At 47.6% G+C, this 121,152-nt stretch overlaps 2 protein-coding genes across 11 annotated transcripts; both read left to right on the top strand.

The window, feature by feature from the left end:
- The first annotated feature begins 15,073 nt into the window (after nucleotides 1-15,073).
- On the top strand, nucleotides 15,074-26,654 carry LOC144104073 (uncharacterized). The gene is made up of 4 exons (XM_077636865.1): nucleotides 15,074-15,200; nucleotides 20,619-20,725; nucleotides 22,913-23,101; nucleotides 25,117-26,654. The coding sequence occupies exons 2-4, from the start codon at nucleotides 20,644-20,646 to the stop codon at nucleotides 25,431-25,433; spliced, it is 588 nt and encodes a 195-aa protein (XP_077492991.1). The 5' UTR covers nucleotides 15,074-15,200; nucleotides 20,619-20,643; the 3' UTR covers nucleotides 25,434-26,654.
- A 3,408-nt stretch (nucleotides 26,655-30,062) lies between these two features.
- On the top strand, nucleotides 30,063-115,333 carry LOC144104072 (uncharacterized). 10 transcript variants are annotated; one of them, XR_013308428.1, is made up of 35 exons: nucleotides 30,063-30,827; nucleotides 39,027-39,136; nucleotides 40,377-40,484; nucleotides 42,045-42,230; nucleotides 43,894-43,981; nucleotides 47,717-47,814; nucleotides 49,579-49,884; nucleotides 51,009-51,123; nucleotides 58,078-58,319; nucleotides 59,242-59,388; nucleotides 62,755-62,913; nucleotides 68,928-69,193; nucleotides 70,834-71,008; nucleotides 73,665-73,847; nucleotides 77,135-77,578; nucleotides 78,330-78,485; nucleotides 85,242-85,504; nucleotides 86,175-86,296; nucleotides 89,527-89,625; nucleotides 89,995-90,120; nucleotides 93,793-93,985; nucleotides 94,578-94,773; nucleotides 96,069-96,254; nucleotides 96,408-96,638; nucleotides 97,546-97,703; nucleotides 100,041-100,161; nucleotides 100,842-101,017; nucleotides 104,710-104,781; nucleotides 105,555-105,662; nucleotides 105,916-106,182; nucleotides 106,660-107,587; nucleotides 107,645-110,362; nucleotides 110,467-110,529; nucleotides 112,250-112,367; nucleotides 113,625-115,333. XR_013308428.1 is itself a non-coding variant. In XM_077636863.1 (35 exons), exons 1-35 carry the CDS (start codon nucleotides 30,200-30,202, stop codon nucleotides 113,678-113,680), a joined length of 6,108 nt encoding a protein of 2,035 aa, XP_077492989.1. In that variant the 5' UTR covers nucleotides 30,063-30,199; the 3' UTR covers nucleotides 113,681-115,333. The 10 variants fall into 10 exon arrangements, 5 of the variants coding, with proteins under 5 accessions (XP_077492989.1, XP_077492988.1, XP_077492990.1 ...); XM_077636863.1 differs by having other exon boundaries at nucleotides 106,660-106,761; nucleotides 110,323-110,362; XM_077636862.1 differs by having other exon boundaries at nucleotides 59,239-59,388; nucleotides 106,660-106,761; nucleotides 110,323-110,362.
- The last annotated feature ends 5,819 nt before the right edge of the window (nucleotides 115,334-121,152 follow it).

Here is a 121,152-nt window from a genome sequence, read left to right as displayed (position 1 = left end):
AAGTGGAGGACTCCGGAATAATTTCGACCACCTGGGGATCTTTAACGTGAACAGACATCGCACATCACACGGGAGCATTAGCGTTTCGCCCCCATCGAAACGCGGCCCTACTGGCACATATGTAATGAATCAGAAGTATGCGTATCATTTGAGGCGCTACGCGCGCCCACCGTTTCTTGTGATATAGTTAGGTGATGTGCTAACTATTTTGGTCAATTTGATCTCTGAAGACAGACGCGTCCTTGCCAAACGTAAGTAGTAAGAGTTGGCGCTCATAAAAGAAAAACACTTAAAAGACAGTTTAAATTTCTGGCAAGCGTTAACTGCGTTGGCAACGCATTCAAATTTTAGTTCCGTATAGTTAGGGCCGGTTCCCGGGTTCGAACCCGACCACGGCGGCTGTTGCCCCGCCGCGGTGGCTCAGTGGTTAGGGCGCTCGACTACTGATCCGGAGTTCCTGGGTTCGAACCCGACCGCGGCGGCTGCGTTTTTATGGAGGAAAAACGCTAAGGCGCCCGTGTGCTGTGCGATGTCAGTGCACGTTAAAGATCCCCAGGTGGTCGAAATTATTCCGGAGCTCTCCACTACGGCACATCTTCCTTTCTTTCACTCCCTCATTTATTCCTTCCCTTACGGCGCGGTTCAGGTGTCCAACGATATATGAGACAGATACTGCGCCATTTCCTTTCCACCAAAAACCAATTATTATTATTATTATCTACGGCGGCTGCGTTTTGATGGAGGCGAAACGCTAAGGCACCGGTGTGCTGTGCGATGTCAGCGCACGTTAAAGATCCCCAGGTGGTCGAAATTATTCCGAAGCCCTCCACTACGGCGCCTCTTTCTTCCTTTCTTCACTGCTTCCTTTATCCCTTCCCTTAAGGCGCGGTTCAGGTGTCCGCCGATACGTGAAACAGGCACTGCGCCATTTCCTTTCCCCGAAAACAAATTTTCATTTTCATATACCGACAGCGGTGGCTCAGTGGTTAGGGCGCTCGGAGTTCCCGGGTTCGATCCCGACCGTGGCGGCTGCGTTTTTATGGAGGCAAAACGCTTAAGGCGCCCGCGGGCTGTGCGATATCAGGGCATGTTAATAATAATAATTGGTTTTTGGGAAAAGGAAATGACGCAGTGTCTGTCTCATATCTTTGGACACCCGAACCGTGAGGGAAGGGATAAAGGAGGGAGTGAAAGAAGAAAGGAAGAAGAGGTGCCGTAGTGGAGGGCTCCGGAATAATTTCGTCCACCTGGGGATCTTTAACGTGCACTGACATCGCACAGCACACAGGCGCCTTAGCGTTTTCCCTCCATAAAAACGCAGCCGCCGCGGTCGGGTTCGAAACCGGGAACTCCGGATCAGTAGTCGAGCGCCCTAACCACTGAGCCACCGCGGCGGGTCGTTAAAGATCCCCACGTTGTCGAAATTTTTCCGGAGCCCTCCACTATGGCACCTCTTTCTTCTTTCACTCCCTACTTTATCCCTTCCCTTACGGCACGGTTCAGGTGTCCGCCGATATATGAGACAGATACTGCGCCATTTCCCCAAAAATCAATTATTTTCATAGTTATGGCCGTCGGTTGTAGGGTTTTATTTTCAACCGGAATTGTGGGAGTAGAAATTAAGCGAGCCCCGCCGCGGTGGCTCAGTGGTTAGGGCGCTCGACTACTGATCCGGAGTTCCCGGGTTCGAACCTGACCGCGGCGGCTGCGTTTTTATGGAGGAAAAACGCTAAGGCGCCCGTGTGCTGTGCGATGTCAGTGCATGTTAAAGATCCCCAGGTGGTCGAAATTATTCCGGAGCCCTCCACTACGGATCTATTTGTTCCTCTCTTCTTTCGCTCCCTCCTTTATCCCTTCCCTTACGGCGCGGTTCAGGTGTCCAACGATATATGAGACAGATACTGCGCCATTTCCTTTCCACCAAAAACCAATTATTATTTATTAAGCGACATTTTATGAGCTCAAATTCGTGTACAAAATGTGTTACTCACCAAAAGACTCCAGAACTTCGGCTTTATTGAGCCACATTTTCTCGCAGAAAGAAATAATAATAATAATAATAATAATAATAATTGTTTTTGGGCAAAGGAAATGGCTCACTATCTGTCTCATATATCGTTGGACACCTGAACCGCGCTTTAAGAAAAGGGATAAAGCAGGGAGTGAAAGAAGAAAGGAAGAAAGAGCTGCCGTGGTGGAGGGCTCCGGAATAATTTCGACCATTTGGGGATCTTTAACGTGCACTGACATCGTACAGCACACGGGCGCCTTAGCGTTTTGCCTCCATACAAAAGCAGCCGCCGCGGTCGGGTTCGAACCCGGAAACTAAAAGATATTACATTTCTTTTCCAGAAAAAAAACCCACCACCACCACCACTGGGCACATCATCAATGTTGCCGCTAACAAAGACAGAGAACTGTTGGACGGACGCAGTAGTGCTGGGCAGCAGATGGTGATGTAGGCAGCGAAATAATTAACGTAAATTAGAAAAAAAAGAAGTGATTTTAGAGAGTGTTTGGAGTGAGAAACTTCACATTTCAATTATATTGTTTGCAAAGTAATGTGCAAAAAAAATAAAGCATTTTATGACCCGCACAAAATGAGCTGTTGCAACCGTTCGTTTTTGTGCGGGACATAAAATGCTTTATTTTTATAAAGCATTTTTATTTTTATTTCATCATTTATAAAATGCTGAGCCCAGGGGCCCTGGGCTCAGGACTCTTCCCTATTCGCAAGACAATTCCCCAAGCAGCATCCAAGGTCTAAGTCTACCTGGAAACAATCAAGGTTATTTCCTGCTTCTCCTTAGGCATCCCTGACGTCACGCTGATTTTGCCACCATCACCACAGTCGACATGCAAGAGGCGATGATGCCTTTTCCACGGGGATAGTGCTCTCCGGATCTATCTTTTGCCAGATGAATGCACACTACTGTGCCATCCTAACACGACATTGCAGGTATGGCTTCAGCATGCCCTTAATTAGGGCGCCCACTAACCCCAGCTGCCGAGGGCAAGGGTAAGGGAGTGAACAGTAGCCTTTTTTATTTATTTTCTTTTTTTACGACCCAGGTGATCGAAATTATTCCGGAGCCCTCCACTACGGCACCCCTTTCTTCCTGTCTTCTTTCACTCCCGTCTTTATCCCTTCATTGCGGCGTGGTTCGGGTGTCCGCCGCGATGTGTCAGATACTGCGCCATTTCCTTAAAAAAACAAATTTAAAATTTGAAGGTCTGTCTGTATGTTACTGCCAGGAAGAAAGAAAAGGAAAATGCACAGGCCTGCCCACTGGCTCAAGCCGAGCCACAATCGCTACCACGTGAAGATAGTAGGAGAGTTGAAAGATGGGATAGAAAGACATGATAGTAAAGACGCGCTAAAAACAAGGCCGACCCCGGAGATAGTGCCGGTGGTGGGAGTGAAGCATCCTTCAAACTCTCCGCCACATTTCCAAAAATAAGTACAACTTGGACCCGTAACAGATACTCCACGGGTTCGGACAAGTGCTGCATTATTTTGAAGGTGCACCTGCAGGTTTTTAAATATTGAATGACAAAGAAAAGTGTCCGCGTGGGGGGAGGGATTAGGGGAAGGAGGGCGACCCCCCCCCCGGCTCTCCCCTCCCCTTTCCTCCCTCATAAATCAGCACGTTGAACCAATGATCGAGAAGTGAACATACGCAGTGTCTAGCTTGGGCCTGCTCTATATAGACCATGTCTGCTTGACGGACACCCTTTCTGGGTCGCACTTTTTCCCTCCTCCTATGGACGACTATGACACTTCTGCCGTCGATGATTTTAGCTTATCTACGTGTGCTTCCTTCAAGCCCTGGTGATAATAATAATAATAATAATAATTCGTTTTTTGGGGGAAAGGAAATGGCGCAGTATCTGTCTCATATATCGTTGGACACGTGAACCGTGCCGTAAGGGAAGGGATAAAGGAGGGAGTGAAAGAAGAAAGAAAGAAAGAGGTGCCGTAGTGGAGTGCTCCGGAATAATTTCGACCACCTGGGGATCTTTAACGCGCACTGACATTGCACAGCACACGGGCGCCTTAGCGTTTTTCCTCCATAAAAACGCAGCCGCCGCGGTCGGGTTCGAACCCGGGAACTCCGGATCAGTAGTCGAGCGCCCTAGCACTGGTGACGCAAAGCCTGCATGACGGATGACGGCGTCGTTGAGATTTGTTGTTCGGAACCCATTCGGGAAACCGGACTGTTTCATCGAATATTTGGATTATACCGCCACTCTGATTATAAAAACAATAGTCGGGTTCCAGTAACTAAAGTAAGCTAGTCGGTGTGTGATGTTTCAAGTTTCCGAGCCCCTTTTTATTTGAAGTTTCAAATTTCCGCCCGTGGTACTGCTTCGATCATGAGACATTATGTACACAATGCGGAGGTATTCACGTCAAGTCAAGGAGTCCATTTTGTTACACAGCTTCAGGGGTGCGGGCCGGAGCCTGTGGTGAAAAGCCTATTAAACATATGCGGCGACCTTTCGCTGCGCTACGTGTACAACAAAATGGTGGACGCGGCGACACCGTTTGCAAGCTTCCGAGCCCATGCTATCCTGAGTCTTTAAATATCGGCACTCACTGAATCTCTCCTGTAGGTTTTCCCGTCTCAATCACTTGCATAGATATTCTTATTTGCTCTAATACTGTTGCAACCACTGGAATTTATATTTCTTGGAGCAAGTCACTATTCACAGGGTAGCCGCTCTGATTGACCGAAATATTGTGCAAAACGGTATCTAATTCCTCTGCTGCCCTGTCGAATCCAAATAGTTCACAGTATCGTAGCGTTTGTTTCTATATAACCATTACTAGTTATTTTCTAAGATTTTCTAAGATTCCCTGGCCTCCCGATTATGCTGCTAGGCCGCGCACTGCAGCCGTGAAGCACTCCTGGCACTTAAAAGCTCTGAATGAGAAAGGAGGACCGTTCTCCTTACCCGCCACATATTCGGAGTGCTGGGGGATGCCATAGAGAGCCGCCCTGCACGCATGAAGTGAACAAGATATGAACAAACTTGTGCCAAGCTGTGACGTCACCACGAGAGCGCCGCAATCCGGGAATGCCGAGCACATTAACCTGCTTCTGGCGCAAGCTGGCATAGCCGCTCGGTGTACGTGTTCCACGTGCCCGCCAGCGCGCCAAAACTGGTTTGCGTCGGATTCGCAAGCAATCGCCACGGGTTTCTTTTCTTTTTTACTCTTTATTCGGAGTCATTTCCCCCTAGTCCCGTTCTCGCGTTGCTTAGTGCATCATGCGTGCCGTATGGCTCGCCTTTGAAGTGCAATACGGCTCTGCGCAACGGTTTTCGCAGTGCATAAAGTCGTCTGCAACCGCGTCGCCGCGCCGTAATGTCGTCTGCCACAACGTCTACGCAACCGACGCCTCCGTGCCGGAGTCTTCCCGCCGTCTGCAACACTTGCCGGAGCTTTCTTAGTTACGGCTCGCTTAGGCGGAACGCTTAGAAATAACGGCCTTGACTCTTGCGGTGCTCCTGCGCTGACGTAACGGCTCGCGCCGCACTGTTCGCAAGTCGGTTCGTAAACTTCGTATACGCGCGCTAAACGCGAATGAGGGGGGTTAATGAGCCGCATAACCGATATATTCGAACGCCTCTTATGCGGCGTGTGCCCACGCGTGTCTCTTTCCAAACAATAGAATATTTGCTGAGAAACAGGGGTGTTTATTGAGACAAAGGAATAGCCGTTATGTATACGTTTCCCAATTATTGCGCTGCCTAGTATTTCTCTCCTGTTTGCCGGAAGCGGAAGCCGCTGAATAGCGGACGAAGGCATTTGGCGAGACCGATTATGTATATTACGCGGTCGTGCATACACGCCGAAGATTTCGTGTTGCGATGATGCTGTTGTAACTGTCCGTGACGTCACATGAGGCGTGACGATGTTCACAGCGTCGAGGGGCCGCAGACAATGGTTAGACTCTCGTTGTGAGGTTCTGAGCGACGAAGAATGCGATGGCAAAGCACGGTGGTACATTTGAATAGCACCAGGCTTATCAGTGATTTTTTTTTTAAAGCATGACGCAAAAAGTTTCAGGGGCTGCGCTATGGAAAGATGTGCAAGGTTTCAACAACCGTCGGTAGGAACTTGATGGCTCCGTCCCTGCGATGGCTACTAGAGAATCTCGAATGAAGCGAATTCGAACAAATGTCAGATGTCAAGATTAAGTCAGCCTCACGCAGTGTATGACGTCATCGTCTGAGCGTGTTTGCGTATAAATGAGTTAGTGTACAGCAAAATGAAACGAGGAGCCCTTGTCAATAAAAGCTTTTGTCATGCCGGAGACGTATTAGTGATTCCCAGCAATTTTGTAAAAGCGCATTTTTGAACGGGAAATGGTTTTATGATCGGTATTTTTTTTCATAAATCGTAAGATTCCGCTATAAAAATCTGTGTATCCGCAGATCTCTTCTCGGATGGGTAACATTTTTTTTGCTATTAACGTTTTTGCTTTCTTCAAAAGCGCTCCCGATTGGTTTTTTGATGTTGTGCTAACTACCCGATGCGAGCGATGAACAAACTTTGAAAGAAAGATTTTGCTACGCCTCTGAAGAATGGACCGTTAACTTCGATATTTCCATAACAGTACCTCACGATATTCTACAGTTTCCTCACAATTAAAATTGATGTCCAAGAATCATGGACTCGCGGACGCTTTCTCTGCACAGTATCATGAATGATAATAATAATAATAATAATTGGTTTTTTGGGGAAAGGAAATGGCGCAGTATCTGTCTCATATATCGTTGGACACCTGAACCGCGCCGTAAGGGAAGGGATAAAGGAGGGAATGAAAGAAGAAAGAAAGAAGGAGGTGCCGTAGTGGAGGGCTCCGGAATAATTTCGACCACCTGGGGATCTTTAACGTGCACTGACATCGCACAGCACACGGGCGCCTTAGCGTTTTTCCTCCATAAAAACGCAGCCGCCGCGGTCGGGCTCGAACCCGGGAACTCCGGAGCAGTAGTCGAGCGCCCTAACCACTGACATGAATGAGGCCAGTGGCGAAATTACGGAATGATCACAATCTCAAAACTGTCACAGAACGGTCAAAAAGCCGAGCTCTTATTGGTTATTGGCATGGTCTGGCAGACATATCGACCAATAGGAGCGAGGCTAATAGGTCCGTGCGTGGCAAATTTGTCGTTTGATAGTTCCGTAACACGACTCCAGGTGGGGTCAGTGCGCGTGCTCAGTCAACGTTATGTAAACCGTTATCCGTCTTCGATAAAAGCCAGTAATAGAGACCTTGTTATTCTACGGAAGGCTGTCTATCGTTGAAAGGCAGTGTACGCACCCCTACACCGCTGTGTCACCACAGCACAGGGCAGCCTCCTCTTGAGGTCCTCTTCGTGTCCCAACTAGGCTTTGCCCAACGTGACTGACGCACGAAATGTAGCCCCTCAAAAGCACTTAGCCTCTCGTAGACCGTGCGCACTTGCTGCTGTCATTCGAGACCGATTGCATTATTGTAGGGTCGTCAAGTGCGCACGGCGTTTTTGTTTTTTGTTCTTGCTCTTTTTCGTTGTCCTAAGAGCCGCGTTGCCATGGCGCCATGCGTCCCCGTCGGGAGCTCTTGTTGATCGTTTCGGCGGGGCGCCCGGGAACCTTGGGCAAGACGGCCCGCGCATTCGTCGTATAGTTTGCTTGGATGAACTCCGACTTCGCCTAAAGTGTGCATGCAAGTACTGACTGCTTTTGGTTTCAGCTGCACTTTAGTTTGAGCCGTTTGGCTGAATCTACCTTATCAACCCCCTTTTTATATTGCTTTTGTGTATTCCTCTGTGATTCATAAGTGGGTTTTTTTTTCGGAAAAAAAAAACTGAGTTGGTTGTTGATACGCCAGCCCTGTCTCTGTGTTTTCTTTCTCGTTCGCGGTTGTTTATTATTAATTTATTAATTGGTTTTTGGGGAAAGGAAATGACGCAGTATCTGTCTCATATATCTTTGGACACCTGAACCGCGCCGTAAGGGAAGGGATAAAGGAGGGAGTGAAAGAAGAAAGGAAGAATAGGTGCCGTAGTGGAGGGCTCCGGAATAATTTAGACCACCTGGGGATCTTTAACGTGCACTGACATCGCACAGCACACGGGCGCCTTAGCGTTTTTCCTCCATAAAAACGCAGCCGCCGCGGTCGGGTTCGAGCCCGGGAACTCCGGATCAGTAGTCGAGCGCCCTAACCACTGAGCCACCGCGGCTGGGCTCGCGGTTGTTCGCATTTGTGCAATTATACTTCTTTTGGTTTGCTCTTGCGATACTGGAGGGCACCATGCGTCTCCGTAGACAGTGTTTCGTTGATCATTTAGTGCACGGGGCTTCAGGCGCCTTCGACGAACCAGCCTGCGCGTCCATTAGATACCTGAGTTTGGTTCTCTTTTCTTCTCAGATATACCTCTGAGCCACTTTTCGTAAATTCTGCGCGCCTCCACCGGAATGGTTTGTTAACACTGCGGACCGTGACCATGCAGATGCTTCGGCATCCCAGCTCCGTCCTCAGTACGTATTCCTTCGAACCGTAGGAACGTGGTCTTTGGAAATGCGAGAGCGTTAGTTGCCCTAATAATTAGAGAGCTTTAGAATAGGGCCGAGGACACTATCCTCCTAACCGATACACTCTAAACACTAATGCACCTATGTGGGAGTAAAAAAGGGAGTAAGCTGTCCTGTAGCGCCCTCTCTTTTATAAAAAAAGAATGCGCTATAGAGAGCAGGCTACTGTCGGTCTTTTTGCTCATTTCTGTTTAGATTGTGTGGGGTCCCCCTGTTGCAAACCTCCCTGTTGTCTCTTGGAGAGAAACTGCGCGAGCTCTGGTTGGGCTGGCAGTTGTGGACCGGATTGTGACCAAACTGAACATCGTGGCAGGTGACAGTTAAATTAATGATTGATCACGGGAGGTTGCTCGGGAAGAACAACTTTGGTAGCGTCTGTTTTGAGGTCTATGGATGCAAGGCCCCTCTCGGAGGATTTGATCCTCGGAGCTTGGCCAGATAATTTGAAAACTGTACAGGCAACGCGAGCGCTCTCACGCTTTTTAAGCGATCCGGACCTTGCCTCGCGTTTGTGATGTTAGAAAGTGTGCATTTTTTAATGGATTTTTTTAATCTGCCTCCTCTCATCATCACCTTTATCCCACATCAGGACCCTCTTTTTTCTCCTCTTTGCGTTCCCCAGTGCAGAGTAGCAGGCCAGATATCTTTCAGGTCAACCTCTCTGCCTTCCAAGTCAATAAACCCTCTCTCCTGGGTAGTGCAAGCCGCTCCGGTGGCAACACCTGCAATCGCAGGGCAGTAACATTTCGCCTAACCATTGCACCACTGCATCAGGACTACCAGGGATCTATACATGTAAAGTAGGTGATTGCCGATTCCGCATATGTGACCATTAACCCACTAACGCTATCTCATCATACCCTTACGGCGGTGCTTAAGTGTCCGCTCCAGTTTTTTGTTGTTATGGTGCAATCTTAGTATATTAAAAAAAAATGCCTTCATAGACAACTTCCGGCTGAAAAAAAAAATGCGCAATTGTCCAGAATTTCTGGGTATGAATCTGCGACTGGATGTTACACTCCTAGAACGCGAACTTACTACCTTTCCTTACTGGCGGCAGCCTTGGCAGAACCCCCAAAGACAACGGCCTATGGTATATGTGCATCACAACACCCAGCCTTGTTTGTTATTATTTTCTTTCCCAGCTGGCCGGGCGAGCTCACACGTTTCCTGCCCGGTTCCGACCTTACCTGTCTGCCTCAACCCCATACTTGCGAACCTCTTGAAGCGACCCCAACCGCACTCGAGCCCAGGTCAAGTACAACTAGGCAATACACTGACGAGGGCGGCGCCAAATGAGCATCACCTTCGTTCAGAGGCCAGTCGGCCGGCTTAATTGTCATTCCCCTGCACGGCGAGTCTTCTTGGGAGCTCGCGGGCCAAGAAGTTTCCTCTCGGAAGCGTGACTGACAAACTGGTTAATCTAGCTAACGACTAGAATACCGAAGCGTGTTTCCAGAACTCATTAACAGGTTACAAGCTAATGTTTCCGGTCACTCTGTCTTCACGGTGCCTTCCCGGGTTAGGTGATTAAACAGCTTTGGCGGTATGCTTCCTGGTGGGTTTAGTTTTGCCCTACGGCCTATAGAGTCGATCGTACAGTCTTTGTCAAAAATATACAGCCCAAGGGGTTTGCATCCAAGCAGTGTAGCGGGGCTCATAAGCACATTAGATAGTCCTAAGCCTGGGAGGGTTGCGGAGTTAAGTTCCTCCCGTCTTTGTGAGACTGGGGTCCCTGAGTACGCAAGAGGAGCGGCGCAGCATGCAGGGCTCAGAAGCACACCCCTTGGAGTGTGTGCTTTTGGCAAAGACTTGTACACTGCAGGTTTTTAGGAAGGAATGGCATCATCTCAAATGTAGCACAGCAGTGACCTACCATGCATACAAGCTCCTCAGTATATATGGGGACGTCCCTATAAAGTCTGGTTTACTTATTCTAACGCGCTACAAGATGCCAACGACACTTTTTATTATTTCATTTCAAGAGAGAATATGTGTAGCAGATTGCGTGGTGACTAAACTATGCAACTTGATGTTACATACATAATATATAAGGCAATGCTATTACCTTATGTACAGCTCGTTGTGGCATGCTTGTCTTTTTGTCCGCCTCGTGTCTCCTCACGACAGGCTTCCGCCGTAAGCACTGACTACACGGATTTTATTTACCCTGTGCATGGTTCGACGATGCTGACAGTGTGCCCTGCAATTCAGGTTAGTTTAATTATTCGTCGCTAACTAACACTGCGAGAGGAGGTTTTTCAATGCTTTCAAGAAGTATAACCTGCTTGCATTTCGGATTTGTCACTTGGATGCGCTACAGTAAGACCCTTGACTCAGTCGGCGCGTTCTAGCAATTTGCTTTCTTCGCTTCCTGAAATTTTCCTCTACGCATCGTGAGTAACACTTGAAGCTCGAGAAAATTTTCGGCTCTATCTGTTCTAAACTGCGCTTGGTGAACAAAAAAAATAATTGTCTGTTGGAATAGAGGAAGGAAGCCTCAGGAAAGGCCCTAGCTATCCGAGCTGCACGCCAGAAAGTGTGCCGGAAGTCAGGCGCTTTCGCAAAGACTGCTGGGAGTCTTTGGACACCGGCGCAGCCAATAGTAACGCTGGAGGCAAAGGCGTCGTCTGCTGCATTTTCTGCTGCGCATGCGCCAGCGCGCTCAGACGGCGGCCAAGTAAAAGGGGGGGGGTGGGTGGAGCAGGGGGGGGGGGGAGCCGTCTTCAGAGAATGTGACGTAACCGCATCTCCTGAGTTGTTTCCTTCCTCTATGTCTGTTGGCAATGCGATGGCATTACCACCTGTTGATGCCTTTACCGGAAGTGACTTCATTTCCGGTCTGGTGTCATCCAGCCAATGAGCGAATTTAGTTTCCAAAGACACTTTTCTTCCCTCCACTTCAGTTTAATACCTTAAACACCCACTTCCGAGTGTATCATACTTAAGAGGTGGGGCACATGGAAATTAAAAACAGGTCAAGCACAAAATAATTTTTGACTAAAGTTATACAAAAAAAATATTTTCATTTTTCAAGCACACAATGCTATGCGATCAAGAAACACAGGTGGGCAGGCGATGGCGGCAAGTTCTCGGGGAAGGCCATTCCAGTTGCTCGCTGTTCAAGGAAGGATGAGGAAGGGACTGTAGTCGTTCAGGCGAGATGTCCTGGTGCTTATTGTTGATGCTTTTTAAACTAAATTGTTACTTTACGTTTGATACCTTTCTGTTTCGTGTTTATAGTATAGTTAAATATTAAGTATACCTATTTCTCCGGAAGTTGTTGTGTGTGCAGAAGACACCAACGTGTTGTTGTTGTTTTTTGTTTACACGCAACAAGGTGCATCCCAGGGTTGGCTGGAACGGTTGTCTCTTAATGAGTGCAAAAGAGAGGTATTTTCAGAGCCGTTGATCTTTAGGAACTAGAAACAAAAGTAAACAGTTTTCTTGCGTGTGCATTAGCGTAACTTTGATGAAATAAGCCGCAACTTAACCATTACCGAGCGTGAAATGTTCCACGATAAATAAAGTTAAGGATAAACAAAACAGAAAGGCTAACTTCTGTGTGAACTCTCAGCTGGCCGTGAGAGTTACAAGTATGCAACCTTTCCACGTAATCGATCGCTTGCGCAGCTTTTGAGAGAAGCGTAGGCGCCATCGAATTTTATTCTGGTTTCCGTACCACAACCTGAGCTGTGTAGACGTGAGGATGAGATTTCCCCTAAACATAGCCAGCAACTCTGGACAAAAGCACAACGGGAAAGAGTTTATAAACGCAGTTCGTTCATGTATTGTAAGATTTCACTACATCAATCAATATATCCACACATCTCCCCTAGGCAGGCTCGCATTTTTTGTCATTAACGCTTTTACTATCGTAAAAAAACCTTCCTCAGTGGATTTCTATACTCGATGCGAACGATGGGAAAAAGTTTTAAAAGGTTTTGCTACGCATCAGAAGAATGAACTACCACTTTCAATATTTCCATAACAGTACCTTCCAATATCCCAATAATTAAAATTCTTGCCCAAGAATGTTGGACATGCGTCGAAATTTGGAGCCCTATAGCTATTAAAAAGCAGCCATAATGCACAGCCCCGAAATGAACCCGATAGTGTGCACATTTTTGACTAAGTCTGTACGTATTGCGTGCTGTCGCCTATACCCATACAAACACGTGGTGGAAGTTTAGGTGCTGCTAAAAATAAATGAATGTAACCTTGACTAGCAGTCGACTAGACAAAAAGAGTCCCCCCCCCCCCCCCCCCCTCGCCTGTATAACCGCCAGTGGGCAGACCCGGTTGCGACACGCGAAGAAACCTCGGCTTGTCCTTTTTACGCCACGAGCTCGCGACAAGTTTAGCAGCTCCGTCTGCAGCGCGCATCCGGGATCCGTCTCAGAAACTTTGCAGCCGAGTCTTGCAACGCGTAGGCCGCAGTATTTCAGTGGCCGCCATTAGGAGCTGTGTTGTTGCCTACTTCCACCTCTGCCGTTTGTTTTCTAAGTTGAAAATCGAGGGATGGCGCAGTAAAGAGCTGCCGATCAATTTAGATTGCCTGGGGTTCTTTAACGCGCGATGACATCGCACTGAACAGGGGAGCCTTTTGCGTTTCGTCTCCATCGAAATGCGGCCGCCGTAACCGAAATTCGATCCAACGATCTTACTTGTGGTCAACAGCCGAACGCCAAAGCCGCTGAGCCAGAGCGGCAAGTCTCTATTATAAACTTCCGTTGTCATGGGAGACAGCCATAGGTTTTATGGAGTATGACAGCGAAGTTCCCCTACTCTCATTTCTTCACCTGATGGGCACCATAACGAAATCTAATGCTTTCCCGTCGAAGAGGACATTCCAAAGTCATATTTTAATGCCAGCTTAACTTTGCATAGCATATATTTCATCAATGGCAGCATAACTCAGCATAGCATATATTTCAATGTCAGCATAATATTTCAATGCCAGCATAACTGTAACCCCCCCCCCCCCACCACCACCACCATCATCATCATAATCATCACCATAATCATAATCGTCATCATCATCATCAGCTGCAGCAAGCCATGCCCACTGCCAGACAATTTCTACCCTCAAAGCTCCCAATGGACATTAAAGCTCACTTGGACGTCCTGCGCATGTTAACGACGTCCGAATGACGCCCAAGGGAGTTCCAACGCCTATCTGGACTGGTAGGGCCTCCTGTGAGGTTATAGGTGGTTCCCATCGCAAGCTACATGGAGAACCCGAAAAGACTAGCCCTCCGCGTCTAGTGCAAACTTCATCTGGAGCAAAATTAACTCCGAAAAAAGTGGAATAAAATGAAATGTACCATAGCTTAAGCCACATTTTCTTTCTTAACTTTTTTCATGGCCAACAGGCCGCATACGAAAGTACACAACTGCAGTCACACTAGCCATAGCGGTACTAACAACGGCGAAAACAACAACCACAACGGGGAAGAAAAGATGAAGGACCAGCAGGTGATGCCCGCCACAACAGCTGGGGTCGTGATTGAACTTCCTTGTAACACAGCCCGCCAAGATCTCCCCGTACGCACACGCGCGGTTGTACGTGCCCAGGAAACCGGAGAAGAATGCTTGGTGCCAATTAAGTATCGCGCAATTTTCCGAGGCGCCTCGGAGCGCTTATAACCTCTTCCCCTGCACCACGGTCGTCGACGACTATAGCGAACAGAGCTGCCATCCATAACGTTGGAAAGCGTACTTGCTCCTTGACAGGTATGCCGGAAGAACGCGCATTTACATCCTCGTTGATTATGCAGGGAGACTGCTTTGCCGAGTCCAGCGCGGCCGTTTAAAGGCCGCCGCATCTCCTTTTATTTTTGCACCGGGCATCCTCGCTCGCCCGGCATCCGATTGTGTATCGGGCCAGCGAGCTAGCTTGTGAGAGAGCTCGCAAGTCGCGACCCCAATTGACTTTCCGGTCACGCCGAAGCTCGCTCGACCACAGAGATGCTTCGTACATGCTTTCGAACTTCATGGAATGAAGAAGAGGCAGAGGATAACATTTTGAGCGGGCGCCAAAGCCGTGCACCCTTTAGTATCGTCTGCATGCCGTCCAGAAGCGCGTCGTCTGCTCCCTCGTCTGTTCCTCGGATGGCATCGTCTGCTAGCGCGCAGAGCTAATACACGAGCACACAAGTCTTGCTCGTGGGGCGTACATGTTTTTGAGAGGCTGCAGAATGAAAAGAACAAAGAGATATGCACGGAGAGATAAGAAGGAAGGAAAAGAGAAGGGATGGAAGGATGCGAAGAAGGCGATAGAAGAAGAAGAAAAAAGGAAGGCGTCTTGCAACGTCCGTTCCAAGCGACGGGGCTTGTCTGTGCGTGTGTGTGCGGTATTCGACACGCGCTGTATCACTCGGCCGGGAATTGCCCCATAGAGGGCGAGGGAGGACAGACTCACGTGTGACGCGGAGGCGTCGGTTGGCAGAAAGAAAACTTAAACAGGAGTGAGAGAAAGAAGGGGGAGAGGGAAGAGGAAACCGGGCGGCGGTGTTTTCCGCCGCGGGATAACCTTGGATCCTGGCATACGGCCGGTCGACGTTGCCACCGCACGCCACCGGCACAGAAGCGTCTTCTTCTCCACCAGGTAAGACACGTCGGGGTTATCTTAGCGTCCGACCTTTTCGCATTCTCGGAGTTTGTGCGACGGTTCCTCGAAATGCGACAATGTACGGGTGACAAGGGTGCTCCGAGACCGTTGTTCACGTCGGCGGCAGTTGTCTGAGACCATCTTTGGGAGCGCATCTTGTAGAGGATGTATACAGACTGGACCAGTCTGAAAGGGAACGCGTCGCCTCGGTTAAGGAGCCAATACTCCCTCTGGATTCATATCTAGATTTTAAGGGACGCTGAGGATATATTTAAGTCGGCCTATATCGGTTAACTGCCGCATTGCAATGAAAAAGAAAAATAACTTCTCCGAAGACGGAGCTTTTATAAACTACACAAAGCCAAAAAAAAAACTAACTACAACTATAGAAAACTTCATTGACGCAGTTAGTTTTTTTTTTTTTTGCATGCGATACCCATTTTTAACAACATGATCACGGAGTCCATAATTCTCTCGACGTAGTCTTCGGCGTCACGAGTGTGAATCGAGCGACGGGAAAGAATGTTTTGTTTTCAACGCTAATTTTCTCAGCTACGATTGTATTTTTTTTTTTTTGCTGCTGAACGTTTAGTCAACAGGCCAAACTACTAAAAACTTGCTTTTACTAAGAACACAAACTGTAGCTGCCGTCAGCGTCCATTTGAGTGAGTAATGAGGGTAGGTATTAACAAGCAAAAAAACCGTTTAACTCTAGCGGAAAATCGAGGCTCGTTCCATATTAGGTGTAAATACTAACATCTAATTTGTACATTTATTTTTTGCTCCGTTTCATATCGGGCCATCCTGTGCGTCCGAAGCCAAGTGACAATATGACTCTTTAGGGTCATGCAGACGAAGCAGACTGGAATCTGTTCGCATTTCGAGTCCAGCTCACGCGTGAGGAATCCACAGAGAGAGAAAAAAAAGATGTACAACAGGCGTTCTCATATACATCAATTTTGTTTCGAAAAGTCCTCCAAGAAGTTTACAAAATATGCTAGACGCACAATTGCGAGAGATGGTAAATTGTCAGATTTGAGTTACATTTTCTGAAGCTGCATGGGTGGTTGATGGCAGCGCAATACCCTGAAAGCTTTAACTCCAACCAAGTTTCACAAGCAGGCTTTTGTTTCTTAGAGGGGGGGGGGGGGGGAGCTGTCTCCAACTTTCTCTGTTGAGAAGTGTTATACGTATTCTGGTTTCGAAGCAGGGCTTTAAGAAGAGATTAAGAAGATTAAGAACTTTGTGCCCCCCCGCGGTGGCTCAGTGGTTAGGGCGCTCGACTACTGATCCGGAGTTCCCGGGTTCGAACCCGACCGCGGCGGCTGCGTTTTTATGGAGGAAAAACGCTAAGGCGCCCGTGTGCTGTGCGATGTCAGTGCACGTTAAAGATCCCCAGGTGGTCGAAATTATTCCGGAGCCCTCCACTACGGCACCTATTCTTCCTTTCTTCTTTCACCCCTTCTATATCCCTTCCCTTACGGCGCGGTTCAGGTGTCCAAAGATATATGAGACAGATACTGCGCCATTTCCTTTCCCCAAAAACCAATTATTATTATTATTATTATTATTATTATTATTATTATTATTATTATTATTATTATTATTATTATTATTATTATTATTATTATTATTATTATTATTATTATTATTATACGGAGGCCGCAGCTGGCAAAGGACAGGATTAATTGGAGAGATATAGGAGAGGCCCTTGCCCTGCACTTGGTCTAGCCAAGCAGCTGCTGCTGATGATGATATGTATAAAAGGTTACTGCATGCAGTACGATCATGTTTGGCGAGAGGAGCGAGCTAAACACTCTGCTACTTTACTGAAGCATCGACATAAACTTGTATCAAAGCCAGAAAAAGACGCAGAATACCCTGCGGTTTTTCCTTGTGAGCCTCATACGATCATAGGTCGATAACCCTGCATGACTACATCTCCAGCGTATAGCCTCTCCTGGAAGACCTTCACGCGTGCCGCGCGCAATGACATCAGCGCTGCCCGAAAACATTTCCTGCGTGGTGATGCACGCCCAATGCCAGTTACACTGGGCGTGACTGTTTGTAAGGCGTATATAGTCAGTCGATACGACGTGTATGGTGCCGGTGTCTCTAATGGTGCGGCGCCACTGCCTCTTTCTGGTGGATCAATGAGGTGGGCGTGACCGCTTACCCGGTAATCGTAATGCGCGCGGGCCCTTGCACCACTCATCGTATGCAGTAACGGGGTATTGCGGAGGAGCTGCTCTACGGGGTGACACAGTAGACTGAGATGCTGCTGACGCACGGTTCGACACGCTTAATTCGCAATGTTTGGCGGTGTCCTTCGGGACTTTACGGCTGTGCAGTCATATACCATTCGTGGAACTGCTCACAGAGACACTTATTTCGGAAGCTGTCTCGACAATGGATGCCTAATTTACTTCGCATACTAAATGTTGGACGAGTGAGTTTATCGGTTGGGACGCCGGCGAATGCTCACTTAAACAGTCATTGTTTCCTCTTTCTGACTCATAGATAGTGGAAAAGTGCATATGCGTTAATAACAAGTCGAGGCGCTTTATTTAAAATTAGTAATGAATTCGTGCACAGAATCTCTTGCGTATAGGGCACCGGAGTGGAATCAGCTAACTGCGTATACCACTGCTCTGTGGGGTCTATAACCAACAGCTTTTGTTAGTGATGGTTTTGCAGCTGTTGTTTCTTTCTGCCTCATTACAAGCTTGCACTGTCCGCTCTGCGCTTATCAAAGCTTGTTCCCTCCCCATACTATAAGATAAAATGAAATAAACGCGTTGACAGAGATCCCCCCGGCGGATCCAGTGCAAGCTAGTAAATTATGACAAGTGAGCGTTTAGCGCTTAGCGTCAGGTTTGCGACGAAACCTTGAACACTAATCTGAAGCTGCAGTAGTTTTACGCCACCTTGCAGAGCACTGAAAAGTGAATTAGGTTTACATCAGGATCTACACTCACCCTGCTGAATGTAGTACTTGGACACTCGTGTGACGCTGCTTTGTGTGCATGTACTCAGCTTCACCTTTTTCACTCTCATCAGGAGTAGCCTGTCAGGTAGCCTAACGCATAGAGTAAGCACTGAAGTGTGCTCGTCCCTCCGTTAAGTTCTTCACAGTTGTTAAATGTGAACTTTGAACGACGTCAATACAAATAGCGTTGTGCATCAATCAGGGTTCCGTAATCGCAAGCGTTGCCAGACTCCCCCTACAAGCCCGATGTTTTAGAAGTGGGCACCCGAACCTAAATTCATACGAACCTAGAAATAAAAGCGAACTGGTGCACTGCAGTCGCAGCCGCTTTCGGGCTCTTTTCATATAATCTTTTGTTTTAAATTTTTATTTTCTTTAGTCAACACATGGGCTTTCTTTTCCACGCATTGTTATAATAAATTACGTGTTTATGGATATTTACAAAAAAGGGGGCGTGTTTTATATTTCAGCTCAGTTGTTCTGTCGGATCAGAAATTATGCGAAAGTTGCGAATTTCGAAAGCAGTGGCTATACTTGATATTCTTGATAAATACCTGTCGGAGTTGTGCTATCTTGTTAAGTGACAAAAACCACGCTTTTTGGCTTGTTCTTTTCGCGCTTAGCCGCAGTAAGACACCACCGCTGCACTGGCGGAGTTTGAAGTTGGCGAAATTAAGTGAAAACAGCACCCCCCCCCCCCCCCCCCCCTGTATCTTGAGGCATGTTTTTTTTTTTTTTAGAACAGATTCTCATACTTTCCTTGCCAACAAAGAATAGCGAATAATATTCAGTGGGCACCGTTAGCTGACACTAGAAAACCAAGAGTCTGGTGTATACCCGTGTTGATGAGAAACTTATCCCGAGAGAAAAAAAAATTGTTGACATAAGAAACAAAACAAAACGGAAACTTAACTGTACATGTACAATCGGACGTGAATGTACAGAAAAAAAAATATTTCTGTACAGTTATGTAATCCAGTCGCCTGAAATGCGTTAGGGTATGACTGGGCGTGCATGCACTATCCCCTTGTAACAGGCGAACAGAACACGTGTCCCGTAAACTTTTGTGGCTGACGGTACAATAAGTCAACGTTTTCATTTCTTCTCCTTACCTTAAACGATAAATCAGTGGCGACAGAGACCCAGCAATTCTGGACAAAATCATTCTTGAGCGGGAAACCGTTTATGAACGCAATTTTTTCATATAATGTAAGATTTCACTGTAACAATCAATATATCCGCACATCTTCCGACGGCAGTCTTGAATTTGTTTTTTCTATTAACGTTTTTGCTGTCGTCAAAAGAGTTACTCATTGATTTTCTATGCGAGTTAAGACTCTTAAATGTTCTATGCGATCGATGGAAACACTCTAAAAGAAATATTTTGCTACATGTCAGAATAATGGACCATTAGCTTCAGTATTTACGTGTCTTACAATTTTTCAGTTTTCAAAATTTTTGCCTGAGAAAGCTAGACTTGTACTTTTTCGTGCGTTTGTGGCATGGCTGCAAGTCGGTTGGTATAACAAACTCGCACTATATTTCAGGGAATCCCGCGCGCACTGTAATATTTTCATACACCTTTGGTCTTTGAAAACGCCCTCGCAAAGATTTCTAGCTTACAGTCTCGAAACGCTAAGTGCATAGCTATTCTATGTGCAACTGTTGTGGAGTCAAAACATATTGTCTATATTATTGCACTGCTTGTGTTGTAATCACCTCCCCACCCATAATTCGTAACAAAAATTACGCTGTGCATAAAGTACGTGATAAAAAAAACCCCTGCATTCCATTGAAGCTATCTTCTTCGTCTGCAACTTCTTTCTTCACCTTCCTACCCTTTCGAGGTCACCTGGATAACAAGTAAAACATATCTTCTTACCCAAGCTGCTATGTATGCAATATACGCATTTATATACAAGGGTGGTCTTTATTGCCACCTCGGTGAGCTTGCTGCTGGATTGATTATCCAGCTAAGCTGAATAGTGTCGTTGCAAAAGTGGGTGAAAATTCTGGCGTGCAAACCATTGAAAGCACCTCTGGATAAAAAAAGACAGTATTATGAGTCAGAGCTCGAAAAATAGCGTTAAGAAACGGTCAGCATGAAATCATTAACTTAGCTGGTACTATAGAGGACAGACTAACGCGCCTTCAGGTGTACGCCTGAAAAGAATTGGCATGCACCGTCTGCCTCCACTTAACGCTTCGCAATGCACCGCTGTCGTCTGCCACCGCACGTCAGGCGCCGTCTGCTTCGAAACTGGGTGGGCGTCGTCTGCTTCACGAAACGTCTTCTGCTCTGTTCGTGCGTCACGCCATGGCCGTTCGTGTTGTTTTTCTTCCTCCTCAGAGCGCGTGTACGCGGACAGGGAGAGAGGAAAGCACTTATCGCCTAACCTCCGAGCATTCTTCTGCCTCCTTTCCAGCCCGTCTATTCCTAGGAGTGGCGCCATGGCGGCATCGCTGACCCAGCTCGTGACCCTTGCCCTGGTGGCCTTCGTCTGCAACTTGGCCACCGGACAGCAGCTCGAAGGTGAACGCGTCTCGCATCCCAGATGCGTCGTTCAATCCCCACTCTTCTATAGCGCAGACAGCTGACCCTCTGGCAGCCAGACGAACATGCATTGTCCTTGTTGTTGACTTGCTGCGCAGTCCTTAGACCCTATCCGTGACCCCGCGAGGGTTCTGTATACAGGAGCATTTTTTTTTTGTCCTCGCTCGCTGAAGAGTGTGAGGCAGAACTGGATCGACGACTAACAATGCCCTCGGTTGCCAGAACGGCTGACATGGAGAAAAACAAAGCGGGAATTACTAGTGGTGCGGTGTTTCCAGATCCTCACGCTCCATGAGTTTTTCAGGAGTTCAACAGCATTACCATGATCGATGCGCCGTTCCTCTAGCGATTGTATTAAAGGGCTATGCAATGAATAAAAAGTCGTATGTAAATGTTTTCAATGCTTAGAAATGATGCTAAGAAGCATTCACACCAACTACGAGTCTTTGGAACTGAGCCGGCAATTCATTATGAATGTTTAAAAACCGTATTTTTTAAAAAATTCGCTGGCCGATTGGTGTGCTCGTAGTGACCGATTTTGAAACTAAAATCGTGAAAAAAGACGTCACTATACCCATGACGTCACCAGGCAACCACACGCTGTCATTCGCTGGAGCCACGGCAGCCACGACGTCACGGGCACACTTCCGGTAGCCGTGAAAATCGTCTGCTCGTGCCGCCGCGCGACCCTCTCGGGCAAGCGCGGGCCAGGGCATTGCCTTCGCGCATATGGTTTCAGTTTTCCTCTGCCGCCTACTTCTGTCGGGAGTTCCGGAGCCACTCGCAGTGGCTCGCCAAGTCGCTACTGTCGTCGCTGGCGGTACGGCGTGAACGCATAGGGTTCGGTGCCCATCGCGGCCGTAAGGGCGAGCAGTCGCGCCTCGAGGTCCGGTTCCACCCGACGACAAGCAAAGAAACCCGACGCGCGCCGCGATCACGCCGCCGACGTTGCTGCTGGGGTGCTAGGAACGACAACCGGAAGTTGCAAAAGGAACGTCAGCGAATGACGTATTCATGGGCGGGGCCCGGTCCCAGAGCTGTTTTCTTTATTTTTTTCTGGTGCCCAGCGTGTACGGGTTGAGAGGGGAGAGGAGGATTGTAATTTTTAATCGTCAATATCTTCGTTGTTATTGATGCTAGCTCAAAACATCTTGCGTTGGGGTGACGAGTGATGAAATGCCTATCTCTCGTCTGCTTTATGCAACCTCAGTTAATTTATTGCATAGTCCATTTAACGTTGGCCGTTTGCCATGTTGCATCGTAACCCCCGCAGCCGCACGTGTTTTTTAACAGTACCAGTCGCAACAAGTCCTATCGGGGCCCGAATAACCTTAGTTCTGTGCAAAGCACCGCTACAGGCGACATAAACGAAGATGATGTACAGTTCTTCCAGGCTGCTTCGCAGAAGTCTTAAGAGAAACGCAACTCTGATTAAATGGCAAGCAGAAAAAAAGGGAACCAGCAAAGCACAGGAAAGAAAATCAGTAATATGTCCAATTTCCAAGCTTAACGTGTGGGGAAAACGCATGGTATGCATGGAAGAGCATTCCAAGAGGAGCACACGGCAGCATTCACAAACAAAGCTTCACAGAAGACGTGCGGGCCTTAGCAGATGCTGCTGCTGTGAAAGAGATGCAATCAATCAATCAATCAATGGTGATGATGACCAACGCGTTTTTTAAAAATAAAAGTGTCCTCTAGTAGCCCGGACGCATTTTTTGCTCACTCCACTCCAGTTTTAAAATAACGGCAAGAAAACTTTACATGCATGATGCCCTCACTCTACGGAGACGATGTCGGTGAAGAGAAGAAAGGGAATTTTAATGAAAGAAAGGCGGAGAGGTCGGCCGGTGGTAACAGGGCCCTGGCCTGCTACTCCACACAGGGGAAAGGGAAGAGGAGGAAAAGGAAAGTGTGAATGAAGGCTGATGATGGCATAATACAATGAGTTTCACGGGTGATGTCTATGCACACGCACACACACACATACACAACACTGGCTGGCGCTCGCATCGCGGTTACTGGACACACATAAAACTCAAAACTGATGTCGGTGAATTTTCTGTTCTCCTTTGCTTATTTTTATTGTTGCGTGGTTCCCGAGTACGTAAAGTTCTGTGCCTGACGTTGCAAGTAAAACCTGGCTCTGCCCCTCCTGTCGTGCAGGCCCGCAGTCGTGCAATCCCAGCACCGAGGTGTGGAACCCCAAGTGCAACGCCCACTGCGAGCCGACCTGCACCGAGGGCGACCTGGTGCCGTGCAGCCGCTCGGGAGGAGCCGGACACACCCTCTCGGCCGGGACGCAGAGCCGATTCAGTGAACGCATCTGCCGACCCAAGTGCAACTGCAAGCCAGGTATGGATACATGACGGAGAAAACTGTTCGATGTCCGCCGTCCACCTGCACCCCGTGGCAGGTGGCAGTTAGGGGAAGTTCCCGGTCCCCACCCGTCACCTCTCCACCTGTCACGTGCTGTAACACCACTTATACGAAACAACGGCTGTAACGACACAACGCCAATAATGAGACACCGGCTATAAAGAAACACTGGCGCTCGCAACATAGTGAGGGCACTTCAGCGACAAGGGATAGTGACTGGGTTCTAGTGATGATAGTGGCCTAGTGAAGTTACAAGCAGCGGTAGCGACCATAGGGGTACAGTTTGTGCTCCAGGCTGCAGAACGATAGCACAAAGGAAGCGAAGGTAGGGAAATACTGTCGCATTTCCTCCACAACAGTCCAGTTGATCGCGCCAGAATGATTTTTGCAGGAATAACTGCTTGGCTTTTTGTTCTGTACCCATACCAGCCTGTGCCCTGAACTGTTCGTAAAGGCTTAACTATAGCTGAACTTTAACTGATTCGGTTTCTGAAATTCAGTTTCCCAGAGGAATCGCTTTACAGTTCATGGCTGAGGAAAGGCCGGCAACGTTACTTCTCCACACATTCATTCATTCATTCATTCATTCATTCATTCATTCATTCATTCATTCATTCATTCATTCATTCAATTTCCGCCCTCTTCCGGGGCGGGGAAGTGACAGCGGTAGTTATGCTGCATCCCGCCCTCCTCCCCTGTGGGCTTTACTGCTTCCGAGCCCTCCTGGACCACAGGACCGTACATGCTAAACACGAATGAGCCTATACGGGTGTAAAAAGAAAGTAAGCTGTCTTCTATCGCACACCCTTTTATAAAAGGGTGCGCGCTAGAAGACGCTTTACTCCCTTCTTACTCCTTTCCGTTTAGAGTGCAGATTGTACCTTTCGGTTAAGACGTCTGCGAAGGATCTCGCCCACCGGCATAACATATGTAGGAAGTCAGTTTCCGGTTGCGACGTCGACTTCTCGTTTACAGGAGAAAGTTCTCTATGCAGGTAGCGTGTGCAAGTATGAGCCCACGCCAACGATAATATTGAAATGTGAAATTATCGAGGGTGGGACGAGCGATGCGGGCCACCGAACAAGCCGCGGGGCACGGCTGGATGCTGTAATATATGTAGTGTTTTGTCGAGGTTATCTTCAGGCCTTGCCTCGCACTCTATCGCATCACACGCTCACCCCACAATTAACAGGCAAGGATATCCTCAATGGAGGATCGGTGCACAACCCGATGCTCGAACTCCCCCGATGGCACTTCATGAAACGGTAAAAGCAAACAAAAAATTAAAAATATTGCCGTATTATGTGAGATCTCCAGAGGCGATCGTCAGCGCATAAAACACGCTTGCACACCGCCTGTCCGGGGCGGATCTATAAAAAAAGGGGGGGGGGGCAATGCAAGAAGACATTTTTACATGGGAAAACATGCTTATCCGCATTTTTTGACAAAAAGTCTAAGAAATACGAGGTTCAAATGAGGCGACCCCTATAGAGGACTCTAATAGAGTGATCTAGAAATGAGCTCCGATGCCCGTCTCATTTCTTAACCACTTATTCTCACCCCAGCGTTGTATCCCTTGCTGATAGGACTTGTTCACTATAGTCGGATACAACTCAAGAACGAAGCGGCAGATACACCTCAAGGCCTCCAGCCAATGGCGTCGACCGATTTTCATGACGGCGCGGTTTATCTGATTAAGCCGTGGTTGTCCCCATTCATCCGCTACCTCCTTCGACCTCACATTAGCAGGTCCAAGAGGATCGGGCAAGGCGGAGGGGGCGAATCGTTCCAAGGGGAGAATAGGCCGACGCTATTGGCTGGAGACGCTCCTTTGAGGGTCATTTGCCTCTTCTTTCTCAAGCTGTATCCGACTAAAGCCTCAGTCTGAACCTCCAGACCCTCCTGGTGCACCATGCCATTCACTCTCAAGGCGACCATTACAGCATACCTGGTAGAGGTGTAACTAAAGTTGTGCCTCTCTCTACTCGCAGGCCTGATCCGTGCCACCCGGGACGGTCCCTGCGTGCCCCGCGACCAGTGCGCCGGCGGCGGACCCAACGGCGGCGGCTGCAAACGGAACGAGGAGTTCCGCAGCTGCGGCACCGCCTGTCCCGCCGTGTGCGGCCAGAAGGCGCCCGACGCCTGCACGGCGCAGTGCGTGCCCGGCTGCTTTTGCGCGCGCGGCTACATCCGGGACAAGAACGGCCTCTGCATCCCCACGGCCGCCTGCCGCGGTGGGCGAGGAGGAAGGCCCGGAAGGCAGCGGAACATCATCAGCAACCAGCACCCGCCCGCACACTTCTTCTGAAGGGCCCCGGACTGACACGTCCTCTGTATGGTCCCTGCATATGTGGGGGCCCTACAGTTCCCCATTGTGGGTGACCACAGCCTTCTCCGTGTACAGTTAAATGTGTTCCGATCCCAACGACAACGAAAGCTGGGGTGATGCAGACCACAGCCATCCTGAGTCGCCTTTCATTTCACTCGCCGACGGCAAAAGAGGCAGCTCGAGCTAAGCCACTGCCTTCGGAGCCTCCCCCTGCCGCAAAGCTGTCATCCGTACATCTAAAAGCTGATTCTTAACCGCTGGTGCGGCGCACCACTTTGCCAAAGCCTGCACAGCTTAAACCCGGCCCATAAAGACCGGAGACACATGCGACTTCCATTGTCGTCACTGCTTAGCGCGTCCCCTGCATGCGCTATACGCCTCCTTACGGGGCTTCGCTGTGCTGGCAACGTATATATTATTGAAACACGAACTTGGTTAGCGCATGGCATCCCGAACGCCATTGCTGCATGCACCTCCTGTGCATTCTACAGCAATGACATAGACAGATAGCTACGCAGCTTGCCGCCAGTTTCACTGCTCCCCAAGGTGGCGGATCGACTACGTCAGCACGAGTCACACGTCATACGTAGCCAAATGTACCGATAGCTCGCAGCCTGACACGTGACGTCGTCGGCGCCATTGCAGGACACACTCGCAGGTTTTCGCACAGTAGTGTTTCAGATCATGCTTTCAGATAGAGAGAGAGAGCTCTTTAATGAAAAACAGAGGTTTTAGCCGCCGTAAATATTCGCTGACATGCTATTCTGCGTAGGGGAGTGAATTGGAGAGAAAAGATGGAAGAAGGGCGTAAGATAAGAGTGCGGTCATTGAAAAGGGTCGTAACGCAATAGTTAAGTGGTTTCAGATAAGCGCAAAAAGCATGTCGTTTGCAGCCATGCTATTGCCCGGTATCTGGATGTGCCGACCGCAGTGGCATCGACGAGAACCGCTGTGTTCAAGACTGCCTGCTAAAGTAACTGGTATGCCGATGAAATTTGTTTTTGTCCGGAGTTTTTGTCCGCATTCACGAAAATAAAGAACATTTTAAGCCAATGCAGCGACAAAAGTGACATTGGCGATGAGCAGCTGATTTGCTGGACAATTTTCACGAACCGTATTCTTCCTTTTAATCTGCCTCCACTGGGAACACTTTTTTTTTTCAAGTCGCTCCATTATTAAAAATGAAGGCCTCACGTACAATTGTTCCGCGAGTTCACTGACTTCTCGTAAACAGCTACGAGTAGTACACAAGCACCCTGGTTTAAGCTCACTCAAAAGTGCACGCGTTTACTTTAAAGGTACAAGTGAGGTGCAGATTTCTGCAATGCGTTGTTTACATGGTTACATCTCCATCTTGCCCCGTCCGGTCTCCGACAGTCTAGCATCCTGTGCCTGCTCATTTTTGTCCGTCTTTCCACTCGGGTACAGTACACTAGAAGAGCAGTGCATCGCGCGGCCGAAATTACGCATCGGCAGTGCCTCCTATATTGTTTCAGTAAAGTTGCTCGCTTGGTCCTTTCCCTTGCACCAGGGGTGCCCCGTCCGAGACGGTTTCGTGAAGGGAGGGCTAGTCGCACCTGAGGTGCTTCGTCGGTGACGGGGAAATGACTTGCGACGAGAAAATGAACTTAAGTTTAATACATGATATTTACAAAAAACAGCATATTTACACAGAGTGGCAATTAAGGTGGAACTGGCTAACAAGGAAGTCTTCCCTCCTCGGCATAGCCGAAGATGCAGAGCATCTAAACCTAGCCCAGAACGACGGATTGGGCTGTCCGGCTCGGTTTTAAGCTCTCGGGAGTCTCTCTCGCACTTGGGACGCATCCAATAGCAGCAAGCCTCAACACTATTGGTGGCTTGCGGCGTGCTGCCGCCTCCAACTGTGACCATGTTAACAACTCTTCCCCAAAACACGAAATCCAAAAAAAAAAGGTAATCAAAATATTTACAATATGCGATGCAAAGAGCGATCTCCACAAAAACGATTGGCTCTCCGAATCGCGCGCCCCGCCCTACAACCCTGATAGCGCACGCCAAACTCTCTTTCAAGGTAAAAACAAGCACAAACAAACAAGCAAACTAGACGGACCGCGGAGTCCCTTTCCGCAGGTGTAAATCCGGCGCCTTCCTGGAAACAACCTCAGTTATGACCCCTAGTGCGGTTGACAATCGGCCACAGGTGATGCCTGTCACCGGCCACCCTTCCTGCATAGGCGAATGTGTCCAAGGAATGCTGTGCTTCTTCCCACCGTCTCACGCACGGGATGCTGACTCATCGACCCCTACAGTTTCAGTGCCCGGCATGGATGGATGGATGGAATAACTTTAATGCCGAACAAATGCAGGAAGGACTCTAGCCACCCGCCTACACGACGGCTAGGAGTCCGTGGATCCCGGCGTCGTCTTCGGCCAGTCGGACGAGTCTGCCATTGTTCTAGCATCTTAATATTTCGACCCTCAGGTGGCACCTGTGGGCACCCCCATATCATATAGTTGAGATCAGCCCTGTGATTGCATGGCTATACACCTATCAGTGTAGAGAAGGAAGGAAGGAAGGAAGGAAGGAAGGAAGGAAGGAAGGAAGGAAGGAAGGAAGGAAGGAAGGAAGGAAGGAAGGAAGGAAGGAAGGAAGGAAGGAAGGAAGGAAGGATGGATGGATGGTTGACTTAACCCTTCAAATAGGGCGGGGACATCCGCAATCTAGCCGTGACCTTAGCGCGAACGAACCATTACACGACCTTCTTGAGAGTGCGGATGAAATTTCGCTCTTGGCTTGATTCCAGCCATCAGTAAGGGGACTTACGCTTAGTCTTTAATGTGTTAGCATTAGAGTGGTGAGTGCAAGCGGAAATGGCGATGGCTGTCTGTCAGTAGCCAGTGACAACTAGTGGCGCCTGCACCAGCTTACGAACGTAGTATACTAGCTATACGAACTTAGTATATTAGCTCGGATATAATGAACCTTGTTATGCCACCTCGGATATAATGACCTTTCGTGTGTTAACATCGGATATAACATACTTTCTAGTGCTAACTTCGGACATAAGGAACTTTCGATGGACATAAGGAACCTCGGATGTAACGAACCTAAGGGCACCACCTCGGGTATAACAAACTTTAATGTGTCAACCACGGATAAAAAGAACGTTTGGCTGCTAACGTATTTAAACGATCTACAGAGGATCGCCAAACAGTTTTTACACCCTTTCAAAGGATATATCAATCAATGAGTCGTCGTCGCATGCTTTGCTCTCAATGCGTGCAGATAGTACGGGTAAGCTAGAGAGAGATAACGTGCTCTTAATCGTGTTTTAAACCTCCTTGCTTACAGACGACTGTTCGGCTGGAATGGCGCCAGGAAATTTATACATCCGTGCCTGTGAGGGGGGGTGGGGGTGTAACATGGCGATTTCAGTATGGCCAGGAAATTTTCGAGGTGGCTCCTGCCACCCCTCGCCTCCCCTTTGCCCCGTCACTGCTTCTCGGTCGGTCGTCTGCTCTCGCTGAATTTAAACCAAGCTAAGCCATAAGATTAGTTCTGCCAGAATTTTTTGTTCCTGCTCAGGCTTGGGAGAAAAATTGAGTTTCTGAAGCAGGGACTCCAAAACTTTTTTTTTGAGTGGGGGGGTGGGGGTGGGCAAGACTTCGGGCTTATTTTGTTATTTATTTTTTAATGCTCATTTACCTAATAAATCGTATATTTTTATTATTTTTTATTTTGCAATGTTCAAACGTTGATGCAAACTGTCAAGTTGTGGTGGCGACACTCCAGCGGTCAGAAGGACAACGAAAAGGGTTGCAAAAGAAACTGCTTTAAGGGGCTGCCTCGCGCCCATTAAGCACTGAATGACTCGGTGGCGGCGATAGCCACAAGCGTGCTCGGCGGTCGTCGAACTGAATGCCTGCAGTTCTTGGCCGCGCTCAATTTAAATATAGCAAGGAATCTTCGATAAAGAACCAATAGCAACTGCAACAATCTAGAAAAATGTGGAAGCATTTGCACGGGGCCGCGATCAATGGAGATAAGTCTGGTCGCATCTCGCATTACAAAATAAAATGATAAAGCCGCATGCCGGCGGTTTAGAGTCCAAACCAACAAACGGTGCAAATATTCACGGCAATATAAAACGAAGTGAAGTGGGAAGCTATATGCACGAGCAGTGATCAATTGCATTTAGAAATTTCGTGCATGGTTTGTTTAAATTCTGATATTCATGATCCCGTACACAGGTCAGACAGTCGACCTCTGTTGAGACATGACTAGTTTAGGTTACTCATATACGAAATGCTTTACAACTGGCTACGAAGCGAAGTAGCTCAGCCCCACTGTGATTCGCATTAAAACAGTCCTAGAACTGAAGTGTTTCAATTGTCAGAAATCTGACCCAAGTGCAAGCAATCGGGGACTTGGGGGGCGCTGCCCCCTCTGGACCCTTGTTCAAGGGTCCCTGTTCTGAAGATAAATGGCAAGAGACACTTGAAAACAGTTATTTTAATGAAACAGTTTTTCTCTGTTATTGCTCGTTCAAATACCCCGCCAGTCGCAGAGGACGATGACTTCGCAGATGACGCGCGCGCTTCGGCGGTGGCGGCGCCTAGCAGCAGTCACGTGAAACCGATCCCCAACGGCCACTGCAAAAATGGCTGCGCCTATGCGAGTGTGCAGGCGTTTCAGGTGCTTCCACACGTTATAACGCTCCCACTGCAAAGGGCACTCTTGCTCCTGGGCGCACAGTACCGTCATGGCTTCCTGTTCTCCCACATGCGAGCTTGAAGAAGGCGAAATAAGCGAGGATGCCGAGGAGATGGGCGACTACGACGCCCGTATTGCCCTGGTGCCTAGGCCTCCGGCCAAACCCTTCGGCATCGCCGAGTCGTCATCGCGTTCCTCGTCGTCGCAACACCAGCAGCAAAAGTCACGGCCCAGGGTCAGGAGTTCGGCCTCTGCGCCGTCTTCCCGCTACTACAAGAAGCCCCTCTGCGCCTCCAATCCGCCCAACGGAAGTCACTACGACCGAAACGCTCCTAGCCACTCTTCCAGGGCCCCGGGACTCGAGCGCAGTGTAGTTCGCTCGACCGTTCAGTGTCGCATCCGTGGTTGCGTCTCGAGACCTCTGCCGCCGCTCACATCCCGCGATGCTTGTAGGACTAGCAGTGTCGACGGCCGAGGAGGCGTGCGCAGGTCCCACCTCGATCACTACTCGTGGTTCCGGAGGTCTTCATCGTCGGCGGCTTCTTCAAGCAGGGGGGACACCGAGAATACGTCTTCCTCTAAAGGACGCTTCCCGCCGGCCCCGTCTTCTCAGCGGTCGCGCTCCGACCGCAGTCCCTCTCCGCCCTCGTCGCATTCACAGGGCGCGAGAAAAAACCGTATCCTTTTCCGATTTTTCCACCCGCGCCGCTCTTTCGTAAGTGACGTCGTTAGCAATTCTGGGAGTGTGATCAGGCCCGTGCAGCGTTTGGGCTTTGACGTATGCAGCGTACGTTGGCACGTGTAGTACTGCCTTAAGCTCGACTACAATGTGGCCCGGGGGTGGCTTTTCAACGGCCTGGCACGCTTAGCGAATGTGGCAAAAACCCTTGCAAGTGTCGTACTACGTTCCCTTCACTATATTATTTGTGATTGCTAATCTCGCCCCGCGGTCAGGGGCGTGCGCCGGGGTGTGACCTTGGCCTGTTTATGTCTTCGTCGCCGTTGATTGCAGCGCGTTTGACTCCAGCACAGTGCCACGTAGTGCTGCCTGCGAAGCATGAGCAGCGCGCCTGTCAGTTACGAGTGATACGGGTCGAGGTTGTTTCTAGGAAATCTACTGTCATCCCTTGTTCTTTTGTTTATCATTCCTGTGGAGGTGATGGGCTCGCCCTTTAGTTCTTATCCACCGTACACGATAAACAATTTCTTTTTCCCTTTGCTAATGTCATTACAACGATATGGCTTTTCCTTTGTTTTATGGTTGCTCTTTCTAGAATTTTCTGTAAGGACTTGCTGGTGCAGCTTATTTTTGAGCTGACCAGTGCAAGGTCCCTGGTATATTACTGGTCGGCTGCTAACAGCTCAAGCTTGTAGTTTGCGTTTCTGCTGGAGTTTTTTCTGGGTGTTAATCTAGCCTGCAGCTAAACTTAGTTTGTTTGGGATGACAGCTAAGCATATTTGCTTTCTCGTGCTGAGTAGATGATCGCTTAGCAGCGACCACTGGAAAATGCTTTGTACCAAGTTGTCAGGTTTTCTTCCACTTTGTGATTTTAGTGCGCTAGGACTTGGGCTTCCACCTGCCATTGTGGGCAGGTGCCAACCTTCCCGTCGTTGTCTGTCTGGTCTCCATGACCTCGAAGAGCTGGGTGCCAAACACCTGGGTGGGCCACCTAGGTCATGTGACCTTGTGATGCCATCACAACCTGCCTACTGGATCACAAGTAAACTGCCTACAGTGGCAAGTGACAGTTCAAATAATGATTAGTCATGAGGGGCTCCTTGGGAAGAGTAACCATGGTCTCATAAGCCCTACCGATGGCAGCACCTGCCATCACAGGGCAGTGGTGCATTGCTTAACTGCTTCACCACTGCGCCAGTAGTAAGAGGAGAGGACTGCCCGTGACCTATAAATATAGAAAATGGCCAGTTGTACTGCAGTACGAGTCTAGTATGATGCAGTATCTCACTGACTTACGTCATATGATATGCCAACAAAGGTGAGCCAGTTCAAATCAAGCAAAACCATGGAAACTTAAGGCGAACTGTGCAAAACTAGGGATAACCATGTCAGCGCATAATTTCTGATTAGCCACAAGCTAACCTGCCCGTGATTTTCTTAGTTTCATGCAATTGGAGGAGAATAGAGGAGTTGTAATGACGAATTGCTGAGCACTGAGAAGTTGTGGAGAATTTGTGTGCAACACCATAAGTTACAGCAGTAGACACCTATCCATAAGTTTATTTGTGCCCTTGTAGTAAGTTCCCTGCAGGGGCAGTTTCATGCAGATGTTGGTGAGTTGAGACACCACGGGTTCCCGAGCATCCGCAGGGACATCCCCGCAGGGGGGGCGATGGTGAGCAGTGCGTCACCATGGACCCGAACAACCGCGCTTAGCTGTGCGTGGCATCGCCCTGCTCGGCGAAAAGGGGATCCTGGTGGTTGAGCCGATGCCGAGACCTTTAAGGCCCCTCGGCGGAGGGAACACACCATTTTGGCCCAGGGGAAATCTGCAGTCTCCTTTTCCTGACCTCCCCTCCATCTTTCACTTTTTTATCTTCTTTCTCACTACTGTCCTGTCTTCTCCTCTCTTCTTTGTATTTTCCTTCTTAACCTTGTGTTGTGTAACTACCCCGAGTTGCCCCATATTTGGTTATAGCAGTGGTGTACAGCTGGCATGGGCAAGACTTTTTCCTGTCCCGTCCCGTAGTTGGGCTCCAGGATGGGTGGCTGGCACCTTGGCCGCAGAACATTATTCTTATGGCTACCTCCTTTCTTTCAAACGATCGTCCTCTGAAAAGAGGGTGGGCCGACGTGACCTCAAAATTTTTCAACAAAAAGAAACCAACTTTCCCAAAGCACCATATCGTGCTTAGTGAACAAAAAGACAAGCCAGCTAGACTAATATCCCCATTCATAGTTTCAAAAGTTCTCACAGACTCCTTGGGTCTAAAATACGATGCGACAAAATTGGCTAGTGGAGACCTCTTGCTAGAACTCCTCTACATCCCTGTTTCTGTAACACTGCACAGATAGTTAAATACAGTACATGGTGTCATATCGGACAACTTTCTGCACTTGACAGAAGAAGAAATGATGGAAAGACTATCAGATCAGAATGTAATGTACCTAGAATCAAAATACGCAGAGAAATTCCCACGAAACTCTTGGTTCTTCCTGACCTTTGCTTCCTGCACCCTGCCGAAGACAATCGAGGTGGGGTACTCAAAATTCTCTGTCCGACCATATATCCCTAACCCTAGACGCTTCTTCAAATGTCAAAGGTTTGGCCGCAGCCAGAACACCTGTGCTAAATGTGTCTCAGATGACCACCAATCTGACGACTGCGATGCCGCGCCACGCTGTGCAAACTACGAAGGTAACCGTGCTGCTTATTCAAGGTCTTGTCCTGCCTGGAAGAAATAAAAAATAATTACACTAACGACATAAGAGGATATAACATTTAAAGAGACAAGAAGGCATTATGCAGTGTCACAGCGCACTTTCTCTTCCACCCCCCGCACAAACTTCGCGGATGTGGTGCGTGGGCGCGGCACACCACACTGGTCTACGGCACCTGTCCAGCTCACACACAGTGAGGCTGAGGCAGGGCCATCCGTGCCCCTGGCAGATGCAGTGAGCTGTCATGCCACCCCCCAAAAAAAGGGCCCGCAAGGCTTCCCCCATTCAGGAGAAGCTTACAACCCCCCTGCCCGCAGGTTCCCCGCTCAACTGCAACGCCTCCAGTGAGGCGATGGACACAAGTCAGAGCTTGCCTCCACCGCTGTGGCAACAGAGCTCTCTTGATCGCAAAAAAGGAAAAAACCCTAATAACAGGCCCTTAACAAGGAGAAACCTATGGTTCTCAATACATCCCTCCCAAAAATTATCATGGCGTTCCTTACCCACTGGAACTGCCGTGGAATTCAGAATAACTATAGCAATGCAACAGATAGCTTAAATTCTCTGTATCCTGTAGCACTGTGTCTGCAGGGAGCTTTGAATAAAAATATTTTTAAAAGTATGAAGTCTTTCGCCGTGACCGTGAGCAGGCGAGTAGGCTCTCTGGTGGAGTTGCTGTAGTAGTTCAGAACGATGCTGCAACGCACAGAGTTAAGCTCCAAGCAAAATACAAAACAGTCTCAGTCACCGTGCTTGCTTGGTTTTAAAACAGTCGCCATCAGACAGAATAAAGCCTGGGGAGTTTTTCGCAAGTATCCAATGGCTGTGACCCTTATAGTTTTAAAAAGGCTTGCTCAAAAGCACAACATATCCATCGCAATGCTGAAAAACTTCCTGGAAAAACTACGTGTCGTCCATAAATAGTTCAGTTACATCAAAACAAATGTGGGAACAAGTCGGCAAGCTTATTGGCAGGTTTTCTCCTTTCACAATTCCTTTCTTAACAGCTCCGGATTCATAAACAAGTATTAGCAAACAGGCTGACAAACTAGGGGAACACTTCTCCACGTTTTCTAGTTCCTCATGCTACACACAATCATTTTTAAAGTACAAGAACACAACTGATAAACGACTGCAACAACTAGCAATACTAGATGCTCTACCTGAAATTGCCCCGAGACTCGATCCATTGTCGCCATGGTACCGCCTTCCTGCTGCATGTGACTTCACGCTAACACAGTTTTATAAAAACAAACACCGCAGGAACACTTACAAGAATAAATGTCTTTGAAAGAGAGATATGCAAGCTACGTGGAATATTACACTGATGGCTCGGAAACAACAACATACATAGAAAGTGCAGTAGTACAGGGGAAATGGGAAAAAATAGTAAGATTGCCAAGTTATGTATCAATCTTTACCGCCGAATGTTGTGCAGTGTGTATGGCTCTGGGAACATTGGAAACAGTTTTATCTACACAGATTCCCTGAGCCTACTCGGAGGGAACTGTCAAGAAATGCATTTGAACCCTTAGTAGGCAGCGCCATACACAAAATAGAAAAGTCACAACACAAGGACATATGATAAGGTTCTGCTGGGTCCCGAGCCACATTGGCACGGAGGGTAACAAGAGAGCAGACTCAGCAACTGTACGAGCTCGGAGTGGTGAAATCAAAAATGTGAACATACCTTATACAGACTGCATGAAGTTGATACATAACAAATTGAAGAACAAATAGCAGAAGGGGTGGGATAATGAACCCAACAAACTACACTTCATAAAGCCCACCTTGTGGGAGTGGAAGTCATGTTGCTGCCGCGGTGGCTCAGTGGTTATGGTGTTTGGCTGCTGACCCGAAAGACGTGGGTTCAATCCCAGCCGCGGTGGTCGAATTTTGATGAAGGCAAAATTCTAGAGGCCCATGTACTGTGCAATGCCAGTGCACATTAAAGAGCCCCAGGTGGTCGAAATTTCCGGAGCCCTTCACTACGGCGTCCCTCATAGCCCGAATCGGTTTTTGACATTAAACCCCTATAAACCATAAACCAAGCCGAAGTCATGCAGACACCAGGAACGTTTCATTGAAGTAATCTTGTGTTGCGTTCTCATAGGACAGGCACACCTAAAACATAACTACTTGCTGACGAAACAAGACAAACCTGTTTGTGAAAGACGTGGAGATAAGCTCACACGAAACCATATTTTACTGTCGTGCTCCAAACTCAAAAAACTGAAAAAAAAAGTGCTTTGGTCAGTTTTTATGACCACATCCCTTTTCATCCATTGCTGCTCTTAGGTGATAATGCAATTGTTGACGTGCCGTATGTTTTTAGATTTTTAAAAGACGCGGGTTTTCTTGATAGACTTTAAGTTGTATCCCAGTGCCTCACTTATGTTTGGTACACCTCAGCCACTTTCTCATTCCTGAGGTGAATGCTGAGGTGTCTATTTCATTGGTTGGGAGCCTCGACATCCTTGCCCTGCCAAGGATTGTCACTGAGGTTACCTGACCCCCTTCAAAGCTGTTACTAGTGGTCACTTTTAAAGTGTCTTTCCTTCATCATCATTATGTAGTAAAAGTAACTTTTTAGGCCCTTTGCACCACCGATCACTTTTCACGTCTTTATAAAATTCTGCAAGTTGTGTTTGGCACATGATGGCCTTAGCTGCCTATGTGCCATTAAACTGAACACTAACACTTTGTAGTAAGTGGTGACTTTTACGACTTAGAGGAGGCTTCTCAAGTAATCCCGTATGGTGACATTACGGAGGACTCCTCCTGTAGGCAGCCTTGGTATACTTCGTTTCATACATAGCAGGCAATGCTGCAAAGCTAGCACGGCGGTTCGCACATGCTGAGTCCGCGCCCAGAAAGTAGTTTGCCGTGCAACCAAAGGGAACACAAGCATATTTCGTTCCGACAGGTCTTGAGTGCTGAGAATGGCAATCTCCTGGATTTCGTTTTATGTCTTAGCAGATTTTTGTCCTCCAACTCATCGAGACTTCGGGAAGTAAGAATGACTTGGGCGGTCTGATATGTGACTGGTAGGACGAGTCGCCCTAAAAAATCCGCGCCTAAAAAATAGTTCACACGGTGAAAATTATAACGGGTCCAAGTACTGAGCGCCTCATATCTTCGACCATAATTTTCAGGGCTACCACTTCGTTTTATACTGCTCTTTATTTTCGTCCAAATATTCACCGAGGCTTTGAGAAGGACTAATGATATGTGGCGGAGTAATATGGTTTGGCAGACGCACCACTTCCATAGCATCCGCTGCTTTGCCTGCTATGTATGAAACTGAGTATAGAATTGCGATAGTTGTAAAATTTTAAGATAAGGTTGCGCTTGCTTGGTTGATGGTGGCAACCTCATGTGAACCAGGCTTTCATTTCTCTATGGTGTAAGGGAATGGACAAGAAACAAATCGCTATCTGGCATTTGAAAATGGTTGGCATGAAAGCAGAGTGACAGGTGGTCGACCCGTACTTAAGCAGAATTCAAAATTCGTGACATCGACGATGTGGATCCTTGTACAGTAAGCAAGACCCAGTGACTGACACTTTATATCTATCATGTTGCTTCACAAAAGAAGAGCTAGATTAGCTTACCGGTTATTGTTGCTTGAGGTTTAACTGCTAAAGCTGCGCCCTTTTTCGTTTCTTCTTGCTCATGAATTTCGTTAGCCATGGGCTACTTTAAATATGAGTATAAATTTCTAATGGCCACCACCCGCCAGAATTGGCAGGTGACATAATGGAGACGGGGATGTCCATCTCCATTTTAGGGGAGAGGGTGGGAGGTGACAGTGGCCAGATCAGATTTTGCTGATTCGCATCAACATGGCTAGGCTTTCTCTTACGGCTGACGATGTAGATTCCGCGACCAAATCCAGGGCTAAGTGGCTGCTAAACCAAAGTCATAAGTCTTTGCTGGTTAATACCAAAGTCATAAGTCTTCGCTGGTTAATGCACTAAGCCGGTAGACTTGGCTCTACAAATTTCATGCTCATCCGACAGCAGAACACACATTTTTTGCTGAGAAAAATGAGTTTAGAACTTTTTCCGCCACTCCGTTCAAACTTGTCATGTCTGGACAAAAATAACTCTATTGTTGCCATTTTGAAGTGAATGGCAGTGGATAGCGTTACCTCTGGGAACCATGCGTAAAAAAGTAAAAAACTCTGTCGACGCACCACAGTTTGCTTGCTAAATTGGCTGGTGGTACCCACACCTATATTTCATTTAGTATTTTGGCCTTTTCTAGCTTATAAAATCTTCGTTTTAAATGAAAGTAGCATCTTGATCGTTAAAATAAGGCAATTTATCGGTACAAGTCAAGTTTAATTTGTCCTCGGTGTTCCTTTAATTAAATGGGAAGCAGCGAAGAGCGTGGGGTGCACTCGGCAGTGGCAAGACCGTGAGTGGAGGAAAATGACGGGATACCAGGGCCACGCATGCACGACAAAACTCTTCGTCATGAGAGGCACGGCCATGTTGGACTGACTGCAAGGTTTTATCTGTACTGTACATGGCTCTGTGCTGCGAAACAGTGGTGGCGTGGTTAGTATGGCTTTGTTGACTACCCTAACGAGGTTGCGCTTCTACTGCAGCATCATACTTCTGACAAAGAAAAATACCCGCACTTGTCTCGCAAGCATCGCTGTGGTCGGTGGCCTGTTTATTCATTGCGGCTTTCCGTAACAGACCGCCTTCAATCAGAGCACGTTTGAAGGTGCCATTTAACATCGCAATGCTGCAGTGCTCTGTCACCTGACAGTTTTTATATCTCATGGGCTTAATTTTAAGCTTAAAAAAACGGAATGGTGCTTAAGTTAAATCAAAGAAAACAATTGAAGTGGGCATTTCTCAACATTTTCTAAGGCTTTCATAAATAAAATTTAGTGCCAAATTTAGACGCAAAAATTAGTTCGCAGCTTCAATTTTGTTAAACAGTTGGCAAAATAGGTGCATTAAAATGGTCTAGATAACTGCCTTCAACCCTGCGCTAATCAGAGCTGCATACAGTGCGGTGTTGTGTTTTCAAGCCTTGTCACGAGTTGGTTGAAATGCCGTGTATATTCGCATTTTTACCTTATTTCTCAGTGTTGAGCTCCTGCTACAAAACATGAGGAAGGTGCTCCAAATTGTATTTTCGTCCGTTGTCTCCTTGTCTTTCCTTTGTGTGTGTGGTTTTACTTGTGCCAAGGCGGATTCTTTCCAAGTTTCAAAGGTGCTTAACCAACTTGCCCAGCAACATGCCTTACTGAGCGCTGAAAGAAATTTAAAAATAGAGAAATGGTACTGGCATTTGCTGTGCATCTTCTGTTGCACACTCTGATGTTCCTTGACACTTGCCCAGCAACATGCCTTACTGAGCGCTGAAAGAAATTTAAAAATAGAGAAATGGTACTGGCATTTGCTGTGCATCTTCTGTTGCACACTCTGATGTTCCTTGACACTTGGGCGTTCAGAGTCGCAGCCCAAGTTCCTGCAGAATTCAGTCAAGGACGAACCATCGTACGAAGAGCTCCTTGCTCAGTACAGGAGCATTCAGCACCAACTTGAAGATCTCAACAAGCATGTGAGCCCGATTTTTGAGCCCCATATCCTGCTTAGACCCAGAATGTAAATTGTGTTGCCAATTTCTTCCAAATGTTCGGGATGTGATAATTTTGATTTCGGAGCACGCTTTTAAATATGTTCTGCCACATTTGGAATGTTGGCTTTGTGCTGGGAAATGTCCAGTATGGGCAGAGTTATGAAATTTCCAAAGCGTGGAGGAAAATCTGCCATAATGTATGCTAATGTCTGTTCATTGCAGCGCTGTGTATGCTAATGATTGCTTAAAAGTGCTATCACCTGTCGAAGTCCACGTGAATCTGTTTTTTTTTTTGTGCCGCCTCTTTTATTGTGCTAGCTCTTAATTTCTTTTTTCTTAGAACATGTTCGCACTTACTGCTCCCTTTTCAGGAGCTCCGGAAGAGGAGGGGAAAATATAATTTTGACCTTACTCTCTAGGTAGCAGCACCGGTTCTAAAAAGTAACCGAGGAAGATTTTTTTATGGCTCCGTACCTCCTTCCATGGCTGTTATGCCTTAAGTTTCTATTGTCCAGCATATTGGCGAAGTTTTTCTGTTGCTGAGTCTTGGGATGGTAGTGAATGCAGGTTGTCATTTTGGCCTGTTATTGCAATAAATATTTGTGTCATGGCAGTGTGAAGTGATTGGAAGCTACTGTACTGGGAGGAGGGGTTGGTGGTAACAGTGATGTCTAGTTTGTATGCAGTTAATGCTTAGCTGCCTCCTGGTGGTTTGCTCGCTTAGTCATCGATTGATGCAAAAATTAGTGTGGCTCAGCTCTTCATACATCTGAAACTCTGTCAGTCTGAGTATCATGTGATGCTAGCAGGCATTCAAGCCTATGGGAGATGGTGCAACTGAGATTGCTGTAACAGCTGCTTCAGATCATGAGCCTCGTCTGCCAGCATTTATTTGAAAATGCTGCAGTCGTCATTTTTCTCCAGCAGGATTGGATACAAAAGTGAAAACGACTAGCAAGATGAATAAAACAAAATAAATGTAGCTCGGCATATGCTTCTGCGGCAGTAAAAGTTAGGCCTGATCCCACGCATCTGGTTTAACAACAGGTGTCGTTTATCTTAGCATCGCATCGCAGATTTCTCAGTGGCCAGAGTCTGGTGTGATTATATTTGTCTTTTTATTGCATGAAGTCTGTGTGTAAGAATACTCAGGCGGGCACATTTCAAGCCGGTAATTTTTTTTCTGCCATGTTTTTTTCTCTCTGTCTCTGCTCGCTTTCAGAGCATCGAAGAGCAACAGCCGTCCAGTACGGGGAGCCGCGAGAAGTCTTCCAAGCCAACTGAACGGAGAAAGAAGACTCACAAACCTAGGTGCAGAAAAGCACGGAAGGTAATACTACCACTTCTTGAACTAGCAGAGCATTGTCACCTATGCAGGTGGGAGCACTGTGACAATTTTGGCAGGATTTGGGATTTCAGCATGCTTTTTTTTTTTTCTTACCAAGCAGCTGATGAGGGGGTATTACAGCAGCGGAGCTACACTCCAAGCAAAGAATTAAAAAGGGAGCAGTCGTGCAGTCTGATGTGAACTGCAGTGCTGGCCTAGTGGTTTGAGCACCGTCCTTGTATGCGTGTTGTGTGAGGTTCCTTCCTTACTGCCTCCGGACACCCACGTGTTTTCAAACGAGTGCAAGCTTTCCTCCAGCCTTATGCTTGGTTTTGCTAGGGTGTAGTGCTTAGAAAAGTTGGGTGCGTGGCCTTGGTTCAAGGAAGTGCTACACTCTTATGAATGACTCTTCCCATTGTAAGCTTGCAAGGCAAGGGATAGCAGCTACATGTTTTAGGTCAGCACTACTCAAGTCATGGGGTTTATGCAGCTGTGGCTATCGTGTGCCAAATGGAGTGTAAAATAGGTTTATTTGCAGTAAAGGAACTACATGTTTTAGTGCTTTGCAGTTTGGCGAAAGTATGTTTCAGTCACTCATCTATGGGGCTGAAACTTGGAGGCTAAGAAAAAGCCGTGAAGCTGAGTGTGAGATAGTGCAGCAAACTATGGAAAGGAAACTGGTAGGGTTAAGAAGAGGTGTGGGGTTTTTGGGACAAGCGAGAGTTAATGACATCTTAGGAAATAGAGGCAATAATGGAGAGGGCATGCAATGTGGAGAGCAGATAACCCTTGGTCCCTTTTAGGTTACGGAGTGGATTCAAGGGCAAGGCAAATGTAGTAACGGCGGCAGAAAACGAAATGACTAGGTCAGGTTGGGAAATTAGTGGGCATAGAGTGGTCACAGCTGGTGCAGGGCGGTTGATTGCAGGTGACCCTGCAGCGGACATATTTTGGCTGGTGATGGCGATGATAACTTTAAGAAACATTTCCATCTCTAAAAATAGAACATAGTGGGATTTATCCTACCGTACTATATTTCCGGACTGGCACTGTTGCCAAAGCAGTTGGCAGCAATCGACAACAGCCCATAGGGTGTTGTCAGCTTTTTAATGTTTGACCATATAAAACAAGCCGACGCTATCAATGTTCTTGCCCTTATAATTTTGTCTCGTGGTAATTTTCTTATTCAGGCAACAAGACAAGCTTTAACGTGAGATAATTTTCGTGTTGTGGAATAATTCTGTGCGTGGCAGTTGGTAATATGGGTGGAGCTTAACTGTACACTTAAGTTACAACTGGCCATAGTTCATTTTTTGCAAGGTTTAGTCAATATGAAATATTTGGGTATCTAAGGAGTGCTCATCATCTGTGGGTAATTAGATGAAGTGCTCAATAGATGCCAGGTGCCTCTAATAATTTTCTTCAATGTTTGTGCTTGTTGCTGTTCATCATAAGGCAGAAGGGGAGCTAAATATAGTTGACGCACACTTTTGTGCGTATACCGCTGGTGGCTGGAACTTGCCTGCTGTTCTGAAGGTTGGTTTTTGACTGTCTTGCCTCCAGAGCTTATCGGAAGTCAAGCCAAAAGAAGTCCTCAGTGAAGAGATTAAGGAGCAGGTCCCACCATCTGCGATTCCAGTTATCTGTGATGGAAACATTGAAACACGTTCCATGCCATCGGCTGTGGTTCAAGTCCAACGCCCTCCTTCCCCACCCCCTCGAACCAGTCCCAGAAGTGATAATGATGAGGTAAGTGGTTGTTGCAGAAGTGTCTCGCAGCATTCCTTTGCCAAGTAGCATTTGTTGTCCCCATACACCGTAGTTGTTTTCCTACACCCTTGCTATAAACCCACACCCATGCTGTTTCCCTACTCCCTTGTGGTTCCCCATACTCCCTTGCTGTCCCCTATACCATTGTTGCTCCCTATACCATTGCTGCTTCCCTGCACCCTTGCTGTTTCCTTACACTGTTTCTATTTCTTACATCCTTGCCATTTCCTACACCTTTGTTCCTGCTCCTCATGCTGCCTTGGACGTGTTCGAGTGATTAAACAGATGCCAGCACCCCTTTCTGTTTAATACTGTGCCACATCATTTTTATTGAAGCCCAGATAGGTACCGCCATCAGCTCTCAGTGCAGTGTGGTAACGGTCATAACGCCTGGCCCAGAGCTGGTCGCCACGATGTGTTAACTTCGGCGACACGCCTCCTGGCAACGTTACAGGCGAACCGGTCTGCCACCCAGGCAACCTTGGCACGCCGGTACATCGTCGAAACATTGCACCGTGCCCGGCAGGACACGGTCCATGAACGCAACCAACCTGTGGGCCGGGTTGACGACGACACGGTACCTCTGGCAAAAGTGACGAGTGGCCGCGATGATGTGTTCTAATTACATTTCATTGCTAGGGGATTGTACTCCTTAACAGAAATGCATTTCTCTGCAGAGTGCGAGTGCATACTTATTGACAAGCTCCCATGTATGGGCATGATCTCAACATCGAGAAGATTGAGCAGTTGAGCTGGGTTCCGCGGAAAGGGCTGTGATAAATGGCACAATTCCGTTTTCACAAAAGCACAGATAATTCTATTTTCTCAAAAGCACAGAATCTCAGATTTTAGTTAAGATTCCCCAACTCTGCTCACACCTTCCTAATGTCGATCCTGGCTCGTGAGCATCTTGGTATTTACTAGAGTTGTGCAGATAGCAAAATTTTGGGTACAGAGCAAATTTAAACAAAAATTAAGCGCAAAGAGAATATTTTCACCTTTTTTTTTTTTCAGCTATTGCCAAGTTAAATTACAGATGAAATTATTCGAAGTTTCGAATGTTTGAATATGTGCACACCCTTAATGCTTACCCTAAAAGGCACACTGCCTTGAGAGATTTTAAATAAATTGTGAGGTATTAATTCTGGGCGTAAAAAAAAAAAAAAGACAAGTTATTTTTAGCAAGGGGTTCGAACTTTTACGAACGCAGCTCTAATCCCCATCGCAGGGGTATTAGACCGCTGGACCATGTGCAGCTTTGAAGGCTGCAATAATCAGCAGTGATGCTGGGGTCAGTATGGCCAAGCCTGTTTTGCAGTTCCAGATGATGCCAAATGGCCTATTGCAAAGCAAAGAATTGTATGCTTCTTCAGCAACAGGGTACGCTATTGATGTGGACTCTTGCAATAATGTGTAGTATTTTTTTTTTACTCTACTGACACCATGCCATCACATTTGCCTTGTTATCCTTGGCTTCATTCTACAATAAGCAGTTGTTAGCTGGAATTTCGGTGCGTTTTTTAATCTTTTATTTCAAGCCACAGCAGCATTTCTCTATCCATGTCTGAACAACAAGGATGTCCCGCCACTACTGCTCTGGCTTCTGCCATGCGTAGAAAATGCCTGTTGCTGTGTATCGCAGGAGGACGCTGATCTCATTGAGCTGCGGCGGAAGGCTCTGGAGTCGATCAAAAGTGCAAAGTCACCCCAACTGGAAGAGAAGCCTCCAGGTAAATACCATGAAAATGAAACAAACAACAACATGTATTTTCCTGTACACAGGCTGAAAATAATTTGGGGAAAACATCATATATTTCCGTAGTAAGTCGAGGCTTTTTTTAGGTGTGTGCGAATATTGAAATTTTTGAATATCGATTCGAATATCGATTATCTGTTCAGTACAAAAAAAAATTTCAGAAAATGATAAACAAGCAAATGTTGTTGCGCTTATTTTTTCAAAATAGTGTATGGTTTTGCAACTAAAATAAACAAAACTAGACTTCCTCAGTACCGTATAAAAAAACATGATGTGCGCAGAAATATATACTACTTAATTAGACAGCATAACAGTATCCAAACTGTAATGAGGTCATGCAAAACAAAATCCATAAAATGACGACTGGCAACAAGAAGATAACATGATGACTATTAAATGTCATTCGTTCGGAGTTCAAGGGACCGGAAGAAATGCCCGGTTCATCCGAAGGCCTCGGTTTATAAAATTACCCGCGCCACCCTAAGAAAAAAAAGACTGCCAAAAATGCAAAGATGCAGTAAGGCCTTATGACGCGGCTCCATCGCGCTAACACCTGTAAGCCCGTAACAAGCCTCCCGTTTTGGAATGCTGGAAGAAAAACACAAATGCAAGCAAGGGGAACACACACTGGCGTTGGAACAGCGAGACAGTTTCTAAAAAGGAAAAAGAAATAACCTACGACGTGCCAGTCGGCGTTCAAAAGCCATGCGGAGCTGGGATTGGAGTACCAGCGAATGCACGGGCCGGCAGTTGCAGTTGCCACGGGGCAGCGGCGAAGCTCAGAAACTGAAACTACGCGGCCAGGCTATTTCTTTTACTTTACTTATGGATAGCAGCTTTCCATTCATCGTCACGCCTGCCGTTATGCCCACTAAAGAGGTGCACGGGTTACAATGCACCATGCAATAGGTGAGATTTTTACAGGATCGCTTGCCGTATTGTGACAACTCGGCGCATCTGTTCAGGAGGCTCCCGCGACAGTCCGCAAGTAGGCTTTCCCGCATAGCGTAGTTTACAAAACGGGATGGCGGAGGTCACGCTCGGAGAGTTATGAAGGAGACAGGCCGCATTGTTCGGATGTGGGCATTAAATATGTAAGGTATTATGGAAGGATTAAAAAAAAGGCGCGATTTCGCGTTGCGATTGTTCGAAGCGGGTCGTTGGCTATCTTGTTTGCAGCATGTGTGATATGTAGGAAAGCCCAGTTGCGGAGTTTCTCACGAAGTGAAGCCTAGCGGCGTTGGAATGCGATCGATAAACAACAGAAAAGGAAGGGAATAGGACCTTATTGTTTTCCTGAAATTTTTAACTCGATCAACTAATTTGCCCAGATATTGTGGTTTTTCCACGGTCGAATTTATGAAAGCCTGCGTAGTATACAATCGCTGGTGAGTATTCGGGAATTTTCGTATATGTGAAAATTCTCGAATAACAATTTCTTGAATATGAATATGAATCGAATATCAAACATATTCAATTTGTATTCGAAATTTCAAATATTCGCACACCCCTACTTTTTTTTTCTAAAAACAGCCGTCTGAAATAGTGTGCGGAGGGTCGATCTGTACATTGAGCCGACCTATTTGCAGAATCTAGGGTAGTTTGGTCGATCCACAGGTAGTACGTGCCTTGTGGTGGTGCTCATATTTAGCATAATGCATGCATGCAGCTTCATGTAAAAAAAAAAATAAATATTAATTTTTGTGCTTATCGAATCCACTGCGAGAATCTAGTTTGCGTGCAGTTTACCCAGCTCGCTCATTCTGGCAGTCGCTTTCCCCGACTAGTGGTAGACAGCGTGAAAGCTAACTTTCAGTAACCTCCAGAGTGCATGTTGCGCTGGAATTGAAGTCTCGTGGACCATTGGCAGTTCAGTTTGCTGCTTGTCAGCTAGCTGCATGCAAGTATGGAAGGCAGGATTGGGTGCCGTTTCATCACCTTTGATTCTCGTTTGCCTCCAATTGATGGAGTTGCAATGGCGTCGTTATGGGCTGTTTTGCTTCGCGTTGCATGCTCTGCGATGCTGTCCCGTAAAAGTGGGAGGCGTACGGTTATGTGTAGGCTTATATTTTGAGTCAACTTTCTTGAGTGCTAGCTGCTAGGGTGATGGTTTCAGGAGAAGACAGAGTAGTTTTGTAGTTGGGAAGCGTCCACAGGTAACACAGAAAACTGTGGCTCCCACACTTTCTCCACCACTGCATCTGTATTGTAAAGAAACATAGACTTCAAAGGGAAAGGAAAAACGAATGAAATGGCGAAGAAGTAGGAATGGAAGCCATAAAACAGTCCTGGCACTTTTGACAAAGTAACGCCTACAAAAGCGATGGCCCTCTTTATTCTTTTGCTACCGAGAAGAAGTGACGGATTTTGAGTGCTTTACAATAAAAATTGTTCAAGTGGGGCGAAATGCTTTGCGCATTACAATGTATCAAACTGCAGCTTATCTGTTATACTTCCCAATGCAAGAAATGCCCGAGTTTTGTGTGCAAAACTTTTCGGAAATGTGTTGGTTTAATGTGCTGGTAACACAAAAGAAAGAATACGAGCAAAATAAAAATAAGCTGCTGCACTAAAAATCAGAACATTATTACAAAAAAAAAATCGAAATATACAAAATGTTGCATATGTTCTTAGCTACCATTCTTGGGATTTTCAGCTGCGTACATAATGCACTGCACTTACCGTGACCTTTCAGTTCAGGCGGTATGACAGCTGTGCCACTAGAGAAAGTAGTTTTGCAACAACACGAAGTAAATTTAAATTATGTAAATGTAGTAGCTGTAAATAGTGGCAGTCGGTAAAAAAGGAGGAATTACAACGAGCAAAAAGGTTCACATTTCGAGTGTACCACTCCTGCTGCTGACTCTTGATAATTTTAACTCAAAAGTGATGGAAAAAATTATGTGGAGTCAGTCAGCCTCAGTTTGAATAAACCAGATTTTTTAATTAAGCAAGTTTGAATGAATGAGAGTTCATTTTACTGTTATCATCTTAATTGCACGTCTACATCTGAAGCATAAGTCATGATGCTCTTCGGCTTAGTTGCATTTTCTACATGAAGTTTCAGTGATTGTCATCATCAGTGACTGAAAAGGTTGAGGTCGAAACCATGACAGTAGCATCAAAGTTGTTCCTCACAGATCTGCTGTGGAGGTCTGCAGTTTTACTCGATAGCGTCCTAAGGAGCTCGTTCTGCTGAAAGTGTGGCGTCGTCGTCAGTTGTCTTGCGTTAATCGGAAGAAATTTCAGAAGCTTCAAATGAAGCTAACGAATTGGGGCAGGGTCTGAATTAAGAGGTTGCTCTATTGGGGGTACTTCAGATTGTAGAAGTATTGAAAGAAATTAGTCGTTGCTGAGGTTCGAACCGAGGCTTTGTGTGTGTCAGGCGGGCACGAAACGCATAGGCCACGAAGGGTAGTTGGATCAAGCGTGTTAAAGAGGCAGCTAGTGAACGTGTTCTGGTGTGTATGACTTAGTAACGTGTGTTTGGGGTGTGTACTGATATTATAGTAATTAAAAAAATAAAACCAACTATATATGTGCTACTTAAGAATCAGAAATTGTGCAGAATGAAAAGGCGGTGTTATGGTGCTTTATTGTACTGAAACAAACGGTGTGTATGTGTTGGGTAAAAATGGGAAGGAAAAGAAAAAACGCGGAGAAGGTGTCCAACTTTTTTTTTGTTCATTCTATTCTGGTCTTTGCGCAGATGACATTGAAAATGCTTCAGTGCTTCCACTCGAAGTCTTGCCATCCGATTTGCTGGAGGCAGATCGGCCCATACAAGAAGTTCAGGAAAAGCAACAGGTAAATTTCGTTGGGGTGCCCTTGTGCTGGGTGTTTTGGAATCTTCTGTGGGTAAGCTTCAGATTACTTTTATCCTAGGAAGCAGTTTGAACGAGTCAACTGCAGCACACTGTTGTACAACTCGTAGGTGGTGTGTATTCCTCTTGACAGCCTTTGTGTGAGGCTGAAATAGTCTTCTAAAAATTTCTCGCCTCTTGCACTCATTGTGGGGCAGTGTTTTCAGTGGTTTTGGGTTTTATTGCCGTGACAGGACATGCAGTGGTCAGGCTGCTTCATTCAGCAACTTTGAAAAGCTCCTCTGCATGCAGTTCTAGCTTACCTTTGTTTGCATCTTGCATAGAGCTTGCATTTTGCAGTGCGTTCTGTTTTAAAAAGGAGGCAGAAAATGGCTGCAGTCAGTAACTGACCTGGTTGATGTCCACTCAGCTGAACAGTGCAGCAGGGTTCACTCACAAGAGCCGTTTTTGCTCCTGCAAGATAAAAGGAGTAAAACGGCAGTGTGAAATGCCATTTTAAAAGGGGCATTGGGAGATGCCACATCTTCGTGGCATTATAGCACCAGTGTCAAATGCCATTTTAAACTGGGTTAACCACCAGTGTGGAATGGCACTTGAAATTGAGTACTGCGACTTGCACATGAGGTTTTGGTGGAGGGGGTATGGAGAAAAAGTAACAACTGCAGAGGCTGTTGAAAATGGGTTGGACAGGTGGTGGGTGCCAATGCTTGTTTTCACAGCGCCAGTTTTAATTTGTGCAGCAAATCTTAATCTTCAGTGCAGCGCACTGTGTCCTCACACAGATGGCTTCACACCGTTATAGTTCACACAGAGAAGTGGTTGTAGTTCTGGTTCTTTTCCTTGCCCTGTGTGTCACGAATGGTACAGGCAGTAAAAATGTTAAAGTTGCGTATGCTTGCAGAACTATATCAGTTCTTTCTTCACATTGCTGCGAAAATGGTCATTTCCATTATATTTACCAAACCATGATCTAGTGCCAGCCACGAGAGTTGTGGGATGCCTTGTGGAAGATGTCCACAAAATGTAGCCTTAATGCTGATGTGGTCCAAAATTTTCGCAATGGTGTTGCTTTATCACCAGGTAAAGGAACAATTCTCCATTCTGCTAGTGATTTATTGTATGTGCCAATGCTTTTTTGTGCAGTTTGGTTGTTCTTAGACTCTGAAAATTACTACTGGGTAGTTTTAGTTTCACAGAAAATTGTACTTTATTAACAATCTACCAGTTTTTGGCAGTTTTGCATTGTAGGGACTGCGATAGTGACAAAAAACTTGAAGTTTGTACTTTTTTCCTGGCATTTGTCTTGCCTTGGCGTTGCAAGGTTAATATGCTTACCCGTTGTCCATGCCCATGCCTTGTGACTTTAAACTAGAACTATTAGCAAAGCATTCTCCGAGCTGTACATTTTTTTACAGCGATAGCTCTTAGGCACCCGTCCCTGGCATTATCGTCGCTGTTGGCGTAACTGGTGGGTGCTAGCGGTCGCGCCGGTCAACCTAGGTCACATAAGCCTATGGCTGTGTCCCGTTTTTTGACTGGTTTTACTCCTGAGCATGTACCAACTGACCCAGATTTCAACACTACTGTTTTAACAGCTGCCTGCCAGTGCAGGGGTGCATCACGTGACCGCTACACCAGTGGCTACACCAATAGTCACGTGACTAAACCCCTCGAGAGCTATTGCTGAATCTCGCGTTACATAGTCGTAACCGTCCTGTGAGCTTTTTTTCTCTTCCTGCTGGTGCAGCTGAAGAGGGGCCAGCGGCACCCGTGGCACGACCGGGAGCTGACACAGCAGATGCGCCGCAAGGACCGTGCCTACCACAAGTGGAAGCGCCACCCGTGCTATGACAACTGGGAGGCCTTCAAGGCACTCAAACGAGAGTACATGCGCATGCTCAAGCGCAAGCGGGCGGCCTATGCGCAGGCCAATGCCAGCCAAGATCTGGCCAACGGTGCCGCCACTGGAACCACGGCCACTGAAGCCCCTCCTGGCAATGTTGCGGCAGTGGCTGTCGGTGATGGTGTCGCATCTACCATGCTGCCTCTTGATGTGAGTGCTTTTGGGGGCTGCGCTGCTGGTTGGGTCTTGTTGGGGGATGAAAAAGTTGGAGGCTAGCTAAAAAGCATGAAATTAGCTTGAGGACAGCATAGAGAGAACGCAAGTTAATGATCTCCTAGCTGAAATCAAGAAGACAAAATGGGCGTGGGCAAGCCATGTAATGAGGACAGCAGATAACCGATGGTGCCATAGACAAGCAGAGGGGATTCCAAGAGAAGGCAAGTGCAGCAAGGGGCGGAGAGTATTGTGTTGACAGATGACGTTAGGAAGTTTGCAGGCATAGGGTGGCCGCAGCTGTCACAGGACAGGGTTAATCGGAGAGATATGGGAGAGGCCTTTGCCCTGCAGTGGGTATAGTTGACCTGGCAACGATGGTCTGTTCTTAATGGTATGCTGAGGATATATGTAAGAATGGTAAAATGTTGTTGGGCGTTCTGGTTCCCAGCCCTCCGAAAGCTGGGACTTTTATCTGATGTTACGAGAGCCCCGGTATTATGGTGCACAAAGGAAAAATTGCAGATTTTTTTTTTTTTTCAAGCAATAAAATTCTCTGTGGATCCCTAAGAAGCTACCTTGGTCACACTTCATGGAGTCATGGTCTGCGTCATGATGCACTGGTTTTATAGTTTTGCTAGTTTGTCTTAGTGTTAAGTAAACAATTGCAGGCAAGGGAGCCATATCACAACTGAAACCTGGTTTCTTGTTTGTCGTTCTTTTGTCAATGAGCTGTGCTTTATGTCGTGCGAGGATATACACTCATGGTTGAAAGTTTATGGAAAGCGGTGTTACTGCTTCAAAATGCGGTTCACGCTAACGTAAAGGAAAAAAGTAAAACTTTGTTTTAACTGCTCCCATCATGCTCCAAAACTTCCATCTTACCTGCTCCATACCTACTCTAAAATGCAATTCTTCCCGTTTCCTGCGTTGCTGTTAGAGTAAGTTTATGCAGCGTAATTCTGAGTGTGCACAATATGCTATTCTCGATTAAATCTCAAGTAACACGGCATAGATGCAAACTATCAATAAATATTTTTGCCGCGGTCACGTTTCGTAAACTTTTGGTGCAGCTGCAGCACTGCTTGCACCTTGAGTGATTCTCCTCTTCGTGTTTGCAGAGCATTCCGCTGCCAAATGGCCATCAGCAGCTGCTGCCACAGCTGAGCGGGGACAACTACGAACCCGTCGAGATGGAGGTGGACAGCGACGATGGAGCACAGACACCTGCCCTAGGTACTGCAGCCATGCCACTTTTTGCTTGTGCTCTTGGGAGTGTCCCGTCCACTCAAGAAAGAAAACATGCCCTACAAAGATTGCGTGTTGTTGGAACACATAAACTGTTTGGTGAATGGCAGACTAAATGTAATAATGAATTAACTGTAATAATGAATTAACTGTAATAATCTACACCTGGTAAAGCCCACCACAGGAGAATGGAAGTCGTGCACACTAGTTTTTGCCTCGTAAAGATTGCACGAAGTTGCACACCTTCACAGCCAGAAGTACCGTATATTGCCGATTATAAGTAGACCTTTTTTTTTTCAAAAAATTACCTACCGTTTTGTGGGGGTTGACTTATATTCAGAGTCTACCTATACACGCACTCATAAATTCGACCTATATGCGGAGTCAAAAGTAGAGTTTTGGGTGCTCTGCTAGTGAGCCGGAGTGGCAGGGTTTGAACCCGCCCGCAGCGGCGTTGTTTTGATGGAGGCGAAACAAGGTGTTGTGCGATGTCAGTGCACATTAAAGATCCCCAGGTGGTGGAAATTATTCCGGAGCCCTCCACTATGGCACCTCTCTTCCTTCCTTCCTTCTCTCACTCCCTCCTTCTCGCTCCTGCGGTATCTGGTGTCCACAGAGATACGTATGACTGTGTCACTTCCTTTCCTCAAAAACCACTTTTCAATTTTCCAATTTTTTTCAAGTGGCGCACATGCATGCAGGTGATATCATGTCCGTTCAAGCATAATTCCATAATAGCTGTCGGACAGGATGTGAAAGCGGGCTTCTTAAAAAACAGCAATTTATCTAAAGATATGCCCCAAATTTTTGTTTTCATGAGACAGAAACGCTTTGTAGGGGAACCGCGGGCATTCCACGTAAAAACTGGCAAGGCTGTGCCTCAGATCCAATGCAGTCCCAAACCACATGACCGGTCACATGCTCTCAGAAGCATCTTTGCGCGTTTTTTCCGTCCCTTGTCGCCATATCTGCGTTTCGCTTCGTTGGCACCAGGCACCTTACACCGCATCGACTGTCAGTGGTGAGCATGATTTGTGTGCCCGACAGACACCAACATGCTGCTGCAAGCTCAGCAACGATACAGCATGGCTTTCAAGCAGCAAGTTATCCTCTGCGCAGAATTGGATAACAACGTTGCAGCAGGGCGGAAGTATGATGTGTGTGAAAAGTGCGTGAGGGATTGGAAGAAGCAAAGAAATAAGGTATTTGCATGTGTTGCTACACGCCGTTCCTTTCGTGGACCGAAGTCTGGATGATATTCTGCTGCTGAAGGTGCGGTTCGAGGCTGTGTTCACGACCATAGGAGCAAGAGCTTGAGTGTTTGCTACAGTTTCATTGAAGCGAACGTATGTGCTGTCATGGAGGGGATGTGCATCCCGAGCACAAATTCAGTGTCCCAGAATGGGTAACAAATTTTATGAGGCGTAACGGCCTGAGCCTAAGGAGACGCATGACCGTATGCCAGAAGTTACCGAAGCGTATGAAAAGAAAAAGAGCACATTTTTGCGCTACGTGAATGACCTGAGAGCAAAACATTACTTTGTGCGTGGTCAAATCAGCAACGCCGGCCTGCCTCCAGTCTGGTCCCGGTTTAAAGAAACTTTAAACATGGACCTCAAGAGATCAAAGCACTTTTATACATCGCAAATGTCCGCCCTATTGTACAATAAGAATGCGTCATGTGGGACCCGTACACACAAGTTCTTGTTCGCAAACTTGAAGAGATTCAGAACCTAGCTGCCGCTGCCTGTTTTGTGTCCCATAACTATTCGCCTCAAAGCAGCATCACTGGCATCAAAAATAGCTTGGGATGGCCTCTGCTTTCCTCATGCCGGGAATTCTTTCGACTCTGGTACTATTAAATATGACTATCTTTTCTCACCCACATACATTTCGCAGCATCGAGATCACCCGACTGAGATTAAAGAAATACCAGCGTGTACCCCAGTTTTTGTACAGTCATTTTTTCCACGCGCAACCAGTTTCATGGAACCTACTCCCTTGCGAAATAGCTGTGGTTGTATCAGACTCCGAATTTACCGCAGCGTTAAAGGCAGCACTTGCTTAGTGGTGATATCGTTGGTCTGTATGCCAACCTTCTTCCGAAACATTCATTCCACTTTCCATGTTTTAAACTTTCTATGATTGTTGTACAGTCGAACACGGATATATCGAACCCACATATATCGAATTATTGTCTGTATCGAACTCGTCAATTATCCCCTTGAAAATTCTGTGTAAAAGTATAGAAATTCGTACGTTTATATCGAACGATATTTTTATCCGCCATTGGATATATAGAACGCCGCGCGATCTCGGCACTCGCTGCACCCGCGAGCTCCGCGCCTCCCTTGAAAGGCTCGGAAAATGTGAGAGCGAGGGGGAGGGAGGCTCGGACTGTACTCCCGCTGTGCACGCTCTCCGACTTGCGGAACAGCTTTTTTTTTTTCTCTCTCCCAATGTCTCATCCTTCCCCCGCGTAACCAAAAGGCAGCCAGGAACGAAGGCGCCGGCGGCCTCCTCCTTTTGCCTTTTTTTTTTCTTGTTGCTTTTTCACGAGTTTTGCTCAGCCAACCACAGCTCGTGCCTTTCGTACGTCGCTGTCGCCCTCGGAGGTCGCTGTCGCCTTCGCTGTCGCCATCGCGAGCGCTTTGTTGGCGGAAGCTGCGCACGTGAATTCTTGTGTTTTGTGCGCGTTCTTGTGTTTCGTGTTCAATATTGTTTTGCGTGCGTCTCACGACACGTGTGTGACTGGATCGTGGTGAGCTGACGCGGAAGCAATGGCCGCAGCAAGCACAAGCAGCGTCAAGAAGCGCAAGAACCTGGACTTTGCGACAAAGCTGAAAGCCATTCAGCGTGTTGAGGCAGGCGAGAAAAGTGCGACGGTGGCAGACGACTTCGGGATTCCTCGGAGCACCCTAAGCACCTTGTTAAAAAACAAGGCGGACATAAAGTCGAAAGCGGCGGAGCAACGAACGTCGGGAGCTTGTCGTGTGCGCGCTCCTGCCCACGAGAAAGTTGAAAAGGCTCTCTATGCGTGGTTTTTAGAGGTGCGGGCTAAGAACATTGCGGTGGATGGCCCAATGCTAATGGCTAAAGCCAAATGGTTTGCCGCTGCACTCGGTGATGACAACTTCGCCGACAACACAGGGTGGCTGCAGAGGTTTAAGAACCGCCATAAGATAGTTGGCAAAACCATTTCTGGGGAAAGCGGAGCCGTCATCAGCCAGGATATCCAGCAGTGGATTTCGAAGGAATGGCCGGAAATTTGCGCGAAGTTTTCACCCGCGCAAATCTTCAACGCCGACGAGACCGGGTTGTTTTGGCAGATGCTGCCCAGCAAGACGCTCGACGTCCGGGGCAGCACGTGTCACGGGGGCAAGATGAGCAAAGTCCGCGTGAGCGTTCTGCTCGCTGCCAACATGGATGGCTCTCAAAAGCTCCAGCCCTTTGTGATCGGCAAAGCAAGGGCACCGCGCTGCTTCAGAAACTGTAAGCAGCTCCCCGTTCGCTACGCCTTCAATAAGAAGGCGTGGATGACGCGTCAGCTGTTTACAGAATGGCTGCAAGCGTGGGACGCTGAACTGGGCAAGTCGGGGCGTCACGCTTGCCTTCTCGTCGATAATTGCTCGGCCCATCACACCACCTGCGAGCTCGAAAACATCGCGCTCAAGTTTCTGCCGGCGAACACGACAGCGAAGTTGCAGCCGCTCGACCAGGGCATCATTAAGTCGTTCAAAGTCGGCTACAGGAGGCGACTCATTGATAGGCTTTTGGTGAACCTCCGCATGGGCACCGAGCTTAAGGTTGACCTGCTGGGGGCCATTCAAATGATGACGGGCGCCTGGAGAGACGTGAAGCAGGATACCGTGGCCAACTGCTTCCGGAAGGCAGGCCTCGTGACGGCCAAACTTCCCGAAACCTGCGAAGACGGCGGCGGCGACAACGAGCGCATGGATGAAGCGTTTCGCGAGTTGTCGTCCCTTTTCCCGGCTGCCGTTCCAGCCGAAGTGTCTGCTGACGATTTTGTGAACGTTGACAGCAATGTTCAGGCTGTTGCGAGCCTCGCCGACGAGGACATTGTAGCTGCAGTCGCAGGGACCCAGGCCGACAGCTCGAGTGGTGACGAAGATCCTGCGGACGAGGGGGCGGCTACACGCTCGTACTCCACCGCTGAAGTGGCGGCCGCGTTCAGCTTGATTCGCCGTTGTTGCGGCGACATGGAAGGAACCGGGCTTTCGCACCTGAACAGCCTCGATAAGATCGAGGTTGGAGTCTTTAATTTCATTTGCAAGGCGAAGAAGCAGACGAACATAAGCGATTTTTTTTCACGCAAATAAAGCATTACGTTGCGTCGTGTGTGCGGAAATAGTTGTCATTCTTGAATGCTCCGATCGGTAGGTCATCGTCCGCCACAGGTAAAGTCTCTGGGCCTGTATTTTTTTATATCGAATTTTTAATATATCGAATTAATTCGCGATCCCCTTCGAGTTCGATATATCCGTGTTCGACTGTATGTGCCTCGATATGACCATGCACTTCTTTTTCAAGTGTGCATTTACATCGCCATTTTGAGTGCATGCTGTTCCTGTACGCCCTGTCCGAATTGTTTGTGTTACCTAGTGTTGCTGCTTGTATTATTCTATGTATTCTTTTCGCTGGCGTTCAATCTACGAAAAATATAATGTTCCACCCCTCTACTGTAATGCCCCTGCGGGCAAATGTAGGTACTTCAAAAGATAAATAAATGTCTCCTTTGAATTAAACACATCTCGGAAACAACTTTCTCGTGAAACAGGATAAACCGATGTGTGAAGGATGTGGAGATGCTCTCAAATAAACTCCTCCTTATTTTCATGTACAAAACACTAGAAACTCGGGATAAAACAATTTATGCAATTTCGTAACGAAGAGATCCCTTTACCCTAGCTTGCTCCTGTGTTCAGAATTTCCTTTGTTTTTAGTTAAAAAAGCAATGCTCCTAAAGTTATAATACCTTAAAAACTTTCTAGTCCTTAACCACAAAGCTGACATTAAACCCTTTATTTGGCATGTGATAGCCTTAGTTGCTTATATGCCATAAAACAACACATATTCTGGGTTTTTATTTTTTCAGAATTTGGAGGCTAGAAACCAGGAGCTGTTTTGTGATTTCAAATTCGGATAGAAGTCGTCTTATTCAAGAAAGATTTTCAGAATTAAGGTTTTCTTCAAGTTGTTTTTTTCCTGCAACAGGAAGTTACTATTGGTGCATAGTGATAGCTTTCGCTCTTAGTATTTTTAACACGACATTCGTGTGCAGCGCTTCCGTGTCTCCGCTAGACGTGCCCGCCATTGGGAAAATCATTCGCTATCATATTTTTTTTTCTTAGTAGCAACTGTTCAGTTTGTTCCCTGACCTAAACATATCACAGTAAGGGTTGGCCTAAAGTGCTTGCGGTTGTCATTCGAACTAAAGCTTTTGTGTGAATGCTTTCTGTTGCCGCTTTGATGCTTCATGTGCTGGAATAGTTACTGTGTTATTTGTTCTCTGTTGAGGCCATTGCAGTGGAATTTGCTTGTGGTGTTGCATCGAAATTGTTTGAGCCACCTCTTCAAGTTGTTTTTTTCCTGCAACAGGAAGTTACTATTGGTGCATAGTGATAGCTTTCGCTCTTAGTATTTTTAACACGACATTCGTGTGCAGCGCTTCCGTGTCTCCGCTAGACGTGCCCGCCATTGGGAAAATCATTCGCTATCACAGTGGCTATTCGAAACATCCAACAGTCTTGGAACAGGGTGCCATTGGTATCGGTAGTGCTTGACACAAGTCGGGCGCCTCTTTGGTGCCTTCTTTCTGGCATCTTGCCTACTTTTTGTGCTTTTCAGACTTATCCCCAGATTGTCATGCCTTGGATGACAAGCATTAAAAGACGTACAAGATCATCAGCTAACTGAAAATGCCGTTCTAGAAGTACAAGACATATGCTAGTTTCCATGTAGTGCTTTTAGCTTTATACACTGACATTGAGACGCATTTTCATGTGCTTTCATTTTTAAATAGAGTTTAGCCCAATCTGTAAGAACTCTGCTGGGGCTGCAAGAGTTGGGTGAGGTGAGGTTTCATTCAGAAATGAAGGGCTCTATTTATGAACTGCATACAGTATTCCTAGGAGGTTAGACTTTTCAGTCGTTATTCTTAGAAACATCAGTAAAGCTTTGTAGGGGGCTAGTTGGTTGTACATACTGAAACTGGGGAGCGCTACAATCAAGACGAGGGGACACCACCACATAAGAACACAAGACACGCGCGCACGTGTCTTGTGGTGTTCTTGTGTGGTGTTGTCCCCTTGTCTTGATTATAGCGCTTCCCAGTTCCAGTATTTTTAGAAAATTCGGCAGACCTTTTTTTTCGGTGTTTATTTGAGAAATCGGTTTCGTTTTTGTTTTTTTTTTTCGGAAAATACTATTTTCGACAAATGAATTCCTGACTTTTTTCGGTGATTTATTGTGGCAACCCTGTGTGGTAAAAAAATTCAGTTAGTCTGTCTCGGCGTTTTTTTTTCTCGGCATAAACAATTTATTCACCAATAATTAACGTCCAAATGGTAGTACTTGGAGCCGCACTTGTAGAAGGAATTGCTGTCGTTATTAAAACTCAACTGAATGTAAATGAGATGCTTGTTCATATTTTTTTTTCTTAGTAGCAACTGTTCAGTTTGTTCCCTGACCTAAACATATCACAGTAAGGGTTGGCCTAAAGTGCTTGCGGTTGTCATTCGAACTAAAGCTTTTGTGTGAATGCTTTCTGTTGCCGCTTTGATGCTTCATGTGCTGGAATAGTTACTGTGTTATTTGTTCTCTGTTGAGGCCATTGCAGTGGAATTTGCTTGTGGTGTTGCATCGAAATTGTTTGAGCCACCTCTGGTACAAGGCATGTTCTCTGTGCGTCCGTCTTTGCAGAAGTGGCAGGGGGAAGCGACGACGAGGACGAAGAGGTCCTCCGCGCGCAGCTGCTGCAGGCTGTGCTGCAGAGGCGGCACAAGCCGAAGACCCCCGAAGCCCAGCAGCAGCTGCATCAACATCCACTGCAGCATCAACTTCCACAACAGCTGCAGCAGCAGCAACAGACACCATTGCTGCAGCAACGTGCCAACCACCGAACGCCCCTCTCGCCGTTGAACAGTGCCACTCCTCTTGCCGTGGTTAGTTTCATCGTTTCGCATTGCTTACTATAACAAGTAGGCTATGACAGAAGGCTGCGGTCAAATTTTGGTGCACCAAATTTCTGCGCGAATTTCCCGACTTGCAAAATAAATGGGTTATCTCTTATAAACATTCAGAGAGCCAGTTTTGGCTATTTAAACAAGCGTTTTGAATTTAATGGATTAGTTTTGTATACCCTCAGTCAGTTGTATGTGGGGCAATTTTATGTGCAGTTCGTGATGACTGGTCTTGTGTGCATTTCTTTGAGGCTTGGTGTGGTAATACATAAATGGTGGTCCAAATGTGCAAAACTCCTGCCAGTGTTATAGTATGTCTCCGCTGATCTTTTCATTGCATTTAGTGTCTTTTCCTGAGGTTATGCTCTTCAGTGTGAAAGTTGCCGTGTGCTTTATTAGTTGTAGTATCTTGCTATGTGAAGTTTACTAAGTATGGTGCTCAAGCAGGAAGCCTGGGTTGTAGTTGCTGAAAGTGAAGTAACGAGTGCATACCACTAGGAAAAAATGAACGCACAACCTCTGCTTGCAAAGTACTCTGTCAGGCTGCTGTAGTGGATCTTTTCACTTCTACTTGTTTGGCTCTTTACGTAGGCGTAGCCATGCTTTGATAGCACAGACTGGCTCTCAGTGCTGATCAGTGACCGTGAAAGCATTACCGAGAATCAGGCCTAGTTAACATTCACCAACTGGCTTATTAAGTATGTTAGCCACTGCTTGGAGGCTTTTAGATTTGAAGTCAATGCAGTAGGATGAACGAATGAGAATTAGGGCAACAAGGGGCTTGTGGTGGTCAGTAATTTGCAACGGGACTTGTGAGGATGGGCTTGTGGTGGTGGGGGCTTGTGACGTGTCCCAGTCTGCATCACTATTTTTTTTGTTTTTTTGCTATCATTGTTCGTAGCAGCCCCTGGTTGAAGTCAAGGAAGCCAGCCGAACGGCGTCTCCCAAGGATGGCCAGACTCCCAAGAGCGCGCAGCCAGCCATTCTAGTCACACCCAGGATGCGACATATGCCAAAGGCTGCAGAGGTTCCATTTCTCGACACTAAAAAGGTACGTTGTACTGCCTGTGCGTATTTGGCAACCCTGCATAATGATCGCACACTACAATGTAGACATACAGTCGGAGTGAAAAAAACTCAGCTTTTTATTATAGAGAGATCACTCTTGCGACTCTATATATAAAGGAATCTAGTATATCATCTTTTTTTTTTTTAATAACGAATGTACCAGTAAACGTTTTCTCAGAATTCAAGTATTAAATTTTTTTTTATGCAGGTTCAAATTTATCTGGGCACCATTTGAATTGTCTAGCGACTTGCCACTTTCACTAAAATTTCAGTGATGTTGGGTAGCCTTAGTAATTAGTTTTTAGGCTAAAGTCATGCATCGTTTAGGGGGATAGGGGAGTAGCGAGGCACCGATGCGTGTGTGCAGAACGCAAGTGTTCCTCGGGTTTTCAGCTTAGTTGGCGATGCAAACTCAAAAGTGGCAAAATACCGTGGCCTCCAAAGGCCAGATAAAGTTGGACAAAATGGTGGTGTCTCTCAAAGCGTAGCTGCTCGCTTGACCAGTAATTCATGGGTGCTGCTTCAATGTGTCTCCTGTTCACGGACGATGAATGGTGCATGGATCTTTATTTTTCTCAAGATGACCGCACCTTGAAATTGCATAGTTAAAATACTGTATTTACTCTAATATAACGCGACTGCGAATTTAACGCAAGGGGTGACTTTACATGCTGCCCAGCGGGAAAAATCAAAACCACGAATGTAACGTGAGGATTAGGGACGCAAAACAAAGTATCTTTAATGGACATCGTGGCCTGCATGTTTATTCATCTTCCTCGCTTTTGAAGGCTGAGTTCTTGGAACGGAGTCCTCCTTTTCGCTATCGATGTCTCCCGGTACCTTCTTCCATATCGATGTTGTCCGCCGCAGAGAGAATCCATTTCTCTTCATGAACGTTTGGGCCCACCCACGAGATGCTCTGAACTTCCCTTCTCCCGAGCAACGTCTCTAACTTTCCAACAAATCAGCTCAACGTGACAACCGTGGCGAGGCCCACGAAATCCTTAGCGATCGGGCTCACCTTTAAACAGCCCCTCACGCTGCAGCCGCCATCCGCGGATGATTGACTCGTTGAGGTCCAGTCTTCGAGCTGCCGCAGAATTCCCGACATCGTCAGCTAACAGGATCGCTTTTCGCTTAAAACAACACTCATACTGAGCACGTGTTGAGTGCGAGGTCTTTGACTTTGGATGGATGAGGATTTGGCTTCCTTGATACCCATGTTGCCAGCATAAGATCGCAAAATTGCAGAAACCAAAACCAAGCTGATTGGTTTGAAATGGCTGCATCGTGGCACTGCTTTAGGCCAATTGAAGTGCGGTATTCGATTATAACGTGAGGCTAGACTTAAGGGGAAAAAATCAGGGAAAAACTCTCGTTACGTTCGAGTAAATACGGTACTGCAGGTTTTAAGGTTGTTTCTAAATTTGGACAGCTGCTAAACTTGAGTATAGGTTGTTTGTTGCCACAAAGATACATCAGAAAGCGTGGGATGTTTAAACAGGTTGGTATTCAGATAAAGAAAGAGGTTATGGAATTTCAAATAATACATATTTTTATTGCTTACTATTGCATTTATGCTTGCATAATTAGAAGTGTAAATAAAACAAAATTCACTGTAATTATTTCACTCACCAGCCGAAATGTCACTTTGAATGAGTAACACTATCCATATGTGGTTGGCCTTCTATTCTAAACCTCTTGCAATTACACGCCGCAACGCTGCCTTATGCAACATGAACAGGGGCCCCTAAGTTTGGGTCCCCTATCCTAAAACCGTTTGTTGTGTGTTACCATATTTATACGACTGTAAGCCGACCTATTTTTCAAAATTTGAAAATCCGAAGTGGGGGAGGGGGTCGACTTAAAATAGAAACCAAAGCATCACACCATAAATAAAGGTGAGACAAACGAGATATCAGGCATGCTACAGCGTGGTTGCATTTTTGCTGCGTGGCTACGTCGCATCACTCTTCGTGCTCGCCTTGAGCAGCTGCTAAGTCAACGCGCAGAACTGGCATCCTCACCCTGCGCAAGGCAGCCCATGGTGGCTGTCGATAAGCAGCAAATCGCACCAGTGCACTCCCCACATGTGGCTGCAGATTGCGCCTGCTGATAACTGGGCACGGCCCGATAACGCATTCGCGTTCTACTCTTAATAGGCGTCGTCCAAGTTTTTTTTTTGTTTACTTCCAACTGCGCACTCGGCTCTCAAAAAACCGCTGATAGTTGATGGAAGGGCCGCTGTTCCAATCGCGGCGGCACCCCCACTCAGAAACGCAGCGGCGACGGGGTGTGTCGAGGGCCGACAGTAAACCCGACGCGTAGTTTCTCCTTGGCTCTGACGCATTTGACTACTGCCAGCTGCGTTTCACAAGTTTTTAATGTAGTGCTTCGTCATTTGTTATTTGTGCTCCGGGTCCGGTAAGTGACCGGCGCTCGTTCACGGCTACATTCGAGTTGGCTGTCATTCTTTACGCCGAAGAAACAAACAACTACGCGCCGGGCCGCAATTTCGACGTTCGCAACGGCTGATCAGGTGTGGCAGCTGCAGCGAGGCAAAATTTTCAGTTGTTCCACGCGATGTCGTGATGTGGCTGTTTGCGAAGTGCGAGATTTCGCTGAACGACGATGTTAGAATGACGAGCTGTGGGAACGCAGCAGCGATCACGACGGCAGTGCTAGTGAGGACGATGGCGCAAGTGTGAACGAGTAGTCCAGTGACTAATACATTTTCGTTTTGGATTGTGCCCATGGGCGCTCCCGCGCGCGGCAGCCGATAGCGGCTGGCGATAAGCAGAGGCGGCAGGGTAGTGCTATCGCGTTCTATTATTAAAGGCCAAGCGTAAACGACCACCAAGTTTTATTTTTTCAGAAATGTGAAGTGGGGGGGTCGACTTACAATCGTGTAAATACGGTAAGTGAGGTGCATTTGCTATGAATCAACATGGCATCTACTAGGCAAAATAGTTTTTCATGCCAATTTGTGCTGAAATTTTTAACATTTTCTTCCTTGAAAATCACATTAAGATTATGAACAGGCATATAGTCCATTTTACCTACTTTTCAACTGCTGACTATACTTGCATTTCCCTGTTTTAGTTACTGTTGTTACTCAATAGTTACTCAATAGAGCCAAAAGGCTTTCATATTGACAAGGAAAGAAGCAAATTAATGCATAAACAAATCTCTTGGCATCCATTCTGCTTAGCAAGGCAATATCGAACTTGTTTGTCGACTCGCACTGATGGAATTTTTTTTGTACACAGCTTCTGAAATGCATGTCTCTGCTGAAGTGCAAGCCTGGTTGAATTCACGGTTCCACGCCTCTCTCCTTTTTTTTTTCCAGACTGAACCCGTTGTCATCAACCTGTGTGAGGATGACACGACGTCTGAGGAAGAAGGTGAGGACGAGAGTGAGGCTGAGGAGGAGCCCGTGCCAGCCGTTGAGAGCTTCTTCTCCCTTGGCCTCGACAGACTGCTCAAGGAGGCAAGGCAGAAGTCCCAGGTGCGTGAGGAGGCAACTGATTCAGCGTGCTGTGCGAAAATTCAGTGGGGCTTTCCTTTCCTGGGAGTGTGCTGTAGTTGAGCAGACTGGGTTTGTAGTTGTGGTTGGGGAACGTGCTTCGCAATTTCACTTGAATTTTTTTGGGAGAGGAAGTGCATTGAGGCAAGCAAATGTGATACCTTTTAGTGACCTTTAGGGGAAGAATGCCTCCTCAGCATGGTTCTCTGCATGTAAATGCAACTCTGGAGCTGAGCAGCTGATGTGGTACGTAAAAAAAATTAGCTGCCTTGGTTAGAGAGCGAAAGCTGTGGTGTATCGGGCAAGTAGACGCGGGTTGACGTCTGTAATGAGTGCGTTCCACACACTGAATAGGGAGCACGCCCACACTGCCACCCTGACAGGTGGCAGTTAAGGTAATGGTTGATCACGAGAGGTTGGCCACCCAATGAACGCTGCGGCCTATTCTACTGCCTTCTGCCGGCATATTGAAAGGTCAAAGTCGAATGTCAAGTGGTGTGACACCATGGTGAGGCCTATAGCCACACTTGACCTCTAACTCACTTGAAGGTCAGCCGGCAACGCACGGCGAAATTGGCTTTACCTAGCGTAGTGAAGCTTTCGCTTCAAAATATGTGTTGGGCCATTTAGCTTTCAGGAGCCATATCTATTTTCGATGGGATTGTTGATGTAGAGGAAAGTGCGTGAGAAATGAAAGGTGCTTCTCATTCATACCTGGGAACTAATAATTAGTTGTGGGTAAATGCTGTGTTCCCTCTAATGTTTCTTGTTCCTATGCGGGACGCAACTCAGCATATGAGCTCGGGAACTGACACGAAGGAGACCAAGTATTTGAATCTAAGGGGAGCACAGGAAAATATGTATTGCTGCAATTTCATGTCAGCAGTGGGAAGTAGTTTAATAGTTAGACAGTTGATGATTTAGCACAGCAGAAGAAAAACATGCCACTAATGTGAGGCAACAGCAGTTAGCAAGCCTTGCTGCGTACCATGTTTGGTTATCGTATTTACCCAATTCTGACATGCACATTTTTTTAAAACGAAAATCGAGCTGTGAAACAGCATGTGTGTTACAATCGGATGCAAAACTGAAACCAGCTATAAACAGCCCTGTGTCATTGCCGTCGCAGTATGTCGGTTAAGCCTTTACTCGCTGGCAGTTGGCATGGTTGCCATCTTGGAGCCATAAGACCAAATTATGTGAAGTATAAGTCGAGCTGCTTTTTACAAAAATTACCATGCTGAACTGCGGGGTGAAGCCACGGGTTGTGTGCGCCCCATGCCGGTGCCTGCTCCTGCCAGAATGCACAGAGCTGCGCATGTCAGAAAAGGAAAAAAAAAGTTAAGCTCATAGTCAAATTGGTTGTGCTCACGAAAATTCAAACTGCTTATTATTTATCTGAACAGAGAAAGGAAAAATGAGAGAGGCTGCGACATCACTGTTCATAAAGCCGCCCCCTCCAACCCTGAGCTTCTTTGTTGCCCACGGCAGCAATGGTCCCTGCGCCCTGGTCACCACACTGACCCTTAGCCATGACACCATAGCCGTTTCCCACATAAAGTAGGCTTAGGAATGGCATGTGGCTTCCGCTATGCTAATAGCAGTGTACCTGGGATACACAGGCTCCTTTCTTTTCCTTCATACATGTTTACCTGGCTGATTGAGCCGCCGCGGTGGCTGAGTGGTTATGATGGCGCTCGGCTGCTGGCCCAAAAGACGCAGGTTCGATCCCGGCGCGGTGGTTGAATTTCGATGGAGATGATAAGCTAGAGCCCGTGTACTGTGTGATGTCAGTGCACGGTAAAGAACCCCAGGTGGTCGAAATTTCCGGAGCCCTTCACTACGGCGTCTCTCATAGCCCGAGTTCGGTTTGCTGCTTACCAGTCTAGTTGGGCAGGCCACACATAAGTGTGGAAGGCATGGAAGTTGCACTGTGTTATTACCATTGATCTCCATTTGTTTCCAACTGCTGGCCTTGCAATCGTGTTGTACGCGACTGTGTCTTTGAGGTGCGCTCACCCCAATGAGAGCGAAGAACTCTCAAGAGGTTGACCTGGAATAACATGGAAGCAGATATGAACATGGCTTTATGCTTCTGCACAAGTTGAGTTTTTTTTTTTTTCCATTTTCGTGTCACCGCGGTGACTCTGGTTAGAGCGTTCGGCTGCTGAACCCTGGGATGCTGGTTCAATCCTGGCTGTGATGTCTGTGCACGTTGAAGTTCCTCGGGTGGTCGATATTAATAGGTTACCTTTTTTTTTTCTTTCACTCTTTTCAACCTTTTCCCCCGGGTTGCAGTTCAGGTGTCCCCTCCTTGAGTGCAAGACACACTATGCCTTTCCTTTCCTGATAACGAGGTGCGCATTAGAATGGGATACAGTCGAACCCCACTACAACGAAATTCATGGGTTGCGCGAAAAGTTTCGTTGAAGTGGAAATTTGGTTGTGGCGAAACCAGCCCAAAAAACTAAGATCTGACTGCAGTGTTCAAAAGTATAATTTATTTCCAAAAAATTCGGTCATCTTGACTTGCGTTCTTTTTAATGAACATGAGCGTCGTGGTGCGAGTTTCACGCTCGGCCAACAACTGCATCGCGATGTGTCATCATGCGTCCATCACATGCAATGCAGAAGGCAGGGCTGGTGCATCTTGCACGTCGCTATCATCTTTGGACGAGGCATCGTTCTGGCGGGCCTCTTCAATTATTGCTTCATCGGCTAGCAACCTCGTGTGCAACCACGTCTGCATCAACGGCGATGTATTCATCGAGGTCGACATCAGCTGGCACGTTTCCGGCGCCCCAAATTGCTGCCCACGCCACAATGGCCCCCGAGAAGGGAGGCTTTATTAGGACGTGGTCGTTGTCCGTTGAGCTGGACATTGATTCAGCGCCATGTTTAAGGCGAGCGTGCACAAAGCAGTTCTCAAATATGGTCCACCAAGTCGCCATCCACGCTGCGGCGGTCATTTGCAGGGCTATGTACAGGACGACATCAACAATATCGAATGGCGCCACTCATTCGCACTTGATGCACTATGGGGCATGCATCGATTCCAGCGAGGGCTTTCAGCGAAATTAAACGCCATGGACGTACGGACGGGTAATGTTATGCTTGTTTAGTCGTAAAATAAATGTTAAGCCCATCTCCACCTCCACTGAAAAAAAAATTTGTTGAAGCGGAAATGCACCTGAATTTGTTAGGGCGAGAATCGGCATGCATTGTTTTCTGTGGCTAGCTGACGGGGAATCTGAAATACAGTCGACGACCGAAAATTCGGACACCTGATTATTCGGTCATGCTTGATTATTTGGACTTTTTCGCGGCACCGCGAGATGTCCTATAGAGCCAATGTATAAGAGCACTCGAAATTTCGGACACATCGGAACTGAATGCTCGATTTTTCGGACCTTGTTCGCTCTCATCACCAGTACCCAAGCCGCCATATACCGTTTTTACCCGCGTATTGGACCCACTTCCAGAAAAGTTGACATCAGTTTGGGGGAGGGTTCATTACGCAGGAAAAAAGTTTTAACATATATTTCGAAGGGTTCATATCTCATATACCTCCGTCCGTCGGTCCGTCCGTCCTTCCGTAATCAACAAACGCGCGTGGTCAGTCGGGAATGCTTAGAAATGATGCTAAGAAGCATTCACACCAAGTATGAGTCTTTGGAACTGAGCCCGCAATTTATTATGAATTTTTAAAAAACGTGTTTTTTTAAATTCGCGGGCCGATTAGTGTGCTCGTAGTGACCGATTTTGAAACTAAAATCGTGAAAGAAGACGTCACTGTACCCATGACGTCGCCAGGCCAGCACACGCTGTCATTCGCTGGAGCCACGGCAGCCACGACGTCACGGACACACTTCCGGTAGCCGTGAAAGTCGTCTGCTCGTGCCGCCGCGCGACCCTCGGGTAAGCGCGAGCCAGGGCATTGCCTTCGCGCATATGGTTTAAATTTTCCTCTGCCGCCTCCTCTTGTCGTTCCGGAGCCACTCGCAGTGGCTCGCGGAGTCGCTACTGTCGTCGCTGGCGTTCAGCCGGTACGGCGTGAACGCATTGGGCTCGATGCCCAACGCGGCCGCAACAACAGACGACAAGCAAAGAAACCCGACGCGCGCCGCAATCACGCCGCCGACGCTGCTGCTGCGGTGCTAGGAGCGACAACCGGAAGTTGTAAAAGGAACGTCAGCGGATGACGTATTCATGGGCGGGGCCCAGTCCCAGAGCTTTTTTCTTTATTTGTGTCTGGTGCCCAGCGTGTACAATTTGAGGGCGGAGAGGAGGAGCGTAATTTTAAATCGCCTATATCTTTGGTGTTATTGATGATAGCTTTAAAATTCTTGCGTTGGGGTGACGAGTGATGAAATGCCTATCTTTCGTCTGCTTTACGTAATCTCAGATAATTTACTGCATAGTCCCTTTAAGCGTCGTTCACTTTGACGCGATCCCGCAATTTAGTGGTAGCCCGTGGCGCCGGCCATCCGCGTCGAGATAACGCGAACGTGCCGAACGCAGGCCCTGAATGTCAGGCGCGCGTTTTTTTTACGCGAGGTTAAAAAAACACACAGGACGATGACGAGTGCGCAATGCGAATGACTATGCTTTGGCGCTCTGCCAAGTTCGCCGAGCGCGCCGTGCTCTCCCCCTTCCCTCCGCCACCCCCCTGGCATGAGCTCTCCTCAAAAAATAAGCAAGTGGTTATCGGTGGCGGACAGTATCTTGGTGCGCTGCGCTCCCCCCTCTCTTTCCTTCTTCCTGAAAAGATAAACAAGTGATATTATCGGCGGCCGGGACCATCTTGGCGCGCTGCCAAGGTCTGCGCTGCGGTCGGCGCGAAAACTGTGGAACCGTGCAGCTACAAAAAGCTAAAGGCTGAAAAAAAAAAGTAAATTCTGACCGAGTGGTGGCGGGTTCATTATGCGAATTGGTTCATAACGTGAGTATATACGGTAATGCGTACAGTGGAACCTCATTACTTCAAACTGCAGGAGAGGTCGAAAACTTGATCAAACAAAACTAAATTCAGGCTGAAAGGAAGCATTTAACTTCGGATGCTGAAATACATTGCGCCCTCATGGTTTTGTATTCGTACTGTTCTTGATTGTAGTCAGTTCGCGGGACTCATCTGTGCCAGGTCTTTCTTCCTGGCTCCGGAAAGAAGTAGCAGCGAAGCGCGTGGGAGGTGTAGTGCGTAGTACGGCTACACGGAAACGGCGAGCGCGGGAGGAAATGGTAGTGCATTTCAAAGCGAGGTCAGCGTACCCGCGGCAAAACGCACCGCAACCCCGACTTTTCTATCGTAAAGCCGTAAACAACTGGCGTTTCGATGACAGCCAAGACGCCACAGCAGAGCGCATATCGCCGGATACGATGCCGGTTTCGGCTCTAGTCGCTAGGCCTAACGACGAAGGCCAACGCCGACCGAGCGCTAGCTTCGGCTGTTTCTCGGTTCTTATTATTTCGCCATCTTCGCGTTCTCGTTCCAGGTGCATCGTACTGCGGGCGCAGCGCCCGCAGTCGCGTGTTTGCTTCCAAATTTATACTTTATCCCAACCCGTGCGTTCATCGGCGACATGCCGCGGGCAGCACAGGCAGGCCGCGCTCATGAAAGCGGTCGCCGTCCTCGTCCGTGCGCATGTCGCGGGGCGAAATTTAGTCATGAGGAGCTTTAGAATATGGGCAATACAACTGACGCCTTCCTCCGGCATATTGGTAGCAAGTTCGTGATTTTTTCGGTGAAATTTGATTTTCCGGACTGCCTGATTTTTTGGTCATTTTGGCGGTCCCTAGAGAGTCCGGAAAATCGGTCGTCGACTGTATTTCGTTGAAGCGGCGTTCGTTGTAGCGAGGTTCGACTGTAATCACTGTACATTTCTGGTTCATCAAGCAGCGTTTCTCACCTCACTGTTTGTCCCACTGTTCTGTAAAGTTTAATGCTCTTGATGTGTCCTATCACATTCCAACGGTGCTCTGGTCGTCCCCTCCTCCAGGTTCCGCCACCCGCGCAGATTCCAGCAGCTGTCCCTGCGACGTCCACGCCGACATCTGTGATGAAGCTGTCGCAGGCTCAACAGCTAGAGTACCGCCGTCTCAAGGCCGAGATTGCCCGCCGAGAGCTGCGTTCGGCCGTCCCCACAGCTGATGCGACTGACTCCGCACAGCAGCAGCAGCAGCTGAACCGTGCCCGTCGGCTAAAGCAGCAGGCGTCTGCCAAGCGGTCACTGGAGATTCTTGAGAATACGCTGCATGCCGAATGGTAAGCAGGATCTTTTTGGGTCTGAGTGAAACGGTAGTTGAGAGCAAAAAGTGGGGCTAGTAGATTGCCATCTAAAAATTCAGGCATTTCTGAGCCTTAAATGCTCGAGGAAAAAAAAGACACGCTCACCACAAACATTGGTGTCATCCATATCTTTCTCTGCTTGTGCATTTAATGCTGGGTGAGAAACACCTAAAATTTTTTAGGCTGCAGATAATGTAAGCTCTGAGGATGAATTATGAAACGCTTTCAGTCTGAAGACTGCCTCAAAACTGTCTCAAAGACACACTCTATTGACTGGCCCTGACCACAGTCAGGGCCAGTCAATAGGAGTATGGCTGGTCAGGGCTGATTGATAGGAGTGGGTCTTTGAGACCGTTTTAAGACTTTCTTCAGATTTAGAGAGTTCTGTAATTCAGCCCCTAGTGTCAGTCAGTGTGGCCATTTAGAGGTGGGGTAATATCAGAATTCTTTTCTGGCTCTCTGTCTTTGCTGCCATTGCCATGTTCCTGGAATCCACCATTTTGTGTGGTAGTTGATTGCAATGAAGTTAAGTCTATCTCCCACTTGCCAACAGTGCCACGGAAGATATGACGGCGTGAACAGTTGGTAGTCAGGCAGTTGGCACCCATTTACGCTTCTTGCACCCGTCGATAGTGCCCCGGGAACCTGGGTATGGTTGGCTGTAGCCTTCCAGAAGCGCCCCCATTCTTGCATTATCTATCGCTGAGGTGACGAAAATGGCAATGGCTTTCATTCTTGAGTCCCATTTTTTTATGCGACACTGGTGTAATGCAGGGAAACCACCTTAGGTGGCGTTTCACCTGCCATTGCAGTATTGTTACTGCTATACAGGGAAGCCAACTTAACTGGCATTTGACGCTCGATTTTTTGCAGCCTCCACGATTGCTGCGAGCGACTTTGAAGTGGCACTAAAACTGCGGAAGATCTCTCTCCTGATTGCCAGCTTTTCGCTAATTTGCAGTTCTCCAGCAGAAGTGGAATTTTATATTGTGTACTTTGGCTATAAAGAACTATTTTACGATTTTTTCCCCATCGCTATAGCAAGGTTTGATTTTAGCAGACCTGCCCGAGTATACAGCCAGTCATCATTAGTTTGGCTGTGTATACAGCCAGTCATCATTAGTATGGCTGTTTTTTTTTGAGGGGCTGTGCACATGCATGCTTTTTCTTGCATGCATGTCGGATAGGAAAGGATGAAAGTCAAGACATGCAGGGTTCCTCGGCAACTTTTGAAAGCCACTGGGGAGCCGCCACGGTGGCTCAGTGGTTATGTCGCTCGGCTGCTGACCCAAGCCGCGACAGTCAAATTTCAATGGAAGCAAAATTCTAGAAGCCCGTGTACTGTGCGATGATGTCGGTGCGTGTTAAAAAAACCCCAGGTGGGTCGAAATTTGCGGAGCCCTTCACTACGGCGTCCCTCACGGCCTGAGTCGCTTTGGAACGCTAATCCCCCATGAACAAAGTCACTGGGGCTCTTCCGAGGCTAGAAAGATTGGGGACTCCCTGGCTTAGCCTATGGCAGGTGCCTTTTGCATACTCATGCCATCATAGCCGCGGCGGTGTGTGCAGTATTTTCTGCATGTCATGATTTGTTCCCTGGCTTGCTTTGTGTCCAGGAAAGCACTGCGCCTGGAGGGCAAGCGCATGGACACCCTTCGGACCGAAGTGCTCACCAAGAAGTCCGCGGTGCGTGGCACCCAGGTCCGCATCCAGCGGCTGCGTGACCAGCTGGCAACCCTGGAGCGACTCGTGGCTGGTCATGCCATGGGCATCCGCAAGGCCAACATACAGGTTAGGGAGTCCAGAAAGAAAGAGTTGCAGAGAGTGGCTGGGCAGCTTGTGGCCTGGAAACTTTTGGTATCGGCTGTACATCCTGCAACGACTTGAAGCAATGAAAACAGGGCACATATATTGCATAGGGTAGTAGTATTCACTCTTTTGGATGGACGAGGTCTTTATGTGGCCTGTACCTCCTGTCATGTTAAAGCAACAACAATGGGGTAAACAGCTGTGCATAGCACAGCTGTTCTAGACAAACGAGGTTCAGAGTGAGCTTCTTGCGAGTAGCCTGCTTTAGCTAGTCTTCCTACAGTTACTTATTGTTAATGATATTGTTAGTGTTAAAAGACAGGGGGAGGGGGAGACTGTGCATGGAAAACAGTGCAAAGCAAACAAGCAATCCAAATGAAGAAAAAAAATTCCTTTCAACTTGGGCCTACTTCAGTCTGCAGGAATAAGCATATTGCAGGGTAGTATCTTTTGCATTTGTGTGGTTGGTCTTAAATACGAGGATGCGGGCTGCTGAAAGGTTGCTTATCAGGGAGTCTACTCTGCGTTTGCTTTTATAGGGGCATTGGCAGTTTTCACGGCCTAGAGGTGGTCCTCACGACCTCAGTTGATTCACTGTGGTAGCGTTTTGGATTACCTCTTACAGAGTCGCCTAGCTAGGAGCTCACTTGTTTGTCGGTGGTGGCAAGCTCGTCTGAGTCGGTGTTTTAGCGAGAGGCAAGGAAGAAATCGCGGTCTGGTGTCAGAAAACAGCGCACGTTAAAGCGGAATGGTAGATGGTTGCATTCAGTGACATCAACGGTGAAGTCTGTTGTACGGCAGGTGATTGACAAAGCTAAAAGAGCGCCTTTTTTGCATTTATGTAGAACTACACGTAAGCAAGACCTAGCAAGTGTCAATTTGTCGTGCTGCTGAGCAGAAAACAAGCTGGGGAGGTTTGCCGGTCACTGCTGCCTGAGTTTGAACCGATAAAGTGGCACCCTTTTTGCACTTATTTGGGGTTATAAATTTTATTAACTGTGCAGTACTTGAAACGTGAGTATAAATAGATCTCTAATTACGTCTACAGATGGAAACCGAGAACAATGATGTCACCTTTTTTCCGTATAGTGTCTTCTCGGTAGTTACGTCTTTTGCTTTGCTCTGTTCATAATCAATGGATGGAAACCATGTAATGAATGTGAGAACTCTAGACACAGGCCTTTTTATCCCACTCTTTTCTAGGTAATAACAGTTAAAGCTCGTTATATCGAACATGGATGTTGCGAATCATTGGATTGGCTATATCGAATTCTTGTCATGCACATGCAATTCTAATTTTGCATATTGGAAGCAACTGGTCATAAGACAGATATATTGAACTGCCGAATGCTAAGCTGCACCCGCTCGGATGGCAGGTGGCAGGCTTTGCCTCACTACACGAGTGTCTTGCGATGGTGCCGCTAGTATTCGCACCACGGCTCACACTTTGTGTGGCACTTTTCAACAGCACCCACAGAATATATGGCGTTGTGAACAGTTGGTAGCCAGGTGATTGGCACCTGTTCACGCCTCTCGCACCGGTCGGATAGTGACCCGTAACCAGTGTGCCGGACCGGTCGGTTGTGGCTTTCCACAGCCATCTGTGCTCATGTCGACGATCACTGAGGGGATGAAAACTGTGATAGCTTTTGTTATGGCTCCCAGTTATTCAAACGACACTGCTGTAATACGGGGAAACCACCCTAGCTGGCATTTGACCTGCTGCTGCCGCGTGTTGGCAATGCTTTGCAGGGAAGGGAACCCAGCCGGCGTTTGGCACTTGGTTTTTTGCAGCCTCCAGAAACTGCAGCGAGTGGCTTCGAAACAGGGCTATAACTTGTGAAGAGATCCCTCCCAGTTACTATCATTTCAATGACTAAATTACTCTTCTCCTATGTGAGTTTATGGGAAAATTCTATATTACAATTTGCGGCTGTATCGAACTATTTTGTGATTTTTTTACGTGTTTGCTGTAATGAGGTTTGACTGTAATAATTCTGAATCAGTTCCAGGTGATCTTTGTATTTCCCGTCCTTCATTGGCTGAAGTTACGCCATGCCTCGTGTTTGCAATTAATTTATTAATGAGAGAGCGTTATGTGGCTCATGATGCGGAAAATCCGGCGTTGCCGTAGTTGTCAACGCCAGGCGGTCCGAACAACCTGTGTGACCCCATGACATCATCGGCAGTGCCTGCATCATCAGGAAAGAAAGAAAATTTCTGAGATAAAATTTTTCCCGAAGTCTGCTTCGAATCCTGGCCGGTGCAAGCAGATCTGCTTTGGTGGCCACTGCGTTTAGAGTAGTGCTTCATCGCGGCACCCCGCATGCATGCCTTCGCATTCACAGCACGTAAGTAGTCCTGTTAGTAAGTGGCCTCCTTAATTTCTGGCTCATGTTATGCGATAGCAGGGGCTTGGTGTTGTTCCGGCCAGTATCGATGATGGGGAAATGCAAAAATGCATTGGAATAGATGCAGAATGGTTATATTATACCAGCCCATTTTAATGTTGTGATAGTGACAAAGTGCCGCACCTGATGCTCTTCAATGCCATGAAGAAAGTGCGAATGAAAAATGTGTAGTGGTGAAAGAATACACTGCTTCACTGACCTCACTGGTTGTTTCCCCACCCCCGCAGCTCCAGACCCTGCAGATGGCCGTCGACAAGCGCAAAGGTCACATTGACAAACTGGAGAACCAGTGCAAGCTGCACGGGAAGGTGCTGTACGGTGACAAGTACCAGCTTCCAGCTACACCCGAGGGTGCCGTGGGCTCCACGCCGGTCCCCAAACGCAAGATCTCCATCTCATCGCTGCAGCAGGCGAGCCACTTCCCCAAGTCTCTAACTGCGTGCAAGAAGCCCTGCTTTGGGGCATGTGGGCAGGGCACTATCGTGTTTGCTTCATCTTCTTTGCCGCTCATTCTAATGAATGTGTCTGCAACAGCCTAGCAATGGCTCGCTTGCAGTTGCTTGATTCAGGCGTGCACTTGCAGCATTCATGGCTGCAACTTGTACTGCGACTTGTTGCTGCAACTAGTGCAGCCTTATTGAAGTTTCCGCGGAATTCTTGCTGGGCTGTTTCCCCTGTTTTTCATCTTATATGAAATGAAATTTCGACTCTTGCAACAACTTTTTTTACCCACATAATAACCAGTCCCCCCATGTGGATGTCAACATTTCTGAAAAAAAAAAAAAAATTTTGGTTAATCATGTGAGCAAATACGATATTTGGGATCCAAGTGCATGTCAGAATTCTGGTCTTATTCACGTGAACAGGTCTTTCAGCGTGCAGTCAGTAATGTTAAGTTGTGCCTGGTTCTATCTGTTCATATAAATACGACGGGAATATGACCTTTTTAAAGCTTTTTGTGAGGTTTATAGAACTCGTTCCATATGACCACAGAATTGATTTGAACTCGCTTCTTCCGTAATCCAAACGTCCATTCCTCTTGGTGAGCGCTGTTCTCTCATACAATCGAACACGGATATATCGAACTCGAAGGGGATCGCGAATTAATTCGATACATTAAAAATTCGATATAAAAAAATACAGGCCCAGAGACTTGACTTTACCTGTGGCGGACGAGGATCTACCGATCGGAGCATTCAAGAATGACAACTATTTCCGCACACACGACACAACATAATGCTTTATTTGTGTAAAAAGAAATCGCTTATGTTGGTCTGCTTCTTCGCCTTGCAAATGAAATTAAAGACGCCAACCTCGATCTTATCGAGGCTGTTCAGGTGCGAAAGCCTGGTTCCTTCCATGTCGCCTCAACAACGGCGAATCAAGCTGAACACGGCCGCCACTTCAGCGGCGGAGTACGAGCGTGTAGCCGCCCCCTCGTCCGGACGATCTTCGTCACCACTCGAGCTGTCGGCCTGGGTCCCTGCGACTGCAGCTACATTGTCCTCGTCGGCGAGGCTCGCAACAGCCTGAACATTGCTGTCAACGTTCACAAAATCGTCAGCGGACACCTTGGCCTGAACGGCAGCCGGGAAAAGGGACGACAACTCGCGAAACGCGTCGTCCATGCGCTCGTTGTCGCCGTCGCCGTCTTTGCAGGTTTCGGGAAGTTTGGCCGTCACGAGGCCTACCTTCCGGAAGCAGTTGGCCACGGTATCCTGCTTCACGTCTCTCCAGGCGCCCGTCATCATTTGAATGGCCCCCAGCAGGTCAACCTTAAGCTCGGTGCCCATGCGGAGGTTCACCAAAAGCCTATCAATGAGTCGCCTCCTGTAGCCGACTTTGAACGACTTAATGATGCCCTGGTCGAGCGGCTGCAACTTCGCTGTCGTGTTCACCGGCAGCAACTTGAGCGCGATGTTTTCGAGCTCGCAGGCGGTGTGATGGGCCGAGCAATTATCGACGAGAAGGCAAACGTGACGCCCCGACTTGCCCAGTTCGGCATCCCACGCTTGCAGCCATTCTGTAAACAGCTGACGCGTCATCCACGCCTTCTTATTGAAGGCGTAGCGAACGGGGAGCTGCTTACAGTTTTTGAAGCAGCGCGGTGCCCTTGCTTTGCCGATCACAAAGGGCTGGAGCTTTTGAGAGCCATCCATGTTAGCAGCGAGCAGAACGCTCACGCGGACTTTGCTCATCTTGCCCCCGTGACACGTGCTGCCCTGGACGTTGAGCGTCTTGCTGGGCAGCATCTGCCAAAACAACCCGGTCTCGTCGGCGTTGAAGATTTGCGCGGGTGAAAACTTCGCGCAAATTTCCGGCCATTCCTTCGAAATCACTGCTCCGCTTTCCCCAGAAATGGTTTTGCCAACTATCTTATGGCGGTTCTTAAACCTCTGCAGCCACCCTGTGTTGTCGGCGAAGTTGTCATCACCGAGTGCAGCGGCAAACCATTTGGCTTTAGCCATTAGCATTGGGCCATCCACCGGAATGTTCTTAGCCCGCACCTTTAAAAACCACGCATAGAGATCCTTTTCAACTTTCTCGTGGGCAGGAGCGCGCACACGACAAGCTCCCGACGTTCGTTGCTCCGCCGCTTTCGACTTTATTTCTGCCTTGTTTTTTAACAAGGTGCTTAGAGTGCTCCGAGGAATCCCGAAGTCGTCTGCCCCCGTCGCACTTTTCTCGCCCGCCTCAACACGCTGAATGGCTTTCAGCTTTGTCGCAAAGTCCAGGTTCTTGCGCTTCTTGACGCTGCTTGTGCTTGCTGCGGCCATTGCTTCCGCGTCAGCTCACCACGATCCAGTCACACGTGTCGTGAGACGCACGCAAAACAATAATGAACACGAAACACAAGAACGCGCACAAAACACAAGAATTCGCGTGCGCAGCCTCCGCCAACAAAGCGCTTACGATGGCCACCTCCGAGGGCGAGAGCGACGTACGAAAGGCACGAGCTGTGGTTGGCTCAGCAAAACTCGTGAAAAAGCAACAAGAAAAAAAAAGAGGCAAAAGGAGGAGGCCGCCGGCGTCTTCGTTCCTGGCTTCCTTTTCCGAGCCGATCACTGTGGTTGCGCGGGGGAAGGATGAGAGACATTGGGAGAGAGAAAAAAAAAGCTGTTCCACAAGTCGGAGAGCGTGCGCAGCGGGAGTACAGTCCGAGCCTCCCTCCCCCTCGCTCTCACATTTTCCAAGCCTTTCGGGGGAGGCGCGGAGCTCGCGGGTGCAGCGAGTGCCGAGATCGTGCGGCGTTCTATATATCCAATGGCGGGTAAAAATATCGTTCCATGTAAACGTACGAATTTCTATACTTTTACACAGAATTTTCAAGGGGATAATTTACGAGTTCGATACAGACAATAATTCGATATATGTGGGTTTGATATATCCGTGTTCGACTGTATTATCATGCTCTACCATTTTCCTCTGTTGTTTGTAATTGCTTATAAATGAGTCTCGTGAAAAGCTTTATTTTACTGTCATGTTTATTCTTACTTTTCTCTTAAATTTTCTCTGAAATGATAACATTTTAGGACCAGGTCCAACGAACCTCTCACTTGTTTTTTGGGCATACTTCAAGATTGAATCATAGCAGGTTCATTCAGTAAATATTGTTGCCATTGTTATTAGTATTAATATCTGTTGCCTTTTGTTTCTCACTTGACGCCGGTTTTGCTGTCTTTCTTGTGTGACTCAGATGCCAAAACGAGCGCGGATCTCGGGCCCGGACACTTCAAACAGGACGTCCGCATCTGCTCACATGAAACGGACAGACGCCGCCTTCCTTGCAGAGAAGATCCGCCTGCAGAAGCTCGAAGCGGAGATGCGACAGCGCCTTCAGGAGCTGAAGCAGAACTCGCTGGCAATGTCTTCCTCAAACGCTCCTGCTGTGACAGCATCGACTGCTGTCACTGCTTCTTCCGAGGCTTCATCGAAAGCGCCAGGCCCGGCCGCACCATTGTCAAGGGTGGCATCGCCAGTACCGCCAGCATTGAAGGTGGCTTCAAGGAAGGTCGTCGTCACGACAGCTGCCGGGAAGGACACGTCGGTGGCTTCGGGAAAGGCCACCAGCAAAATTCCAAGCAACAGTGCCGAGCCGTCGGCTCCATCTGTGAAAGTCACCATTACAGTCGGCAGCAGTGTATGTTGTTTGACATTTGGCTGGCTTGTGGCACACACAGATACTCTGGGTGGGTGGGGCAGTTTCCAGCAAGCTTTTATCTTATTTGCACTCAGCTTCAGTGACACAGGCCTCTAAAACTTTTAAACTCGGCGTTCACTTGAGGCTTATCTCCTCGGGATAGTACATGACAAAAAGAAAATTCTAAGGACGATTAAGATACTTCTCGATGTGATATTTGAGCACAGCTCTGTCTGCTTCGGCGGCGCGAACAGCGCGGTTTTCTCGGTGGCAGCGCTGAGCCTCTGCTCGAGCGGCTCATTTAGCAGCAGCGCACCACTCTTGCGCCATCTATGAGCGAGTAGCAGCAGTACTTTCGTTTGCTTAGCACATGCAGCCTCGAGGGGAGCGTGCTTGTGCCCCCCTCGCTCCCCTCACACTTGGTTACACCTCCAACAGCAACGCCCCACTAACAGGAGCTTAGGAGCTGTGATCTAGAAACAAAACACAAAAAACAGCACTGATCAAAAGATTGATGGGACGATGTTTTAGTGTTCCACTGTAAAGTAGGCTCCCATGCTGAACCAAAACATCATTCTTTTTTGTTTTTAAAAGTCAGCACCACTTTACTTCCTCGTCAGATTTCTGGAAGTGTTGGCATGTTTGCTAATTCAGCGCAGTCACTGCTGGAGCACTCACGTGCATTTTGTGGCCTGTTCTTTGTTGTCATTGAGTGACCCGCTGGTCTGTGATGGTGATCTCTCTTCCCCAGGATGAGGTCGCTGAGAAGACGGCACCCGGCATCCACCACCGGGCAGCCATGGAGGCCCTGTTCCTGGACCACTGTGCCAAGCAACTGCAGAGCTTCCAGCCCCGAGTGGGGCTCTCTTCGTCCGAGTTCTCGGTGCCACACAAGGACGCGCTCAAGGTCAGCCTCTCTGTTTGAAACCTTTTGGCGACCTGTAGGTTCTAAAGGGAGCATCGTACCCTGTGGAATACACTACTATGCGAAAGAACCAGGAAAGAAATTTTTTGTGCACAGTTATGTGCAAAATTTTATGAGGTGTAGGGCTGCGGAAAAAAAACAAACATTAGCAGTCAGGCAAACACCTAGTAGCATGAGGTGACATGCATACACCATTGGCTGGAAGGAGTGCCAGTTGACTGAGTAACGAGGCATTGCAGCAATAACTTTTTTTTTTTTAGCATCCTCATTCAGCAAAGTTCAGTCCTGGACTGTACATTCACTGTGGTCTGTGTACAGTTAAACATCGATAGAATGAAGTAGCTAAAATCCGCAGTTTACTATGTAACAATGAAATTTTGCAGCATCGGAATTCATCTGGCATGCAGAGACTCCTCCCTTCTCCGCCCAGTCACAGGAAAAACTGTTGCAGTGAAAGTGGCCCGTTACTTCTACGCTTCCCTCGAAATCGCCAGTGGCGCACATTCGTATGCACAAGGGCTGCATTGCATCTCGCTTGTGGTGCATGCTTGGAAACCGTCTCAGCATGTTTGTTGTGTTGAGCACTTTGTAAGTTTTACCCGTCTTGAGTTTTGGCTTCACTGTCATTGTTGATCCCTTATATGGTAGCCACGCTACGTTCCCTTCTCTCTTTGGTCAGCACAGCGATGAACTGAAATCATTCCCAGCCCAAGTGTTCTCAATTTTCCACCGCAATCGCCAGCGTGAGTGTCTGGGCACATGCGGGTGTTGTTCGTTTGAGAAGAAAGGTGGTGGGCGTAGTGATTCTCAAATGGCAGTTCGCACTGCGGCTTTCAACGTTTCTGGGACCCTTGAGACTTTGCGGTGGGAGCCATTTATTTATTTATTTATTTATTTATTGTACCCTCAGGGCCCGAAGGCATTACAGAGGGGAGTGGGAATACATAAAAATTCAGCCTAAACAGCAACAACAATAGGGAAAACAAAAATAAACCAGGAATACATAAAAAGTGAAAACACAGGAAGGCAATAAGATTAGAATGCAGTTGGGATATATTAAAACAGTGTGTAGACAGTAACAAGGCAATTTTTATACAGTAATAAACGACACATACTCAGAAAGAAACATTAAGGACTTTACGAAATGCATTGTTATCGGAAATACCTGCGATGTCGTGGGGGAGGTGATTCCAGCTGACACAAGTTCGGGGTATGAATGAATCATGAAAACATTTGGTGTGACAAGATGGGATTCCAACTTTATGACGGTGATCAACGCGTGCTGATATGTAACATGGTCTAGACAGTAACTTAGGATTGAGAAAGCTGTTGTGGTAAATTTTATGAAAGAGACACAATGAGGCTATTGATCTGCGGTGGGAAAGAAGTGGTAGGGACAAACTTGATTTCATGGCGGTTACACTGCTTGTTCGGTGATAATTAGAAAGAATGAAACGGCATGCGCGGTTCTGTACAGCTTCCAAATCTGAAACAAGTGAATCGATGCCAGGGCTCCAGACAGATGCAGCATATTCTAACTTGGACCGAACCAATGTTTTATAAAGTAATAATTTTATTGAAGTAGATGAACGTGAGAAATTTCTGCGAAGGTACCCAAGCATGCGATCAGCGTTATTTATTATGTATTCAACGTGAGTTTTCCAAGACAGGTTACAAGAAACGTAAACACCCAGATATTTATAACATGACACGGTTTCGAGAGACACGTTGTTAATGTGATAAGAAGAAGGGGCATTAGAGAGACGAGAAATGCGTACATGTTTACACTTATTAATGTTTAGTTGCATGTTCCAAGTAAAACACCAGTCAAGAACCTTGTTAATATCAGATTGAAGACAAGAGACATCATTACCATCTTTATTTCGCGGTAAATAACACAATCATCGGCAAAAAGATTAATTGAAGAAGAAATGTTAGCCGGTAAGTCATTTATATAGATGAGAAAAAGGAGGGGCCCAAGAACTGACCCCTGTGGCACGCCGGAACGGACAGGCAAAGAATGAGAGTTTATATTGTTCGCTGTTACGAATTGTGAACGGTTAGAAAGAAAGCATTGTAGCCATGCAAGGACATTAGGGTCTATGTTAAGATTGCTTAATTTAAGAAAGAGAAGCTCATGTGAAACAGTGTCAAACGCTTTCGAGAAGTCCAAAAATATGCAATCTGCCTGAGACCCGTGGTCAAGGATGCAATGAAGGTCATGTGTGAAACATATTAGCTGAGTTTCGCATGAAAAAGACTTACGAAAACCATGCTGGGCAATGCTGAAAAAGGAGTTAGATTCTAAAAAAGAGATGAGATTAGAATATATGACGTGTTCCATGATCTTGCACGGAATACTAGTGAGTGATATAGGTCTAAAGTTATCAGGAGAATGTTTACTTCCGGACTTATGCAGTGGAATCACCTTCCCAATTTTCCAATCATTGGGAATACAACCTGTCGCAAGAGACTGCTCAAACAATTTAGTAAGAATTATGGAACAATAGTACTTTGTATTAATTAAAAACTTCGAATTAATGTTGTCAACACCGCAGGAAGAGGAAACCTTAAGATTTTCTATGATGCACTGGATGCCTGACGCGTCGAATATAACTGGATCCATAGGAAGAGCATCAAAAACAGGGCACACGCGATGAACAAGAGAAACGTTGGTAGAAAATGCCGCAGCAAATATATTGTTTAGAACAGAAGCACATTCGTATGGAGGAAAGGCAACACCATCAGAAGAAGTAAGTAGTATTGTGGAAGGGTCTTTCTTGTTAACTACATTCCAAAATTGTTTTGGATTATTCACCAGCATAGCAGGCAGTGTGTGGTTAAAAAATGTGTCCTTTGCGTTTTTTAGCGCACCTTTGTACTCTGCAGCTGCGGAAAAGTAGGCCTCCCATCGTTGTTTAGAATTCAACAACTTCGCAGAGCGGAACAAGCGCTTCTTTTTATTGGAGAGTCTTTTTAAAACATTATTAAACCAAGGTGATTCCCGATCGCACTTCAAAGATCTTAATGGTACAAAAGTGTTAATGAGATGTTCAACGATATCCTTGAACAAATCCCAGTTAGCGTAAAGAGAACGCTGTGAAAAGCCTGGTAAGTAATCATCCAAAAAACCAGCTAGTTCGCAGTTAATAGCATTAAAGTCAGCCCGTTTATAATCTCTAATGTGTTTAGTCTGACTAACTCGGATAGATACAGGAATTTGTACATCAAAATGCAGCAAAGAATGATCACTGAGACCAGGTAGGTAAAAAATCGAAGGGATATGATCAGGCACGTTAGTTAGAACAAGATCTAAAACATTCGATGAGGATAAAGTAGTTCGAGTAGGTTTAGAGACTAACTGCGAAAGATTGAAATCCATACAAGTTGACAAAAACTTTTTACACTCAGTAGAAAAAGAGCTGAGATAAGGTGATGTACTAGTCCACACGATACTAGGGTAGTTAAAGTCACCAGCTAAGACAATAGGTGTACTCGGAAATCGTACAGTGATCATGTTAAGGGAATCATGCAATTCATCAACGAATGTATGGCTCGAGGACGGGGGACGGTAACATATACCCAAAATCATTCTCTTAAAACGTACACTAAGTTCCACCCAAACCAGTTCCAGGCTAGTTGGAATATTAATAGGCGATGCTACAAAATTATCCGCGACAGCTATTAAAACACCTCCTCCAGATCTCTCACTTCTGTCAGATCTAAACACGTTATAGCGTTTTTTGCAGTCAAATAGTTCAATGTCCGCTATCTTGGAAGAAAGCCATGTTTCGGTTAGTAAGACGACATCAGCATCACACGAATCAATGATAGGATTAAGTTCATCGCGCTTGGGTAGTAAGCTTCGTATGTTGGAAAAAAGAAAAGAAAGCGAGTTGCCAGTATCGGACACTGGCCCACTGCCCCTCGCGCAGCCCTACGGCGCGTAGGTCGAGCCAGAGGTACCGTCATTTGACTGCTGATTGTGGACTGGCGAAGGAGACAATCGATCAGTCGGCTCAGCATGTGATGAACCAGCGATACCGTGACTTAAGTTACTACCAAGAGAAGTTGCTGATGCCCGAAGATTAGCCTCCATGAAAACGCAGTCGCGAGCAGGGTTATAACTGTAGCATTTGTTCTTAATGTACAGTTTGTTGTGCCTAAGCTTGTAAAATGAGTCCTGACCCTTAGCGAATTGAAGCAGCTTTTTCCTGGCCTGACGCGTTTCCAACGAGTAATCTTCACTTACGGTGATACCTTCATCTTTAATCTTCACTTACGGTGATACCTTCATCTTTAAGTTTCGCTGACTGGGATAGAATTTTTTGCTTTGTTTTAAAGGAGGAGAACTTCACGATGACCGGGCGACATTTATCATCCGTAAATGTACCAATCCTATGGGTACGTTCAAACGCATCCTTCATAAGCGCCGGACTGAAGCAGTTAGAGATAACGCTCAAAAGCTTGTCTTCCGTTCCTTCCCATGTTTCCGTTGGACTGTCACGTAAGCCAAAAAACAATAGATTGTCTCTTCGCTGCCTGTCTTCAAGCTGTGACTGACTAAGCCGCAATTTGGCATTCTCGCTAATCAGGTTATCAGCGAGTTCGCGCAGGGTCAGCAGCTCTTGTTGAGCTTCGTCAGAAGCAGAAGCTTGAAGTTCAACTGCCGACAGCCTCGCATCGATATCGGAGATATTCTTTTTCATAGATTCCTGATTTTCCTTTATTTCAGATATGGAAGCAATTAAGCGTAACTGTTCGGTTTCCATTCTAGCAGTGCGTGAGTTAACGTTCTGTAATAAAGTTAACACGTCATTAAGCTTTTCCTGTACAGAGTCATCCGTTTCACTGTTCTTAGAACGCGTACCAGGGCCAGGGTTAAGTTCGACGTCACCCGACTGCAGAACCAGCTGAGCACACACATCAAATGACTGCACAAGCAAACCTAATAGCACTTGTGGGCGTGGGAACAGCACAAGACAAACATTGCTAGATTTCTTTGCAAACATAGGAACGTCATTACTAACCTGCATGAACAAACGCATGCTGTCAAGCAACCGTGCCACGATGCTGTTCACACGCCCACTGGAAGGCGCGGGCCGCTGGCGTCCTTTTATATCCAGAGGAAATGGTGATGTCGTAGGCGATGAGCTGAACTTCTGCGAAGGAGCCACGGTCCAAGAGGGTTGCCAGGACGGGTCATATGAAGCCAGGTCAGCATAACAGCAATAAGGTGAAGGTGCAATCCATGCGGTGTCTGTTGGAGCGGTCGATGCCACGTAGATCTGAAGATATCCCGCTATCTGCATGAACAAACGCATGCTGTCAAGCAACCGTGCCACGATGCTGTTCACACGCCCACTGGAAGGCGCGGGCCGCTGGCGTCCTTTTATATCCAGAGGAAATGGTGATGTCGTAGGCGATGAGCTGAACTTCTGCGAAGGAGCCACGGTCCAAGAGGGTTGCCAGGACGGGTCATATGAAGCCAGGTCAGCATAACAGCAATAAGGTGAAGGTGCAATCCATGCGGTGTCTGTTGGAGCGGTCGATGCCACGTAGATCTGAAGATATCCCGCTATCTGCATGAACAAACGCATGCTGTCAAGCAACCGTGCCACGATGCTGTTCACACGCCCACTGGAAGGCGCGGGCCGCTGGCGTCCTTTTATATCCAGAGGAAATGGTGATGTCGTAGGCGATGAGCTGAACTTCTGCGAAGGAGCCACGGTCCAAGAGGGTTGCCAGGACGGGTCATATGAAGCCAGGTCAGCATAACAGCAATAAGGTGAAGGTGCAATCCATGCGGTGTCTGTTGGAGCGGTCGATGCCACGTAGATCTGAAGATATCCCGCTATCTGCATGAACAAACGCATGCTGTCAAGCAACCGTGCCACGATGCTGTTCACACGCCCACTCTGCTGTTCACACGCCCTGGACCTTGGTGAAGCCGTGGTCTGCATAGCCATTCTCTTGAAGCGCCACCACCCACCTCACCTGCTACCAGCTTGGCCACTTGGATTGGTGCCAAATTTCACACACACACACACACACGCGCATGCACACACGCACGCGCACACACATGCACGCACGTGCATTGCATGCACCAAGTGGGGCGAACCTTGAACAGCCATCTCGGATGAGGTTCATGCTAAGAATGCCGTGCAGAAGTGAGGGTGTAATGATGGCTCTCATTTACTGTTTTAACTATGTGGTAGCCTAGTTCCTCTGGTAATTTCTGTTTTGCTTTCTGCGAGGTTCCTGACTTTCTTTGTTAGATGACAACACTGGACGGGCCCACATGCGTTGAAAGTGTTGAAAGTACACAGCCCAAGCGGCTTGCTTCTCAGCTGTGTAGCAGGGCTCTCTAGTACCTGTGCAGGCGGTTAGCTTCCGAGTAGTGAGGATAATAGTTCTTCCTTTCTGAGAGATTCAGTATGCTGGTGATGTACCATACGTGAATTTGATGGCCTGTATACTTTTGACTAAGGCTGCGTGTAAACTGCACAATGGGCAGTAATGAATATAATATGACAGCGTCTTTATTAGTATTGTCTGCAGTGCGTGGGAAAAAGTGAATTGTTCTTCGGAGCAAGAACTTTGTGTAGGATTGCTGGAGTTCTTTGTTAGGGACAGAAAATGTAGAGAAAACAGAAAGCAAGAAGTGGTTGATATTGCCTGCATGCAGTGAAGTCAGTGTGTCATTTTAAACTTCTTTCCTTGGGTGCCCTTGTGCAGAAGCTAGAGTTGTGCCTCCTGCGGCAGCAGCGAGATGCCGTCTCCATGACGGCGGGTGCTTCAGCTCGGCACCACCACGTGGATATCTCGGTGCCGTACGTGAGCCCCCTTTTGGCCTTCCGCGGCTACCGGCTCAACCCCAACTTCCTCAAGCAGCCGGGCCAGTCGCTTACCAGCACCGCCTATGCGCACAAGATGAACCCCCGCATCCCCCTCTGCCGCTACGAGCTGGATGGAGCATGCTATGACGAGCAGTGTAGCGGGTATGTATCGGTGCATGTGTGTCATTGGTTGCATATGCAGGGCTTACAGCAAAAACCCTGGTAATTCGACATAATTTGATTTGAAACTCTGGGGAAGTCATGAAATTTTGTTGGTCCCATAATTTCTGATGTAAATTATACTGGATAGTTCAAGGTGTTTGTGCAGGTTCGGTTAATTTGCAGACCTGGGGCTTTGTGCAAAGATGTCCCTGTTCATCTGATAATGCAGCATCACACCGCGTAATTCATTGGCTCATGAGCCTGCATTAAGCGATGCAATGATAAATTGGTCTCTGCGAAGCTTCATGTGCTGTCATGTGGATGTTGGCAACATTTCGAATTAACACACGGCATGATGGTTGTCAGGCCAGCCAAAGCCTGACTGTTGACATGTTTGGCACTGTCCGGAACACCCAGACCATGCCGACGCTGACACAAGGTAGCTCGTTTTTCATACATGCTGCATGCCACATCTATCTCCTCGATACGAATACATCGCACCACCCCCGGACGAGCCGCGCAAGCTTTCTTCACTACTACCGTGATGTATGCGATCTCGCACAGGCATGTAAACGTGTAACTTCATCAATCAAAAATCTCTTAAAAAAAAAAAAGAGTTGCTTGTCAAAATTCCCACCCTCTGGTGTGTTGTGTTTTGCGTTTTTCACAGGCAGCACGAGAGGGACTACAAGTGCACTCCTGATGAAATTATGATGGACCTGGCCTTGTACTCGCCACCACTTCTGAAGATAACCCCTTCCGACTCTCCCGAGCAGTGGAAGCAGAAGGCCGGTGGGTGGTTGCGTGTTCATTCTGTCGCGTGACCGACGTTCAGAACATCTCGACACGGATTATTGCGATCATTGGGCATGGTAACTTCAGCAACAAAATGTCATTGACTCAAAACTTTGCTCGGCACCTAAAAGGTTTAGTGAAGTATCATTGTACACTTTAGGTGCATATTTTTCGTTTTTAATTTTACGTGGTGACTAAGTGAGCTTGTTATGGATCTGCTTTGATTGTTTGTATAGTTTCTTGGTAAGTGTGTTAGGAATGTGTGGTGGCCATCACACCAAACCAAGTTGCAAGTGGTGCCGCGAGAGTGTCTTAGCATACCTTGTAGTTAGCAGAATGAAAACCAGAGGGCACAAGGTGTATATGTGGGGAGTGGGTGGAACAGGATGAAAGAGGAGAGAAATAAAGAAGTCTGTGTGTGCGCCACACGTTATGGAAACGTCTTGAGGCGTGACGAATGCAAGGCCCAAGTGGCAGCTTGCTTTTTAACGCGACAGCATTAAGGCTTCCGTTGCGCGGGAAATCGGCCGTCGTTCTTCGGCAGCGGTGCCATTGTGAGCGAGAAACCCCGGAGAAACAACCAGGTCGTGGACCACCTAGGTCACGTGACCTTGTGGGGTCATCATAACTGTGCAATGTCAGCGCACGTTAAAGAACCCCTGGTGGTCGGAATTTCCAGAACCTTTCACTGTGGCGTCCCTCATAGCCCGAGTCTCTTTGGGATGTTAAATCCCCATAAACCAGTAACTTGTCCACCGGATTGTGAGCAACTAACAACGTGGCAGGTGGCAGGTAAATTAATGATTGGTCGCTCGGGAAGAGCAGCCTGGGTCACACAAGCCCGAAGGAGGCAGCGCCTGCCATCACAGGGCAGTGGGACATTGGTTAACCACTCCGCCACTGCACGAGGAATGGTATGATGACTCCCACGGATCTACGAGTGTGAAGTCGAGAATGACCGATTCCGCATACAGTAAAACCTCGTTAATTCGAACTCTGTTTATTCGAAATCCCGCGTAATTCGAAGGTTTTCGGCGGTCTCAACAGTTTGTATGCAAATTTTGCCGGATAATTTGAACAGCCAGCGCGCCCTCATCCGGATAATACGTCAATTTAAGCCATGGCCTCCGTGATTTTTCCATATTGCCAGTCTCTGAGGCCAGTATAGTTGCAGGAGTGGAAGCCAGGCGGCACTTTAAATCAACTTCCTGTTTCCGGTGCTTTGTTGTGCCTCAGTGATCTGCACCGGTTTTGGGGGCTAGCTTTAGTTGACAAAGCAACAAGCAGGTGCCACTAGGTCGAAAATTTTCTGGTTCCGTTTCCGTTTTTGTTGTTTGTCTCGCTTGTGGCAGGCACTGCTCGTTGTTCTTTATTGTTCGGTGCCGCGACCAGGCGAGTACTGTGCTCTGCTAGTTCTTGACCACGTGCGCGGTGTTGGTGTTAAGAAAATGCCGAAGTACAGAACTCTGACTCTCTGCCAGAAAGTGTGCCTAATTGAGGAGGCTGAAAAATGGACGAGCTCCAAAACGCAGTTGGCGGAAAAGCACAAGGTGCCTTTATCGACCCTTTCGACTATATTGAAAAATAAGACGAAGATCCTCGAGGCCTACGGGAAGACGCATTCGACGAAGCGGACAAGGATTCGTTTTCCTACGTATCCGGACGTTGAAGACGCCTTGATAAAGTGGCTTCAGCATGCAAATGCATCACACCTGCCTGTGAACGGCACGCTGCTGCGCGAAAAGGCCGATGAGCTTGCACTGCGGCTGGGCCATGAAGCATTTAAGTGCAGCAACGGCTGGTTGTCCAGATTTAAAGACCGCAATAACCTCAAATTCGTGACAGTGTGCGGCGAAAGCGGGAGCGTCGACCCAAATGTTGTCGAGAATTGGAAAAGGCATACATTGGCTCCGCTGCTTCAGCAGTACGCGGAGGACGATGTTTACAACATGGACGAGGCCGCATTGTTTTACAAAATGCTGCCTACGAAGACGTTTGCCCCAAAGAATGCGGTAGTCACGGGAAAAAAACAACCCAAGGACAGAATAACCATTCTGTTTGGTGCGAATATGTCCGGCAGTCACAAACTGCCGCTGCTGATCATAGGAAAAGTGGAGAAGCCTCGGTGCTTCAAGAACGCACGACTTCCTCCTAAAGATGACGTGCTGTACAGAAGCAACAAAAAGGCTTGGATGACGGCAGCGCTGTTCGAGGAGTACGTGAGGCACCTTGACCGTAAGTTTGCTGCCGCGGGACGAAAAGTTGTTTTTGTTGTTGACAACTGCCCAGCCCACGCCGACATCCAGAACTTGACAGCAGTTAGGCTTGTCTTCCTGCCGCCGAATGTTACAGCTCTGTCGCAGCCTATGGACCAAGGCGTTATTCTGCAAGCGAGGAAGATTTATCGCTGCCATTTACTTAAAAGGATCTTGTTGTGCTACGACAACAGTAAGCAATATTCCGTGGACCTACTGGGTGCCATTTGCCTAATCGTGTACGCCTGGAAGCAGGTGGAGGGAGATATGATCAGGCGTTGCTTTATGCACGCCGGTTTTTCCAAGCAACAAGATGTCAGTCCCGAGGATGCATCTGATGCCAGCTGCACACTGGATGATGAAGGAGAGTTATTGTGTGCGCGCATGACCGACTTCGACGAAGAAAGCGGCGACGGGAGCAACGAATTGACCTTTGCGGACTATTTGAGCGCCGAACATGATGCCCAAACGTCGTATGCCGACTTGGAAGGAGAAATATGTGACAACGGGCCTTCCAGCGAAGTTGAAGGCGATGTTGAGCCCGCCCGAGCACCAGCTTTAGCTGCAGTCGTCGAGTCGCTGAACGTTGTGCACAGTTTTGTGGAGTGTAGCGGCGGTAACAGCGAATTGCTGCGCACTGTAAGCAGACTGGAGGACGCAGCCTACGGTGCGGCTAACTACCGCGCCAAGCAGTCGCGCATCGATGACTACTTCAAGTGACCGTTTTTCAGGCGAAATAAAGGCGCAGTATTGATACAGCCACGTTTTGTACGTTTATTTCTCGTTTTTCGTCCATTTTTGATAATTCGAAAACCCGGTTAATTCGTTGATTTTTCGCGGTCCGACGGACTTCGAATTAACGAGGTTCCACTGTATGTGGGCATTAATTAACCCATTACGCTATCACGTCATACCCTTAACGCGAAGCATAAGTGTCCCCTTTAGTTATATTTTTTAACTGGCTCATTACAGAAATCTATGTGGCCAACATGAAGCGGAAACACAGGGGCCTCGACACCGAAGCTCTCTGCAAGCTCATCGTCACCGATGTCAACAGGAGTCTTAATCAAGGTGAGCAGGCGAATGCTGCTGAACGTCGCTGAAACTTCCACAGGAACTGCGCCTTTTGCCGAAGCACTATGCTTTCGTCTCAAAAACTGACAAAGTACAAGAATTCTCAGGAACCGTGGATACTGGGGAAGCCTGGGGATACTGGTTTAAGGTAGTTTGTTTATAATGCAGGATGACGATGAACAAACACCACAGGTGCTGTGAGTGGACCTCAGCGAATATCTATGGACATTCATTTGATGTCCACTAAGCTGTCTGCCATTATGCTATTGAATGAACCTATGTTTTCGTGTTCATGGCAGGAAGTTTCTTCTGCGCTTGTTAGGGCCATGCATTTTGGTCGAAACATGTTTTGTTGTCATCTTTCAGTGTCACCTCATTACACGATCCTCCGGAGGCAAGGCTGGGTCATGCAGCCATCTCATCAGACTGGCATCCCAGCATTAAAGTCTCTCGAAGCACATGACAAGTCATCATCACTGGCCACTGAGAAAGGTAAGATCGTTTGACTGCCGCTTATTATTTATACTCATGAGGGTCATCGAGACTCTATTGTGCCAGTTGTCTACTTTTTAGGGGTGTGTGAATATTCGAAATTTCATATACGAATCGAATATGTTTGATATTTGATTTGTATTTGTATTCAAAAATTGTATTCAAAAATTGTATTTGTATTCGTATTCAAAAAGAGGCCTTCGAATGAACCAGGCATTTCTTCCGGTCCCTTGAACTCCGAATGAATGAGGTTTAATAGTCATCATGTTATTTTTTGTTGCCAGTCTTGTCATTTTATCGATTTTGTTTTGCATGACCTCATTTTAGTTTGGATACTGTTATGCTGTCTAATGAAGTAGTATACATTTCTGTGCACATTGTTTTTTTGTATGGTACTGAGGCAGTCTGGTTTTGTTTGTTTTAGTTGCAAAGACCATAAACTATTTTGAAAAAAAAAAAAAGGGCAACGTTTGCTTGCTCATGGTTTTCTGAAATTTTTTTTGTACTGAACAGATATTTGATATTCGAAGCCATTTTTTCTTCATATTCGTATTCGATTCGTATTAGAAAATTTCAATATTCGCACACCCCTACTGTTTTGCTTTTGATGTGCTTGTATATTAAACGGTGGAATTGTCAAACCAAACAGGATGGTTGGCTGCTGTTCTGCATTAATTTCCTCATTGGTGTCTCTTCTCTGCATCAGCTGAACACAGTAGGGAAAGTCGAACAACTCCAGAAGTGTGTTCATGGATAGGCGGTTGTACCAAACATTGCGCAGCACAATGACACGATATCCATGTCGAATGCAATATGAATGTACCCATTTCCTGAATCTATGCGGGCTATAGAAGCTGCTGAACTTGACTAAGTCGAGTGTTTGCTTGTCAGTAGGGGTTTTCTGCCCTCGATACCGCGCTTCAATGGATGAAAATGGGGTATGCACAGCTCAAAAGTGCAATTAGATTATTGTTTCACGGTACGAAAGTGAAAACGGCCATTCCACTGACCTGTCTGCAGTTCCCTTTTGGCCAGAGAGCTGCCCAAAAGAATAAACGTTCCCAGGTGTTCTGTGGAATTTGTGAGCAATCAGGGTTAGTGGGCAGTTATGTAAAACCAGCCACTGATAACCTATTACGAGGTACCAAGTGCAGGCTAAGCAACAGCTGCAACCCGTGATAACACGGAGGTGATGGGAGTGAGTTCCAAGGGAGGGCAAATTCAGTAGTGGGTGGATGAGATCACTAAGTTCGTGGGGATAGGTAGACTGCAGCTGCCAGAGTGCAGGGATAAGTGGAGAAATGCCTGTGTGCTGCTGTGGGCATACAGTAAAACCTCCATAATTCGAACTCGGTCAATTCGAAATCCCGGATAATTGAAAGGTTTTCTGCGGTCCCGTATTTTCCAATGTAAATTTGGCCGGATAATTCGAGCAGGTGGCCTGAGCCAGCCCTCTTAATTCGAAAATTTGGGGTGCTATGCGGCAATGCCTGATCCATGTTTCGCTGCAAACCCGGCAAAACGACGGCCCTACGCAGCCGCAATGCAAAGCCACATAGCAATGGCGATGATATATAGGTGAAGCGCCCCAGCCGGAGCACTCTCGGCACAAAAATCGGTCCACAGTGCGCCCCGCGCACCGCCGAAACGCGCTTCTGCAGAGGAGAAGACGTGCTTCACTGCAACACGGCGGGCATACCTGTTTTTGTCACGTGTTCCGTACCGCGACCACCGCGATTGCTCTTCCCCCGTGCCTCCGACGCTGCAAGTACGCCGCCACAACCGCCACGCAGGTCTCGCCTGCGTCATTTCTTTGTGCTGTGCGCGGTGGTTAGGGGTCGACTACTGTGCCGTTTTTTTTTTTTTTTTTTTGGGCTGTGCAGGAGGGCTAGCTTTGTGACCGTACCAGTGAACGAAATGCCGAAGTACAAGACTTTTTTAACGCTGCAGCAGAAGTTCTGCTTGATCCAAGAAGCAGGCAAGAACGCTTGTTCCAAGACTGAGTTGGCTAAAAGGCACGGCGTGCCCCTCTCGACGTTGTCCACAATACTGAGCAACAAGTCGGAAGATACTAGGGGCCTACGGCAAGACATATTCTTCGAAGCGGTCACGAGTGCGGGCTCCCACGTATCAAGATGTGGAATCTGCTCTGCTTCGCTGGCTGCAGAAAGCAAACGCAGCCCACCTTCCCATCAATAAAACGCTACTGCACGAGAAGGCCAACGACCTAGCTCTACAACTTGGGCACGAAGAATTCAAATGCAGTAACGGATGGTTTTGCCGTTCTAAAGAATGCAGTAAGTTGACATTTCTGACCGTCTGGGGTGAGAGCGGCAGCACTAACGAGAGCGTTGTCGAGGATTGGAAAAAGTGCACTTTGGCGCCGCTGCTTAGAGAGTACGGTGCAGACGATGTTTACAACCTTGACGAGGCTGCACTTTTTTATAAGATGCTGCCAACAAAAACGTTTGCAGTGAAAAACACTGCAATCAAGGGTAGAAAACAGGCCAAGGACAGGATTACTGGGCTGCTGGGCACGAACATGTGCGGTAAACACGAACTGCCGCTACTGGTTGTCGGGAAGATGGGGAAGCTTCGCTGCTTCAAAAATGCGCGGCTGCCGCCAAAGGATGAACTCGTCTACAGGCACAGTAGGAAACCTGGGTGACGGGTGCAATATTTGAGGAGTACGTGCGGCAAGTTAACCGCAAGTTTGCGGCCACAGGCAGGAATGTCCTATTTGTCGTCGACAACTGCCCGGCACATGGCGACATCCCACACCTCCAGGCCATCAGGATGGTATTTTTACCTCCGAACACCACTTCGATCTCACAGCCGATGGACCAAGGCGTCATTCACCACACAAGGAAGATTAATCGGCACCACCTGCTCAAGCGCATGCTCCTTTGCTATGACAATGGCTAGGAGTACTCCGTCGACCTCCTCGGAGCCATATGCCTCATGATGTACGCTTGGAAACAAGTGGAGCCCACATTGATCAGGCGGTGTTTTGAGCACGCTGGTTTTTCCAGTGGAAGCACTGTTGATGCCGATGCAGACTACCCATGTACGCTTGACGAAGAAGGAGCAGAGTATTGCGACCGCATCAGTGCACTCTGCGCAGAGGAGGATGAGTCCAACACAGTCGGCGTCGCCGAGTATCCGAACTTTGAGAGTGATGAGCAGACAGGCTACTCGGACTTGGAGAGTGAGATTACCGCTGTTGCGAACACGCTTGATGACAGCGACGAGAGCGACGACGACACCGACGAGCCTCTCCGCACACCTGCTCTCGATGAAGTCATCGGATCGCTGAACTTTATCCTCAGTTTTGTTGAGCGCCACAGTGGAAGTTCTGAAATGTTTCACCTAGTTGGCCAACTTGAGAACATGACCTTCGAAGCCGCAAACTACCGGACGCGGCAAACCAGCATCTCTGATTACTTTCAGTAATTCAAAATATGCCGAATAAAGGTAGCGCGTTCCTGCAAAGAATTTTTTTGCCTGCGTCGTATTTCTTGGCGTGTTCGGTTAATTCGAAAAAAACCCGCTTAATTCGAAGATTTCTCATGGTCCCGATGACTTAGAATTAATGAGGTTTTACTGTAGTTGGGCCAGTGATGATGATGACAATGAAGGAAGCATGACTCGCCTATTGTATGCACTCTGCAGACTGGCGCCAGCTGCTGCAGCAGCGAAGGACCGAGGTGGATGACCCTGAGCTGCTGGACCTGGAGCCGGACGTCCGCTATTTTAACTCCTCGGAGCTCGGCGCGGCTACTCTTGAGCAGCTGCTGAACGAGCAGCCGCACAACGTGGAGCTGTGGCTGCGGCTTGCCTACCGACACCTGTACGGCCGACTCAGGTGATGTCTTGGGGTACTGGTGCAGTACTCTGCTTAAAACTGTTGGTACGCAGCCCTGTTTGTCCTTTTGTGCTTCACACGGGGGCAAATTATTTGATGCATGACTGTTAGGTAATGCTACTAGACCGTTCAGGAAGATTCACGGCCTTGTGCAGGTGATTCTGTGCCCTTTGAGAATCCATGTCCCTCATTTCTCGATGTCATTTAGACTGTTAGACTGCTACCAACACGTGGTGCAGCCGCCACGGTGGCTCAGTGGTTACGGCGCTCGACTGCTGGCCCAAAAGACGCGGGTTCGATCCTGGCCGCGGTGGTCGAATTTCGATGGAGGTGAAATTCTAGAGACCCGTGTACTGTGCGATGTCAGTGCACGTTAAAGAACCCCAGGTGGTCGAAATTTCCGGAGCCTTTTACTACGGCGTCTCTCATAGCCTGAGTTGCTTTGAGACGTTAAATAGCCCGAGTTGCTTTGATACGTTAAACCCCCATAAACCAACCAAACCAAACCAACCAACACCAACATGTGGTGGCACATGCGTTTGCTCTCTGCATGCTTGTGTGTAACCCTTGAGTGCATGCTTGCATTTTTCAGCGAGGCTAGTGAACCGGAGCTGCGGCTGGACCATGCGCTGAACGTGTTCTCGCAAGCGCTGGAGAACAACCGGGGCAGTCCCGAGGTGTGGTGCCACTACCTGGGCTGGTACGCGGCACACCCGCAGTGCTCAGACCTCGACTACCTGTGCCACAAGGCCCTGGACTACTGTTGCCACAACTCGGTCTGGTGGAAGGTGCGTGGAGCAGCAGCATTGGTTCCTCCCTTCCTGCATGGGTCATCTTTTCAGCAAGGGTCTTTTCGTATTTTCCTTCCTCACGGTCATAATGGTGCTGCACAATTCCGTGCGAAAGCTCAGTGTGCTGGCTAGAGTGACTACACCAGAGCACTACGCCAGTCGGAGGTGACGGCTTTAATAATAGACGACAGATTGGCATCATTCAATGCACACGCTGACCCAAACACCGAATTCGTGTCATCCTGTGGAAGACAGGCACGGCCACTAGGAAAGCGACAAACTTTTCTATAAAGTATGGGTTTTCTGTATGGGAATTAAACGTGCAGTCAACATTACCCATTTGTATTAGACTGTGTACTTGACTTTGCTGAACTTGTGGTTCCTTGGTGGCACTGCTTGCGCAGAAATCTCGGGTGTTCAAGGGTTGTATCTTGGGCTAATGGCTGCTACCTGCCCTCTAATCCTGACGTCTTTTGCACTGGATGGTTCTGTTCCTGCAAACTGTAGGGGGGAAGTTTGGTCACCAGTAAAGCTTTCGGAGGACCTTTGTCTAACTTACCTACTGTGGCATTTCATTCACGTAAAAAGGGCTCCTCAGGAGGGAAGAATGTAAGCTTTAGTGTCACAAAAGCCGGAGAAGGCATAAATGCATGCCTGCAGTTGGGAACGCGGCCAGTTGCTCTTTTCACTAGTGATGGTAGGCAGTTGATAGCAGTATAGTAATGAGAAGCATGCTATCTTCGCCTTTTCCTCTTGATGATAGCGGGCTAGCAAACGACAGCTTTCCCCTGCAGTGGAGCGGAAACTTCACAGCTGAAACATTTCCTTTCTTTATGCGCAGAGGAATATGGCCCTCGGTTGCAGTTATAGTTTCCTTCTAAAACATAGTGCACTGGTGATGTTTCTAACCTGCCTGCACACTTTTTAACATTTGAGAGCCATGGCAAGAACGCTATTTTCGATTACAACTAATTTTTCGGTACGTCCTGTGACATGAAGCTTCTATAGATGGTGCAAGCTGTAGCTGGAGTAGCATGCTAGGCTAACAACCAGGCAGACCTCTCCTGTATTCTTTAAACTCTCTCCCCTCCTCCTCCTCCGGTAGTATCAGTGGAGTGAGGTAACTGCACAGCGAGCAGCGTGCAGGCATCCGTCCTGCGACTCAACTATTGACGGAGTTACGTAGTTACAGATGATCTGCCTCTGCGCCTTTCTCTTTTCTGCCAAAAATCGTTGTTGTCGGGTGTAATGTGCAGTCATTGCCACTCATTGGACCATCTTTCCTTGTGCAGTGTGTGACCCTGGTGGAGTCACTGCGCTCCAAAGGCCAGCTGTGCCAGCAGCAGCTGTACCACCTTACCCAGGGCCTGTCAGGGGGAAAGCAGCCAGACTCTCACTGCATCCTCGAGGTGGTCCTGTATTGGGCCCAGCTGTGCGCCACTGCCGGAAACATGCCGCTTGCCTTCCTCATTCTGAAGGTAACGAGTGGGGGTGGGGGGTGTTGAGAGGGATGGCCTAAATTGCACTGGCTCCAAAAACCTCCGAGGAGCCTAAAGATGTCTTCAGGCACTCTGGAGGTTTCGTTTCATGAAGCACTGATGGGACAAAGTTCTTCCGATTGGGGTGTGCAGACGTCTGTCAAGTCGGTCATCGGGTTCGAGCACTTCGTGGACTCCCAGGCCGTCGCTGACGAGCTGATGGACACGACAACGCGCGACATCCTCCAGTGTGCCAACATGCTGCTCTCGCCCAATGATCTCTGCTTCCTGTGGCTGTGCTACATCCACTTTGTCGAGTTCCGGACACTGCCAGCCACTCTGTTCTGCGTCGAGCGAGGATCTGTTGGCCGACTCTGCTGCTCGGTACGTGAAGACTCCAGTCATGTGAGCACTCGAGAGCAGAGTAAACGCTGCAAAGTTCGAGGCAACCTTGCATGTGTGTATACCCTGCGGGTCATCTTGTATGGGGGGTGCCACAGATGTTTGCTGTGGGAGATGGAGCGGGATGAGTGCAAGCCTCTAATGCAGATGCAGTTGTGCGTGTTTTGTACCTCTTCTTTGCCTTTTTCTATACCCTGGCCCTAGCGTTTGTGGGCATTGCTTTTCTCTCTGACTCAAGTTACTTTTCTGCCTGGACACCAGAAAATAATTGGTCTGGTGCAGCTTAAGTTGGCAGTTGAGCTCCACCCGCATTCGTGACTAGGAAATGTAGTATGTAGTTCAAGCTTTTTGTTTTGCCTAAACTAGTAGCTTATCACATCATGCTACGCTTGCCTTCTCTTGGAATCCACTCCGTTACCCTTAAGGACCAGCGGTTAGGTTACCTTGCCTTCGCATTACATGCCCTGCCCAAACCCATTTCTTCCTCTTAATTTCGACTAGGGGGCCGGCAGAAGGTTACATGAGTGGATGAGATTAAGAAGTCTGCGGGCATATGGTGGGCGCAGCTGGCAAAGGAAAGGGTTAATTGGAGAGACGTGGGAGAGGCCTTTGCCCCGTAGTGGGCGTGGTCAGGCTGATGATGATGATGATGAATCGCATGATGAGACACTAAGCATAGAGTCTTGATGTCTCTTAATTTGTTTATTGGAGTAAAATATTGAAATGCTGATTTCGTTTGCTGCTGTGGCTGCGACACTGCAGACCATGGGCTTTAGCTGCCAACTGCTCTTTCTTTGAATTGCATTCTGCTGCAGGGTGATTGTGTGCACTTTTGAGTTCCTCTGGTGATTCCATTCGTTTCTCTCTCTTTTGCCCACTTATTTTGCAGGACTTCTTTGAGATTCCCTGGAGCCAGCGAGAGACATTGACCCAGTCTCTGGATGCCCTGCTGTGTGCCCACCACGAAGGTGTGGACGAACTGGGTGGCCCTGACAAGTGCGTCCCCCTCTTCGCTAGCCACTTGAGCCTGCTGGCCAGCCGGTCCATGTGAGTGTTCTTGCACTTTGGCGCAGTGGGCACCCATTTTATTCTGGCACAGTCAATTTCGCCCTTTTGGCATCGCAGTCGGAACTGAGCCTAATGTCATGACAGTCTAGACTTTCATTTCATTGGTTTCATAGCTTGAAGATTTTTCAACATTTTGGGCAGTAAAAGATACCCAGCTGTCTCATTAGCTCGAGCGAGCTGTCGCATTAACTCGGACAGTTGCCGCTGGTTTTGGAATTGCCACTTTGGAACAGTCACTTCAGTCATATAATTGAGGGTTTTTTTTTTTTTTTTCACTGCTATGAATAGTTTTTGCTAGAGGTAAGTGAATATCAAATTTTCGGTTTCAAAGTGAGTGTGAATAATGAAAACCAGTTGCTAATTGAATTGAATATGCGGATCAAATCAAATTGAATATTTTCGAATAAGGTCAAATACCGGAACGGCTGCCTCAAATTAAAGACAAATGCTTTTCTACAAAATACAGTTGTGAAAAAAAAAAGTTATTGCTAACAGATTTTGTTTTCACCTATCATTGGCATAAGTTACTATACCTGTGAAGCCTTCTAGGTGTTTTAATTAAAGGAGGGGGAATCAGGTAGTAGAAATAGTTCTGTCATGAAGCATTGTAAGGTGGCCGTAAGGTATCCGCAGATACCTCCTGACTGAGGAGTGTCATCAGTGATAAAATGGGAGGGGCAAGACACAGGGCACTGCTAACGAAACACAACGAGGCGGTTCGTGAAACGGACACATGAGCAGCAACCTGAACTGCAACGCTAGCTGGACCATTCTTTCCACGCTCCCTCCCGACCCATGAAAACAAAGCTCCGCTTGTGCAACACAGTCCCGAACGCACCGTTCATGATGACACGTATCCCGCTTGCTCCATGCGTATCGGATTCGCCGAACTACGAGCCCAGTGTTGGGCCCACACACTGTCGCATACTGAAGGCACGAAAACCAAACCATGTCGTTAGATGCCCCAGTGCGCGAGGGCAGCGCTGGTTGCGATGGGGGTTGTGCAGTCTAGCTTCGAGGTCAGTGTTTCTGTAGTGCACTCTTTTCTTGTCCTCTGTGGCCTAAGTGACGGAACCTGAGAACAGTCATAATGGTTGCCGCAAAACAAGCGCAGCAGCGCATGCGGGCTGTAACTTAGCCCCTTCCGTTATCTTCCACAAGCCGGGCTGCTTCCATGTGCATTGAGTCTTTGCCAGTCAGGGTCGCTGCCAGTCAGGGTCGCTGCCAGCAGGGTCACGGCCAGCTGTCTGTCGCCTGCGTCATGCCACTTGGTGCTGCGCTTTGTTTTCCGACCCACAAGCATGCAGTGGCTCTTGATGGCCATCAGTGCATTGATTTTATGCAAGGCCTAGCACGCGGTGGGCTTTTGATGCATGCTGGCACTTGATTGCAGTTTGTGAATGTTGCGATGTTGCACCACAAGTTTAGGTGATCAAGCAATTCATAATATCTGAATGTTTAGGAGGTTGGAATATAGTTTGAAATGAGAGTGAAAGTGTGGGGCACGAATCGAATTGAATAGATAACACAATTCACAAAGCATTCAAAGCTTCGAATATTTGCACACCCAGCGTTCTTGCTTGTTGGTTTAGTTTGTTTTTTGAACGTTTGTTTCAAGTGTCTCTCATCACATCACATCACTTTATTGCCTTAAAGACCCCCAATTAGGGGGTATTACATTTTTTTAATATGCCTTTGTTTTCTTGTGTATCGAGAATGGTTATTGTAGTTTCAGTGTGTGTTACAAAGACATTTATGCAAGGGTGGATGTTGTTCACCTCACCCAAGCAAAAAATTTACAAACTATGGCGAACCTTTTTTCTGCCAATATAAAGTGAGAGAAAAAATTCACAGGGACAGCTAATTACATTATGCGTTGGCAATGTGATCGCATTAGGAGCTGCTGATGTTTTGTGTCATTCTTTCATGGTTGTGCTTGAGGACCCGTACACATCTGTCTGCACACAATCATTCTCTTCAGGTCCTCAGCCAGTGGTTAGAGGTGGCGACACAGACGCAATGAAGATACATCGATACATGTAGTTGGCGGGACGATGCATTTTATTCCTCATTGGGGCTTCTAATGCTTTCACATCAATGGAACCCCCATAAATCTGCTCCTGCACATAAGCTCAGCACAGTGTGGGTTGACCTGATTGCATCAAAGAAAAGAGGGGATTTCCAGAGGGAAAGGAGGGATTCATTCTACTCTCGTCCTCAGATTTCTTCCACCCTTTCCTTCTGTAAGCTGGCTCAGCTTGCGTTTTGTTGGGGTAGTGGGACCTCCCCTGAATGAGAGCTGCCTGCATGATGCAGGGCGGCTGATGCCGTGACCCTCTGCAACACAGCGTTGGAGGAAAATCCAGCCTGGTCCGACGGCTGGCTGCAGCTGGTGGAGCTCCACATGAAGTCTGGTGACACGGAAGAGGCCGCCAATGTGAGGAAACCATTGCTGGAGGGATTTTGGGATGAATTGGGGAATGGAATGACGATGCAACTGCACTTTCAAAAGAAGGTGGCAACAAAAAAAAAAAAAAATGGCCACCAGTTGCCATACCGGTGTAATGGGCATGTTGCGGGAGCTTCTCTGTGGCTTCTTTGCTATCGCACACAGAAGCGGGGTTTTCTCAGTTTTGCTGCAGCCTTTTGCACTCCACTGTGCACCAAAGGTGCTACGAATCCGAGGGGTATCAGTTTTCGCTGGTGCTACTTCCTCTGCTGCGCACAGAGGGCACCACGAATCCGGACTTGACATTCGGCCAGCTTGGTGGTGCTGTGCCATTCAGATTTCCTCGTCGCATGTGGGTAGAAAAATGAAGATTGTGAAAGAAAGCCTCACACTCCTTTGTTTTGCTACTCCCATGCCACTGGCACATACGCTACAGAACCAGGAAACCGCCCTTAAGAGCTGTCGCATTAAAAAGCCTGTGATTGAGTCAGTGACCATCATGGTCAAGCGTTGGTGCGGCAAGCCTGCCGCTACACCGTCTGTCATGCTGACTGTGCCGAGAGAAGGCAGGGGAACCCTCTAAAAACAAGTAGGAGAGCTTTGACCAGAGGCGTTTTTTGGGGCTTCTCTGATGACAGTTCTTTTTCTTTTCCTTATTTGTTTTTCAGGCCTTGCAGCAAGGTTTATCACAGCTCCCAACCGATGCACGTCTGGTCTTCAAGGCGGCATCGGGGAAGCTCAGCATGTCGGACATTGTCCTCCGCCAGCTGCTGGAGAACTTCGTGGACCACCACTTCCGAGTTGAGGACAATGCAGTTGCCGAAGTGCAGCGAAACATTGCTGAGTGAGCTCTGCTTTCTGTTCTGCCTTTAACCATGAGCTGCCTGTAGGTGAAGAGAGCAGAGTTTCAGTTGCAGCTAGGGTTTTGCAGTCTTTCTTGAGCATAGCTTGTCGCCCATCAATGCACCGAGAGGAAAAAAAGCCACTCTGAAGAGGTGGGGACCAGACCGTTGACCTCTTTGTTTGAAAACTGTCAGTGTTTAGCTGAGCCCATGGGCACCAGCATACACTGAGCGAAACGAGTGTTGCAGTGATCGATGCCAAAAAATGAAAACGCAGGCATGCACTCGTACCATGTCATGAAATGAGTAGCAGTGGTGGCAGTTGTCATGCAGGGCAGTGTGGATTCCCATTCCTCCACAGCAGTTACTAACAGTGTCATGTCCAGTCTCACTTTAAGCCGGACGGTAGTCATTAGCTGCTTGCCTCAAGACTTGATTGTCACATTAGCTGATTTTGTTATCACCTGCAGTCGGGGAGGTTTTTGTTTTGTTTACCTCTGAGCAGGATCATTTGAAAAAGTGGCTCAGCTGAGATCACATGCGGCATGCTTATACGATTGATTGCTTCTTTTACTTCTTTGCATATCACTTTGGGAGGAGTCAATAATCACTTTAGAATCTCGATGATCTTACAGGGTCGCAAAAAGTATGTCATCCGAAATTTATATCGTTGAATTTCACTATCACAATCAGGATCTGTAGTTGCTACCTGCACCAAATAGATGTATTCTCTTACCACTTCTAGCGAATAAAAAATCCTTGCACAGAAGCCGGGAATATGCACTGAGACAGATTTGTTTACAACTTACAGGATTTACCGTATTTACTCGAATCTAGGCAGACTCCGATTCTAACCCGACCCCCCTAAGTCCGAAGCCAGAAAAAAAAAAAAAGCTTGCCTCGAATGTAGGCTGAATGTAAAAAACTCCGTTTCATTGGCAGAAAACCCAGCATTTTTATTGCGTAAGCCCACATTCCGTAGGCACTCACGTATAAAGTTCATTTGTTGTCAGCATCACCATCCACAACATCGCTGTCTTTGTTGCTGAGTTCATCCCAGAGGGCATCATCCTCGCTTCTGTCCATCGCGTTTGAAATACAACACTTTTTGAAAGCACTAATGATTGTTTCATCTGGAATTTCATTCCACGCCGCGGCGATTCAGTTCGCCGGCTGGCCAAGCGAAGAACGCTTGATGCGCCCAGTTGGAGTGAGCTGATGTTTTTCCAACGTAAGCCAGTCGGTATAGGGCTTGGGAAGCCTATCTTTAAAGGGCTTATTAATGGCGGCGTCAAGCGGTTGGAGTTGGCTAGTCATGCCACCAGGGGTTATGGCGATGTCTGTCCCAGCACGAGAAAGCGTGGTTTTCACGCTGTCAGTCAGATGGCCGGGGTAGGGATCGAGGACTAGAAGTGAAGTGACTGCTTGCACAACGCGGCCCCTGGACGGCGTTCCCAAACCGTTTTCACCCAGTCCTCCATCAAGCCGCTGGACATCCAACCTTTGTCATGAACGCGCACAACCTTTCTGGGGAACTTTTTGCCCACTGGTAGAGTCTTGCGCTGGAATATTATGTATGGCAGGAGTTTTCGTCCATCGGCGGTGCAGCACAACATTACTGTCGTTCGCTGCTTTTCGTAACCCGCGGTCCTAAGTTTGACTTCCTTCGCACCCTTTTTGTTTGCGGTGTGTGCCATTGGCATGTCGAAAAACACCGGGGTCTGGCCAGCGTTTGCAATTTGCCCCAATTGGTAGCCCTTTTCCCGCCGTTTGTCCATCACGTAGCACTGAAACTTGAAAGCTTCTCCTTGAAGTCAGCGGGCAGCTTCTGACACACGGAGGTCCGTCGTCTCAGGCTGAACCCGAACCGTTTCATAAAGTGCGTTGCCCAGCCCCTGCTTGCTTTAAAATTGGCTCGTGTGACACCCTTCACGTTGGCAACTCCCCTGGCTTTCGCCCGGATAATCTGTGTCGTCACGGAGGTTCCCGATTGCCTTTGTTCCGTGATAAAATCGGCGACAACTTCTTCCACCTCATGGTGTCGATTCGTTTTTGGTCCAGTGAACTCCAAGCGGGTTGCTGCACAGCTGAGCAGTTAGGTCCGTTGTTTGCACCATCGTCGTACATTCTTTTCGTGCATGCCGAACTCGCGCTTCGCTTGCAGGTTCGAAGTTCTCTAGCGTGCAAAATGACCTTTCACTTAAAAGCTGCACTGTAGTGACACCGCTTAATTGGTGCCATCGCTTCTCAAGCACAGGTGGCGCACGCGTTTCGCAAGCACGTGGTTAAGGCACGACACTTGCAAAACTCAACCAACACAACTGCACTGAACGATCGCTTTCACGAAACTGCCAACTCTGTGCCCGTACCACGCAGGAGGAAGAGACAAGGGGCTGTCAAAGTGCATGCCAATCGCCATCATGTGATACAATCCACCCTTGCCGGCTAAATACCATTTATAAAAAAAGTACCGCCATCTACCCTCTCCTCCACTGTCTCCTCTCCTAAAATGCTTGTTTTTTTCCTTTGCTTTTTGCGGCGAAAGCAAGTCGACGGCGGCGCCCCTCGAAAGCCCCCTGTTGAAGCTTTCAGGCCAGGTGCGCGGCGGTAGCGGCGGTGCTTTTCCAAAGGATGGTGGCACTTTTCCGAAGGTACAGGGACTTCATTGCTGGCGTCAAAGCTCGCCGGCTCGACGACCCTCGCTGCATGAACGTGGGACTGCGAGATTTTGGAACAATGGACAGTAAGAAGCAGACGACGCGGTTCGCCTGTGTGGCCGTGGGGACCACTCATCCGTGCCTGAGCGACCACGTCACCATACAGCTACCGTAGAATTCGCGAAAATGAGCCTCGGGCGCACATGCAGAACCGCATGCACACAGCAGCCCGAGTTTGGTGCAGCAGCTTGAGCGAGCCGTCATGCCGCTAGCTTTAGTGGTCAAACCATGGTACTTGGTCAAACCAACCCCCCCCCCCACTTTCGCATATCGTTTTCTCGAAAAAAACATCGGCCGAGATTCGAGTAAATACGGTATTTACAACGGCGTGCCACCGCTGACTGTTTGCAGTGCATAATGTGTGACCGGTGATTGTGGTTCTCCCGACATGCGGGCAGCACATCGTGCTTGAGGGTGCGGTCACACCTCACGCGTTCGTATCATCCATAGAGGTGCTGGAGAGTTTCCAGGACATGAATTTCTGTGCATTGCACACACTGCTCTTTGGCGAGGAAATTCCACAAATCTTCATGTCATCCCTGATTGTACCATTGAAACTATACTTGACATGTTACTGTTTTCTTTCAGCCTTGTTGCTCATTACTGGCGTAAACATTTTTTTGAACTAAGGTGTGCTAACATTTGGTTTGCCCATTGCGCCGTGGCTCAGTTCTGGAGAGTAAGGCATTTGTGGCGGTGTGACCATAGTGTGGCCATTGCATGCCTCTGACTGTGTTTGCCACATGGTGCATGACTATGTGAACGCAGTGCATGCTGTAGTATCGTGAATAGTAGAGCATCAGGTGTGCTGTGAGGTTTGTTGTTTGTCGCTGAAGCACATTGCTGTTCTACCACCAAAACTCTCTGTAATAACTGTTGGGCTCATAAGTAATGTGCATTTCATTGAAGTGCAAATGTAACTTGAGGTATGCCACGGAATGCCTGGTACTAGCATCTTCTTTTCTTTCTTCCTACAGCTGTGCCATTTCTTTTCCAAAGCTTGTCAATGAAGCCGATAGTCATGCCGTCTATACAAAGCTGAATTTCATGTGAGTACTAGTTTTGTTGGTTTTGGTTGGTGTATTGGATCAGTACATTCAATAATAACCTGTGTAAGAATGTTCTGTGGATTATTTATTTCTGAGGTACTCATGCCTGTTCAGGCTCAGTCTGGAACAAGAATGATAGAGCGAGAGGCAGCTGGTAGCTGCTAGAACAGTAACCTGTGTTAGCCCCAAGACTCAGCCACGCAGTTCAGGCCTCCCTACAGTGTTCAGGCCTCTTGACTGGAGAGCTGAGGCCACACTCATTGTTCAGGCCCCACACACTGTTCAGGCCACAAACTATTCAGGCCATGCTGGCTGTTCACTCACACTGTTTAGGCCCCACACTCTGTTCAGGCCACAGACTATTCAGGCCATGCTCACTGTTCACTCACACTGTTTTGGCCATGCTCACTGTTTACGCACACTGTTCAGGCCACGCTCACTATTCAGGCCACGCACACTGTCGGGACACTCATACGGCATGGCCACATACACATTGCAATTGATGAAATCAAGCATTTGACGACTACGACACTTAAGGGCATGCATCAGCTGCGAGAGATCATGAACCTTTGATTAAAAGTTGGTTTCACCAAATTACTGCTACATTGTGCTGTTGTGAACCAGCATTTCACAGCTGTGAACTTCTCATGAGTACAAAAGCATTAGGGTTAGGGCTTGTTGATTGGTTTCATCCCTGTAATGCTGATCCCTCTAGAGTGGGCCATCTGCTAGGGGAAGGTATGTGGGTACAGCAGAGGTTCCATCTCGTGCAGTGAATTGACGAAGCTCTCGGGATCATCTGTCTCAGACGTGTCGGAACTCTACGAGACACTCCTCACAGTCTCGCGCTCAACGTCAGACGTCCAGATCACGTGGTGGTGGTAAGTGAAGGAAACTACAGCTTGTCTTTTACACACCCATATTTAATTACTATTATTTGTTGTTTAGTTTCCACTGTTACTTCTTGACCCTGTATGATGTCTTACTTTTGTTGAGCCTCTGCACTGATTTAATTCATTTGGTGCACTGCAGGAAAATTTTTAGTGGTAGATTTCGTTAAATGATTGCTAGTCTGATTTAGAAGCTGTCTGATTGGTCGTACCATTCGCAATGCCATTCGGAACAATGCAACAGGTACCTAAACTACCGGCTTGAGGCAGTCATTCGTCGGGAGAGCGGTGCTGCAGATGCCGTCAGTGCCCTCGTGCAGCGTTGCCTCGAAAGAACACCCGTCAAGAGACCCCTGCCTGCCGAACCACGGAAAACGTGGACCGACCATCGGTTCAAGAACCACATGCTCGGCTTGCTTGCGACACACATGACTTCGCCACGTGACGCAGCTGACCTCCTGCAGTCTTACTTGGGTGACCGGGAGAAGCGGAACTTGGCACTGGTCCAGTGGTGCGTTTGTCGGCAAGCTCCTTGCTTAGATTGTGCGCTGTTTTCGGTGGTGGCAGCCTGTTTTGTTACCACTGCCAAGCAAGGAAACAGACATGACCTGCAGCATGAACGAACAAAACAATGTCCCACTAATAAGTGTTGTAGATTGGAGGCAGGTTTTCTTTTGTTCATTTCAGCTCAGTCCGCTCGTAAAGAAATGAAACAAGTACAAGTAGACATAAACACACAATGGTCTAACATCCAGGGAAATGTATAACCGGAGCTATTTACTGTGTACAATATTTATTCAGTGTTGCCATTGTTTTTCAATGTCACGCAGTTCGATCGCAAGATGGAGACCTTTATTAACAGGGTTTTGTCAAACGAGAGTCCGCAGATTCTGTCACTGCATTGTGAGAACAGCCTTGAAAAAAAAAAAAACAAATGCCTTGTATATTTTTTGTCTTCTTTTTCCCTTTTTTTCCCATGTTGCATTAGGACGGTGGAGCTGTACTTGCAGGCCAATGACAGGGAGCGGGCGGAGTCCATCCTGCAGGAAACCCTGGTTTCCGGCCTGCAGTCGCTGCGGCTCTGGCAACTGTGAGGCCTCGCACTCCTTGTGTTTGCCATTCCGGCTGCCTTTTGCAGCACTTTCTTTTTTGCTTTTTATCTGCGCCATATTCCACTTTTAGTGGTTGTACTGCGCTCTTGCAGCTGCAGAGTCCTAAGCCAGGCCTGAAAGCTAGGCAGAGGGAGTTGTGGTATTGGTGTAAGGTTGAACTGAGTGGAGGTTATTTGAAAGAAATGCCTGATTTAATATTGGAAAATTCTGTTTGTGTTGGTGGGTCCTTATGGTGGAATGTGGTGACTTTGTGCCATCTCGGGTGCTTCCTCCTGATTCAGCCTTGTTCGCAAGTATAAGCAGGAAACTTGCATTTCATTTGGTATCCTCCATCGCGGCTCTGCTTCTGGGCATTGTGCCTATGTGAAGCACAGCGTCGCAGGTTCAGTGCTTGTCCTTAGTGTTGGCATTTCTGCTGGGGAAAAACGCCCATGCACCAAGAATTCGGTGCACGCTTAAGAACTCCATGCAGTTGAAGTAGTGTGGAGATGTATGCTGCTGTGCTCCTCATTGCTTGAAATGTTGACCTTGAAGCATAAAAGAAAATGCACACTAGTTCTATAGTTTTAAGATTTTGATTTTGGCCTTGTGAACTTGGTAAGCATCTGCATATTTACCTCCTGCATTGCATTGAATTCAGTCTTAGTGTGGAGATCATATTTTTAATTCTCTTGAGAAGTAGATTTGGCATTTCATTTGTATGCTGTTACGTGGAGGTGGGAAATGTTTCTCATCTTTAGTTTTGTGTGTGTGTGTGTGTGTGTATGTGTGTGTGTGTGTGTGTGTGTGTGTGTGTGTGTGTGTGTGTGTGTGTGTGTGTGTGTGTGTGTGTGTGTGTGAGAGAGAGAGAGAGAGAGAGAGAGAACGCTATCCAAGTCAGCCCACCATCTGTATGGAGTAGTTGAGATGATTGCCCACAGATGGCAGCACGAGTCGTCATCCGATTCTGCTCGTGTTTTGATATATTCACAAATGACAGCTGTTTTCCCACTTGTGGTGGTAGACCACACATGCAACGATTCCACATGGACTGTACTGTGTAATGCTACATTGTACTATGTACAGGTGAATCTCAATTATACTGTCACGAAGACGACGAAACTGGCAGTGGCGCGGGACGTAGCGCTCCTGCTGGGCCAGCAGCCATTAAAAATCATCTCACTGCCATTGTTCATCTCGCCTCATTCTTTGGCCAGTCGCCACGTAACATTTGGTGTGAGGTGCGGAGTATCATCCCCATCCTGATTCTGAAGCTTCAGTGTCCTCCATCAGCCGTGGTCGTCGGCCGTGAGTTCCTGATCCGTGCCGCCGGCCATGTCCAGCTTGCCAAGTCCGAACCGACCTCGCCGCCTTGATCACAAGACACGATGCTGCCGCGACCCGACCCCATGACCCGGCCGACCCGAGACGCTGCCCACACGTGAGGACACTACCCCTCTGCCCCTTCCATTCGGTGTGTCCAAGGGCTTTGGCCGTCGTCTCCTGGCGACCTGCGGCTCGGAAGCTTCCTGGACCGGGATTCATTCGGCCATATCTTTCACCGTGGCGGCCTACACTTCCCCCCATGCCATTTCTGTTGTACCGTCCTCTGAATCCATCACCATCGAGCGCATCTCTTCATCGGTGTCTTCTATTCACGGTGTCTTCTATTCTCGGCAGTCCCGGTTAGTGTCACGATGATGATGAAACTGGCAGTGGCGCGGGACGGAGCTTTTGTACTGGGCCAGCAGCCAATAAATATCATCTCACTGCCATCGTTCACCTCGCCTCATTCTTCGGCCGGTCACCATGTAACAATACGAACCTCACGGGGTTGCGAAAAAAATTCAAATCATTCAAAGCAAAAAAAATTCGTATTCGAAAGCATTGGAAATGTATTCACGAAATTCTGTCTTTGGCTGATAAGATTTAGTATTTACAGCTGTGCAGGCACAGCTAACTACTCTTGGTGCATACAGCACTCTGGTGATAAGGACGTTGTCAATGTGCGGGTTGAGTGCCCACACATACTCGTGATGTCACCAATCTCCTGGCCTCACACCGCCACTGACTGCTCCCTGCACATACAGCGTGACGAGCCATTGCGAAGTCGGTGAAGTGTGGCTGATGCGTCGGTTCACTGCTTGCGGCGTGTACTGCGTGGCTACTGTTTGTGGCAGTGTATGGGCAGGGCTTGTGCTCAGGGGTGTGGTTGTGGCTCGCATGTTCGTATCATCTGTAGTGGTGCAGGAGTGTTTGGAACATCCGAAATTCTACACATTTTACAGAGAGAGCACTCTGGCCGGCGAATTCTATGAATTTGTATCATCCCAAAGTTTGTATCAATTGTGTTAATTTCACAGATTCTACTGTAATGCCATAATATAGTGTAGTATAGTGCTGTGGTTCAGTGTGGTACACTAGTCTACAGATAGGATAATGTGATCTCTGCAAGACCTGGTTGTGAGTAAACTGCTGAAGGGCACGGGTTGTTGGCGATTTGAAAGAGTTCAAAAGTTGTCAAAAAAAAAAAAAAACGCTGGCCTTGATAACACTCGTTGAACACTACTTCGTGTTCCTAGGTCTAGATTTAGCATTTAGAGAGTTGAGTTTTTTAGCATGCGTTGCATGAATTTTGCTTTGCTTTTTTAGTGTTATAAGTGCCCCGTTCGGTTGGCTGTCTGGTTTTGTCATGCTTGTATTGTGCCCAGAGGCGACATTTTGTGGTGGGTTCTGTTCACTGTTACATCTGGACGGGGCACTTGCCTGTTCTGCCAGGAATGAATTTGAGAAGTGTGCGTTGTCTATTCAAAGCTGATGAGGCAAGTTTGCTGAATGCTCTCAGCAGCAAGGGTTGCTAGGACACTTTTTTTTTTCATAGCTCCTGAAGCATGCTGCTGTTCGCCAGCGCTTGCTCAAAGTGACACTGCATCTGCTTATCTGGCAGCGGTGGTCTACATTTGGTTGTTTTTGTTGCAGTAGTTGGCAGTTCTCATTATTCTTGGACACACAGGTATATATTTACAGATGCACGTCATGCCCCATTGTTTGTTCGAAGTTCAGTCCATGGGTTGTCTTCAATCAACTGCCTGGTGTGCTGATTTTCTAAAGAGGCACTGCATTTACTCTGTAGTATAAGAGGTATTTTACATTAATCATGGTTACCAGTTTTGTGTTGTTGCTCTTTTACCACTGCCCTCCATTGTGCGTGCTTCCCTATCTTTCAGTTCATCAGTAATTAGGATCCAGCTGCAACCGCATCTTTGTTTTGGCAAAGCAAAACTTTTTCCAAGCATTGATTTGGTGTCACGAAATTTTTGTTTTTGTCACCGTGTGTTATGTGTTATCAACAGGTGTATTTGGAGCGGTTTTCGTTTTCACTTGTGATGTTGAAATGACCTAGGCTTTGCCTGGAATTATTGCATTTCTCCTGTGTATGGGAGTGAGGCATGCTTCTGGGTGGTTCCATTGCCTTTGTGTCCTTTTCTTTAATAATTATTCCTTAGAGCTTTTCTGACTTCTGTCCCTCATTTCTCTTTGTCTATTCTTTGTGGACCCAGTGGCATCCAGCTGGCCGTCACCGATGGGAACTGTTATGAGGTGCGTTTCCTTCTACCCTTGTGCCGGGTAGCGCCTTCCGAGGACCCAGCTGCTAGAGTTTTTCTTGGGGGGGCCTGGGGTTGTGCGACATTCCTCTTTTGCAGGCGCACCGACTCTTTGAGGCTGCCGTGCTGAGCATGCCGTACCACTGCGACCTCTGGTGCCACGTGAGTCTAGCTGCTAGCTGGCTTGCTTCTGCTGAGATAATCCTAGAGAGGGAGCATGCAGTGTCCCTCGTATAGCGACAGCTCTGTGTGGCATGTTCGGTGAAATCATGTAGTCGTCCGCACTCTGTTTCTTATCTGTCCTCTCTCTCATGCTCACCATCTCGTTGCCCGGTGCAGCTCTAAGAAAATAAGACTGGGAAAGCGACCATACATCACATGCATGACACTCTCCCCACCACCCCACCCCATGACGGGTTACTGCACCCTGCAGCTCCGACTCAGACACTCGCCAAAAGGCATTCGCTAGAGCAGGGAATTTTAAACCTGGCTTCTGTGGAAGCCCGGTTCCTTGGGAGTGTTTTTGGGGTTCCCCTGAGCACCTAAATCTACATGTGCCTCAACCCCTCCAACTCTCCTTTTTGCCCACTTTATTTTGGGACTGATCACAGTGTAGTTGTTCACTGAACACCGTTTCACTGCATAGCTAGTCATCAATGATTGAATGATGGTGTTTCTTGAGCTGCCGCTTGCTCCTTTTTATGTGCACATAAGGCAGGAAGGGTTGGATGCCAAGTCACGTGGGGTTCCTTGGCACCATTTGAAAGCTGTTGTTTGGGGTTGCCCCTAGGCATAAAGATGGAGAACCCGTGCGTTAAGAGCTTACGCGCTATACTAATGTGATTGTAGCATCATAGTCGCAACCTGCATCCCTAAAGAGAGTTATTAAGTACTCTGGCTGGCATCAGCATTTCATGCCACTCTAGCTGTTGCTGCAACGCCTATTACTACAAGAGTAAATACTATGTGCTTTTTATTTTTGCCCTCGTTGGTTTTGTTTTCTTTTGCCACGACCTTGCACGCTGCTCCGTATTGGCTAGTCTACTATGAGCGTTTGCTGTAATTCAGGAGCTCTTAGACCAGTCTTGTTTCTGCTCAATGTATTGCCATGAGCTGCATTGCCAGCGAAGCGGCCAGAAGCAGGGAAAAAAAAAACTTAACAGTGCAGTTAGTTTGGCCAACACTGGATAGGTTTACAAAATAAATGGCGCTTTTTGGTGTAAGGGGAACTGCACAATGCACGATGGAGCAGGAAGGGCGCAGGGAACATAAATGTAGGGCTCTCGTTGCAAGTTTGGCTGGGAAGGTCATTGGTGTTTAATGCATTCCTTAAATAAAAGGTTCACAGGCGTGCCTATCACCCAAAGAACTGACTCTCATCATTTGTGCCTGTGTGTGGCAGTATGCTTGCTCTGGCTTTCGTGTCCTGCATGGATTCAACAAGGCTATGCCTGCACTAGCGGTCATAGTTTGGTTGCTTATGAATACGTTCACGCATTCCCTTCGACCATGGGTCGCTGACAGGAGGAAACACTATTATAGGTTTGGCACATCGTTCGGTGTTCTAGAAGGAAGGAAGTGTTTTAAACTGAATTTAAGTTTGAAAACCAGTGTTTCTAACAAAGCGTTCAAGCGCTTTAGTACCTACCCAGTTTTTGGCACATGATAGCCTTAGCCACTTATGTATGATAAAACCAAACGCACTACACTGCAGCAGAGCCCGGTTAGCAGTTAATGCTGTTCAAACCATCGCCTTGTTGTGTGCTAGTACTGGGCGTGGTTTAAATTGAGCCCTCTAATACCTTGCCACTTGATGCCTTTCTTCTGGGGATTCTTTTCCCTGTGTGCCTCCTCTTTCTTTTATCCCTCTCTACCCGTGTAGTTCCTCATCTACGAGCTGACCCAGGGTCACATGGAGCACGCCCACAAGGTCGTTGAATCGGCCTCCAGGTACCAAGTGCCCGGGGCCCAGGAGATCCTGAACAGTTTTCTGGCCGAAGGTGGGTGGACATCATTCGTTAGCACTGCCTTTCATTTGCGGTTTATCCTCGGTGGCAGCTTTCTCTCCACCTTATGTCCAGAGCTCCTTGATCATACCAGTTGCAGAACTGCACTTCGAAACCTGACTATTCCCTGTGGCCATTACAGAGGTTAGCATGACTTGTACAGGTGCAGTCAAAAGTGAATGGAAGGCAATATTGGGGGAAAAACTTAATTCCGCGGCCTTTATTTTGTGCATCCTTGAATTGATTAATGCCACCTAATTGTGGTTTTGCAAATTAAACAGTGCCTAAATAAATATCGACCGTTATGCTTTCGATGTAAAGAAATTAATGTTGTTATTTTCAGCAGAGTCGCCTTCCAGCAGAGACGGCGGGTGTACATAGTTCACTGCTCAGTGGCGTCGTGAGAGTCAGCTAACCTCGGAAGTTTTCATCCAGTCAGACTCTTGATCGTGTCGTTTCAGAACTGGTATGATCAGAGAACTCTTCCAAGGAGCCTTGAGGTGGGGAGTGACTTAGTTCTGTGGCCTATCAATTTGCCTTTCTTGTTTAGTGGCAGTGGCTTTAGCAGGAAGGTTTCTCAGGTTTCTTCATGACCCTCTTTCTTCTCTTTCCCTTCCCCAGTGCAGAGTAGTGGGCCAGGTAAGGATACTTCAGGCCGACCAGTGTTTCTCTTAGGCCTTTCTCTTTGTGGCGCTGAGCACCAGGAACAGTGGGCAACTGACCGCTGAAGAATGGCTGTTTCTCTCCAACCAATCGCCGTTGTGTAGACTAACAGCTGTCACTTTCATGTCTTCGTTGATTACAGACACAGCATGTGGCTTCAGCCTGATTTAGTGAACTGTGTGGAGTAGTACCATGTTTGCTTGACCTAACAGTAGCGTGTCTTAACCCTGCATAAAAAGGGGCTCTGAAGCACATGTGGCAGCCCTACCGATACTTTCTGATGAACCCCCCTTATTATCATGGCTTCTCTTGCATGTGTTATATGGGTGGTTCTGTCCATAGCCTGTGCTGGAAATGGATGAGGCCTTCTGAAAGTTTAGTGTAGCTTATGCAGTCTGGTCGGGAGAGGTGATCACAGAATGATCTGACAAGCACTAGTCGTCCCACAAGCAGGTCGAAGGCCTGCCTCATAGGGAAAGGAAGCGCTGCTTCAACAAAGGCTGCTTCAGAGTCCCTTTCAAAGACATGCACCTCAGGAGGAGCTCCCCTTGTTCAGGTGGTGGTGTGTGATCGTCTTGCCAATTTCAGAGCTCACGGAAGAAGATGCACTGAAGCGCCTCGGCCTCTTCCTGTTGCCGCCGTAAGGGGCTGCCATGGCAGACTCCAGCGGGTGTCCCGCACGTGGGGGGTCGTCTGGGGTGTCGCGACACCCGCTGAGGCGGCCTGTTGTAAGTACGTTTACATGCCAGGGGTGCGAGCACAGAAACCCCCCCCCCCCCCCCCCCCCTTCCTTCTTGAGACATCTCCCTCTTCCTTAGACACTTCTTGCCCCCTCCCTTTTTTTTCATTGCCTCTCGAACATGTTCACCTCCACACTGATGGGTCGTGCTGCTTTCTTATTGCACCGCTTCACTCTGGCAGTGGTCCTCAGTTCCTCCTCCTCCTCTTTTATTATGGGTTTTTTTTTCCCCACTTCTTTCCGCCATTGTCTGGCAGTTCGCTAAAGTGATAAATGCTAGCTTGGCGTTCGAAACATTGTTTGCTTTCTGGATGTCCTAAGCATACTTGAGGAGCATTCACCTACACCTTGGTGTTTAGGGCCCTTCTGTCATAACTTAATTCACTGCTTTGAATGCATGCCTAATCAAACTTGTACACCTTTCTATCATGTTCGAGGTCTTTTCTTTTTTTCATTTTTTTTCCCCCCAATTCCTTGCATGCCTTATGATCAATTCAGAGTTGTGGCACGTAACAGCTCCTTCATCATGCTCCCCTTGCTATGATTTTGGAAGTCTCCCATCTCAGCATTAAGAGGAGAAATTTCACTGCTTCTCATCCTCTGCTTCCACCTTCAATGCACAAATTTTGTGCTGGGAAGAAGTACAAAAAGAAAAAGAATGATGGACAGCAAAGGGGAAAGGGGATTGTCCTGGCCACCAGCTCGCAGTGGTATTGTGGATGGGAACTAAAAAACGCTGCACATGCGTTTGAACAATCAAAAGCGCTCATGACTTGAGCGATGGCGAACTGAAGCCTAGGTGGAAGACGCGCAACGGGAAGAGCAAAAAAAAAAAAGAAGTGGATGTGAAGTGGAAGATGCATCGTCATTCTCAGCAAGTGGCGGATGATTGACAGGCGGCGGCGAAGCCTTCAACAAAGTGCATCTGTGATACCGAACTTCTTTCTAGCCTAAGGAACCTCTCTCAACTGCGCCACTGCTGTTCAGTTTTTGTGTGAACTACCGTGTGATTGCATGGCAGTTAGGCGCGTCTTGGGTGGCTCGTTTTTATTTTTATTTATTTTAGAGCTTGAGACATCTTCCAGTGTTGAGATTAGCTTATGGCAGATGCCCACCTTTCCATTTTTTTAGCATGTGAGGCTGTAAATAAAAGATAGTAGTCTTGCCTTGAGCCGGGAGATACTGCAGTACCTTCAGTGTTTTTTTTTTTTCCCCGACTAGTCGATTAAGTTTAGTTCACTTGAACTGCATATCATGTTACCATTTTTCTTCTCTCATTGTCTTCCAAGCATTGTTCAATCTAGTTGTTTTTCAATTGCCATTTTGTTACCTAGGCTTTCCTGGACAAGTGTTTTGTTGTTCAAATACAGTGCCATGCAAACACACTTTATATTTATATAAAGTGTTAGCTGCCAATTAAGATTACGGAGCTTTTTTTCTTTGTAAAAAGACTGGAATAGAACGGAATGGAGGAATTGGCCACAGAGTCCCATCTTACAGCATCTGTACATTTTTCCCACTGCCCTGTGCATATATTAAAAGAGTATGTTTGAACACATTGATTGCTCTGTGCACTTTTTGGCATGTCATGGTGAACCTTTTGTACCTTGCTGCAAAGTGTCACCAGACTTGCCTTTCTTCACTAGCATGCTTCTTCTAATGTCTAGATCTCGGCAAAATAAATTTGCTGTCGTGAGCAGTATGAAAGGGAGCAGCGTTCTTTATTGGTTACTGCGTAGTTGTATGTGACAAGGACAGTTTTTTCCGTTTGCTTTTTTTCCTTATCCAAAAGTGATTTTCAAATTCAGTGGAAAAATAATGCGAAAATTTGCAATTTTATGTAAAAAGCTTGCACCCTTTCATATTGCTCATGACTATACCACTGCAGTTACTGGAAAAATTTTGTTATTGCCATCATTGCGCGCAACCCGTAATAGGTATATGCATCTTAATCTTGAGCGCGAATTGTACAAGGCGCCATTAATTCACCTTCGATGCAAATATCTTCTGTCTGAATATCGTTCCATAAACTCCTCAGCAGGTATACATAGTAAAACAATGCAGCATCCGCGTTGTTATCAAAACTTCATGGCAAGAAGTTCTTAGCATATGTGTTCAAGAGTGTTCTTGGCAAGCTGCTGTGCTGTGCAAAGAAAAGTAGCAGAGAAGTGATTTTTGCTGCAAATGCTTCTTTTCAATTTGCTATAAATAGGTTTGTGCTTCATTAAGTCACTTCTATGAATCTTGAGGCACACACCCTTACCACACCCACATTTTATCTGCAGTAAGAGGCATTGCCTTCTCAAGAAAGGTGCCTTCAATGCGGCAGCTCGTGTTGCACATTTTAATGCAATTTGCGAGTGATATATTGTAAAACATTAGTGGGTATGCTTCAGCTGATATTCACTGCAGTGAGTACTTTTGTTAGGCTCGATTATGCCAGCTTAGCAAATGGCAAAGTAAGCCAGTATGAAATGACTGCGAGTGTGCCAAAAACACCTTGTAATTAATGTTATGCAAGTGTCTAAGCAGTTGCCAGTAGTTATCTCTTTCTTTAAACGACTTCGAATTGTTCATATGGCAAGAAAGTCCAATTTCACGGTGCCTCTTTGCAATATATATTCACAACAGTTCACTACCTCTAAAGTGGTGTCATGCCAGTCTATTGTATCTGCGTGATGTGGTACATTGCCAAAGCTGAAACATTATGCGGTTCTGATCAGTCTACATGTTCAAGCTATTTTCCGCAATGTTGGTGTAAGCTAGTGGCGGTGCACTCATGGTGTTGGCTGTACACTGCCCCCTGGAGTGGAGGCATTTCAGCGCCTCGTAGGATTACTGCTGGTGTCTGCAACCCCAAGTTGCTATTGCATAATCAAGGTAAACCATTTTTGGAATTTTTTTCAAATTCTGTTATATATTGCTTGTTGAGGGACTCTGCATCAGGATTTGTGATGACAGGTTGCAAACAGTTTTCGGTCTAATTAGCAGTTTTTGGTACCTGTAACCATCTGCGGAGCAGCAGGACACTTGTCCCTCTTGATTCAAGTGCCGGCAGACTGAAAACGCTCCCTTTGTGTAGACTGTTTATGTGCCGAAGCACCAATTAAACCACAGTGTTATCTCTAATAGGCCTCCTTGGAGTTCTCTGTTTTCACAAGCTTGAACGTAGTTCGACGACGTGTAGTTGGGCGTGAAAAAAAAATGTGAGAACTTGTTGAGCCTTTAAATTTCCATCAGGCCCAGAGATGTGTCTTGACCACTGTAAGCTAACCATCCGAATATCCCGAGGTAACTCGCGATGAGTGCAGCGGAATTTTTTTCGGGAGCCGCCGCGGTGTCTCGGTGGTTAAGGTGCTCGGCTGCAAACCCTAAAGACGCGGGTTCGATCCCTGCCGCGGTGGTCGCATTTCGATGGAGGCGAAATGCTAGGTACGGATGGAGACCCGTTCACCATCTGCTGTGCGGTGTCAGTGGCACGTTAAAGAACCCCAGGTGGTATAAATTATCCGGAGCCCTCCACTACGGCGTCCCTCATATCCTTTGTCTCTATGGGACGGTAAACCCCATAAACAAAAAAAGGATAGGCGTTGTATGACGTCATTTCTAGCGACAGACGTTTTTAGCGTACCGGAGACGTAACCCTGTTACCGGACGACTCCTGCGCATGCATGTCACTGCGCGTGCGCGGGAGTTGTCCGGTAACTGGTATACGCCTCCGGTATGCTAAAAACTAAGTGCAGCTACTAGCTTCGGAACTGACTTGGCAAACGGCGCGCTGGATTTCAAGGCCGCTGGCAGGTCCGAAAGGCACAGACTGCATCATGAAATTAGTGACTGGTTGCGTCGGATCGTAAGCCTGCTATATGCTTGCTATACATTGCAGGTCGCAACTTATGCTGCGCCATGAAATTATAGCGACTGGTTGTGTCAGATCGTAAGCCTGCTATATTGCAGCTCGCAACTTTATGCGTAAAATGAAGTTAATTGAACTCCCAAGAGAACGTGGCCGATGGTTGGTAAGTCGCCGGTCTTGAGTCGGTAGCCGATGTGCTCGTCCGACTAAACGGGCCAACGTCGGGCAACGGCTGGCCAATTGCTGTGTTGGTTAGTGGTTGGCAAATGCAGACAACCGAGTACTGGCAAACGCCTTGCAATAGTTAGCCGCCGACGCGTAGGCAAGCAAACGGCCGACCACGTCGGTTATATTTTAAGAATTGTGCGCAACTGGGGCCCAGCCACAAGTCTAAACGCTACATGTCATATCTTGATCGTGCGTATAACAGCCTACAACTTTTTCAAACATTCGAGGGTACCATACCTTCATTACACGCGCATGCCACACGGTCGTATGCCCGAGAAAATGGCCGTCGTTTAGCCCTGGTTAAACCTGGAGTGACGTGATTGCTACAGCTGGCCGAGCGGAACTCGCTCAGTCGAATTGCGAAGTCAGTCTTCCGCCGCTGCGTTTCGCTGGGCGTTCCTCCATTCTTGTTCCTGGACGTGGATTCACTCTCTCCCCCTCTCCACTCCTCCCCCACTCGGCGGCACGCGCACCAGCTGCGTGCTTTGACGTCACTCCGCGCATGCGCACAACTGACGAGGCGGGCGGCGTCTGCTCCGCCGTCGGTGCGGCGCGCACACCAGCTGTGGGCTATGACGTCACTCCGCGCATGCGCACAGCCACGGCTAGGCACGCAGCCACGCTGACCTCGCGAAGTGGTTGGCGTAGTGTAGCTATCGCTACAATAACGTCTCATTACGTTTGCATAATCTTCATGACAAATACGACACAGTAATAGAAGACATCTGCAACATGGACCGCTTATTTTCACTTGTCGCTCGTGTCATCTCAGAATCATTGCTCAACGCGCAATAGCCACAGGCGCTAACAGAAGGGTCTTAGATTTTGAGTGTATATATATATATATATATATATATATATATATATATATATATATATATATATATATATATATATATATATATATATATATATATATATATATATATATATATATATATATATATATAAGGTCATGAAAATTCCTCGTTCCGTGGTTGCATGCACAGAATGGTGGTGTTGCGTGACCGCTCTTCTAGTTTGCATAGCGTTTAAATTCATAGCTTGATTTGCGTGCCGCTTCTGCTCATCGTTGGACATTGGTATTCGTGAGCGTGATATTATAACTATTCAGATTACACCCGTAACTTTCGCCCCTAACTCTTGTCTAGAGAGCACTAACACTCCTCCTAGCACTCCCAGAATACCTCTTGAAACAGGAGCAGAGCAGCTACTCCTGTCCTGAGGAGAGTCTAACCACCCTTTCGGGAGTGCGTCACTCAGCTATCCGGATGTTTTTCTGTTTGCACTGTAGTGCCTGCCTACGTGCGCGCGTAAAAACTTTTATTGGTACATAAAACGCCGGCTGGGGTTTGGGATGGGGCGGTACTGCTACGGATGGACAGGTGACGATGGTGTTCTTATCCAACCGGTATCCCTTGGGCCGCGGCGGCTGCCTCCGTCCGGGCCATGACGGCTTGAACGGCCGGGTCGAAACTGGACAGCATGGCCTCCCACTGCTCTTAATTGTGTATGTTTGTGCTGTATTTTGGTGGTTCTTTGGTACAAGCTCATAACACGTGGTAAAGATTTGCTGGTTGATGACACTTCTTACAGTGTTTAGGGTATGATTTGAATATAATGAACGTTATGTAGGGTGTGGGAAGGTGTTTTTAATCCTCTCAAATTACCGATTGTGCCTTGATGAGCGATTTGTGTGCTGGCGGGTATGCCAGCCTGTCTACTCTGTAGTGTTTTAGGATCTCCTGAAAGTTGAAAATTGGTTTTCGAGTAAACGAAATGGCGCAGTAATTGCCTCATATCTCGATGAACACATCTCAATGAAAGAAATGAGAGGAGGAAGGGGGACTGAAAGGACAGAGAAAGAGGTGCCGTAGTGGAGGGCTCCGGAATAATTTCTACCACCTGGGGATCTTTAACGTGCATCGCACAGCAAACGGGTGCCTTTGCTTTTCGCCTCCATCGAAACGCGGTCAAAAGCGCCCGTGTGCTGTGCGATCTTAGTGCACGTTAAGATCGGCTAGTGGTCGAAATTATTCCGAAGCCCTTCACTACGGCACCTCTTTCTCTCTTCTTTCAGTCCCACCTTCCTCCCTTCCTTTCTTTCACCGTGATGTGTTCATCGAGTTATGAGACAATTACTGCGCCATTCCCTTTCCTCAAAATTCAACCAACCAACGTCTTGCTGAATAAATTTTATTTCGTAGGACGTGCCTGATCACTGGAGCATAGTACGCATATAGCAAAATTATTACAGTCCGGGAACTCGACGCGGCTCAGTAGGCGAGCGCCCTAACCATTGAGCCACCGCGGCGGACAAGACGTTAGAACTGAAATTTGTCGGTACTGTGCACATATGTTCACTTTTCAACTTACAGAAAGACAGTGCAATCAAAAATAAGCTTCCGCTCCGCATTCTTTTTGCCATTGAGGCCGCCGCGGTAGCACAGTGGTTATGGCGCTCGGCTGCTGATCCGAAAGACGCGGGTTGAATCCCGGCCGTGGCGGCTGAATTTCGTTAAAGGCGAAATTCTAGAGGGCCGTGTACTGTGCGATGTCAGTAACGTTAAAGAACCCCAGGTGGTCGAATTTCCGGAGACCTTCACTATACGGCGTCCCTCATAGCCTGAGTCGCTTTGGCACCTTATCAACCCATAAAATATTTTTGCCACTGAGCTTGCGTCTTGTTTGTAGTTCTTGTAGCAGTTGTAGCGTCGTTCGCACATGACTGCACAAAGCTAACCTGCAGAACCATCGCCCCCATTCAAATCACGCGCGGCGTCTGTCAGGTCACGTGTCAAGCGAAAGCTCCGCCTCAAGTCAAAGCCGTCCTAACGTCATTAATGCATAGAAGCATACGATCCATTTATGTGCCGGTTGCGCGGCGAAAAAAAGCCAAACTTCAAGATCGCCAACGCCCGTCGTCGATTTCGGAGGCCATGAATGTGGACTTGTTTCAAAAATCATCAAAACTGCGTTTGGGAATCTCGGAGGCCGTACGTTCTTTTGTTTTGTTCGACCTTGCGCGCCCGCAGATGGCAGCACCGCTCCTGCGCCCCCCAAAAAAGCAGCGAGCGCGTCTGTCCGTCGCCAAGTGCAGTCAGTGCAGCGAGCAGGCTTGCACTTATTTCGCTCGGCAGCGTGTGCGTCGTGTTCGCGTGTCACGGACCGCTCACCCGGCGTTCGTTGCACCTGCTGCTCGGCCCTGGTTCAAAGCTCCTGCAGAATGGGGCTCGCGGCCCGGGCCCCAAGCAGCGCGTGCGTCAGCGAAGGTCGGCAGGAAAGCCCACGGT

The sequence above is a fragment of the Amblyomma americanum genome, chromosome 9 (genome assembly GCF_052857255.1).
Source record: "Amblyomma americanum isolate KBUSLIRL-KWMA chromosome 9, ASM5285725v1, whole genome shotgun sequence".
Classification (NCBI taxonomy): Eukaryota; Metazoa; Arthropoda; class Arachnida; order Ixodida; family Ixodidae; genus Amblyomma; species Amblyomma americanum.
This window is presented reverse-complemented; position numbering and strand designations above follow the sequence as displayed.

What these genes read in the sequence shown, in the direction of transcription:
- LOC144104073 (XM_077636865.1), top strand. Translation starts at nt 20,644, where the DNA reads ATGGCGGCATCGCTGACCCAGCTCGTGACCCTTGCCCTGGTGGCCTTC. An exon ending in CACCGGACAGCAGCTCGAAG is followed by an intron (nt 20,726 to 22,912) that starts GTGAACGCGTCT and finishes CCTGTCGTGCAG; the next exon opens with GCCCGCAGTCGTGCAATCCC. An exon ending in CAAGTGCAACTGCAAGCCAG is followed by an intron (nt 23,102 to 25,116) that starts GTATGGATACAT and finishes CTCTACTCGCAG; the next exon opens with GCCTGATCCGTGCCACCCGG.
- LOC144104072 (XM_077636860.1), top strand. Translation starts at nt 30,200, where the DNA reads ATGGCTTCCTGTTCTCCCACATGCGAGCTTGAAGAAGGCGAAATAAGC. An exon ending in CCAGAAGTGATAATGATGAG is followed by an intron (nt 42,231 to 43,893) that starts GTAAGTGGTTGT and finishes TGTGTATCGCAG; the next exon opens with GAGGACGCTGATCTCATTGA. An exon ending in CCATTACAGTCGGCAGCAGT is followed by an intron (nt 77,579 to 78,329) that starts GTATGTTGTTTG and finishes TCTCTTCCCCAG; the next exon opens with GATGAGGTCGCTGAGAAGAC.